Raw genomic sequence first — 128,263 nt, 5'->3', positions numbered from 1 at the left:
TACAACAGGAGTTATACAAGATAAAAGCGGAGTGAGTTATTTTGCGTGAGGCGCGACGATATTGAGAGTGACATCTACATTCAATTGTGATGGGCTAGTGTTATTGAAGGCCTCACAATCGAATAATGCTGACACTGAATATCCCATGAATTTCAGGCAACCACTTTATTTGGTATAGGCTGGCTGTATACGCACAATTCGAGTGCTTAAAGTCAGACAACGTTATCTACAAAAAAGGGTTTTTTTTTTTTTGAGATAACGTTATTTTACATTTACGGCTACATGATAGTAAAACAACGTTATGTCAATCTTATTTAATTTCTTATTAAATCTTCAGTAAAGTTTAACGCTAACTACATAAGTTACCCTTGTTTTCATATTTTTTTAAAACTATCCCTATAAATTTTAACATCATCATAAGCAAGATAAATGTACAATACACAATAACTTATAAAATATTAACATTAGGTTTTAAATAAACATTTCCCTTGTTGAGTTACAAGAATCTAAAATAATGATTTTTGGCTCTCCTGTAAAGTTGCACTTTTGTAGATAGTGTTGTTTGACACTAAGCCCTCGAATTGCTGTCACGTATACAGGCCCTATGATCTTTATTACAAATGAATTTGCTATGCGAAATGAGTTGCAGCTAATTTAAAACATTATCCTTAATAACCACTTTCATAATAAATTTAGGTTCCATATTTCATCTTAAGAAAAAGATTTTGTTGAGCATTTTTGATATGCAAGTATTTTGAATGGAAAGAAATAGAAAACTTTTTAGATACTTATGTTGTGCTAGTTACAGTTTTATCAATATAAGTTAGATAAACTTTACTATTTGTATGTTGTTATTCACAATCATAGAATGTTATTTATTGTTTGTCTACAAGTGGGAGTCTAAAGTCTACTAGCCCTTTAAAATAATACACGGTTTTGCTTGGGCATAATCTGATATACGAAAACAACTACTTACCCACTTGATAAAATTTTTAATAATATTTTTGCCATTGCCAAACAGTAATAATTTGTAGCATTGTGTAAATAGGTGAAAGTAATATATCAGGGTATCCTAAATTGTTCCACGCGTACCACTGGTAGTATGCAAAGGGAGACACAGTTAAACTAATTTTTACGGAAATACTATACTTTTAAAAGTAATAGGTATACAAACGACGATATTGCATATAGATGACATCGATACCAGAAAAGAAAATATTTCCAATTGACGACTATACAATGAATAGCTTCCTACCAATCTTTCTAAAAAAAAAACATTTTAACGGCCCACATGCTCGGCGTACGTCAAAATGGAGCTTTCATGGTGTTTTCAGAGCATAACCCTGGACATTCCTTAAACGTTGTAGATAATCTATTTACATAATTTTGAAGCCTTATTATCCTTTATATTTATTTTAAACATTTGATGACTGCATAAAGTATTTTTATTACATAAAATAGTATTCTTTTAAACCTCTCGCTCTAATGTTTTAGATAATAGTCATATTTCAGTCCATGTGAAGCGGTGTTAAGATTTTTTATATTTATTATTTTTGAAAGCATTTATAAAACCATTAGTAAAATTTATGTCGACATTATTATAGTGAAATATTTACAATAAAAAATTATATTGATAATGTCTGTTTTTTTGACAAGATTTAACAAGAATTAGGCATTTTATTATTCAAAAAATGGGCAAGATTTACACATTTTAAGGTAATTCCAAAGATACTGATTATAAGCTATGTCTTTGACCATTCAAATGTGATAAACATTCTACGAATAATGATTGCTTTATAATAATTATTGACCTACGAATAAGGTAGTATTTTTTTGAAATACGCCATTTCTATTGGCATTCCCCAGTGGTTAAGCTACAACATACGGTCGTAGAACATAAATTGACAAACGATAAATGAAGTAGGGAGTAAGATCATGTTAACGCGCGTGTTTGTACAAACCCAATGACAGTAATGAGGCATTAGAAGTGAAACCATCATATAAACACCCGGACTTCACATAAAAAAATCAAATAAATGTACTGTGACCTCACCGGGAATTAAATCCAAAGCCCTCAAATGAAAACCCAGTACCTCACGCATTTGATTACGAGGGCCCCTTACGTGCACCACTCGGTTAGTATTTGAGAACACCTCAATTACAAAATGTCGGATAGTTATGTAGAATTTGTAATCATTAATTAAATTGAAGTCAATTTACTCAATTTGGTTAACTGTTTACTTGGATTCATTATCCTCAACTCCGCAATTGTATTATTATTACGAAAACCAACATAATATTGCTAATTTTCATCACGTCATGATAACACAAAGATAATGATTATACTACCTATTTTACTTTTCTATTGTAATGAAAGTGCCTATTCAAGTTAATTACAATATTTTGTTAGAAGTAGACTTGATAGAGATTGAAATGGCATTTTCTTTAATATGTATAAACATTATAGAAGTGTTAGGATGAGCTAGCTGAATTGTATTTATATATAGGGGCTGGTTCATTATGTTATATTAAAACTTCTTATTAATTTTATAATAGACTCCCCTGCATTAAAAAACAAAATTATGTTTTGTAATAAAACATAATATCATAGCAAAACTCAAAGTCCAAAATGTTTGGTCAAAGGTGAAACTGCCGGATATAAAAAGTGCAAAAACAAATTAAAATATTATGTCTGGTGAACAAAATTGATTCCATTAAATCTGTTTATTTATTTATTTTGATAATTAAAACATGGAATTACATTTATTTCGTATCTTACTTCTAGTGAGATAATTAATTGAATCACCTATTCTGACACCATTATTAACGACATACGATATAAAAATATTACATTCTGTAATCGAAAGTCACATCGGTTGAACTACCTACTAATGTGTTACTGCATTAAATTCATTTTTTTTGTTGATCTCTGAGGGTTGTATAATGTAATTTAATGTCATGTCACATGCAGATGTCCATTCACTGTCTCATGTGCATACTATTGTATTATTGCACTGTGATGCTAACTTAGTTGGTGAAGTGTTAAAAATGTTTCTACTAGATAAAATTCTACAGAAATGAGTAAATTAAACTAAAATGGGTAAGAAAAAAAATATTATATGGAGCCTTATTTCTCACTATTATCTAGACTTTTTTATTATAAAGGTAGATACAAATACCATGTTTATAAAAACTTATCCAATATATTAAGTTGTCGCCAAGTGAGGATGCTACTGTGCGATCAATAAATATTGCTATTGATATTTTGGTGAAGCTTAATTAAAATCTTTCGAATTTTAAGTGAATCTAATATAGTCTTGGGTTGCACATAAAGTTTTCGACCTTTGTTTATCCGACAAGAACCTTCATGCGCATGTGAGAATTTTTTCCCAACCACAGAGAGCATCGGTCACTACCCTCTGACAATCAAGTAATCAACCTCACAACTGTGAGTGGTTTTCAGATTTTCGTTTCACACGAAATGACAGAGCAGACTTGAGCAATGGTATTGTATCAAATTTTGCAACGTGGTTGGCGATACTCAAGTGGAAACCATTCGGAAGATTTAGCAGGCTTTCGATGACGATGCCATGGCCATCACACAACTTAAGGAGTGGTACAACTGATTAAAAGATGGCTTCTTATCGTTGGAGAGTGACTCACTTTCCGATAGGACCTCAACAAACCAAAATGACAAGGTCATTGACCATGTGTGGACTATTACCAAAGAGTACCTACTACCTGGAGATCCTCTGTCACCTTCGTGATTTCGAGCGGCGCAAGAAACCAGATCTTTGAGCAGCAGAAAATTTGCAACTGCATCATCACAATGCATCAGCTCATTCATCATATTATGTGATTCAGACTCTCTTGATCAAACGCTGCACTCCTGTGATTCGTTAGGCTCCCTACTCTCCAGATATGGCTCCTAGTGATTTTGGATTATTCAAGCTGAAATAGTCACTTTGTTGAAGGGACCTAATTTGAGCTAGAAGAAGACATTATGTGGAACGCAACGGCCCAGACAGTACTATATATTATATTATAGATAATATAATATATAGTATTGTCGCTCGCTAGTCTTCCAGCAACTCCCCTCTTCGAGCGACTGGGGTTTTTGGAGGCGCCGCTTGGTGTCCATAATATGCTCCAACTCTCTTAGAGGGAGAATATAATTCTATTTCCAGTGCTTTTTTTGTTTAAAAAAGTGTCAGACCTCACATCTTGATTAGCTTTTTATTGAAGGAAAAGTAATTTAGAGCACCTATACAGGGTAAAGGAAGTTCACAGTAGATTCCAAAGATTCGTCCAATTATCGTCTCGACTCCTTACCCTGTTAGCATCTATGGCTGATTGTCATTCTTTGAGTAACCACAGATCAACATTCTTCGGTAATTTTTATCGTCGCACAGGTGATCCAACAAGTTTGATGGACAAAAGTACTGAGAGAGTTGTAGTGTTTTTCTATTGTCTGATTATCTTCAGGCCGCAACCCTGCAGGTCCAAACTCAATCCAGATAATGCCTGTAGAATATCATGCATCAACCCTTAATCCTATAAAAACCCCAAAGATTCACGGACACGAAAACGCCAACGAGCAAACACCTTGGCATGCACATGTCTTCTGTGAGTGAGTGGACTACAAACACTTGTCAACTGGTCAGTTAGCTACCGTAGTCACATCACGGTATTGACGAGCACAGAAGACACTTGAGATACGTGAACATGAGCTCACAGAGAAAACTTTAATCGTGTACTGTCCCTTCCCTTAATTTATTAAATCAACAATATTTAATTTGATTATCTACAGAGGGACAGTTTTTATTTTAAGTTAATTTTCTACATGTAATAAACTGTTTCTATATGGAATAACTGTAGATGGTGTGGTCTCGGATGTGTGAACGATCAGAATTCCAAATAGGAAGACTGTAGAGGATAGAGCAGACTGGGGAAGACGACTTGATGAGTTCAGGAAACAAACAGAACAGTTTTCATTTTGGAAAAATGTTGGTGTACCAATAAAAATGTTTAAATTTCTTTTTTATATAATATATAACTTCTGAAAAAAAACTCGGCGCTCTGCTCCTCATGGAGGCTCTGCCCCCCTGGGCTCCTCAGATCATGGTTACTTAAACCCTGACGGCTAAAATTATTAAACATGGGACATGCTTTGCCTACTGATTCTCTGAATTTGAAAGAAAATTTATTTGTCAAAGTACTTAACTGAATCAAAAGGATTCAAACAATTTTACTTTTCTGAAAATTATATTTCACGTTCAAAATGGAACTGATTAGAATGTGCCATATTTGTTTCCAGAGCCCTCTATCTATACTATAATATTATAATAATCAGTGCTTTTTTTCCAGTGTAATGCACCAGTACGGCATTTCGGCATCAATTTTCGTTAATTTTATGTACTTATTGTGATATTTTTTTAATTGTTAAATACCTTTTTCTGTCGCCGCAGATGCTTTTCGATCTAATAATTATTGTTAATTTAAAATTTTCATACATTTCGATGCATCATTATCACACACTAAGATTAATTATTAGGTTGGGGTAGGTTAGATTAAGTTGGGTTTGGTCTAAAAATAAAGTTATATGCTGGTATATTTAGTAAAAAATAACTCATGCGGACATCTGCGGCACATTTAGTCATTCAGTCGGCCCAGGTCCATTCCTTGAACATGACCAGCCCATGATAGTCAGGAAATTTTGATGGTTTGGATCATGTTGATTTCCCCAAATTCCTCATAGATTTCGCAATTGAGATGTATTTGCCACAATCGAAATAATATAATTAATAACCTTCACCGTCCCGATGGAGGCCTACAAGCTTTGCTTAGGAGCGAACATGGTAAGTAATTTATACGTAAGTACCTATCTCGGTTTCTACTAATGATGTTTCCTATTAAATAATAAAAATTTAATTATTGTTCCTCTCTAATAGGAAGCACATCCACAAAAGATTTAGTACCTACATAAAAGTTAATAAACCCACAAAAATTATGAAATTTTAGATAGGTACCAAACGTACACTATACTCGAACAACTTCTTCTTGGCTACGTGTTAAAACTGTGAACTAACAAGCTCCTCCCATTTAGTCGACAACAGCGCCTTCCGGATCTTGGCAAAATCTTCTTGATGGAGAGTTGGTATGTAATTTAACTTCTTTCTTTCGTGAAGAAAATCTCTGATGTGTAGGTATCATAATTTTTGTTTTTGGTAATCTGTCATCTATTCAATGTTGCCATCTTTTTCTATGCTGATTATAGTACGAAGCCAATGACATTATAGTATTTTGGTATATTTGGCGTAAAATTATAGTATTTTACATTTTTCGCGGAATTAAAATTAGGGGAATATATATTCGCACAATTGAATAGACTGTTTTCACAAAGCGCTGACAACATTTAAAAAGATGTTCGTCACATCGGAAATGGATGATATTCACAAATCAACTACAACACTCAAATGATCGATTTGCACTAAGGAAAAAGTAGTCTTCACGTATCAATATACTAGGTATTGTAACCAATTAATCGTAAAAGAATACAAACACTATGAAAATTAGGTTTAATGATTTTAAACAATATTTTGGCAAAACATAAGTATGCATTAGGTACCTACTTTCAGATTCAAATAATACTATAAATACCTATTAAGAAAGTGACGTTAATTAAAACTTAGGTAATTGTGCCGCAGATGCCGTCATGAGCTTTTATGATTTTTTTTACGAAAACAGTTTATTCCAGTAGACAATTATAATAAATACCTTTTTCTGTCGGCACATAGGTTTATCGATCCAATAATTGTCAATTTAAAATTTGAAATGCTCATGGATTTTGATACTTCATTATCACAATCTAAGATTATATTATTAGGTACCTAATATTAGGTTGGGGTAGGTTAGGTTAGGTTAGGTTAGGTTAGGTTAGGTTAGGTTAGGTTAGGTTAGGTCAGGTCAGGTTAGGTTGGGTTAAGTTGGGTTAGGTTAGGTTAAGTTATATTAGGTTAGATTACATTAGAATAGGTTAGGTTAGGTTTAGTTCAAAAATGATACTTATACAATCTCATGACGGCATCTGCGCCACATTTACCAAAATTTATATCGATGAACCGAAAAAGATATACCTAGGTGGTGTTATTTGGTTGTAGATTTACATCAAATAATATATGAACGATAGCAGCACGAATATACACATATTTATATTACTGCGTTAAACATTAATTATATTGACACCTAAGCATCATTTTTGCGATTGCCTTCTAATAAATTGTATTGCTGCTACAATTATTAGTTTGACATTTGTGAATTTCTACCTTTTCTTTGTGCGATATATTATTTGTTGGTGAAAACAATTTTACAAATGTGTGCAGTTGTCAAAATTGAGTGAATTTATATTTACAATGAGTGATTTATGATTTTTGTTTTGTGAAACAAACTATTTTATGTGATTTCAACTATATTTTATTTGTGAAATCATTTAATATATGTGAAAACTACTTTCCAAATGTTAAAGTAATTTTTTTTTGTGAATTGTGATTATTCCATTGTGCGATTAATTCCCACCCTTAAAATTATAGTACTGTACTATAACTATAGTACGATTGGCATCACTGCATCTATTCTACTTGTCGCTTGTCGTTGGCCAATGGCAGAGAAATTGAGATTAGTATACTTTGTCTATGGTCTCTTAACTGTCATTTTCATGTGTCATCTGCTCACGTGTGTGGTGTGCTGTTGTCAAATTAATTATAATACAACATTTCAATGGATAGTACCCGTGAGATTGTTTCGCTTCAATTTGGGCATTATTCAAATTATGTCGGTGCTCATTTTTGGAATATTCAAGAGCTGAGCTTTAATTACGAAGGCCAAAACACCTCTGACATCAACCATGATGTACTGTACCGTGAAGGTTCAACCATTGATGGTAGAGTTACGTACACCCCAAGAGTATTGTTGGCTGATTTGAAGGGTAGTCTCCACACGCTACCGGAATCTGGCGGTTTAGTTACTTCAATCAATGATGAAATATTAGAATGGACTGATTTTGAGAAGCAGGAACAAGCAAAGATCGAGAAAAACGACTACCTAAAACACATTGACTCTGTTGACGGCAGCCAAACAAGTTCTTTGGAGAATTATGATTTTGAATCAAATATAACAACATGGACTGATTATCTATATCCTAGATTTCACCGCAAGAGTATAAATGTCGTTAATGAATTCAAACACAATGATAGTGAGGTAACTGACTTTATCTACTTAGCAGAAATATTGGTGCTTTTTACTGGTGCTCCGCCATCTGAATCTGTCAGTCGCCATTTTGGAATTCTAGAGATTCTATAGAGCTATTTTTTTGTCATCGATTTATAGTACGCGGTCCGACCTTACGAAAATGACCGAAAAATGCTAACGCCGGCCGCCGTCATTAACTGTCACGTTAGTTTTTTTAGAGTATACAACGCAAGACTACGACCATAGTCTAATAGGTACTGTTCGGTTATCAGGAATACAGCGGAAAACACATTTTGAAAATAGCCGATAAACTGGATTATTTGTTAAGTTAACCTAACCAAACCTAAACTAACAAATAATCCAGTATATCGGGTATTTTCAAAATGTGTTTTCCGCTGTATTCCTGATAACCGAACAGTACCGACTAAAATCGCACACTAAGATCTTGACGTACTATACTTTTTTTATAGTATGCGGACCAATATGTACTATAATTATAGTTCGGTTGGCAACACTGCGCTCACTGACAGATGACAGCGAGCAGTGGCGGAGAACCAGTAAAAAGACCCGAAATATTTTCACATGACTAAAACATTTGAACATATTTTTAAGATTTGAATGACTTGTAACACCGGCAGCACGCAAATAACTATTGTTATGATGTAATCTTAGCGCAGTGACGTAGAAGCATTAGTATAGAAGTCGGTCTCTATCTAGCTAGAGCTAGATGGTCGTTCGAAATATGACTTGATGGTACATACTGAAGTGGAATGCATACATGAAGTCTGTTTGGCAGAATAATTCACACCTCTGTCCATTGTTTCTCTCTGCACAAGCTTTCCTGTGTAGTTGAGCAATGAATTAATTGTGGAACTAATCGCGAGCCTAATACTACAAGGTTCTAAGTGTTCGTCCTTGAAAAAACAAACTCAACAATGAAGTAGTATTCTAAGCTGCCACATTGTTACTTTTGTTTCATCAAGGACAAACACTTAGAACCTTGTAGTTCTCCACTCGCGTAACATATTAAATTTATCATCAGACAATGCTTGATTTGTAATCACATCAAATGAGAATAATCCTTAAATTCATCTGTAGATTTGAACTGACATTGATTCGTTTATGCTTAGCATTTACATAAATAATATTATAATATGTTTGTCCCCTTCTGCAGGTACCATTTGACACTTACCACTCAGGCATAAATATTTGGAAAACAAATCTGTTCAGTGAAAACTTCTGTGATGATATACGATATTACGTGGAAGAATGTAACAGTATTCAAGGCTTCAAAGTGTCACTAGACTCGTCTGATGGATTCGGTGGCCTGGGTAGTAATTGTATACAATATCTTGCAGATGAATATCCAAACAAATCTCTCTTTGCCTTACCTTTAATTGCTTCACATTTCTCCGACAATGATCCGAAAGATCAGAAGGAACGAGATATCTCAAATTTTAAAGATTCCACAAGAGTCATTAATCTTTTACTACTCTATGAATCTCTATTTGAAAACAGCTCATTGTTTGTACCGATCTGCACAGGTGAAAGAGGATGGCGAAAACCAGGCCACAAGCGACTATTTTACAATACAAATTATAACGCTCAATTGTATTACCATACATCTGCAATTATTGCAGCTGCTCTCGATACAATCTCCCTCAAGTATCGTAACAAAAACACACAATTTACATTGTCAGACTTGTGCGCTGATATGACCGGTTATGGCAGAAAAATGGCTTCAGCAAGTCTTGGACTCCCTTTTGATATGCGACAAAAAGATGATTTGATCGATCATTTGGATAATTGCAAAGTGCCTCTATGGACATCAATTACGCCCAGCTGTACTATAGCATCGGATAAAGTCTTTCAACATGTTTCTGTAAGAGGAATACCAGAGAGCAGACTGAAAAGGCCAGTTAGGATTGCAAAAAATCAATTGCAAATGGCAGCATATCAATGCAACACCGTTAAAGATATGTTTGAATTGTATTTCCAATGCAACTGCTTCGCATCAGCGACAAATGTTACCATTTCTCCTAACGGATTAAGTATCAATTCACCGTTTCCTAAAATATTTAGCAAGGATTTAAATAGAAACGGATTTCACAAAGAATTTGTGAACGATGAGACTGTTGAAAGTGTCCCCGTGATTGCCGGATTGCATAATGGAAACTTTATGTTTGACACATTGGAAACTATTTGTAGGGAAGCGAAGAGAATAAAAATTGGAAAACTTCACAAGTTTAAAGAAGAAGGTCTCGAAGACGATGACGTTAACGAAGCAATCGATAAAATTAAAGAGATACAAAGTAATTATGAAGACAATTATGAGTTGTAACTTGCGTACATTCACACAGTAGTCATTTTATTATGCACTCACATAAAAGAAATGGCATCACTTGTGATCACTGTGATATAAAACCAGCCGCTTTCAGAAATCCACATCGTTAATCTAATATGAACATTTAGTTTTCAGCGGCTAATTAACTTAATGAAACTAATTTTTATTTCTTTTTTGAACGTAATACAATATAATACAATAAATCTTATGAAAGAGTATTTATTAAACCCGACCAATTCCATTTCCTTAATTTTACCTTAGTCACGGTTAGAATAATCTATATATCGTCGCCCTCAAGGAAGAACTCACCAACCAACAAAAGTAAAATCATGATATAATAGACTTTTTAACTTTTTGAAAATTTAAAATTGCTCAAATTAGAAAACTAAGACACAGAAGGAAACGGTTTTTTTTGTTTGATTGCTTATTTTTGTGTTTATGTACATTTCATTTAAAACATGTAACCTTCCTTAGAAAAAAATCGAGAAAAACTGCTTTTCGTACTTTGTTAGTTTTTCCACACCTATTCAATGTATGACGTTATTCAAATGGTGAGTTTTTATCTTGACTGATCATATCAATAAAATACATTAGAAAGGAATAGTATACTGTATTTAAGTAAAATAATCTTGTCCGTTGTACCTATTATACGTCTTATACATAGCCTCATTCATAGTAACAATTTATTCTTCCGATTTGATTTCATTCATTACAATATCATTCTGAGGAACATTTTTGGACACTGCGAAACCCGGGTCACAAAAAATGACTCAAATGGAATAGTACAAAACTTAAATCCATTAGAATTCAAATTCCATCGAGTACCTTCGGTCGATAATACATAGTCAAATTTATTGTAAACGCCATTTTTCTTGAGTTTCCGAACTGAGTCTGTCGGGAATGTGTTTTATCTCCCCAGTTATTCAATAATATGGAGAGCATATAATGCGGAAAGCCTTAGCTAGATCAATGGCAAGGCGGAATAAGAATTGGTGGTCAGAAAATAAACAACTTAAGATTCGCAGATAATAACACTCAAATTGCTGCTGATAAAAGAGAACTCACAGACTTACTACGGAAGAGGAAGAGAGTCGCAAATACGCCCTCCTTATTAATAGGAATAAGACCAAGTCAATGGTTGTCGACCAGGCTAACCTTCTACCAACAGCAAGTATGTTCCAAAACCTAGAAACAGCGGAGGAGTTTGTATATCTGGGATCGACCATTAGTGGAAAAGGTGGATATGAAGCGGGAATAAGAAGACGCACACAGATTGTGGAAAATACGATGACACGTCTTACCACTATAATATGGAAAGATCGGGGAATTTCTGCTTGTGCCTGTGCAAATATTAGTGTTCTCCATATTGTTAAGCGGTGGCGAATCATGGACCCTGAAGGCAATTGATGCCTTCGAGATGCACCGAATGCTTCGTATTTCTTGGATAGAGCACATGACGAACCAGTCAATCATCCAGAGACTGCAAAAGGAACGGCTCTTGAAAATATTTCTGAGACACATGCTGCAGTTTTTTGGACATATAGGCCGGCGCAGACCAGACAATCTGGAGAGAATGGTGGTTTTGGGTGGCCTCCAGAGAAGACGGGATCGAGATGGAAAGTCTTGGTAGCCCTAAGGATGACAAATTCAAGGGTGATCACGATCCTCAGCCATGAGGGTACAACCGAGAAGAGAAAATAACCACCAAAATACACAACACCAAACTGAAAAAATGTGTCAGTGATGCCAATAGAGAAAAATACGCATGGAAGAAGTCACCAAAGTACTTTGGTGACTTTTTACATAACACAAATACCTTTTTTGTAGTTAATGAATTTTTTGTTTTTGTAATTTTTAACTTAAAACGTATAGTTAGAATTTTGGTGATTTAGAGTTAAAAATTGCAAGATTGCAGTATAAATAACTCATTTTGAGCAAAAACTATTTAGTATTTTCCAACTAACTTTGTTCGAGGCATGCTTGCCTTTCATTCTCTTGAAGCTCGTAGGTCACTTCTGCTCTTAAAGCATTTTTCCCTGCCCTGTCGTGGTATAGTTTCCAATCCCAATATTCTAGAAAATTTGAATTTTTATGCACCTGTCAATTACATGAGTGGTCGCAGCCATGACCTATTTTGGATGAAAGCCGTTTCCTCATGTCAGGCTCACCAGGCATTAATAGCGAGGGCTGTGCGGCTGGTCAATGCACTCCCTAGAGATGTAGATATTTTTAGCGATGCATTATATATTATTTTTTAAATTCTATTTTATTGTTTAATGTGTATTTTTTTTTATTTTATTTCTTTTGTATAAAACTATTTTTTGCTTTTTTTTTCTCTAACTGATTACTTGTACTTTTTATTCTAAATGTCCTGAATTAATAATTTGTTATGTACTCGTGTCTTTTTTAAATAAAATAAATATCGAAGAAATGATATTTTTGTGGTCATTTAGGTTAGATATTATGTATTTTGTTTAATTTAAACAGGATTATAAAATATTGAAAAAAATCATCAGTCACTTTATTCATAAAAATATTACATACAAAAAAAGTATCAGTCAATTATATTATTTTTTTAAATATTCCAAAGTGCGTATTTACAGCTACTGACACTTCGCACATTACATAAATTAATCGGTGGTTGATTCATCCTGAGAAAAGTATAATATTAATTTTATATAATGTACATACATCTTATTAAATTTAATATCTAAAGAAAAACAATATTCTCATATAATTTAACTATTACAAATATCTGCTACGGTGGCAGTTATGCATATGGAAAGTCATATATAAAATAATATAGTATTCCATCTGAAGTAACTAAATATTTCCAGGAAATAATATAAATCATGCATTTTAGAATTACATACCTGCACCTGCCTAAATACATTTTGTATTTGATTAATTTTTCAATATCACCTGTTTATTTGACTTCTCTCAAGTTTTAAGTACTCGACAAAAATAGTTAAATAAATAATAACAGTCGCATAAGCATTTTTTAAAAGTTTACATAACACGCAACAGCTATAATATTTTGCAGTCTATTTTGCTATGGTGAACTTCTATACATTTCTCGATTTCATAATATTATTGTCAACTTTGTTGACTTTTTGTAAAATCTATTAAATTAATCACTGTGGCAAAATTTAAAACTGATCAAGTGTCCGATGCTTCACGGGTTTCAATACTCCCTTATATTCAGTCAGGTCTAGGTTTTATCGTTTTTCTAGTTTATTGAACACGGTTGGCAGGCGGTGTCTGAAAGCAACATTGAAATATCCATTTCATCCACATTATTTGACTGATGTGATCCACCAAAAACGCATATTGATAACCTGGAAAGTCTTATTAAAAATATGGCAATATATTCACTTATAATATTTTACTAAATTGAACATTTTTTGGCCATTTATACATCCTACCCTTATCATGCATACTTAGTATAAAAATCTTAGGAAAATAAACCATTGAATATGTAGTAGGTAGGTATACTAGAGATGAATGCTTTTAATGAAGGAAGTTCATATAATAGGCAGTAATCCTATCAATTATGGCACTGTTTTAAACATTGCATAATATGTAAGCACCTCAATCTAATGAAGAGGACTTAATATTATAGTATTATTATAACATCGCATAGAATAATATTTATAATATAATTATTTAGCAAATAAAATATTGATCAGAACCAGTAGCGCAGCCAGGAGGGGGGGGGGGGGGGGCAAGGGGCCCTGGCATCCCAAACATGAAAATTATCAGAATGATTTTACACATAGACATTGAAAGCCAATAAACTATACCTTGGGCTTAGACAAATAACACGGCAAAAAAATGATTTATAATTCTCCAGCACCCTTTTTAGAAAAATTTCTTAGATTTTAATTTCTAACACAAAAATTTCGAAACACTAATGTCGGGTTTTTTTAGAAACCCGTTCTCTAATGAACTGTCAAAAGATTCTCGGTGTCCACCCGAATTCCGGAGTGGTGTAGGTCATGGCTGGAGAGGGCTGACAGGGCTCTAGCTGTGGGGGGCCTGGCGTGTCGGGTTGACCAGATAAGTGAGATAAACACACATCATAAATTAGATTTAATAGTAGCGCTATTATACTTCATGGCCATGAACATTTTAAATTATATAATTGTGCAATATATTTTCTGATTATTATGTGTCGATACTCGACAGCTCCATTATTAAAGTAGATGTATAGAAAATTGCTAATAATTCACTGTATAAGAACTAAAACACAATTTGAAAAACGTTAATGTAGTGTTTCACACTGCCTTTAATCTAAGCGGTAGGTAGGGAGCCCGCAAAATATATCGCCGTGTATTGTGAAAATATGTAAAAATAATTATATGAAGAAGAAAAAGAGCCTTTGGTACTAATTTACATTCTTCTCCTTGGGGCCCCCCCCCGATAATAAATCCTGGGTGCGCCACTGATCAGAACCAATTACTTAACACATAACATACTCATAATGTTATGCAGCAGATAAAGCCGCATGCATTGAAATTTATATTACATGATGTGTATAAATATATCTAATCCCTATACCAGATAGTTTCGAAATGACTGACATTCAGTCTAGCCGTCATTTTTTAAAAGTTTATGGGCAGTACAAAATCTCAAAAGCTGCTTTCAGTAAAATTAAATGAAAAGACATGTTGACAGCAAAGTTGACTATTATAATCATATTAAAACGGATCTCTTTCTATTTTCTTTAAAACGAATCTGGAGCATTCAGCTTTTTTTCACTTTAAAAACAATTGAAATCTTTAAGTTACAGTATTTTAGGCATACAGTAAAACCTCGTTAGTAAGAACACTGATAATTCGAAATTCGCGCTAATTCAAAATTTTCGTGAAAAAAAAGTCCCTTGAACATTATTTTCATATAAAACCATTCCTTTAATTCAAATTTCGTTCAAAATGATTTCAGAGTCCTGGCATATAAAAATATTCAATAAATCATAATAAAGTACACTATATCATGAGCCAGTCATTGAAAATTGTGACAGTCTTTTCTTAACGGCCCACATGCTCAGCGTAGGTCAAAATTGAGTTTTTATTGTATTTTCAAACCATGATCCTGGACATTCCTTAAACTTGTAGATAATCTATTTATATAATTTTGAAGCCTTATTATCCTTTATATTTATTTTAAACATTTGATGACTGCATAAAGTATTTTTGTTACATAAAATAGTATTCTTTTAAACCTCTCGCTCTAATGTTTTAGAATATAGTCATATTTCGGTACATGAATGTGCAGTGGTGTTAAGATTTTTTACATTTATAAATTTTTAAACGCATTTATAAAACCATTAGTATAATTTATGACGAGATAATTTTAGTAAAATATTCACGATAAAAAATTATATTGATAATCTCTGTGATCCCAAATTTGACAAGAATTAGGCATTTTATTATTCAAAAAATCGGCAAGATTAACACATTTGAAGATAATTCTAAAGATACTAATTATAAGCTATTTCTTTGAACATTCAAGTTTGATAAACATCCTACGAATATTGATTGCTTTATAATAATTATTGACCTAAGAATAGTGTTTATTTTGAAATACGCCATTTCTTTTGGCATTCCCCAGTGGTTAAGCTACAATATACGGCCGTAGCCATAAATTGACAAACTATAATTAAAGTAGGGAGTAAAATTATATATATCTTTAGAATTATCTTCAAATGTGTTAATCTTGCCGATTTTTTGAATAATAAAATGCCTAATTCTTGTCAAATTTGGGATCACAGAGATTATCAATATAATTTTTTATCATGAATATTTTACTAAAATTATCTCGTCATAAATTATACTAATGGTTTTATAAATGCGTTGAAAAATTAATAAATGTAAAAAATCTTAACACCACTGCACATTCATGTACCGAAATATGACTATATTCTAAAACATTAGAGCGAGAGGTTTAAAAGAATACTATTTTATGTAATAAAAATACTTTATGCAGTCATAAAATGTTTAAAATAAATATAAAGGATAATAAAGCTTCAAAATTATATAAATAGATTATCTACAACGTTTAAGGAATGTCCAGGATCATGGTTTGAAAATGCAATAAAAGCTCCATTTTGACCTACGCCGAGCATGTCCCCCCTTAAAACATCAAAAACATAGTTTTACTAGAGGACCAATGCCAAACAATTGTATTGACAAATTGGAAAAATAAAAAATATTAATTCTAGCTCAATATATGGATCAATGACACATGGTATTTGCACAGATTTTAATTTGAAATAATTGTATTGGAAATTTTGGCACATCTATGATCGGAAATAAAATTAATGAAAATCAAAAAAAAATTAATATTCTTCCCCCATACATTTCATATTTCGATTTTTTTTTCTCGATTTTCGGTCCCATGGAATTCGTATTAACGAGGTTTTACTGAACTATCATAGTACACATTATGGAGACCAAAATTATACATACATAATACAAATACTATATAATACAGTACGTTTAGTAATACCTACTTTTGTGTGATGATCTGGTATATGGATCAGCCAGATCAGATAGTAAGTGTAAAATATGTCAAAATTCTTAAATACAACGAAAATAATAATTGTGTGAATGCTTTAGATAAAGTTAAATAAAAAAAAAACAATTATTGGTCATTATTTTTGTACCTTTTCCACTAGGTATATAATTTTAGCAATCAACTGAAACCGTTTTCGTCCGAAGTGACAGTCTTGATTAATTATTAAAATTTAAAGGTACAACAATAAATAATTCCGTTATTTATTTATCTATGGCATTCCAACAAGAATTAATAGTAAAAAAATGAATAATATAATCGCCTTTGATAAGTAGAAATAATATATTTGCAATCAAAAAAACATTTTTTATTGTCAAGCGCGGCGGATTTGCTACGAAGTTTAAAAGTCGCAGCATTATACGACTGAGGAATCACTATGGCTAATACTAAAACACCCGGCAAACATAAATTTTATTGCGTTTATGCGCGGTGTAATGTTTCTAGTGAAACCCTAAACTAAACTTATCAAGAGCAGCGTCTGCCTCGAATGAGTTGTATCAGAAACACACTGGTAATTATCGAAACAGTTAATGTTGCTTACAGTTTTTTGAAGAGATTTTTTGACGGGGTGGAGGAAAAATTACAATTGAAAGACACCATGTCATCTGTCAATATATCTGAGATGGACATGGAATCGTAGACACGCGGTTGTGGATGAGAAATCTTATTTAAATCACCAAAATACACATTCTCCTTGTCATGCTCGGAATATTCAGTTATGGGAGTATACTTCTTGGGCTGTTTGACATGCTCGTGGCAGCTCAACTGCGGAAGGATATCTGAGGTCTCTTCATTGAATCCGCTGTCATAACGTTTCCAACTGGTGCTCGATAATTCATTGTTAAAATTAAATGACTTTGTTATATCCGAATTGCTTTGCAGCTTCGTAGTATTGCACATCGTCGAGTCGCACTCTGTCAAAAAATGTTCAGTACCATTTCTGACATTATCATACTTAAAATTGTCACGGAATTCGCTTTCGTTTTTATCACCGATGTCTCCATTCGACAAAGTAGAACTGAAATATTTCTTAGTTTTCTCGACATAGTGAAACATATCGCCGGCTGTCGCACGGTGTGTTTGAAAAAAGTCTTGTGGGTTTTTATTTGTTTCCAAATTAAAGCTGTTATCCAGCGACATTTGCATGGGGCTATAATTAGAAACCTCGCCACCGTGTCGTGTATTTTGAATGACATTCTCCAATGCGTTTTCGGGCGGGGTAACAAATTGATACGCGTCACTGAGGCCGTCGTGCCTGAGATTGTTAATAATTGCACATTTATCACACACCCCTACAATGTTGTCACACCTTTCAGATTGAAAGTGCAATCTGTTAGTCTTTTCTTCACCACAGATAGAGCACGATGTGCCGATTTGGGCCATCTCCATGCTTAAAAAGTTGCCGGTGCTAGGTGTAGGTGAAACACTCGAATCGGATGAGGCACCTGAAAAAGATTTTATTTTAGATAAACATTTATTGATAAGAATAAATAATGAGCTGATCAATCAATAGAGGATCCGCAAAGTATTATAATAGAAATTCCAGTGAATGTTACATAATATGTAGACCAATAGTCTCATATTATGAGACAACATCTTTTTGGCTATGTGTTAAAACTGTGAACTAACATGCTCCGCCCATTTTTACCCGGAATCCCATTATAAACTAACAAGCCCCTCCCATTTAGTAGACAGCAGCGCCTAGAAGCGTAGCCAAGAAGATGTTGTCGTACAATAAGTAAAATAGTATTTAATCAGCAGGAATGTCAGATATTTTCATCAGCTGTCATTTTTGTATCTTTTGACCGTATTATTTTAGTGCTTGGTGGTTTTTGAAAATGGTGATTCACGGAGGCAACTATCTTTGAAACCAATAGTCTTTATATATAGAGATTTACAGCTGCTACATGCCGAATACATTTCACTTAAATGTATTGAAATGAAGTGAAGGCTAAAATGATGGTAGTATATTTTATTCATACAGGTCAGCTAGATACATCCATTCTTCAACTAATTATTTGCATTTTCTTAGCACTGTATGTAGAGCAAAGCCGTCTATAGTCAGACTGCGGTACAGAGTTGTGAGTTCCGACGGTACTGCTAGTTACTGCGTAACTTCAAATGCAATGCGGTAACTTGTTTGCAGTAAATAAAGATTTTCAATTCCATCGTTTCATAAATGATTAAATTTTTTTTTCAATACGAAACAATCATTTTCTATAAACAGTTCACCATATTGCATTCAAAGTATTAACAGTGACTAGCACAATGATGCAAATTATCAAGTTTCTTGCCATGGCCTGACTATAATAGACTTGGTATGTAGCAGTGGCGAAGGGTGACTTTTTGAAAGAGGTAGGTTGTGGGAGTAACCATGCATGTCAAATATATTTGCGGGAAATAAGATAACCCAATAATACTACTGATGAATAGGTACGCTAAAACGAAGAAATTTCAAAAGCTTAATTGGTTTGTTATAATTAGTTCATAAAAATAAGCAATTAGCTTGAATTACTTATGTATTTTCCTAAACATTTATAAACGTAACATTTATGCTCAAAATATATTACCTCATCTATGAAAATATCCGTTGCTGTATTGTATGTATTATGTTCAATAACAATTTATAATTTAACCCGTAAAACTAGACATTTTAAAATACTTCTATATTTAAAACACAGACTTAGGTAGGTACAATATCAGATATCTTAATTGTCTAACGAGTGAACTAATAAAAAAATAAAAATCACGAGATAAATTATTTTATATTTTTAACAACAATCAATACATATTTATGTGATTTAATCCCATAGAAATATTTTTTTAAAATCATCTTATTAATTATTTTGAATAAATGAGCTCTCGCGACGTAAGCGCTAACGAAACAGCTTGTACATTTGTATGCGGGACGCCAGACATTTTGAAATAATGAGAAAAAAACTTTATATTGAAAAACCCGTTGTTTCACGCGAAAATAATCCTATACAATATGTGAAGCGAAACGCGGTGTGTTCTATTTTTTTAAACTTTCGAGAGATGCCATAGATGGTGCTTATTGAAATATGGGAAAAGATCGTAAAATTGTCATGACAATTTTACGATAGATGTCTGTGGGCATATTGAATATACGAGGGTGGGTCAATAATTCCTTAGAAAAAAGCATTAAAACAGGTTTTATTTTTGTATTTTTTTTTATTTCTCAACATAATTTCCTTGGAGGAATAATACACTTGGTTAGACGTTTCTCAATTTTTTTTAAACCGTCAGAAAAATAAGTTTTCGGAAGGTCCTCAAAATAAGCATTTGTCCGATCGATGACTTCTTCATTTGAATAAAAACGTTGTCCACTTAGCCATTTTTTTAAGTTTGGGAAAAGGAAAAAGTCACTGGGGGCTAAATCTGGCGAATACGGTGGGTGGTCGACCAATTCGAACTTCAATTCTTCAATTTTAGCCATTGATCGTAAACATGTGTGAACACGGGCATTGTCCTGATGAAAGAGGATTTTTTTCCTGTTTAAATGAGGCCGTTTTTCTTCAATTTTGTTTTTTAGCTGGTCCAGTAAAGATGCATAATAATCCCCTGTTATTGTTTTTCCTTTTTCCAAATAGTCAACGAAAATAATTTCACGTGCATCCCAAAATACAGTAGACATAACCTTACCAGCTGATTTTACGGTTTTCGCCTTCTTTGGACATGGTTTGCCTTCGCAATCCACTGCTTTGACTGTTCTTTCGTCTCGGGAGTATAGTGGTGTATCCATGTTTCATCTACAGTCACAAAGCGACGAAAAAAATCATCCGGATTGCGTTGCATGAGCGACAACAGGGCTTTAGAGGCCACCACCCTACTGCGTTTATTGTCGACTGTGAGCAAACGCGGCACCCATCTTGCAGAAATATTTTTCATGCCCAATTTGTCATGTAAAATAGAAATGACGCTACCTTTTGAGATCCCTGTAACCTCAATTATCTCACTCAACTTTAATCTTCGGTCACTTAACACCATATCGTGGATTTTATTGATCATTTCTGGTGTAGTCACCTCTACAGGACGTCCTGAGCGTGGTTCATCCTTTGTTGATGTACGACCACGTTTAAATTCATTTAACCAGTTATAAATAGTTGCAAGTGAAGGAGCAGATATGCCGTGAACTAAATCCAACTCATTTTTTATTTCCTTTGCTGTTAACCCTTTTATATTAAAATGTTTAATAACAACTCTGAACTCAATTTTCTCCATTTTCCATTTTTCCATTTTCCACAAGCAAATTTTTTTTTTAAATGTACGAGAAACACACAACAACCCGACCAATCTGATTGAAACTTCGCAGCATACTGAATCGGTAGTGCCGCTGCATGAAAACAAACCGCTTGCAGTACTAGTCGCGCCACCTGTCGGCTTTTCTAAGGACTTATTGACCCACCCTCGTATTATTATTTGTGATTATATAAATACGTCAACATGAAAATAAAAATTATTTTTCTTAAGAAGGTAGGCTTTAAATAATCGCCTAGTATGGATTCTTCGCCACTGGTATGTAGTGGAAAGGGGGGAAGCGCCGAGATTTGTAGTTCTGAAAATTGCTGTTAAGACATTACAACCATTAGGTAAATCATTCTACAGTGGCACCATAGGCGATTCGCGCATGTATTGAATTGCTTGCGACAATGCCTGTTTCAATGCTAGCAAACAATACCACTACAACTGCAAGCCGCATTTGCCGTACCCATGGTGCCACTGTAAAACGATTTACCTAATGATATGTGTAGGTAAGCACAAGTATGCATAGTACATGGCACAATGGCTTTGATATTTTTTATTGTTGCTGTAATATTAGATTATTAAATACAATTATATAATTACCTAAAACTGAATAACAACGCAGTGAAGGATCAACAGAGAAATGGAGAGAGCTGTCGCTGCTGATATCCATGTTAAAATCTAACTTCATTGAAGATCTCGTTCTGCTTAGAGATACTTCAGACTGCGATCTCTTTCTGCTGTCGTTGAGCATATCACAGGCTTGTTGAGATCCAAATTTATCTATTATTGCTTCAGGTATTTTTAAGATATCCGGACTAGATTTTGCTGAGATCTTGGATAGTGAGGATTTCTCCGGTGTAGACTGTGAAAATGGTGATGCATCGCAACTGTGATGATAATCAATCGACGTGGCCGGTGACTCCAGAGGGACATCTTTTGCTTCCTACAATGTACAATCATAAGAAATTGCTATTTGTTATTATATAACCAACTTTATTACGTTATTCATGAAACATTAAATGTCCATAAGTATCTCCATGGTGGAGTGGAGGCAGAGCTGCCGCCTCTGAAGATGGGCTGTGTCTACCAAAATCACACTTTCTTAATGTATGTGTGTTCCAGAGTAAGGAACCAATGACTATTTTGAGTGACAAGCTTTCAATATAAAAAAAAAAAATAGTTAATATAACCTTTGTGTTTCTGTAGTTTCCATTTTTACATTTTAAAGGGTACATAAATTACTAATAAGAATCAGAATAAAAGTGCCATCTAATTTGTGTCAGTGTTTTAGTCAGAAAAAGTCACACCCCACAAATTCAGATTACCTACTCATAACTTTAAAGCATATCTTCAAAGGAACCCAAGGAGTTGTGCATGTATGATATCACACTGTAAAGGGGGGGAGCTAATATGTGATGAAGGGAAATAGGTTACAAAACCAACAAAATATAAACTCATTTTTTTTCAAGAATAAAATATCGGGTGAAAATATTATCGTGAAATCAATAATTACCGATCAATTAGCTTGCTAACAAATGGGGGTGGGTAGTTAAGTAATTTAGATTAGGGGGGTAGAAAGATTTAGTGAAAGTGTCACGTAAAATAAAATACCGAAAATCATGTGACATCATTTATAGACCCCCTGATACAAATTATCATTAAGGCTATATACTTCAGCTGGGGCACGGTCTAAAATGAACGTGACTACGCGACTACTCCGATTGCTAGTGAGTCCGAAATTTCGTCGCACCTATAGTTGAAAATTATTTGCCGGTTCACTGAAGTATGCTCTTAATACATACAAAAAATTTCAAAAACGAATCAAATTTAAATATCAGTTTATTTTCTAGAATATAGGAATTTTATTTCTAGGAAGATTATAGATTGAATAATCATGACAGAATTTAATAAGCATGTCCATGAGTCTCGGATGATATCACCAGACACTTTCAATCATGTAATGGTATAGGTCAGGATTGGCGAACCTTTTTATGTAGGTAGGCGTGCCAAAATTTCCCAAACATTATTTTTCAACTCTCTGACATGCCGAGCATTTTTTCACAAGGAAAAAATAGTTTTTAAAAATTCTATTAAAAAAATGATGATGTTCTACATACCACTCACAGAACATAGCAGACATATTAGCTATATCACTTTTTTCAATTACGCCATACATTTCGGTCCACTAATTTTGAAACTGTCTACCAGAATTACTACTTTCTTATTTGGTTCAGTCATTTTTTGTGGGTAGAAATGAAAGTGTTTGTTAATGTATTAATTAGTTTGGTTCTTGTCGCACAAATTGACACGAGAATTGCTCCGATCATATGAGGCATTCTCTCGCTAGTCGTCTTAAGCATTGTAAATCGATCAAAATTGGAGGCTCGTGGAGCGGCACACCTCGCCGCCTGATGAGGTTAGTGTGATAATATTATATGTGACGCATAAAGTCTAAGGACCGACCTATCCAATTATATATTTAAATTAAACATAATACTTATTCTTGAATAGTATTTGCCTGCTATTTTTATACAATGCAATCTGTCATTTATTATTATAGGTATTTTTTTCTCTCTTCAAATGTGTGCCATGCAAAATTTAGGTTCGCCACCCCTGGTATACATCTATAGGACGTGATATTTGTTGTAATTAATATTAAATTCAATTCGTAAGACTGAAAACTAACTGACAAGAAACAATTTTAACGGAAACATTTTGTTGAAACTTGTGACAAAAATAAATTACCTTTGAAGATGAAAATTGTCTTATAGGTGAGAGTGAAGGTGATTTAACGTCTTGGGTGTCGTTATTCTGGCCACTACCGAAACGATCATGACAATTTCTTCTAACCACCGGACTGTACGAGTGTTTCTCTGACTCTTCCTTGGAACGTCGACGTTTATGCTCCATCGCATCTCGTTCATTTTGATGCGACGTTTGCAACGCCGCAAATAAATCTGCCGGTCTTAAAGATTGCATAGCTTCATAGTCCAACTGAAAAAATCATTACATCATTGCATGTTCGAAATGGGTGATCTATGTAATTAATAATCTAATTGATAAAACAATACATACCACGCATTCATAACAAATTCAAGTTTTATGGTTTATCTTGGCAATAATAATTGCACATTCAATAACTTATTGAATTGACTGTTAAATTGTGTTGAAATGTATTTAGATGTAAGAAAAGTTAAAGAAAAATGGTCCTATGATGTTAGCTCAAATTGCACACCAAAAGTCATTTCACAAGGGTGAAGAAGTTGTTCATGAATTCTATGAGGTTTCCTTTTCATCACAAGTGACTAACTATTCTGTTTGTTAACAGTTCCACTCAGCTCAAAATGAGCTTCGTCAATAATCAAATTTACAATTTTTTTTTAGATAATTAATTGCCACCATGCAAACCATACAATGGATCGCAATGCAGCCAATGAAAATGGTAGCAAAAGAAAATCAGTACAGTACATAAAAAAATCACCAGTTTAAAGAAAGCTAATTATCTCAATTTCATATAAACCTCGCTTGACCTATAAACGCATAATGCGATTCAATTATCATGCTATGATAAAAGATTTAAGGTAATTTGAATACTTACAGCAGATGCGGTATCTTCATTTTGCGGTGATTCATCTTCTCCGTCAGAGAATGTTGCCTCAAAACAAAGCTTCCGTCGAAGAGATGCATTCCCAGATACATCAGGATCAGCATAATTATTTGATTCCTAAAAATTTAAGAGATAAATAATTTCAAGGTAATAATGTATTATCACAGATATCCGAATGTGACAAACAGTTTTTATGAATAATATGCCAATTAAGAAATAAGCATCCTACCTTGGTGTAACTGTAGAATGGTTTCAGTAAATTCTCTATTTCTGGCGGCAAGTCTGAAGGGAACGTGAGCACAGTCTGGGCAGACACTACAAAATCATCAGAACATTAAATTATGGAGGCAATCGGTTTCAAATAGTTTTTAGTATAACAATCAATAATAATTATCACAAGTCTTACCTTCTTTAGAAAAAAGCTTGGAAGAGTTTTCAGGGGTGGTAGCATTTTCATCTTGAGAACTCGACGGCACAAGTATGTTCCGTTTGGGAGGCTGATCAAGTGGACTCGGAACAATCATTTCTTGGGAAAAAAATCTACAAAAAAAATACTAATTATAGATCCACCGGTAGGTATAAGCTGTCCGCTGAGTGAGGGTACCACATGCTAACATTTGACATATTATCGTTCAATATTTTTTATACTGTGATGAGCTTAGTTCTAAATTCGAACACCGGATGATTTATGATTGTATATATTATTATACTTTGTCAGTGTAACTGTGATACCGCAAATGAACCCTTAGTTGTAATCGTCGCTTAGCGGCTTTACTTTCAAGTATTTCAAATATAATTTATGAACGGTACGGTCCAAATGTAGTTTTGTTTACAGCAAGTAGCATGCATGGTTCATACGCTGTATTGATTCAAGAAAACTATGGATTGACTCTGGAATCGCAATACACCAACCGCCACCTCTTGTTATGCTTAACACAATGCAAGAAAAAATTATTTAAAATTGTATTTCAATGAATACAGTTTGATACTTCCCAAAAATTATTTGATCAAATAAGATATAAAGTTATAGTTTATCAAGGGATAATTTTTACTTTTCAATGGCTTCAACTGCCTTTTTTTCTAGAACAGGATCTGGCGATGGGTCGAATTGGCTGTTGCAAGCGACTATATCGGCAGGTTTAATAATTGAGACATGCTCAATATCCCATTTGAAGCTTCCTGACGTTTCACGGATTTTGAACATTCCTGGGCTAAAAAACGACAAAATAAATAATTAGCATTTTCACTCTTAAGCGGAGCATAATATGTGATAGTTATATTAACGCCTTCTTTAAGAGTAACGGTTATTAGCCATTCATCAAACCCTTTGGCCATTGCTCTGGCATAATATACATAGAAAAAGATCACTAGCTGAATGAAGATTTTCGATTACATACATATTTCGCTAAAATATTACCATGTATTTCAATATACAACAATCATTATTCTCTACAACAGTTTACCATATTGCATTCGAAGTACATAATATGAGCAATAAGTAGCACTACCATTGAAATACACAGTTTCGTGTCACGGCCTGATTACCCCGTATAAAGATTGATGACATTTGGAGCCTTCACGATTCCAAAACTTTGGAGCCTAAATTGTAATTGATGTGTCATCAATTACCACTGAAGCCATAATAGCCTTGGGTAAATGCACTGGTACGTAGAGAAGACCAGATTACAAAAATACAAACGAAAACCTACAAAGATTACTTGTGAATTCCTTGTATACAGCATTCAATGCCTGAAATACTAATTCCAAATATAGCATTACAGCTAATATAGGTACAGAACTTTTGTGTTTTTTTTAATTAAATACCTACAGTTTTCACACTTAAAGCGTCAATTACAGAAGGTATTTTACATTTTATTTTTGGTATACTCATAACTTACCTGCATATCGGAGTGTTCAAGCTTTCGACGAGCGTTCTCTCGAATGGATTTCGTATCTTAAAAAATGTCGGGGGCGCCGGAGGAGAGCAGTGGCTTTGGGGTAAAAATCGAATAGGGCTTCCAGTTGTATATTGACTAGAATTAACCAAAGAAGTCATTTGAATGTTCGCCAAAGGACTTCGAGGACGATGATGTATAAATTTGAGAGATGGCGATTTTTGTCTATTTTCAGTCATCTTCTGCGGTGTTTTGAAAACTGTGCAAGTATTATTATCCATATTTATGCGTAGCAGGACCACTTTTATTTACAATATGTACAAAACATTGAACTCTACAACGTAAACAAAACTTTCAACGTCATTATCGCCGTCGTTCGTTGACCGAATACCGAACTGAATTCAAATCTAACGACTTTTGGCAAGTAAATGGCGGTTGCGGTTTATAGGCAGTAGGGGTGTCAAATGTCAATACTTTTGACCGATACGATACCGATATCAATACTTTTTCCACAGTTGGAATAATTAATTGATTGACGATGACAATGCTTTAAAATACCTATTTGGAATATTTTAGCCAATATTTTCAGTGAAATAATATTTTATTTAAATATTCACTTTTTTCCAATATATAAAATATAATAAGTCAAAGAGATTGGATTCCTCCAGTTTTCAATCTCTTTGTAATAGGTAATAATATATAACGTAAATATAATACATCGATCAAGACCAGCTACCGGTTGCATGAATTTGTAAATCGTTCACGTGCCATAGGTTTGCCAACCCTAACCTAGATTATTTAAAACGTAAATAATTTTTAAGACAGTTAGTAGGTACCAAGTAAGTTCCTAGGTACCTAATTGTTTTGAGTATTATGTGTTAAAACATCAAACCCTCGCACATTGATATTGATTGGTATTATTAATAGCACATTATAAACCAGTGGCGTGGCGCACCCAGGATTTAATATTGGGGGGGGCCCAAGGAGGAGAATGTAAATTAGTCCCATAGGCTCTTTTTCTTCCGCATTTAATTATTTTTACATATTTTCACAATACACGGCGGTATATTTGTACAGTTTCTCCTAGTTTTTATTAAATTGGAGGCATAACGGTGGTAAACGTTGAGCGTGTCATCAGCGACTGGCGGATTGGAAGTGACTAACAACGACCATGCTGGACTTGTGCGCCTAGTATGCTAAAACATTACTCAAAATATTATCGGCTGTGCTATCCGCTTGTTCTAGAGAGCTACAATATTTATGCCGAATTCCACTGAAAAAAAACGTTCTTTTGACTTACACTAGCAACGACTATTGGGTGTAGTCGTTGGTAGTGTAAGTCAAAATGTTTATCGTCGATTTTTGGTTTTTTAATATTATTGAGGTTCCAAAATATTAATTGAAAATGGACAAAAAAAGTATTAGTGCATTTAACTTATATACAAACTTACTAAACACAACACAGCCTAATTTCTCGTTTATTGGTCTTTTGTCTATTGCACTCGGTGTACCTATACCATGGCCCCCACATCTTGAAACGGGCCCTCAGGCTAGGATGTTTGCCGGGCCCTTTACCTACCGCTAAGATTAAAGGCAGCTGAAATTCTACATTAACGTTTTTCAAATTGTGTTTTAGTTCAAATTGAGGGCACTTATACAGTGAATTATTGGCGATTTTTAATACATCTATTTTAATAATGGAGCTATCAAGTATCGACATATAATAATCAAAAAATATATTGTACAATTGTATAATCTAAAACGTCCATGGCCATGAAGTATAATTGCGCCGAGAATTTTTTGACAATTCTAAAAAAGGGTTTTTAAAAAAACCCGACATTAGTGTTTTGAAATTTTTATGTTAGAAATTAAAATCATTTATTCACTGTTTTTATTTGTCTAAGCCCAAGGTATAGTTTATTAGCTTTCAATTTCAATGTTTAAAATCATTCTGATAATTTTCATGTTTGGGGGGTGCCAGGGCCCCTTGGCCCACCCCCTGGGTGCGCCACTGTAATATAAACATTTGGTATTATCCGGATACCTATCATGATTATTGTTTTTCAAGATAATTTTGCAAAAGTTTCAATACTTTTTTCGATTCGATCCGATCCCAGGTATTGATACATTTCTTTCGATAAACAGCCATATTGCGGATACAGTATGTTGTCAAATAATATGCCAAGAGATGGCGCAATGGGGAAAACTAGACAAAAAACGTATTGTGAAAGGCGCGCGTGTTTTCAAATTGTCATTGCGAAGTCGTAGAATAATTATTATAGACTAGCTGAGCCAGCTGGCGGTCGCCAGTCTGTCTCGCTAGGTCTTGCAGACGGCTTGGCGGTGTTGGATTTTAATATAATTGTGAAGTATGCATAGATGGCGCCATATTTTTCCCTTCGGGATGGGCTGCCACTGACATTTTAATTTTAATACAATATATTATGTGTAAGTATGTGCAGTTAAATATGATAAATAATTATACATCTCAATCATTCGAATATAAAGCAATATATTATGTGATTATCATAAATAGTGATCCAATATAACATGATATTAATCTCCTTCGGGTAACATTGAGATAAAAGAAGAAGGTTAGCAGTGTAAAAAATGAATTTAAACATTATTTTGTTTCATTGTCTGTTTCGTTGTTCAAAACATCAAAATTTGAATTAAAAATTAACCTTAAACAATATAGTTTCCCCGTGTGGGACATTCATATCGAGACAAATGTTGATAAATAATGAAGCAATACATATTATATCTGATAATAATAGGAATTTATAAGACCTAAATATGTGGAATCAGCTTAAAGAGGCCTTCATTCAGCAGTGGATTGATACAGGTTGATGACGATAATGACGATATAAATGGGTAGGTATATAAAATCACAAATTTTAAAAATTTAGCAGTTTATATGACCAAGAAGAGTAGAATTTGGTTGGGATAACCTTCATCCAGCTTAATCTTGGTTGATGATGATAATGACGATATTATAAATGGGTAAATATAATATCAGCAATTTGGATAAATATAGCAATTCATATGACTGACATAAATTCAAACAACTTAGAGAGGCCTTCATCCGCCGGTGGATTGATTCAGGGTCATGATGATAATGGAAATATAAATATATATAATATAATATCACCGATTTTGATAAATACAGCAATTCAAATGACAGAAAGGAGTAGAATCAGGCATGAGAGGCCTTTATCCAGCAGTGGATGGGTTCAGGTCAATGATGATAAGGACGATAGAAACCAATAATTTTACCAAATATCACCAATTTTGATAAATACAGCAATTCATATGACAGAAAGGAGTAGAATCAGGCTAGGGAGGTTTTTATTAAGCAGTGGATTGGTTCAGGTCGATGATAATGATTATGACGATATGAATATGTAGATTAATATAATATCACCGATTTTGATAAATACAGCAATTCATATGACAGAAAGGAGTAGAATCAGGCTAGGGAGGTCTTTATTAAGCAGTGGATTAGTTCAGGTCGATGATGATGATGATGATATGAATATGCAGATAAATATAATAACACCGATTTTTATAAATACAGGGATTCATATGACAGAACGGAGTAAAATCAGGCTAGGGAGGTCTTTATTAAGCAGTGTATTGGTTCAGGTCGATGTGATGATTATGATGATGATGATGACGATATGAATATGTAGATAAATATAATATCACCGATTTTGATAAATACTGAAATTCATATGACAAAAAGGAGTAGAATCAGTCTATGGAGGTCTTTATTAAGCAGATGATTGATCCTGGTTGATGATGATGATGATGACAATATGAATAAATGTAGATAAATATAGTATCACCGATTTTGATAAATACAGCAATTCATATGACAGAAAGGAGTAGATTCGGGCTAGGGAGGCTATTATCCAGCAGCGGATTGGTTCAAGTCGATGATGATAAGATGGATAGACATATGTATAATATCACAAATTCGTTAAACCAATAGTAGTAGAATCAGGTTGCGGAACTCTTCATCCAGCAGTGGATTGATCCTGGTTGATGATGATGATAATTATGATGACGATATGAATATGTAGATAAATAACATTAGAAACTCAATACTGTCAAGAATACAACCAACGTAGAGAGGTCTTCATCCAGCAGTGGATTTATTGAGGCTCGTGGTAATAATGGCATTATATACCTATATATAGGTAGATAACAGTGGCGAAGGGTGGAGGTAGGCTGTTAAGATCCGTCATAAATAGTGCACCTTAAACATAGTCAGTCAAACGTGTATGTTTTTATTGAAATAAGACTACAATTTACAAATGGTATTGGTTAGTTTTTAAAAATAAATTAAACCCTGCCTAAACCAAACCATAATAGTATTTGTATATTTTAGGCGATACGACAAAATTGTGCACACTTTTTCATACATACTTATTTGTTTTCGTTGGATTAAGAATACACATTACACATATTGTTGGATCATTTTTTTAATTCATTAAGCCCTGCCTACGCCAAACTATAATAGATAAGAATTATTATTCTATCTATAAAATATCCAAAGTTATGTATGATTTAATTGCATAATTTTAGATATTTTATAGATAGATGAGTTTTTTTTTACTATTATCTATTATTGCTTGGTTTTCGCAGGGTTTAATTGAATTTTGAAAACTAACCAATACCATCTGTAAATTGTAGTCTTATTTCAATAAAAACATATACATTTGACTGACAAAGTTTAGTGTGCACTATTTATGGCGGATTTTAACAGCCTACCTCCACCCTTCGCCACTGGTAGATAATAATATAATATCAATGATTTTGATAAATATAACAATTCATGTGTAAGTAAGGAGTCGAATAAGGCTGAGGAGGCCTTCATCCAGCAGTGGATAGGTCAAGATTGATGATGATAGGGACGATAAAAATAGGTAGATATTATACAATATGACACATTTTGATAACTATAACAATTCGTATTAATTTCGTTCGTTTTTTGCAATGGCAACTTTGTTAGTTTAATATAACTATATTGTGATCTATGGAAATTAGTAGCCTAGGTAATTATTCAATAAAAAAGGGTGCGTAACAGCCACAAAGAAGTATTTTAAAAAATCAAATTTGGAATATCATGTTATCTATGAAATGGCGGACAGTGGCGGACGCTGCTGTTGAAAGATAATTTACGTAGTGAATTGTACCAAGATTATTGTTTTCTCACCGGAAAAAAGTGCGCCAATGCCTACATTACGATATTTAAATAAAAATAATCGATTCCGTTTGTAAATTAAAAGATTAGAAGGTCTTAAGCGACGAAGACGTCATTCTGCTGTGCGTTAAATGTAATATGGCGAATCGTATATGGTATATGAGAAAATATCGGATATAAAAGTCACGTACCTGTAAAATCATTGAAAATTCCTGAAATGTGGTCAATTCAATCGGTAGATGAATCGGTAGCGCACATTTTGAAGTGAAGATGTAAAAATAACAATAAAATGTCGCTTAAATGGGCTGTAGGTGCGTTTTCCAAAATCTCTTAGGATAATAATATAGGTATAGGAGATATAATATATTCTTTCGACCATGTCCGATCCTAATAGGATCATATGGGCCTCCACAGAGTGGAGGTTTGTATTGACAGATTTTTGTTTTTACGAGAAATGGATGTCAGCCACTTGCTCAACCTATTAGGTCCATACTCTGACTCATACACAAATTGAAAAACAATATGTGTACTAGCCAGACCCAGGATTCGAACTTGGGACCCTCGACTCTATAGGCCGGCATTTAAGCCACTCGGCCATCGTGAGAATAGGAGATATAATATATAGGATATATTATGTGATATTGAATCAAAGAGATTTTAGAGGAGAGGGAGGGAGGAGTCCAATCTCTTTGTATTGAATATTTATTGATTGGTTTTGATTATTACAAAATTATTTTTTAGATTGAAATGCTTTTGAAAGTGACCCATCAGTATTGCCAATGCCGTCTTATTTTCGTCAGTGGATCTGGGGCATCGTAGATGATTGCCGCAGTTTTGAATAATTCTTCATCCCGTAATGTGTGATTTTATCACGTGCGACAAGCCGACAACGCACTCCATTTGAGATGTTTGGAAACGAAACACGCCAATTTCTTGGCAAGTCAACAACAATATAAAATTCTTTTTTGGTATTTCTAATTCTTCAATTGCAATTACATACTGTTCCTTCAATTTTAGAACAAACGGAATAATATGTTCTTTTATATTTCTACAACATGTAGTGCTAGTGATTAGGATTGCCATTTATTTTGAGACAATTCCGGGACAACTAGGTTCCTACGTATACCTAAATTTGGTCTGATATTCGTCCTCCAGAATATTATGATTTGGGACTATTTTAGCATGGATACATGCTTTTGTATTGACCTCCCGTGCGTATACCTATTTATTTATTACCTACTACATATTAATACAAGTGGATATCATTTGATCTAATTTAATGCGAGGTAATCAGTCGAAGAGGCGTATCCTCAGTGCGGTACAAAAGTGAAAAAAGTCCAAAGCTATAAAGTATATAGGTAAAATAGCTCTACGAAAAAGTAAATAGTCGTACATAATTCGTTAGCAACAGAGATTGGCATTTTTCTTTCGAATTTGGACAACCAGCATTCAGAGAATCAGTAGGCAAAGCATGTAGGTATCCAAGTTCAATAATTTTAGCCGTCAGGGTTTAAGTAACCATCATCTGAGGGGCCCATTTTTTTCTTAGTTTTTCATCGCAAAAACTTTATTCTCAACGCGGGTTTTTATGTCAAAAATATATTTTTTCCAAATTCTTCCTCAAGAGTTTTTTTTTAAGTTTCCTTCTCAATTTGTAATAATAATTTTGTATTTCATCCTAGCGGTTTTCTTCCCAAATATTTTTTTTTTGTACAGATTCTAAGTCGAAAGGCATTTTAACCTTTACTTCCCATTTCTCCGCCCAAACGGGTTTCCTTCAAATAATAAAAATTCGTCCAAATTCACCATTAGGTATTAATTGTCTTTCACATTCATGCAGGCTAATAAACAATGTTTATTTTTGCCGGGTGTTATAGGTACTTATTTGTCATGTTGAGCTACGTTTAAAAAATTGCATCTAAAATTCTGGGACACTGCGTCGCGACGCGTCGTCCCGATTGGACGTCAACCGGGATTCATGACATGGTCTTATTTTTTGGGACAAATCCTGCAAATCCGGGACGTTTGTCAAACTTTATGGTGATACGAATATTATTAGGTACAACTACAAACTCTATTTAAATAGTGTCTATGGTTGGTGATGATTATTCTCAGATTATAAATTTATTATTATTACATTTATCAGTGGAATAGTATATAAATTCAGGTATTATACCTATACCTATTTAGACAATTATTCTTGACTCTTGTTGTATAAATTATTTTATGACTTGATGTAAATATTGAGTAATCACTAATTTATGTAGGTACTAGGTAATATGTATTCCACTGCTGTATGGAAATGGAGAGGTAGGCATTTTAAATAATAAAAGTCTGAAAAATATTAATTTAACATTTTGTTTATTTATTTTTCGTAGATGGTAGATTTGATATAATAAGGAGTACTCTCTAACATGATATATGCTAATTTTATAATGAGGATTTAAATACTGATATTTCATCAAAACATTCAACACTTCAATTTTAAGTACTTAACACAAACATTTTTTTAATAATACTATAAACTGAAATATTTAACGTACATATTGTTTCCTAAACCAAAGAATAGCTTTAACATAGTCAACTTTAATATCTTCAAATAATTGAGTGTTTTATACAATGATGAATGAACTAACCGCCGGATAAATTAATTTCTGTAAAACCTCTATCTTACAGAATAAAAAATGTTAAATAAATTAAAATTGTGGAATTCATATTGACAAGGCAATACCTATATAGCTAATTTTAATCAGTTATTTTGATCAGTGTAAAAGTAATAAAATGACATTACTAATTTAATAAACCCTTATATTGAAACATTTTTTTATTGATAAGCAGTAGTTGTATGAAACAATTTCAAATTTAGGTTAATAGTAAGTATTATATTTTTGCTCTACTTCTTAGATGTATTTTAGGATATGATATGAAAAGTAATAAAGTAGGTTTTATTTATCATTAAAACCAAGCCGCCCCTGCCCTAGACATTTTGATACAAATGTATTTTTTATGAAAGTATAAATATGAAAAGGGATAAAGGCTTATTGATTTACTGATATATTATGTAATATTCAACAAGTCTTTTATTAGCAAAGCCAGATCAGGATTTCTAATTTTATTTAAGTAATAAAATTATGATTTTCCACTAAGCTGATTGTAGGTTGTATAGATAGGTAGTAAAAAAATATTGCGTTTAAAAAAAATGATTTATAGCAAAGTATTGTTTTATTTATGATTGGTTCCATTTCTCAAACGCAAATAATCTTTTAAAATCATCTTACTCCTATGAAAAATCGATGATGCAAATAAAAGTTGATTTGTGAACCTGACAATCCAATCCATACCAAGATATAAAAAAAAGTATACTCTCAGTGCCGACACATTATAGTTAAATGAACAATGTGCAAAATCTATCATTATCATTAGCATTTTTACATGACTATCTCCAAACCTTTCCAACAAACATTGAACTATTTGCATAATTATTACCTGTTCTCTTCCTTACATTTCTCTAACAGTGATATGTTATCAAACCATAAGTCAATCATACTACATTTTGATTTTGTGATAAAATTTACAATGCAAAATGTTATTTATATGTGAAAAAATTCCAGATGTCACTTTTAGTTTGTTCTATACACATCAAAAGCATTTCATCTACAAACATTATGCACAACTATATTTCACTAATTAGTAGTAGAAACACCCTAGTTAAAGCTTTTTCGACTGTTGATAGCTTCGAAAGGAGTCGATCACTCGACCACTCCGTTCCGTCTAACCCAGATACTCGTATTCAAGCCACTCGGTAGGTAATGAGAGCAAACATAGACACCTAAATTGTTTACTGTACATACATTTCGACTTTAAATTAAAATGATCATGATTCACTTCGCTAATCCGTGATTATAAGAATTAGTATATTATTATGTACCTATATACATATTATATCACACCTACAGCTGCGCACTTGTCTATGAGTACGGTCACGACGCGTCGCAGTATATAAATTAACTTGATTATCCAAAAAAGTGAAAAAGAACCTTACTTGTACCTCAAACAGTTAACAAAGTCTTACATTACATATATATATATATATATATATATGTTAATTTTAAACATTTCAAATAGTTGAGATATTATCTATGAATCAATAAATTAATCTCCCGAGGAACATTCCATGTTACCTATAAAATGATCCGGATAACAAAATCTATAAAAAAGTATGCTCACCAAAATCTTTTACACATATCTATATGAATAAATTTTTTATATTATCTTGAAATCAAACATTTTCACAATCTATATAAATTTCAATTCAATTATAACATGCTTTATTAGGTGATAAAAAATTGACTAAAATATTGTATCCATTTAACTAGTAAAATTCATAAAATAATTCAAATTGACTATATTTTATTACCGATCACTCCTTTTCTGCATCATCAAAACATCTGATAGTTGTTTAAACACTATTCAGCATCACTAACAATACAAGCCCATTTAGTCTACAACAAAATCATGAAACATAATATTATTATCAATAGTTTTGCTGTATAAAAATATTATATTAAAGTTGTCATTTCCATGTAGGCAAAAGTGACAACTAATAAATTTAGTAATTATTGCACACTGGCGATCTAATTATTATTATCTTACCGTTATTCAGATATAACTTAGTCGCTGTTTCGGGTAGTGATGAATCGAAGATCGCCCTGATGGTGGCCGACCTCCGATAGGGAATGGCACAAAAAGAAGAAGACCCATAACTAACGGTAATACGAATATCTATACAAGTCTTAATATTGCCAATGTTTGGTCAATTTCAAATATCGAATACTTCTTAAATAATAATATAATACGTACATACACTTCGATAAGTTAGTGCCACTTTTGCTTACACACGAAGGACACGTTAAAAACAAACAAATAATAAATTGTATTGTATTACAGACTTACAGTATACATATCACAAAAGCGCAAACGAATATTATTTATATTCAATCATAGTAATAATTAATATAATTTATAAATTAAATTAAATGCAAATTCTGCGAAATATGTCTAAAATTCTAATAAAATAAACCTGCGGTATATCCAAAAGCTGTTTGTCAGAAGTCAACTTATTTTTAATGTTTTAAAATTATGACATTACAAGTTCATCATTTTATTTTAAGTACCTACGTATGTATAAAGAGTGCTCTTTAACCGCAATAAAAAGTAATTTGTATGAATTATATGCCATTGAAAATATTGGATTAAAAAAATGGTTTTAACTTGTCAATGCTTGATGGAAATACATTAAATATTGATTAATTAATATTATTATTTTTAATTACATTGTATTTAACCAAATAATATCTATCTGGACTGAATGAATCTGCTTTAATTACTGATCAATCCAACTTTCGATAATAATAATAATAATAATATCTGAACTATTCAACAATTATTGGAATTGTCAAAAATGACTCAAACCATATAGCATCTAGCAAACAGAAATCGTAGTTGAGCGGTTAAAATTCCCAATGTGACAAATTAAAATTTTTATAGGAGAAGTCTGTAAATAACTCGATTTATCTAAGTAACTGGTAAGTGCTAAATAGCTCGTCATCATCCCGGGTCATCATCATCCAGGTCCGGTATGATTACTTTTACTTTTTAGTACCTACTAAAACGTGACACTGTTAAATGGTTAAATCGGAGCTTTCTATAATTAATCATGTTTTAATTTTGATTGTATTTAGATTATTTTTACTCTCGGTGTTTTTAAAATTTATTTTTTACAGTACCCGGCAGATTGATTTCATTTAATGAAAAAATAATTGCTGTAAAATTTCATCTCGGTCGGATATGGGAAAATAGTGTCTTTAAAAATTTAAATCATTTACATGCAACAAATATATATATTTTTTATCTTCTAAAATATTGATTTTATTGAAAAACAAGATAATCAAGTAATAAACAATATAAAAAAATATTGACACAATTGTCAGATTGGAAATTTGAAGAACTCAACGACGAAATGCTATTAATGCTATTATTATAAAATATCTCTTAAATAAAATGACATACGAACATTCAGCCTTTAGGTACAGATATAAACTTTACCGATTCATTAAATAATATTATTTGAAATTAAAATTCGACACGATCATCACGCGTCTAAAACAAATCCTCAATATAGTTGATAATATTCTAAAATATTACTTTAATTTCAGTTCATAAATAGATCCATACATAGGTATACAAATTGCTTAGCAGCAAACCGATTGTTACTTTGTATATTTAACTACTATTAAATACATATTCATATTATTTCATTTCAAAATTAATTTTAAATAATGAAAGCCATTATAACGTTCAATAAATTTATCCATTGAATGCTTTCAGTTCAACTGAGAAACGTTGGTAAAAACTATGTTTTACAAAACTAGTTTTATTTATAAATAAACGAAATATCAAAAAGTGACATTGAACCGTAAAGTATTCATATTTCTCATAGATATTCAAACGACTTTTGAATCTGCAAACTAATATTCTGTTGAATTTTATTCTTCAAAAAATGTTTGTTAAAAATTATTACATTTATTAACCATTTAATGGGCAATTCCGTTGTTACATTGTAGCTACTCCTAACTTAAAACATAATAAAGTAATAAGTTTCACAAAATTCTACATATTGTTTTGAGTTTCTTACATATACATAACTCTCTTTATTTGTATGCAATTGTGTAAATTGGTAAGCCAATAAATCAATAATCATTAGATAAGTAGCTACCTATTATGATTTACCATCGTATAAACGCAATATATTGGAATTCATGTGATATTCGATGAATATAGTAAATATACAATATATTAATGTTCTATATGTAATAATTTCCAGAATGGTTCGAATAAAACGATTTAATTATACTTATAAAGGAACGTTTGTGCTCCTATATTGAAAATTTTCATTTCATTTTCCATTTTTTTGATGCATGGCTATGTGGTAATTGTAGCACCACACTAATATTTGTAATGAATATTCTCACACAAACATTTCATATGCACTACAGAGTCATAGGTTTTCAATGAAACAATATACTTATTATTTACATAAATTGACTGAAAATGTCAAAAAAATATTCAGTATTAATTAATTTAGTACCTTTATCGAACGCTCCATCAATTGTTATGAAAAAAGTTATTGTAAATGGAGCCCGTAATTAACTAATTTTATGTTTGTAATAACAATATTTCAACTTTTTTTGTTCATAAATAAACGTCGGTTAAAATTCGTTCAAATGGTAAAAAATATAAAATTTAACTAACATAACTAATACACTAGCTAATAAAGTGTCATTAGGTATGTCATACTTTGTATATACGTATCTACCTCGTCTGACGTATTATAGTTTCTCATTATGTATTCAATACTAAATCATCGCATTACAAAACATATTATTTTAAACACATTGTTTAACATCCAACGCGTGATTTTTCTTTTCGCTGTCGTATTTATAATGAAAAGTAAATTTAGTTAATTTCGCATATTTTATTAAATTTGACATATAGACATTATAGTGCCAGTGTACTGAAAAATTAAGGCTCAATGTTGCAGAAAGATTTTATCAATTTTATTGTATGCAGTTATACAATATTTAATATTGTATGCAGTATGACCACACGTGGAATTTGTTTCAACAAGAACAAAAATAATATTAAGCAGAAACTATCTACTAAACTTATCTGAATAAAATTATAAGTAACGATTTTTAAATTTATCAGTGAAAAAACTTACATTATTTAATACTTTATATAATATTATAAAATGTTTTTATTATCGCAATAATCAATTTATATTTCATATTTACAATATTAGGATGGCAGTGGCAGAAAAATTAATATCTACACTTAAACCTATGTCAGTGGATTGTAACTAGTTAGTTAATTATTGTGTCTCGCAAAGTGCATTTTGTCTCATTACAAAAGTACCGAGGTTCATTATTTCACAACTTACTCTTGTATAGATTACTTTTTAGAGATGAATTACTTTAATCTATATGAGTATTCATTTAGCACAATATCTAAAAAGTTACATTTTTATTTATAGCTTATTTTCTGCCGAAGATAACTGAAAAAATATTAACATGGCAAACGTTTTAAGTAGAAAGGTATTTATTTACAAATCGATAATAATTATTCATCAAATATTACTGTTGCAATAATTGAGATTAATTAGTTAATTAAAAATGAGATGACTATACATATTAATATTTCTACTTCATGCATTTAATATTATTATTGGCTAATTATGATATTATTATGATGGTGTTAGGTACATAACTCACACCATTTTGTGCTTGCATAGTTTCCTATATACAGGAAGATTCCTTAGAAGATACAACATAATAACAACAATCAGGAGTATACCAGTAAAAACACTTAATTAAAAGTGTAAATTTAATGACAAACCTCTTTGCAATGTACAGATTATCAAATTTTCTTGCTTATGTATTAAAGATTTGTTCGATTGTTTTGGTTCATGTAATAATCTTATCTTTATAAATATTATTTATTCATCTATTTATGTATGTATTCATTTTGATTTAAAAATGTAAACATCATTCAAAAGTGAAAAAGTTCCAAAGCGTAGATACCTATAAAATATCATTTACAAAAATGACCACTTTGAACAGTAAAACTCTTTTTTTGGGCGCTTTTATTTACGTTTAATACACGGCTAACTATCGTGATAATAATGACTATGTATTTAAGTTAGCTCTCATTGTATGACAATGGAACTTGGTAACATTATTTTTTAGTTTTTATTTTTAACGGTTCTAACAATGATTGAACATGAAAAAATAATATAACGAATGGGAGTGTACGCTGCGAGTTTGAAAAAAATATAAGCAAGATATTATATTATTTTGAAGATATTTAAATATAGAAATGCCATTAGACATAAACGTTATTGGAATATAAAAGGGTTCTTATTTACTTTGGCAATTTGATTATATGAAAAGCTTTTAAATCCAGACACTTGAACAATGTAAAACGATAGTATGAAATAGGAATTTATTATACTTAATGATCGTTATAAAAATTAGAGCCTCTGAACACCATGCTAATAATCTATGACCATGATTTCGAATAGCTCGAACAACGAATTTTTAGTTAAGTAGTTAATGGATTTCAAAAGTAGTTAATCTTAACATTACTTAGTTAATTATTTAGTGAAATTAATCGCTTTGCTCCGCGTCGCCGTCGATGTCGCGCTCCTGCTGATCGCGGGGCCGCGAGTCTTCTGTCCCGGCGCTCGACGTCGGCGTCAGCTCTTCCATTCCTCGGCCTTCGCGTCGGCAGCTCAGCAGATCTCCCCCTCCGCCTCCGCCGGACATAGTCCCGAACAGATTAGCCGAAGAGAAAGCCCCGTCTCCGTTCGTTATGCTTTCTTCTTCTATCGTTTCTGCGGGGTAATTTTGCAGGAACGGATTAGTCGAGCTATAATTCAAATGGTCGTACGCGCTCGAGGTCGTCTGTTTGGAGACTTGACTGGAATTAAAAAGGTCGGCGCCATGCGAGCCGTAACCGGCACTCGACTGCTTTGAGGCCGAACTCTGCTGGGTACTGAAAACGTCTCCGCTTTGCTGGGACCCGTACGTGGCGTAGGCCGGAATCGCAGAACTCACCGCGGTCGAGTTGACGGCGGGCATCTTTTGACCGTACATGGAGCTTTTCGTATTGAAAGGATCGTTAGATTTCAAGTTGCCGCTGAGGTTTGTGTGATTAAAAATGGAGTCCGCGGTCGTGCTGATGTTGTTGATTGTGCTTTGCAGATTTGATATGAGGGTGTTCTCCATGCTGGTGAGAGACGTGGAAGAGAGATCGGTGAGGAAGGGCGACGCGTTCATGGTGACGGCTATTCCCGCGTTAGTCCCGGGAATTCCCGGCGACGCCGTGCGGTTCATCAGATGGCCGGGCGATGAAGTGCGCGTCAAGTTAGGCGAGTCGCGCGGGCTCTTACCCTGTCCGTTCGCAGAATAAATCTGATTGGACGGACTACTGGTATAGTAGGAGGAAGCCGGCGGTCCGCTGTAGCTGCCGACCGACGACGTCTGGTGGTAAGAAGGAGTCGTGCGCCCCGTTCCGGACGACAGCAGGCCTGCGGAGAGCGGGCTGGGCGAGCAGCGCGCGTTCACCGGGGAATGTCTTCCCGCAGAGGGTTGGTGCAGGGCCGGAGAGTGTCTTCCCGAGTGATGCAGCGCTGGCGAGTGTCGCCCCGCGATCTGCTGGTGCAGGGCGGGGGAATGGCGCCCGGAGACGGAGCCCTGCGAAGACGGAGGTCCCGGCTGGAAGGCGGGGCGCGTCGAAGTGCCGCCGGGAGACGCTCGCGCTGGCTGCCGTGCGATCGACGACACGGAGCTGCCGTGCTTCAGTGTTTCGTTACCCGACTGGCTGTCGGAACTACTGCTTGGTGAACCGGGCGAAGATACTATCACCTGGAATTAAAACAACATTATTGTATTGTAATAAATAATATTACATGCGTTTTATCCAAGCACACAATATATTATTATTATGTTGTATATTTGATAAAACCGATATAGTAGAGTGAGTTAGTTACCTGTCGGGAGCGAGGAGGAGCGGGCAGCGGCCCAGTTCGCGGCGATTGAGGACGATATGGGCCGACCTTGGCTGATAATTGAGCCTGAAACATACAAATAAATTCGATATCAATTTTCGCATACTAGTGTAAAAAACGATTGCATCCTCAGTTAAGTACCTACTGTAAATAATGAGTAGGTACATAAATACTCAATTTATTTTTATATATTTTTCTTTTAAGTACGATCTGTCAATTTTTTGTGGAAATACATAGTTTTAGTTAAAATAAACACAATATGTAGTACTAATTCCACTAAGTTCCATTATATTCGTAAATATATTCTTCTTTTAAAATTATACATTAAATTATTACATGATTAATGCAATTTATTGTGAATAAAAAAAACTTGTCGACATCTAAAAATTTGGCGACTTGAATATTCCTATAGTTCGACAAATTTTCCCGCGGATATGTAAATTGCGCACGCATTTAAAATAGTTTCACGCATGCGTAAAATAATTTCCATAGGCCACCATTTTGTCGTCCAAATTCAGGTTAACTTAATTAACTGCTTTCAAAGCAAGTATACTTTTTCTACAAATCTTTTAGTGAGTGAATTATTGTTTCAACAAAGATGTTCATGAATTTTAAAAAATATAGTATTATTTTGACTGGGGATATAATATAATATGTAAATATAACAGTGCATTGCATTTGGCGTAGAGGGTCAGCATTTGCCTCTACGGAGCTACGACGGTATACGGTGACCCAAAATAACTGAATGCTAGGGTAAATTAATCATATGTTAGCTGCATGGGGGGGTTTAGGCTGAAAACATACCGTAGTGAAGCGGCGCATCCAATTGACATGGTTGCAAGTCGATTGTATGGGCATAGCATGCTGTGACCAAAATTATTACGTAACTTGTATCGATATTGCAGAGTCTATGTTCTTAGTTGCAGTTAAATGGGATGTCAACAATGAATGGTGAAAATACATTTATTTTAGTACCCAATATATGGTAAATTATTTAATTTCATAGTATATGTTAATAAAAATTATAAGAACTGTAAAAAAACTTTAAAAAATATAAAAATACTCGCTTAGTTCTGGTTGGCCTATATAAATTATGCGTTTTTTCAGATCACAGCTCGATGTGGAGAAATCTGAATGTTGAAAGCATCAATATCAACATAGTTTTACTTTGTTTTTGTTGATCTGTGATAATAACAAAAATTTTATATAAGTATGCAAATTTTGTAGATTTATACTGGAGTCACGTATCAGCCTTATCACTGCCAGCCGATTTTTACTAGGTGGACACGTCTTGTAGGCCAGCTATTTTCGGAATAAAATAAATCCTTTAAAAAATATGAAATAGGAACGGAATGATAAATATTTGTGAAAACTTAGCAACACAACATGTTTATCAAGTTTATCGTGAATATTTTCACACTAAAATGATAAATATTGATTATAAAATATACACAGAATGTTTATTCAGAAGTTATGACGTTTACAAGAACCCGCGAATATATTCGTCCATGGCCTGACGCGACATACATGCTTTGGCGAGTTAATTCGTCCGTGGCACTGATCAAGTTTTAATGGTTAATGCAATGTAATAATAATATTAAACGCCAATTTTTATTACGACGGTCAAAAGGATCTTGACTAGTTACAGACCATCACAGTTCGTAATATACCTATATATTAGAAAAATAATGTGAAATCTGACGTGTTAATGAAATATTTTATGAAATTTGGGGGAACACCGGGCTACGGAACGTTCAACAGGGATAAACAATGAAAAACACTTCCAGCTTACGTCTGGCTTACGAATTGGAACATAATATTATATTTATGTTGTAAGTACCTACCTAATGAATTTGTGTTATGTGTTATATAAATACCTATATAAAGTTATTATTAACAACCACGCGAATAAATAATCAACCTACATTTTGAAAACTCTATATTATTTTATTAATAGGACACGAGAAAACGTTTTTTTTTTAATTACTTACAAAATAAAAATTAAAGTTTTCGTGGAATCTTGGTTGGGTGCTACTGCTCCAGAGCATTGTCGCGATAATACTATTACTATTGAGTATGCTTTCAGCCAAACGAGATAAAAATGTATATGTTGGAAAGGTATAAAATAGAATGCGGTGGTGGTACTTACATGCCCTACCTGTGATGGGGCGGGAGAGGGCCGACCCAATGGAGCTGGCGATGCTGCTGATGCTGCTGCTGCTGGCCGATATTGACTGGCTGAGAGCTGATACTGGCCTATGGGACCACACTCAACTCTTAACATACACGCACTTCTAGAACAATCTATGTACACTAGCTCTAATGACGCCGATCACCATATCATCACACCTCCACAACATTATACCGTCGGCAAGATTCCAAAATGGCGTACGTAGAAATTTTGAAATGTCATAAAAAATCTCAAATAGGCGATGTATGTTAAAAATTAATGGCATACACATTTAAATAATATTTATACATTATATAATAAAGCACTCACGATGGACTAGCGGTAACGTGGCAGTTTATGAAATCTTGAGTTTAAATTGACTGAGTGCATATCAGTAGCGGAAGGGTGGAGATAAGCTGTTAAGATCCGCCAACACATTAAACTTTGTTAGTCATACGTATTTGTTTTTTTGGGTTTAATTGGGCTTTAATTGAATTTTAAAAACTAACCAATACCATCTGTAAATAATTATAGTCTTATTTCGATGAAAACAAAGACGTATGACTAATACAGTTTAATGTACACTATTTATGGTGGATCTTAACAGTCTACCTCTACCCTTCGCCACTGGTCCCTATCCATCCTTAAATTAAATTTGGTTCTAAGCCACTATAAAAAATATATGAATGAAACCAGACCCGATGTATTCCAATTAGGAAAATGAAATTCTTCAATAATTTAAATAAAAAAACTAAATTGCTTTGCAGTTTTTATTCATTAATTATTTTCATTTATCTATGAAAATTGGTAAAGTACACAGTTTTATTGATATATCGTCATTATACACATTTCAATAAGCACGAATTTGAAGATATTTTATTACAACGTTTTTTATTACAACGTTTTTCTTAGGTCGTTTTCTTATTTGTCCGGTAAAAATCTTGCAATCGATTTTTGACCTTCCCGACTAGCTAGATATTTGAAGCTTTTAGAATATATCAGAACACGACGCCAATGCATTTTTTTCATACTTTTAGCCATCTTTAAGTAGAATTGAATTCATTTTCAGTTAATTCTGTTGTATATGAAAAATTATTTCGAAAGAAATCCATAAACTGGGTCGTCCTAGCAACTAAATTATTAAATAATATAAATGTGCGTTACTATGGAAATCTATATGAAATGACATTTCATTATTCAGTATTTCTATCAACTACAAATTTTTTGATCGTTTAAGCTAGTCAAGTCAAGTTTATATGATTCAACAGAAAATTTAAAAATGTTGTATATAAAAAGTTCTTTTTATCTTCTAATTATTTTTACCTTAACCGACGAAATTGAATTCCTTGAAAAAAATCTTTTCCCTGTCAGATTTGGATCTTTTACCTTATATTCATTAAATATTATGTATATATATATATATACTTATATCGAAATATATGGTTTTTAGCTCGAAATTCTAATAAAAATATGTTGCTAATTACAAAACATCGTGCTGTCAGAATTTAAGAATTCTATCTCGATTTTGACTAATATGATGCCATTTTTTCTATGTGATGATACTTTCTACGTAGTGTGTTTTGGAATCTTGCTAACGATGCGTATAATAAGATAATATAAATAAATAAATAAATATGGCAGGGCCGCCTTAGGGTTTAAGCGATATTAGCGGTGGGCTGCCTGCGGCGGGCGCGAATCGGTCTTAATTCCATCACAGTATAGATACTCTTCTAAACACTATAATGTATTTAAATAAAACCTAATTTAGTATGTTCTTAGTTTATGAAGCTTAAAGAAAATTCGTTGTATGTATTCTAAGAAAATAGTCGAATAAATGAATTTTGGTTTTAAAAGAAACATGAAGAACTATTTTTTATTTATGTATTATATTCCTAATGATCTATTCTATATTCCATTTCAGTAAGTTATATTGTACTTAATAGCAAATAACATGTATTGCATGATACCTATATACACGTTACACAATAACCGATCGCAACTAGGATTGGATACAATTAACTTACGGTAGAAGACATCACACTATAATCAAATACACCATTTAGACGTAGCTACGAAGTAAAATTTAAAAAAATATATAACTATGTATGTTGTATCAAAATCTACAATATGCTGAAAAACGTGGTCTACACGATTAATGTATTATTTGAAATGATTTATAAATAGAATTATCTCAGATATGCATAATAGGTAGGTTGTAATTTCTCAATAATTTAGTTCAAAGTGTTATACTAGTTTAATAAACAATTTACCATCTACGCCATTAATTGTATTAATTATTGATTAGCATGGTTTTGGATAATCAATATAATATGTTGTATTATACATTTACCTACTAATAAATTCGTGTGCCACAAAGACATGTTAAAAAGCGCTAGCAACTACTTATCAAACTAAACTAATAATTATTCTAAAAACGAAGCTGAGCATGTGGCAAGTACTATATTGATTTTGTTGTAATCATTTCTTGAGAAGTTTTCTTAGAACAAAAATGTATTTAATTTGGTTTATCAATTAATTGCTGACGAACGCTGAAAATCAGACGTGCATTTATATCAGGTTAACAATACTCTAAATTATTATTGTAATAGCCAAAAAAATATTGACAAAAGATGTATTAAATTAAATTTAATTAGTGGTAGGTAGTTAGTTCTTTTCAAAAAATATCAATACCCATTGCCATTAGAAATATCATGCCCATGATTTTAAAATCATTTTTTTCGTGCAGTATTTTAAGTTTTTAGTTTTATTGTAGAGTTATGAGTGGAAATTGTTTAAACAGGCATGTGCAGACTAAAATAAGATACACATATTTGTTTTATTTTACTGGATTTCATTACATTAATACGAAATTTCCAAAAGACAAATAAGTAAACATATGATTTTGAATATTAAATTATATTTGATTACAATATCCTAAGCGTCGTCATTTCTTTCACCAAATAACTCTGAATTTTTTGGGCACAGAGTTATACAACTATCTTTAAAGTGGAACAATACTTTTTATCTATTTTTGCATTCTTAGCGGTCTTTAAAGACGATTCAGACTTGGATTAGTTTCAACATGAACATTAAAATAACAATTTAATATCATTCAAGAGGTTTTATCTATTTAATTATTTTGAAAGCCTAATTACATACAAAAATAACTAAAACATTCCAGGTTTCCAATTAATGATGACATTCAATGTGGAAAGATTTTCTTTAATCATTCAGTATAAATAAATAAAAATTAAGTTGAATGTCTGGTAAAAATGAATAACCTTTTTCTGGGATTAATAATTATTTAAATTATATTAAAGAATCTGGCTTATTTCTAATTATTGAATTGTAAAAAAAACATCCAGCATTGCTAAAATCTACCAGGCTATTAATAAAAAAAACACACTTCCCTTCAAAATTAATCCATATACGGAATTGGTATTATGCAATTATCTTAAAACAAGGTATTTTGAATTGTCTCTGTATTGAACTATGGTATGTATCAAAGTGTGTATTATATTTTTGATATCTAAAAAACTTCTCAAGTTATGACTAAGTAACAAGACCAAAGCCGAAGAAGCCTGCGTTGCACATGCCTGCTCTAAGATGTAAAGTAAGGTCGGGTGAGTGTGGTGCGTGTGGTCAGTCGGTGGTCGTGTGGCGGGTGGCGGGTGGCGTGTGGCGTGGTGAGTGTTATGTAAATGGATGGGGTTACCTTGCGCCGTGGAGTGTCCCACTGGAGACGCACTGGCTCTGTTTCCATGCGGCCCGTGCGCTGGCTCGCCGCGCCGAACTGTCTACAAACATACACGCATTAACCACGTGCCCGAATCACTCGTCTCTCTCCTTCGATCGCATTTCAGTGGAATATTTCATTTGACAAAATATTCACCATGTCGAAATCTCGTAAGCCGACCCTGCCATATTTTGTTACCACCATGCAGATATCGTTATATTTACGAAAGTATGCCTTACAGGTTAACACATGTATTTGAAAATGAACATATTTTTGTTATAAACTATTCATTAACCCATCCGTATACGTGACGCCGATTCTGTGTGGACTTATATTCATAATCACTCTCATAGAAGTCACTCAATTTTTTTACATTAAATAATGTCAATCGGTTATTGAAGTTTTTGAATTTGTTCATCTTATAAGTAGTTTACACTTAAGTATATGAAAATCAAACGGAACCCAAAATGTATTAGGGAGAAAAGAAAATGTTACTAATAAAAATTGTATTTATATTGATTAACAGTAAATAATATAATCACAATATACAAGACAAGTGAGTTTAAGTCCTATACGTCTATTTTTAAGCAGATTCATCACATTGATTTCTCGTTGACATGGCTACATTAATAAGTGCGTATAGTGTCGTAGAAGGTTGTAGAGAGAAAACTCAGTCAAGGTTTAGGTGTGCTACGCAGTAGGTATTGTTGTTAAACAGATTTATTATTTATTATAGTTGTAAGTATGTCACTGATTATCTTATCAATATGTACGTAGTATTATACTGTACAATTTATTCAATGAGGTATCTTGTAATAATGAATGGCAGAAGTCGTGACAATTTTATATATTTCATTGTGTTATATTTTTCGTTTAAAATTAGATATTATGTTATTATAAAGATGATCCATCTTGAAATTTAATGGGTGATTTAAAGAACAATCTGAGAAAATGTTTTTTTTGTGATTATAATTTTTTGGAGATTATATTATTATATAGTAAGACCGACAAACATGACAACAAGCATCCTACAACTAAAATTCAATAAAGAAGATAAACAAGAATATTCTTTTTTGATCATTCAACAAAATGCTGTGAAAAGTTTTTATTGTTGATCATACTTGAATAAAATTGTCAGTGTGCCTTATTTATTGAAATGTAGTCTGCTATTAAACTTTGGTTGATACTAATATATATATATATATATTATATCATGTCTACTGTATTGAGAGATAATGGATTTTATTCACAATTTATGTAATACGACGTTCTGGACACTCGCGCCACGATGCCGAATTGGGTTGGTGTATGAAGCTTTAATGTACTGATTGATGTTGCTGTTATTAAAGCAAACACTTTTAATTACGAATAGTCTAACACATAAATAATTACTAATGCAATACAGTCAAACAGCAATCGCCTACACAAATATAACACTGAGCATGATAGTTTTCTTATTACGCAATGATATCATTACCCAAAGTCTAAAAAAACATTTATTTTATCTAACGACTGCTCAAAATTTTAACATCAAATTGAAGATTTTTTTCTGCCTGCGAAAAATGCTTTGAGCTACAACATCAAATAAAAGCAAAAAGTAGCTAGACACATAATGCTTTGAGAGTAAATATTTTATATAGTTAAGCAAGTAATTGAAATAAAATGCAATGTTTTTTTTTAAATATCTAATAGAGAAATGACAGCGAATAAAAGAGCTTTTATAATATAATGAAAATATGAAGAAGAAATTATTATGGATGAATGTATATGATACCAAATACCTATTAGAAATTTAAAACAGATTGTAACATTTATAGTATTTGATTTTTCACTGTATATTGTATTGAATTAAGTTACACAAATAATTATGTATTTAAAGCAGGATTAGCTACAATAAATTCATATAGTACTTAGTAAAATATCATTTTTTAATTTTGTATTATATGTAATAATATTTAGTACGTACGTAAAATATCTTATGAGTATCTTTAAAAAGTTTACAGTATAAACAGTAAGATGTAAAAAATATATATTAGTTATTGTCAAAAAATGCGTTATGTGATTGATAATTCATTTCTCATTTGCTTGGATATTTGCAGTCATGGCCATTTCATTTAATTGTACTATTTTTGCACGGTAACTTCGACTAGGCCATCCAGAATAACATTACCTGAGTGCTTCGGGGCAGGCCATATCTGCAGCAGGTATTTGAGGACTCCGATCGGCTGCGCGTAGTCGAGGTCAGTGGTGATGATGTGGCCGTCGCTGGCGGAATGCAGCATAAGAGGAGGGGCGAGGGCCGTGGCCAGGTTCTGTGGAGACATCTTGTTTCTATCTGACACAGATACGACCATGGCTAGATGGTCCAAGAGGAAGATGAGGGTCGCACGGTTAGTTCTGGGTAAGCAGTCGAGGATGCTGAACATTAGCTTGGCGTTTCCTTCGGGGTCGTCCGGTAAACACACTCCTGGAAATTATATAAATCATTGGTGCGTGTCATTTTATAGTATTGGATAGGTGTTGATGCATTATTTATTTTTGGAACTATAGGGATTGTAATAGTAGATATCAGTAAAATGTGAGACATTTGCATAATATGACAGTTAAAAATACTTTTAATAATATGGTCTTGTTTATATTTGATACTAATAAAATGTTGAATACTTCCACAAAATGCTAACACTTCACTCTTAATTCCAGATTTGCTAGAAATTAAAGATTTATCAGAAATACAATATTTAATAGCAGTCTACTAGTATTATTATCAATTACAATAAAAATACAATACTTCAATCGTAATTCTTTTTCTTATCATGCCATCCCCTAACGGAGGTTTTACCAATCGTGGAGGTTTTTAAGCCTCGAATCACGACGTCATTCTCTGCGACGCTTACCGTTGAAATTTTCTTGGACGACAAGTTAGGGGATGCTCTGTACGTATGTCCTCTCAAATGTGGCCAAGGCACTGTAGTTTTATAGTTATGATACCTTTCTCTCGGCCCTTTCCCATTCGATTGAAAACATTAACATTAAAAATGCATCTATGCAGACAGGTCTCAAAAGCTTTAACTCTCGTTGACATCTCCCGGTTCAGCGTCCTTACCTCCAAACCATAGAAAAAAATTGAGAGAACATACTAACGACCCTTAGGCGGTCTCTCAAGGTTAAGGTCTCGATTTCTAAGGAGTCGTCTCATATTTGGTACTTGAAGCGATCTCAATATTAGTTTCTATTGTATTTGCTAGAAAATATTTAAAAATATTATAGACTAATTAGAGAATTATTCTTGCTATTACTCTGGTTATCCAAGCCAATAATATATTATATCTTTTCATTTGATAAAAGTAGGCTTCATGCTCTTCCAGAAATGGCCTACGCCACGACGGTCGACGTAGACTTTGAACAAAAAGCACTATTAAAGCTTCTAAAAAAAGTCAGTAGGTACCTAAGTAAATATTTTTCATAGATTGACTTACCTAAAGCATCAACGGTCATTTGATAAAGACACTTGGTGAATAGTGGCTGAGGTAGCTCTCTTAAGTAATCCTTGAGGACTCCCGTTATGACGTTGATGTCAGGAACATTGTCCGGAGTCAGTTCAACCGAACGGCTATTCCTTTCAAACGCCTCGCGAAGGATCCTCTTCTTGGTTGCTGAGCCGCAGAGACGGTAAAGTCCTGGAAATTAAAGGATTCAATTTTGTCTTAATGTTTCCTGCAATCTCCACCATGTGGATTAAAATCAAAGTGGTAATTTACCTTCATGGTTTTAGATACTTCGACGAAATCCGGAATGTCGATACCATTACCATAAACCTTTGTTTCTACAAACTCACATACGTTTTCAATCCTCGTATTATTGACCTATTAATGCAGTATGAACTGTCTAACTAGATGAACTTGGTTTACACATAACATGTTTTTTAGTTTTGAATTAACTTATTCTTGGACTGTTAAGGTGAGAAAATCGTGGAGATTCTTCGTTTACTTGATAATTCATGATAAACTCAAACTCATGTATACATTTCGGTACTCATACTCGTCATATACTGTTTTTTTTAACGGTAAACATTATTTTTTAATGTCCAATCAATGCACAGCTGAGAAATCTGAGGAAAAGTATTCTTATGTAATATACAATGTACTCATTCAACATGTAAATCCGCAATATTTACAATAACAAACTAAATTTAATTGATCCATTGATTATAATAAAAGATGATTTACTCCAGAAATTCTGCCGGAAATCCATGGTTTTTCAGCAATATTATGAAATACTACTGACCATGTGGCATATAAACCAACATAGTATAACAATATTTAAATATAGTATAACTGAAACATTTTTTTGCTATATTTATCATTTGGTACTTATCATTTATGCACTCGGTTTGTTATATGGCATTTAAAGTCAGCTATACGAATGTCAATATATTACATAATTACAAGATAAAAAGAACTTTTTATATACAACGTTTTTAAATTTTCAGTTGAATCATATAAACTTGACTTGACTAGCTTAAACGATCAAAAAAATTTGTACTTGATAGAAATAATACTGAAATGTCATTTTGACATGTCATATTGATTTCCATAGTAACGCACGTATATATTAATAATTTAGTTGATAGGACACCAGACCCCTAGCAACCAATAATGGTGTCGAAATAACTATTCATACAAAACAGAATTAACTGAAAATGAATTTAATTATACTTAAAGATAGCTAAAAGTATTATGTAAAATATATAAAAATGCATTGGCATCGTGTTCTGATATATTCTAAAAGTTTCAAATGTCTAGCTAGTCGGGAAGTTAGTTAAAAATCGATTGCAAGATTTGTACCGGACAAATAAGAATACGAGCTATGAAAAACGTTGTAATAATAAATACAATACATTTTTTGAAGAAAAAAAACGTTGTAATAAATACAATACATTTTTGAAAATAAATTCTAAGTAGTCAAATTTACTGAAATATGAGTAATATATTATGCTTCGCTCACCGATAATATCGAGTCCCCGTCTTTCGATCTCTTCGACGCATCTCCTGACGATAACAGGCACGGGCGGCTGCCCCGCGTGCTGAGGGGCGGTCCGCGCCGCCTCCCTGCCGACCACCGTCTCCAAGTCCGCTCCGAAGAGGGGTGGACTAGGACCTCCACTGCGAGGTATCGTTGAAGGTAGACCGCGTCTTCTGTACAGCGTCGATGAATCCGTGTATCGCAATCGGAGGTAAAGGGTTCCTGAAAAGTGATTAAAAGAATGATAAAAAATATTCTTAAATAAACATTATAAAATCATATTGCATTATTTAAAATTAAAATTTAGCTTATATTCAATAGTAAACATTAGACATTGAATATTATCAACCTCATAATCGTCTAACTGAGATATCGTGGCAAATATTGATAAAATTTAGATTCTATTTCAAACTCCAATATAAAAAAAATATTATACTGTAAGTATTACTATTATTTATACAATAATGTTAATTAAAAAATAAACTAATTTCTCTAATGCCCATGTTGACAAATTTAATAACAATACAGAATACAGATTTAGGAATGTAACATTCTTCATTTAACCTGTTGAGAATAAAGGTAAATATGTATGTATTATTACTACTTACTTTGATTCAAACTACAAAGCTTATATTAATAAAATTTTCTAAATGCTTCATTTCCATGACTAATGGTATATTTCGTCGTAATTAGTAAATAGTACCTAAGCATATTGGCCGGATTCCAATGGACGTAGTGGAGTCCAGTCCGGCGCCATATTTTTTAAAAGATATTTTCTCTTGGGCTTGTTTATGAATACATAATACAGTTAAAAATACAATAACCAATATCGTATGTACCGAAATAATGTGGCTTTGTATTTAATTTTATTTAATTCAAGAGGTCTCAAATAATTGTAGATATATAAGATAGTATTTTAAATGATTTTTTTTTAAAACATCGTAAATTACAAATTATAAGTTGAAGGCGTTCACAACAGGAAATGAAACATTTATTATAAAGAAAAAAGTAATAAAAACGATAAAAATGAAAATATAAAAAGAGAACATAATATAAACATACAAAAACAGTGAAAATACAATTATACATCTATAGAAGTTCAAATAAGTACACCGAGTTTGCTAAAGAGACCCTATTTTAAGAATTTATAAAATAGCGTCCACCTAAACTCACCCTCACGTATGTCGAATATATCAACACCCGAAGCAATTTGGTTGAACAAAGTTATTGTACGAAGACAAAAGTAGGCATACAATGATATAAATACTTTTCTTACACAGATCCCCAAATTCCCAATGTTCAACCAATTTAGAGCATTTTCCCTCTTAAACGGATAATGGTACCCTTACTTAGTTGAAGTTGCAAATCTTCAAGATTCAATAGTCTATTTTTATATTAAGTAATGATGTTAATTATACCGCTCGGGTAATTTATAATTTTAAACAGATGCTTACAGTTTCATGTCAAATAGATGCTGAATCCATTGACGCAGTGTTATTAAGATAAAAGAAAACATATTTTAAATACCCAAGGAAGATTATGTACCTCTCGGTTCAATCTTCAGAGCCAGCTGATGAAGTGGACTCTGGTTGAGTAGCTGCACGAGGTTGACGGCTCCTCTGTAGCAGAGTTTGTGCCTATGCTGCGGATCCCAGGAATACACCAAAAGATCCAACTGTCGGTTGTTTACTAGGTCCAGTTCAAAGGATTCGTCCCAATCAAATTGGAGGTCACCGGTTCGGACCTGAAAACAATACAAACAATTTTCATTAAATTCTCCACTTCATTAGATAGCTCTTTGGTGAAAAATAAGAAGTAATTCATAATATTAACACTATAGACCAAAGGTACTTGATCGAATTTGAATTTAAATTCTGGATTTAAGTTTTGTAATATTCTATTTGAGTCGTTTCTGCGACACGGGTTTCGCCTTTCGGCATCTTCTGGGACTACCCTCATCGTACACTCACGTACCTCACGTGTACCTACACTCACCAAAAGGCAAATGAATAACTTTTAAAGACTGATATCATAGATATATCTCATAAATTAACTCCATTAATTCCCAATGTATTGTAATTGTTACCAGAATGGACGATTTTACACCTCTTGAGTGTAGTATTTTTTTATTGTTTATAATTACTAATAAATGATCTATTATTAGGGTTTGACGATTTATTATACACTTATCGAGTGTATTATGATTGATAATATAGGGTTCTTTACAAACACTTCAACTATTGTGTTATGTATTATGTTTGTTATATTTTTTTATTGTGACCCTGGTCTCGATAGGTAGGTAATGGAGTTTTTACCTACTTTATTGTATTGATTTGTTATATAAGTTAGAGTTAATAGTATTCGTTGTCAGTATTTATTTGCCTTTTGGTGAGTGTACACAGTGCCTGAAGATGCCGAAAGGCGAAACCCGGGTCGCAAAAAACGACTCAAATGGCATAGTACAAAACTTAAATCCATTAGAAGTAATTAATAATTGCATTGTCAAAATTTATATTAAAAATGGAAAATACTGCTCAAAGTTTGATTTCAAATATGATTGTTATTACTAATATAGCATGTAAAATTATCCCATGATATACGTAAAGAATTGTCAATTAGTACCTACGTAATTATTACATTCAAGTAAAAATTGTTATTTTTTTCATCATAATATATCTTAATTAATGTTTTAGTCAACGATGATTATATTCACTAACCACAGTTCTGGCTTTGTGCACCCTGTCACATTCGAGCACACAGTAAAGGTCTCTAGCGGCTGCCGGCACAGCATGTGGAGGCGGCTGAGGGGCTCCGGGAGCGGTAGGAGTAACAGGACCCGATCCGCCAGACCTCAACCCTCTACCCGCCAGGAGATGGAGCCACAGCATACCTGACACTCCGCCAACGGAGGACCCTACTCCGCCGAGGCCTGGCATGCCGGCTGAGACCGACGAAGACATACTCATTCCGGGCTTGTCTATTTTGTATTTTAGGAACTCTGGAAAATATATTGCAAAATTAATATTATCATTATTTTAACGCCTTACTCAACGAGAGAGAATGTAAATATGTTTACATCGATTGCCATGTCTAACTTTGAACGTAAAGGAAAAGTATATTATGGATTAGAAGTTATTTTAGAATTGCTATTTAGCTACACCATTATAATTATCATAATAATATTATGAGCAGTACTGTATAATTACGAAAAAAATATGTGTGGAGTGTTTTGAATCTTCTTTCAGATGGAGCCTTCTGTAAGTACACTGTTGGAAATTTCAGTTTAATGTAAGTGCCACTTTGTATCTTTATATATAAAAAAAAACACAAAATAATTGGAATTCAAATTTTTTTCCTAGTTTGCCCAAGTGTTTACACGTTCATTTGATTAGGCAGGCACATTTTAAACTCGTCTATCGTCTATTTTCAATTGATAACACATTTAATAACTTTCCATCATCGTCATACGGTTATACGTTTTATAGGTCGATAAAATGTTTTCGTAATCACCTGCGGGGTTTATATCGACGTGCCTATTTCTTGGAAGAGTTGAGGAGGGCGTTGGAACTGGACTTGGGCCTGCTGCTCCCACCACTCCGCTACGTGTTCCCAACTCCAAGAGTTGTCGCATCCTTCTAGCTGACGGAGAGCCCATCATACCTTTAACAAGATTATATAGTTGTAAACAATGTTTGCATGCTATTTTCTATGGCCGTATGTTACTTAAGAATAGTTTAAATGCTTGAAACTTTGCATCGTAGAGCTTAGGTAAACAATATAGGTAGAGTTCAGTGGCGAAGGGTGGTGGTATAAATAGTGCACATTAAACTTTTTCAGACATACGTATTTGTTTTCATTGAAATAAGACTATAATTTACAGATGGTGTTGGTTAGTTTTCAAAATTCAATTAAACCCCGAGAAAACCAAGCCATAATAGATAATAGTCAAAAAATACTCGTCTATCTATGAAATAACTAAAATTATGCAATTAAATAATACATAACTTTGAATATTTTATAGATTGAAAAAAATCAGTGTGTGTACTTATGTACGCGCGTTAGAAGTTATACTTCTTTGGCGTAACAAAACAAAAACAAAACTTGTGATAAACTGGATTCTTTGACTAGCTCTTAATTATCTTGTTAAACTACACACTCAAGAAAAATGACCGCTTATTGGAATGCCGTTGGTTTATTTCTATACACTTTAACTTATATAATGGTTTCTCGTTGTTTTACTGACGGTTGGTTTGCTGACGATTAATAGTTTGTTAACGTAAGGAATTGCAAATGGCCGACAATAATAAATTCGCTGCCTAGGCAACGGAACAATTCTAAACTATAATATTATACTGTATAATCGTCACGATTGCAGTATCATACTGCGGCGTAAATGTGGTGCGTTCGGCTGATAACCGAACAATCGGTGGTTCGAATCCAATCGAGTACGTTTTTTTTCGTGTGAAAATATAAATTATGTGTTACATGTCACACGCCAACAATACACTCTTATCTGATTTCCCAAACGCGCCAAAAGAAGTATAACTTCAATAATATGTTTTATTTATTCTATTTTGGTTTAGGCAGGGCTTAATGAATTAAAAAAATGAAGCAACAATATGAGTGTAATATGTATTTATAATCCAACGAAAACAAATTAATAATCGAATGAAAAAGTGTGCACAATTTTGTCGTATCGCCCAAATTAGACCAAAACTATTATGCTTTCGTTTAGGCAGAAATAGGTATTTACAGTCTATATAAACAAATTTGTGGAATTAAATTTTATACTATATGTATTGTACCTATATATTTTGTTTTATTTAATGTAATGTAATGTATTCCCACCAAGAATTGTCAGTTAACACCATTAAAGTGATCAGTGTTTGATAAAAAGGTCACCTGACGATGTGATGTGCTGGGTTGATAATGATCTGGCGGGTATTGAGGTGTGCGTTGTGGATCTTCCGGTGAAGTTTCTGTCTAAGGTTCCGGTCAGCGCTGATCTCCCACTGCTGTACAAACCGTACGACGAACTGAACGCCGAGTTTTCAGCCTGTTCAAAAAAACAATAAAAGAATATTCAAATTTACCGCAAACAAACTGGAAACCAATATCGCTTCTAAGCGATGCAGATAGGCTTTTAAAATAATATTTTATATTTTTAATATATGTGTTGAACCATTATAAGAAATATAAACTAATAATTGATACTACATAATATTATATATTATAAGTATATTTACTGTGTCATCATACTATTATATTAAAGAATATGTTTTACTCTGATTTGCGAAAAAATCATAGCACAGACCAATTCTTCCGACCATGTCCGATCGTAATACGATTATATGGGTATCTACAGAGTGGGGGTTTGTATTAACAGATTTTGTTTTTACGAGAAATGGATGTTAGCCACTTGCTCAACTTATTAGGTCCATACTCATACACAAATTGAAAAAACAATATGTGTACTTACCCTAACCAGGATTCGAACCTGGGAACCACGATGCTATAAGCCGACAATTTTAAGCCGCGCGGCCATCGTATCATAATATTGTATGCAAATTTTATAAGGAAATTAGCGCTGGCGTTGCTTTAAGAGCGTACTTCAATGAAACGGCAAATAATTTTACACAGTAAACAGTAGGTGCGACGAAATTTCTCACTAGTCGCCGATCAGAGACAGACAGTGAGGTGTCCGCACGTCGATTTGTTTTGTCATGGCGTCGGATGAAAATATTCTTAAATCGTGTAAAGATGAGTAAAAAACTTTACTATGTACTTAAAAAAGAAAACAAGACAATGAATATACTATTATTATTAGTAATATAATAATAAACATAACATTAAATGGACGCATGTTGGATTTTTATGACAAATTATATTTCGTTCGGCACGCGTCATTTGCACAATCCGCGCATCGCCTAGCCACGATCTTTTTAGACCATGCCTCAACTGAAGTATAGCAGTTTCAGAGAAAGCTTATAGTACAATGCAAGTGCAAATTAACACATAAAGCATACTGGTCTACTCCATATCAGCGGCGGTTTTCAATAAATTAGCTTATTAAGGTGCGTGTTTTTCAAAAATCTGAGTGTATAAAAATAGTCCAAATAGAAAAAATCCTGACAACATAATCGTGTAGTATACTTTATCTTAATGCTTACGCGCCCTTTTAATTAATTTTGTAATTAACGTGTTAATTTGTGTGCGGCCCGCACAAAATTGTGTTTTTGCTAATTACTTTTCAAATGCAAATTAACACGTTAATTACAAAATTAATTAAAAGGGCCCGTAAGCATTGTGTTAACATTCATTGGCGGTTTATTGTATAGGTAAAGTTTTCACAAGAGGCGTTTAAACCTGCCAGTAAGTCATGCCTTCACGTACATACCTAAAATCTTCACTGCACCATGTACTTATTTTATACACATATGCATGTTAGGGTGTCTGATATATTAATCTTTGGTATGCTGTAATATAAGAAAACTTACATTTTTCAAAGCGTCGTGAATGTTTTCCGCACTATACGTAAACCTAGCTGCCCTGTGTTGGTTGAGGACGTCTCGACTCGCTCTTATCTGTTCATATATTGCACTCGTCGAAGGGGTACGTGAGAGCCATGCTCGGTATTCATCTGGAATAAATACACTTGCATTAATTAAATATACATAGCATACCCACCACGAAGTATTTCAGTCTACTTAACGAAATAAGCAAATAGTGCACGATATCGCGATTCATACATATATTCTGTATGTATTAATACTATAGAGAGAGAGAATATTATTATAACTAGGTACCTCTTGGTCCACCCCTTCCAGTTAGATGAGGCATTTCAGGCGCTGACAAATTACCATCGGTGTCATCCATTAAGAGTGAAGAAATTCCTCCGCGGTCTAATGTTCCAAATCGTTTACCCATCGCCATTCTGTCGATAAGAAAAAAACATTATTATGCTGTATTATTGAAAATATACCCGTCACAATAAAAATATAATTGTTCTACAAACATATTTCATCAATTAATTGCCAATTATTATTGAGGGCTAAGGTATATTATAAACTAATTCAATTTTGATGCTTGTAAAGAATGTTGATATTTAAGTAAATATTTACCTATGTTTAGTTCACGAAATATTTAATTTAGGAATACCCAGAAATTACAGAAAAATACATACATGAACATAGTAAAATTGTTTAATTAACAATTTTTTTTATTCAACTAATAATTCACATGATTTAAGAATGTAACATTCTAATTATTGAACATACATAATTTAGAAAACACTTCTGAGAAAATATATTATAATCAATAGAAAAATCTTTTTGAAAAATGTAAGATACCCCACCCCGCAGGAATCGAACCTGCATCTGCAATCTGCGAACCTGCAAAAAATTATTAGCAAGTTCAAGTAAGTTACAACAAAAAATCTTGGAGTGATCCGTGACGTCGGTTAGTGATTAAAGTAATACCTACTTTGATTTAAAATACAAAAGCCGGTCGCCAATAGTAGCTCAATTTGGAAAGCGGTTCAGAGAGTATTAAGAGCCATTAGTTAAAATGTGTCGCAATCAAGTATGGCGCCTTTAGTATAGCGGTCTATGTGCGTGGGCGCGAAACCCGACAGATGCATGTTCAATTCCTGCGAGGTGTCTTACTTTTTTCAAAAAGATTTTCCTGTGTTTTCAAAATTATGTATATAGTACAATTGGGTTAAAATCGGGAGATAGTTGCATAGTCGTGATAACATCCATCACTCTGCACTGTTGTATTAATTAAATATTTCTTTTCGATACGTAAATTATACCTACATAAGATTCAAACATATTATATTATGTTATTATTGAAAAACCTCGGCGATATACCTATTCGAATAAATCCTACAAAAAATATTGGACCGAATGCTTTTCAAACTTCACATCTGTCGTAAGTATAATATATGGGCGTTTTAAATAAATTAAATTAACACCTAGCGCTAACTAGCAGCATATAAGTAATATCATTACCATGATTCAATTAAAAACGTTGGTTACTTTTGAAACTCTCTGACAGCGTAGTTAGGTATAATATATAAATAATTCACATCAGACGCGGATCGGTACAATAACGGATATTATGAGAATTCGCCCGGACAGTGAATCTATTTTCACCTACAGAGAGTTAGCTAATACTCAGTTTTTAGCTATTTTCCGATTACAAATTTAAATCTAAAAGATTCTTCAAGTAATTGGGCGTTTTGGCTTATTACATAGGTAGATTTTTTGCTACAAACCTCGTGGAAGCTCTCGTATCTCTGGGAAGAGAATTAAATTTGTTGACCAAATCTGTGCCAGTTATTGTATTTGTGCGGGATATTGAGTTCAATGCTGCTGACGGCGGATTTCTGGTGCTAAAAATAACAAATAAAATAAATATAAAAGTCTTTTTAAAATATAAATTGTTGGTCCTTAAAGCTAATGTTTCGAAATGAGCGCATTGTAATATTTTTTTACTTCTTTCGACCATGTTCGATCCTAATAGGATCATATGGGCCTCCACAGAGCGAAGGTTTGCCAGACTTGCCAGACCCAGGATTCGAACCTGTCGCGTGGGCATCGTGGGTGTTTTTTACTACCGCAGGAATAAATTACAGTTAGTAGGTCAAGTTATCATTGATAGCATAGTTCAAACCAAATTCGCTGTCGCGTTTAATGCATCCGGCTAACATGCATAAAACGGTTGCGTTAAATGAAATAGCGAAAATATAATTTTAAAGTTAAATATATATATATGCCGAGATGTACCTTATTAGTAATAAAATATGTCGACAATATTTACCTATTGTAGTAGTAATAGTTCGATCGAGAGCCGCAGGTGGCCTCAGTATCGGACGAATAGTCTAAACTTCGATTTCTTCTCGTGAGGGTGGCTTGCGCGGTTAATGCGCTGGGCGAAACGTACTTGTTGCTCAGTCCTCGGGAGTCCGGACCTGTCGTCGCGTACCTTTGATTGTATCGAGATAGCGTCGAACCTTAAAAATAAATACGTACCTCAAATCCTTTGATTTAACCTTTCACAAACGCTGTATAGGAGTATCTACAATCTACATTATATCTCTTTTAAGAAACAGATTTCTATGCGAAGATCTCTTACGATGTGTATAGTAGATTCCAATAAAAACAAGGGTTTACAATACCCATAAGATGCTTAATTGATATGAATAATATTATTTTATAAGAAATATTAACATTAGGGAGAAACAGACTGATGACAATAATTCTCCAGTTTTTAGATATTGATATTTGGAGACAGTTGTTTCAAGATATACACTAGAATATGAATATTCAGTCAGTAACGACAACTTGAACGTAATAACAACCTAACAATTATTTATAAGCTATAATTAGTAATTATCGATTGAGTTATTCATATAATTTAGATTAAGGCATTGAATGTCAATTTTTTCTTAGCTCAGCCCATGTAGTTAGTCCGGAGTTGAACTTTTACACTTCTTACAAGTAGGTAAATACCTACTATGTTCGATGTAGGGGGGTTTAAAATTCATAAACACAGAAAAAATATAGTTGTTTTATCTTAAACACAAATCTATACCCCAGAGTCAGCGTGACATAATATGTAGGAATTTTCAGAAAATGTTTACAGATTTTGAGCTTAATATTTTTAAAAACCAATTCACATTTTTAGTAGATACTGATATATATAAAAAAAAACCTGAAACTCTTAAAACCAAAAATATATCTATAGACATCGAGTGGTGTTCTTCTTAGACACAGAAATATATTATTATTCATTCTGAAAGCCGATATATCGGCTCTAGGGTATTATAAAAATAAGAGATTGATGAGTCAAGTTCTTTAATATAAAAGTTAAGATTTTCGTTAAAATGTAGAAAAATGTGATTTTAAGAAAGGGCGAAGGCGGGCAGGATAAACAATACACAGTCTTTGGGCATTATATTATTTCATAACTTCGGTACGCCACGGTATAAGTGCATGGAGAATGGTGGAGGTAAAACATATCTGATCTTCTAAAAATAAGATAAAAATAAGAATAATGAAAGAAGCCTTACTTGACTGACCTGACTTGAGACTGGAACGAAGCAGCGTATGTCTTCCAGCCGGAGATATTGAGGTATAGTCTGAGTACTCGACCCTCGGGAGATGCTGATCTGAGCCAGACCTCGGCATGATACGTTGATTTGAAGAAAACCTACATCAATATTTCAACAAACATTAATACATTCAAACAACAACCAAAATATTCCATATAATGCTAAAATTTTTAACGTATAAGTTTGGTGAGGACTGTTGTGAAAACTTTTAAAAATGACTTTGGTATTTTATCTTCTAAATGAAATATTTTACTCATTGGGTTTTACTATGTCAACGAATAATTATTACTAACACTCTTTTAACCTTATCATCAGCATAATGAACTCCTTTTCATAATTAATTGACTTGGCTAAGTTAATACTTATCCATTATACTTTGAAATGGTTTTTATTATCGTATATATAGATTTTTTAAATGGTAGTAATAATATCGTTGACATTGCAAAATTGTTTTGCTAGACGTAGTGCATCAGTAAACGGAAACTGTTATTGGGCGAATATTTTAGAGGCATTGAATATATTCTGTAGGAGTACAATAGGTATAATAATTATAACTACTGTTGTATGACATGCTAATTAAATGTACTCATAAAATTAAGTTCTGAGAACTCTGCTACATTTTGTAAACATTAGGTCATTATTCATTACCTCTACAATATTGCTGGAAATAATTTTGCTATAAATTGCTAATGATGATGTGAAGTAAAAGGTGCTGAATGTGCTTTGTTTGTATTCCGTTTGCAATAGTGCATAATAATAATAATATTACGTTGTATAATTTAAGATTATTTTTGTGCATATAAACATATTATCAAACAAAAACAATTAACATCTAATCATGACTAGGCTTGTGTATGGGGTGTAGTGCAGTGGCGTGCCCAGTCCAGCGGATACGCGGGGCAATATAAATAAAAGAAATTTGGATGATATTGGCTCATATAAGATACAATTTTTCCGGTTTATATTAATAAAATTGGCCTTTACAATGCATATATTATTTTCCAGCTCAATTAAACAGTTGCTTCTTGTGTCGATTCGTAACTCAGTGACGTGCCGAATTCGTCGAAGGAATAAGGCTCTAAATATTATGATAATATAACAAACAATACATTAATAACTTGTGTCTGGCGTAGTACCTAAGTGATTTTCCAGGGAAGTAAAAACCTATAAAATTGAGAGGCTTTTGCCCTACATAAAATCTTGTAAATTCCGATTTTATTAGGGATACTTCCATACCTAGTTTTTTACAAAATTTTATCAACGTATAGTCTGTTTAGACATATAATAAATACTTAACGTTTGGTTCAAAATGAGCTGCAGCAATTTAAATAAATCTTGACAGTTCATTAAAAATAATCCTGGAAGGACAGGTAAAAGGCTCAACTATTAAAACAAAACAGAGTTTATGCTTCGGTTCTTAGATACTGTGAGGGTAGTTATGGTACTGGGCACACTACTGGTGGTGTAATAACACTGCTCTTAAAAAGTGAGGTTTAACCTAGAGGATGTGATGGGCTGGCCTCCTGCGGAGAGTCTCCGCGAACCCTGAGCAGGTAGAACTGGTCCCGTGTAAAACGAGTGAACTTTTTCAGCGAGGCTTTCTAACGTTTTGGGATAACCGCGCTCGTACCCTTGGAAGTGTTGGACATTTGACTTGGGCTGCTCGGTTATTACTGGCGGCGGGGGTTGGTAGCTGCAAAAGCAGATCAGTCACATTATTCAGAGCTGCGGTCGAAGAAAATCGCTTCCGCGCGGACGTAAATTTATTATTTCTAACTTAGAGAGAATACTTGTGTGAATGTACATTACTGATAAGAATGTCCCTGAAATATAATCTCTTATCCACACAGATACCGCAAATAGCTGTACAAAAGCGGCGGATTGCAGCAATCTCCAGCAACTTGCCGCGATAGCTGAAACTGCCGTGTTTATGCAACAACTAAGTTGCAGTGCATGTGTGAATACAACCTAAGTATGGTATTTTAAAGAATGCGTCAGTACGTTTTCCTACAATGAATATTTGACTTAAATTGTTCCTAAAACTTCTTCTTTCTGTGCCATATCCATTATCAAAATAAATGTTGGCGATGATTTTGGTTATATTTTCCTTGTCTGCCGTTGCTCTAAACGTCTAAACATAGTTAACTAAATGGCTTGTTTGACTTAATCTGAACTTGCTTATGATGCTCAGAGAAAAAATATTACTACATTGATACTCTGAACAATCCGGCCGTATTTTTAACCTACAGCTTCGATTCATTATACTATAAATATGCTGAACTTCCAATCTATTAATTTACCTTTCTCTATGTTCCCAACATACACAAGCTGGTACGGAGCTGATTTGAAGGATTTATAGCCCTTTTTTATATTTAGTGACCGATGATAATAAAATCAAAGTAAGTACACACCTACCTACAATAATAAGTGCTAATTGGTCAAATAAATGTTGGGTTAGATATATATTTTTTATTTTTTGTTAATACTCATTTCCTCAAATTTGTTATTATTAAAAAAAAAACTGAATTAAAATCCAAGTTGTCTGTTTACCTAATTCTTATATTAGTATCTACTGGTATTTAATGTTAGTTTTTTGATGTTCCTAAATATATTTTCACTTTATTGTCGGTAATATTTTATAACAATGATTATTGCACTACTTAATGTGGTCAACACAGATATTTTTCTCAAAGACTCTTGTAAGTTTAGAAAAAATCATTGTATATTTAATTATAAACTTTATATAAACTTTGGTATTTTTAAAAAAAAATATAAATATTATCCCACTTGTATACGATAATAATATGTACGTCCTTGATCGTAATCGACGAGTTGTTTTTTTATACATAATATAATAAATAATAGTATGTAACTTTATCAATAATGAAGTTAGTATCCATGACTTATAAAGTAACTTGGATCTTAGGATCCATTTTGAGATCTCTTTCAAATATCAGTACTATAAGTATATATTCTCTAGGTCTTGCTTGGCAACGATAACGATCAAGTAGGATATTTAAAAATAATGATGGCTTGAAAGATCAAATGATCGTTAATATCATTATTGCAGCCTGAACGCTGAATTTGCGCCTCTTTTAGAGCTGTCATTAAAACTTTTACGAACGTTTAAGTGTTTGTAAATTTTCCGCAAATGGACGATTATTTTCCAAGTAAAAAGTAAAAAGTCAGTCGAATTTAAGCTGAAAAATTATTTATGGTTTCTGTTTCAATAAAAATTATACTAACGAAGAAAGCACCTATTATTAATTCTGAAACCCATATAAAAAAAAATTGTACACGAAAGAGACATACTTATCAATATTTTGGTTTTTTTTTTTTTTAATTGGTGGTGTTATTATGTAAAATATTGATTAACTATATGTACTTATACCTTTATGTGCGGTAGAATTTTGAATATTTTCATTTAATAATTGGAAAAAATATCAATGTTTAAATCATAGATACCTGGTGCGTAAATTAAAACCAAAACACTTATAGTATTTCTTCTAAAAAATCAATATCAGTAGGTAACTTTCCGATCTATAATCAATATAACTAGACTTTTCTAATGTCCCGACTCGCTACTTTGAAATGAGTTGTTTATAATCAAAAGTTTCATTCCATTTTTCAATATTCAAAACTAATAATGAACAAAAGTTTAGTATGTTTTTATTTAATACATTATTTTTACAATATATTTTTTTAATTACATACTAAAGTTATAATAATTTTGAAATGTTAAAACTATATAATATGTATTAACGATAATGAACCATTTGAAAAATACACAAAATTTTACATTGATATATCTAAATTTAGAATTATGGATAGTTATACTATTAATTATTTACAACTTAAATGTTGTGGAGTTACACTTAAATGTTTCTTTCATTATGCTTATGTATTGGTCCCAACGGAATACAAACACTCACACTTACGAAGATTTTACCACAGAGGATTTATGTTCTCAAAGTTTAAAAAAATTATGATTCAAATATTTCCTGCCTATAATAAAATACTGAAATGATTCCGTATTACTTATGAGCCTAGCTGTTCAAATTTGATGCTTTTGATCATTGTCATGGCCATGCGTTATGTACAAGAAAAGATATGATGCGAAATACAAAATGGTGCGAGAATAATTTGTGCATTACCTCCAATGGTTGGATGTGGTTTCCGAGGGGGGCCTACTGTTATAATACAGGTCGAGACTTGAGGACTGGTCCGGGGAATACCCTGCCAACCCTAGCCCCAGCCTCGATCTGGATTCAGTCATTTCTCTCCCATCGCCAGTGTGTCGCTGTCTTAAACTCCCAGTATCCCTGTTTTAAGAAAATATAATTTTGCTACACACTGCTTAATGTTTGTTCAACTTATAATAAATCTACACTAATGACTATAAAAAAACATGTAAGACATTCCTGATTCAACAGCCAATTTAAAGAGCGGTTTATATCGTGTTCAAACTGGGGTGCGTCGGTCGATGGTGTAGATTTCTGCTTAATTTAATCGCATAAATACACACCTACTTATGTATCTTTTGTATTTGGGGTTCACGCGATTTCTTTTTTCTGTTGAGGTATGCGATCAAAAAAGTTTGGGGATCAGTGGTTTAAGCCAAGATACTCTCATATAATACGGCAGGTTTACTGAAAGCATGTGTTAAAAAATTAGTTAATTTAGTTGATTTTAATCACCTACCTTTGATATGCATTTAAATAAACAAGGGTCTTGAACATTTTATAAGAACACAAAATCCGATTTACATATCAGGACATCGGCTAATACCTCTGTAATACACACTCTCTGTAAGGGTCCTCGATTTAACTTCATGAATCAAGTCTAGATAAATTAATAAATATCAATGTTTAGAGATGACGCCATTGTTGTAGACGTCAACCTGTTTACTAGTCGTCACATAGATATATTTCAATATCAATATAATCAACGAAGGAATTTAAGTTATAAATGATATTTTTGTTGTACCTTCCTTTTGAATCGTTTTTTTGCAATTCATGTTTCGTCTTTCTCTGTCAGTCGTATATTTGCTATTTATGAGTGTGCATAAAAAAGTAAATGAAGAGTACGCCACTGCTGTTTATACGGGGCGAAGCAGTTATGTTAAACATATCTTAGTCTCTTTATGAGATGATTTTTGTGGATAGTCAATGTTTACTGTTTGTTTATAGGATTAGCTATCTTTGGATCGTTTTGAGGATGGATTAAATCAGAAACAGCTGTCAATATAAATAAATAAAATGTCGAACAATGAACAAAAAAAAAAAATGATTCAAACCACTAATAAATAAACTAGATACTTTGATATGATTGCATTCTGCTGAACAATCGATATATAAATTAATAATTATTATTCTAAAAAGTGGTCGCGACATGGTTGCCAATATTTTGGAGTCTACTCTTTATAGAACTATTAAAGTAATATATTATTTAAAAAAAAAATGTTACTACTTGAGTGTTTATCTTACAGAAATATTCTCCTAATCACATCGTTTGACATAAAAGTTTGGCTGATGGTTCGGTGTCATTGTTTTATGTTATTATTAGTGACGTGAAATGCAAAAAAGACAAACCTATTCGAGTGACCATGGTCAAGTTCATCCATCATATCTTCATCTCTGAGCTCCCGTTTAATGACGACCACAGGCGGAGGTTTGTGCTCTGACCGCGGAGGTAAACTTGGAGAGCCACTGCCTTTATTGCCTTGAAAAAGAGTGAAATCAACATTTAATTATATTTGAATTGCACGTATGGTGAGATAAATGTATCTAGCTAAATGAAATGTTCTAATTAATGACATTACAAAACTACTCATTGTTTTTCAATGAGTTACTATGGAGGTAATTTTTTTCATTTTTGGATTTCAAATAATAGATTATTATAATATTTACTTAATGAGTTTTATAAATAGTAATTATATTGAAATATTTTACCTTTGCGTTGCCTGGTGGCTAAAACTAATCTTCTGGGAATGGACATAATTATGACGACATCATCTAGAGACATGTGGGTCACATCTACCAAGTTTACGGCCAATATTTCATCTCCGACCTAAAAAAAACAATTTTCACATTAAACGTTTAGTAGTTCACCTGCGGGATTGTACAAAAAAAATGAACGGCCACCCACATGCCAGGCACTACAATATGATGTAATGCTATATAAATATGTGTAAGTTTAATTATCGCATGCATATAAAGAAAGTAGTTCTTGGCTTCCTACCTCTTGCAAAAGAATGTTTGTTTAAAAGTCAATAAGTATAAAATATTATATAAAATACCAAACAAACAACATAAGACTACAATCATTTTTTCAGTCGGCTTGCGATATGATTATCAATTAAACACGCCTTAAAAATATTATTACAGTAATGTTGTCAGTTTCAAGTCGGTGTTTGGTACAACTTCATTGATAAATGATATGTAGGTACACTTTGCAGATCTTATGGAGGCTTATTGCTAGTAGAAATAGTTTCGAAAGCATCCCCGCCAATAATAAGGCTGCTATTATCATATCGCTGGCCCGGTAACAACTCAAAAAACGTAGTTTTGAAATAATCATGTTTTAACATTTGAATATTTTACAATACACAGTTATAATAACAAGGTTTGAAAAGTTTTAAAAGGAAATATGTCAGGATGTGTTTATTCGAAATTGAAACGTATAGTCAATCGCCAGTTTTAAATGGAAACAATTCGAAATGGATTTGTACAAAATTGGTTTTGTTTGAAAGTTTGTAAAATCTTATATAGTTTTTTTGGCTCTCGAGGTGTCTAAATTATTTTTTTTCGAATTGTTTCTGTACAGAACTGGCACGAGCTCATTTTTACAAATATTTTGATACCAATATCGCGAAATGAATTTTTGACTTGTTACTGTTCAATACTGGGCCATCAACATGTTCATAGAGAATTTGCATATATTTTGTTTTGCTTTCGATTATTCGAGTTCCATTTTTGAATTTACTGACTTCATAAAAATAATTGCATCATTGCTTCTGGGTACTGGGAAATGATATCAAAGTATTCACTATTATGTCAAAAATTGTATTGATTTAATTATGTATTGTAAAAAAAATATTTATTCAAATTTTGAATAAGTGACTGAGACATATTTTAATATTAATGCTGTGAAATAAGTAAATATTGGATAGTAAGTCCATACCTTAAGACATCCACTATTGTAGACTGCCGATTCGAGAGCGATCCTCGAAATGAAGACGCCATCTCCCCTATCCATACCATTTCCCTCCCTGATGTAGAGGCCGAGCGTCTGCCCGGGCCTCTTCACTATCTCCACCAGCTGTACTGAGTGTTTGGCATCCTGCTCGACACAACACGCAATGTTAATTCAATTACCGTCAATAAATAATTGTTTTCCGCTTAAAGTAAATTAAATTGTCAACGGAAAATTGAAAAGATCTTGACTGCCATCTTGGAAATATAGTAAACAACTTTATTCAATTATTGTATTCAAGACTAACCAGGTTTACTATTACTATAAGATTATAGTTTTATACGTGGTTTAATTTGTGTTTGCATTGGTTTTGTATTTTTGTTAATGTATTAAAGGTAAAATTTATTGTTATAATGAGGGTTAAATTTTCAATTTGAATAGGTTTACTTTGTTAAAAAAAATCAACAGAATATTCTACAATTATTAACTTTGAATATGACTTCATTTGCAATATGAGCTGTTATTAATATACGTATGCTATAAAATTATTTTTCCGAGTAGCTACGTGTGGATACAACAATATATATATATATATTTTAAATACGTAAGTAATACAAATTTGTAATATGCACCCTTAATACAGTGCAGATGGAGTTTACCTTTTCAGCCACATTAATCAGTATTAATATGTTAACGAAACAATGAAATATGCATGTGCAGATCCAGACTTCCATAAGCAGAATCGTATACGAAAGTACTATAAAAAGCAAGACAGTGGCTATGATATAATGTTTTACTGAATTCACAAAATATACGAGTTGAATGTTTAATTTACTATTCACGAATAAAGGGCGAAAGTTGTTTTGTGCTCTGATACAAAATGATAATTAATTTCTTCAGATGATATTGTGAAAAAAAAATTCTTTTAAATTCACCGCAAATTAAAATAAAAAATAATAGTATCTGCCTTTATTATATTATTTTAGTAACATTACTTATTATAGATAGTTAATTATAATAATTTTGTGAAGTACTGCAAATAATTATTTGAAAACTAGACTGTATTATTAAACCAGGATATTTTAAATCACCATATTTACGTAACTTTTATATTTAGTAGCATTCAATACTTACTCGGTTATTAGCGCAAGTATAGAGTGTATATTATATATAAAATAATTACAAGATAAAAAGAACTTTTTATATACAACGTTTTTAAATTTTTTGTTGAATCACATAAACTTGACTTGACTAGCTTAAACGATCAAAAAAGTGTATTTGATAGAAATAATACTGAAATGTCATTTTGACACTCATATTGATTTCCATAGTAACGCACGTATATATTAATAATTTCCTAGCAACCAATAATAGTGGATTGGATTACGGATTTCTTCCGAAATAACATTTCATACAAAACAGAATTAACTTAAAGATGGCTAAAAGTATTAAAAAAATGCATTGGCATCGTGTTCTGGTATATTCTAAAAGTTTAAAATGTCTAGCTAGTCGGGAAGTTATTTAAAAATCGATTGCAAGATTTGTATCGGACAAACAACCACCGGACAAATAAGAATACGACCTAATAAAAACGTTGTAAAAAATATATATGTACCCATATAATATAGTTGAATAAATAAAAAAAAAAACAATTATTGTGATATACTCATAACAATATTTATTGGCGGTAAATCACAAATTCGTGTTCCAGTGAATTGAAATTGCTCCAATAAAACATAACAAGTTCATGGAAAAAAATCTCACGTTCTCGGTCTGTTTTCCAGTTAATTTTTTATTACCAACATTAATGCACTTTCAAATCACATAGTAAAAATATGTTTTGCATTTTTAGTCGAAACGATTATGTTCTTTTAGTATTTTCCAGGAACTCGTGCATTGCCCTACAAAAATATCCACCGCATAGCACACCATATTATAACCAACGTACAATAAAAAATCAATCTCACTAACGTGATTTTCAGTCAAAGTATGCCATAATATGCCATAATCGATTTAACATAATATTATTATGTTAAATCGATTATGCATATTTCAATTGACATTTAAATTGTAGAGAGTTGTTTTCTTGCATTGAAATGTTTATAAGTATTAATATTCATTTTTTGTAGTACTTATTCCACTTTTAATCAACAAATTAGGACCGGTTTCGTCCGCCTCAGAGGGACATTTTCAACTTGAACTAGAGAACTAGAATTGAAAATGTCCATTTGAGGCGGACGAAACCGGTCCTAATTAATTGATTAAAAGTGGAATAAGTACTACAAAAAAATGCGTTTTATTAAATTAAACAACAATACAATGCAGTTCCACCATGAATTGACAGTTAACAAAATAAAAGATATTAATATTCCAACTAATTAAAGTGTAACCGCTTGAAGGGAGCTTGTCAACTAGATAATTTGGTTAGTCGGCACTTGAACTCAAAACGGACAAAACTAGTCGTGATTATTAAACTATTTTGATTAAAATATTATATTATGTTTTGTTTAATTTTAGTTCGTCAGGGGTTAGTATTACATTACATTTATAAGATATTACCATGATAACTAAGTCAATCCACTTATATGCACTATATTACATTCTTTCCTTATGATAATGATAATAAAATGAATTTCCCGACTAGTTTTCTTCTGGGTATGCTATCAATGCAATCCTTGTCCACCCGAAGAGTGATTGCTCCTTTAAAGCTTTGCTTTTTACTTCTTCGTGAGTTCGTTTACAATCCGTATATACCTACTGGCAAATATTAATTTTCATGTTTCTACGGTCTTCGTGATCGGATGTGACGTTTCACGATGCTGTGTATCGTGCGATTAACTTATTTGATGACACCATAAAGGTTGATTTATTTTATATTAACTATATCACGTTTGTGGACGTGTTAAATAGGTTAAATTTATAATATTTGTATTTATCATTTTACTTTAATATCTACATAAGCACATAGGTATTTTCTTTTCTACTTTCTTGTTATTGGTTGTTATTTGTAATTAAGTTGTGTTTATAATTTGTCTAATAATAAATTTATTATTGTTATGGCGCATTGGTCAATCGCTGTAATGCCATAATACTCTTTTCTAACTGAATAAATAACTAAATATTAATATCCTAACAGTATATACCAGACCTAAAATCGAAGTTATCTAGTTGCTGTATTGAGGTGACAGATTGATATGGGTTTATTGTTGGTTAAATAAAAATATTGACACAGGTGTGTTTGCACCCAGGCCGTCAAATAAATAATATTGTTTGTTATATCAACTTACCTGGAGCGTGAAAAATCGCTTGGCTGCTTCATTAGCTGCTCTACCGACTTGTCTAGGCTCCAAGATGCGAACTATCATCTCCCCCCTCCTCTCTACGGCCTGTAATAACATGTTCAATTATATCACTACTCAGTTATAATAATTCTCCCAAACTGTACAACTAATGTAGCATTAATAATGCCAATTGGGAAGACAGTGGCTATGTTGAACCGAATTGCTTCGGTTGTTATACTTAACTGAATAACTGAACTGAGGGTTAAAAATAATTATATATGTATAGGTTGATGTATCACTTATTATAAGACATAATTATCTATATACCACTTATGACACTAGTTTAATCTACATAGTTAACTTTAATGTGTTGTGAATAATAAATGATACATCAACTTAAAAAAAACGTCTGCAAATTTTATATCACTTTGAATCACTGACTGTATTTTTATAATAAATACACATATAATCGTTGACGTGCACGTATTCATGTTATATGCAAAATACATGAAGTTGTTGGTTTTAAAGTCGGCTTGAATGTATTATAATTTCAGATAATCATGGAAAAGCATTAATCACATTTAAGCCTGCAAACATTTTTTGCAAACATAATATTATGTATATAGGTTCTAATTAATAAAAACTTCATATTATGGCGAAGTAAAATTACATTTTATAATACACTAAAATTATTATAAAATTGTCTTTAAAATTTGTCGATATAAAAAATTGCAGTTGATGAATATAACCGACTATTGTTTACTACTAGTATTTCAATAATAAAATTTTCTATAAAGAATTAACAGTAAATACCATTATAATACTATTTTACTAGTAAACTCAACTGCGTTTGACGATGGAAAAGAATTAAAATCATGAAAAATAAATAAATCGTATTGACTTTGAATACAACTACATAATATATTGATGTCGGTTATTTTGTGTTTTTTCGTGCAAGTTGATTTAAAAAAATAAGGTAGTTTTTCACCTTTAAAATGACACAGAGTAATCATCGAGATCAATTTTCATCTTATATTATTTTACTAATATCGTGTAGAAACTATTTTAGAATTGAATTGCCTTACACTAAGCGTACATATATATGATAAAATGGAAATAAGTAGTATTTTTTACATTTGAAAAAAAACTTAAGAAATTAGACTACATAATCACCTGGTACGGAGGCTTTGCGACTGATTGCAAGTGACGGTAATTTTATTTGACTTATCAAGTAGCGGCAAAAGTGATTTGAATTAGAAGTTATTCAAAATGAACAACAGGTAACCGATTTATTATTTTTCATAATTTCGAAAACTTGTCAGATGTATCGGGGGGTTATTTTATTATTGTTGGAAAACTTACATCTAAGGCGGCAGCTGTGGTGGCATCGTGATCATTTTCCACCGTTTCTATCTGACGAAATATCTCTGAGCTTATTCCCGAAACCTGTAACAAAAATTAAAAAAAAAACTTTAATATAAGAAAATTATAAAATGATTCCAAGTACCACAAATATCACAAATATACAATATATAATACGACATTATAGAGGCCTGTAACTAGAAGTTGTGATCGATAAGCCTCAAGTGATAATCAGAAGAGGTTAATCTTGAAATCTTGAATCTCGAGATTTTTTCCTAAAATGTCATCAATGAGAATTATTGAGAGATCAAGAAATTGTTACTAAGCTAAATTGTCGACCGCAACCGGAGCTTAACAAAATAAATAAGATGAAAAAGGGTAACAATCGACAAGAGGTAATTATGACGATTTCTCGAGAGTTTTTGTGATTTTTTTTTTTTTTGATTTCTCGAGATTCCCGAGAATCTCGAGAAATGAACAAATTCGAGAGATTATTGGCATATTTTATTCGGTATGAATAAATTGACGTTCTAATGATGGCGTGCATGTTCAACAGTCAGACCATACCTCTATACAGTTGAAAATGTCCCTCTAAGGCGGACAAAACCGGTCCAGATATTAAACGAAAGTGGCATAAGTACAATAAAAATTTGAATTTTATTCAATTTAAAAGAAAACAATAATCTATACAGCTAGTTGAATTAATAACGCGTATTTAAATTATTAATATAAATACCATATAATTTAAATATCCATTAAATAAAATTGAATACATAGAATACCTAATTACATGTACATTTTGGGAGAAGAAATACACCCATATGTAATATAGAATATAATTATTAATCTTTTTTGAAATATATAGAAAATACAGAAATATAATTTAGAGTTGAAGTCACAACAATATGAATTATAAATGGCAAGAAATCGATTTTAGAATGAGCAGTCTTTGTTATGAAGCATTGTTTGAAATATAAACCGCATATTAAAAAGAGATTTGAGACAATGAGAAACAAAACCACCCATATCCATAAAATGAATTATTAGTAAATGTTTTCAAATGAAAAATATACATATATAGATAGTTAACATATCATAGAACGAACATAATAATTTATGATGAACCAACGGATCAAACCTAGTTTGAGTGTTGACCAATTTTTAAAGAAAATATCAATGGATTAAAATGCGACGTAGATTAGAGCAGACAAAAATTGCTAGTTGTTGAATTGATATATAATAAATTTGAAAGTGAAAAAATATAGGATAAGCACTTGTCTAGGGAAGTCATTGAATATTAATATTCTACTTGATTGAGAGTGAGTTCAGATGAAATTTTTATATGAAACCTTGGCCCATTTACATATTATTATGTAGAATGTATAATTTTATAAGACTATGTTTAATATTTATGTTTTTATTCGGAGTCTTCTTAAATTTATTTATATTTTCCAGAAAATGTTGTGGACATCTCGAACTTGTAATTTATACATTTTGCTAATTGAATTTTAATATCTTAGGAAACCCAAAATTGTCTTTAGCAATATTTTGATTCCTATAGCCTCATTTTATTCAATTTGAATTGTCATATTTTAATGAGTCCTTCTATTAAGTGTCGTTTAAATTTGCCTGAATATTGTCTGCCTAACAAAGTAAAAACTCACTTCATTTTCATAGAGTAGGTAATAAACGTTTTCGCTAATTTTCGGAACGTATGTTTGCCGTTCAAGTTTCAGAATGTAATAACGTAGCGTAAGAAAGCTTCTGTGCTACGCCACTTGCCGACTAGCCTTGCAAACGTAATCTGAAAGCTTTTATATAAAATTTACGAAAAGACTGTTACATTACAAGAAATCCCTCGTACACATTGTAATTGACCGATTATTAGCGTCGAACAAAAACCATAATCTAAACTTGATGTATATCTAATGGGTATTCCGCCACGGTTCTTTAATTTGACGAATATCTTGGAGACTTTTTTTTTTTTTTTTTTTTTTTGTGATTTTACCGAGGCTTTGACTGCGACTCGCTGTCATATCGCCTCTTCTCTTCTAGAAGGGGATCCTTCGATCAGGTCCTCACTCCTATTCTGTTAAATGGCTTTATATTTATTTTGTCTAGCTCTTCCGTCTTTCTTTCTTTCTTCTTTAGACGCCAGTGTTTTATGCACCAGAATCGCTCTCCTCCGTATCCATCCCTTCTGTATTTTCGATACATCGTGTAATCATTGAATTTCAGATAGTCTAATTCAGACCTCAGCCAAGTCTCTGAGATTAATGCTATTGAAATTTTTTGTCTTATTAAGTAGAGTTCTATATCATCCTTTTTTTGCTTCATACTTCTGGCATTCCATTGTAAAATCCTAATTTGTTTTTTATTATCCATTTTGCTCCAGAACCTCCCCTAGAATTTCCTTTAAGTGTCCTTCTTTGAATTGTTTGCATACCCAGTCCACTGCTTTAATTATTAGTTGTTTAATGATCTGCTGCCAGTCTCCCCCTTTCAGCAAGACTTTCATAATTTCTCCCATCGCGTTAACCTCTGTCTTCCCCTTTGAATTTTTCTTATTTTTTGTAGGCTTTACGCTACTACCTGTAGATATTATTGTTGAGCCTGAAGCTTCTACCACCGCTTCTTCTTTCTTTTTGTTTTCCTTAGTTTTTTGAATTGTTTCGCTTTCATCTCTTCCTACGATTTTTTTTTGTTTTAATATGTCAGCATAGCTATTATTTAACATATTTTTTTTTGCTTCCTTGAAAGGTATGTTCATTTTTTTCATTGCTTCTTTGCAATTCTTTTCCTCTTGCCACTTTGGGCATTTTTGGCTGTTTGCCGCGTGGTTACCTTTGCAATTGATGCACGTAATTTCCTCATTTTTTCCGCAGGTTTTGTGGTTTTCACCACACTTAGGGCACGTTTCTACTGTACGTCCGCAATTGTTCGCGATATGCCCATATCGCCAGCATTTGTAGCATTGCATAACCCTGAATACATACGGTTCTACAGCAAAAGAGACTCCATATATGTAAATTGTTCTCGGCAATATTTTCTCCCCAAATTTAATACTGACTGACGAGGTCTTTGTCAGCTCTCCTGTATCACCTTTTCTTGTCAACCTCTTAAGGTTGATTACTTTTGCATCACTTTTGATTTCCATTTGCAGTTCTTGGAGGTCCATATCAATATCGACTTTTCTTATTACTCCATAAGAGCAGGAGTCATTCTCTTTGGTCACAAAACCGAGATCTTTGAGTTCTCCAGCTTGTTTCACTTTATCTGCTTCTTTTTCGTCTTCTACTTGGATGTACGTCTTTAAATTTTTATTGTAAATTTTCTGTACTTTTACTCCTGCCTTATGCAGCATCTGCGCTATTTTCAATTTTAATGGAATTTTATTTCCCGTCGCTATCATGACGATGTTTTGGTTTCCCTTTGGAGTGACCCCAGAGTCTCTTCTGGGTTTTTTTCCAGAGGTCACCGTCTGCCATTCTTCTTCTTTTTCTCCAACCACTTCCTCTTCATCATCGTTTCTTTTCTTCTTCGTTTTTTTGGTTTCATTCACTTCCATCGTGGTGTTTTCCATTTTATTGCTTTTGCCGTTCACGCGGTCTTGGAATTCGCGCAACAGTGTGAACAAAAAACAGTGTGGACAACCCCTCGCTTCACAGCGTTTGACGCACTCCCCGCACAAAGTGCACTATCCGTGCAACAATAAATATTTTTCACTTTTTCTCAAGCACTGGCACTGATTGTCAAAATCACATGGGACCACACATGTTGAGTTTATTGTCAAATTCATTTACAAACAATATTATTTTTGTTGTATCCCGTATTTATAACCGTTCGCGAGTAACCAGGCGAATAGCGTCCCGAATACGCAAGCGAAGTTGTACAACCTCACTCCACCGCTGTTGGCTTCCGACTGATCTTGGAGACTTACTCGTATGGACGTTTACTAAAGCGAATTTATTGTAAATGATACTGTAGTTTTACTTATTATTATTACTACCATGTCCGTTCCTAATAAGTTCATAATTACAGGCCTCCACAGAGTGGAGGTTTTGTATTACCTAGCAGGTTTTGTTTTTACGAGAAATGGATGTTACCCACTTGCTCAATCTATTAGGTCCATACTCTGACTCATTAACAAATTGAAAAACAGTATGCGTACTTGCCAGATATAGCCAGTTATAGACCGCGCGGCTAGATACCGTGAGCGTAGTTTTACTAGTAATATAATACGAAATATTATGTACTTAATTGAATAACGTAGAGTTGAAAAATGCAATCAGAGAAAACTCTGAAGTATAAAATATGCGCATTCTTTATTATGATTATTTTTATCTTTAAAATTTACTATAGGTACTTAAATTCTAAAATATATAAATGCACGAATATGTATTTTTAAAACCATTTAGTATTAACTATTATTATTATTTAAGTATTAACTTTTATGTAGTCAAAATTAGAAATTTGTATCATTACATGATTACATGAATTGTATTATAATAACATATTAAAATCATGTGGTTCATTAAGCTACGAGTATTTGATGATCTTTTATTCATTGGTACTATTGTTGCCGTTGAATAGATTCTTTGTAAAATATTTCAAATTGTAACATAAAGATGGTCTACCTACTACCAAAGAACAATTTACATGATTTCCGCCGAGTTAAATTAAATAACTGTTCTAGTAGTCCTCGACGGCTCGGTTGAGAGAGATCAAATCAAATTGAAAATCGATATTTACTGACGCATCTCATTAGGTGAATGGAGCATTTCCCCCACATCCTGAAACGGGCTCCCAGACCAGGATATTTGGCGGCCCCCCTACCTATTGCAAGGGTTAAATGCAGTGTGACGCTTTACAAAAACGTTTTTCAAATAGTGTTCCAGGTAAAATTAAAGGTATTCGGTGTATTTTTAGCATTTTTTTTCATATTTTACAATAAATCCGGCAATAAAATCGACACACAATAATCAAAATTTGTATCATACAACCATATATTCTAAAATGTTAAGACTGGAAGTAAAATAGCGCATTAGAGAAAAATTGTGATGTGTGTTTATCTCATTTGTCAAGTCGACCCGCCACGACGCCCCCCCCCCAGACCCCGGGCACCAGGCTAGAGCCCCATCAGCCCCCACCTTGTAGGGGCCATAAAGTGGAGATATAAGTACCATATTTATTGCATTAATACAATTTTAGAATTCTCTTTTATGTTGGTAACTTTTGATTATAATGAATACTGGTAGATTTGAGCATTGTCATATTCTATGTTTCATATATGTCAATATAGAACAACCACTAAATACGTAATATTAAAAAGAATTTTACAACGTTTTTATTAGGGCGTATTCTTATTTGTCAGGTGGTTGTTTATCCAGTACAAATCTTGAAATCGATTCTTAACTAACTTCCCGACTAGCTAAACATTTGAAACTTTTAGAGTATATCAGAACACGATGCAAATGCATTTTTTTAATACTTTTAGCCATCTTTAAGTAGAATTGAATTAATTTTCAGTTAATTCTGTTTTGTATGAAAAGTTATTTCGGAAGTAATCCGTAATCCAATCCACTATTATTGGTTGCTAGGGGTCTGGGGTCCTAGCAACTAAATTATTAATATATACGTGCGTTACTATGGAAATCAATATGGAATGTCAAAATGACATTTCATTATTATTTCTATCAAATACATTTTTTTTGATCGTTTAAGCTAGTCAAGTCAAGTTTAAATGATTCAACAGAAATTTTAAAAACGTTGTATATAAAAAGTTGTTTTTATCTTGTAATTATTGTGTATTTAGTGGCCATACTATTATGTTTAGCATTGTACGAAGTAATGTCAACTTACGTGGAAGATACGAACCGACATACTGAGTACACAACGATTATTATGAAAGCCACCTTCGGAGTGCTTACCAAAACAATGCTGCAAGTTCTTTAGTGAATGCGTGCCCAAAGTAAATTTTCTCAAGCACTTATATGCCCTCCAGACAACAAACTCAAAACATAAACGCTTTGAACTTTATGTGTGGCATATTTTGCGAGCATTTAAATGTGGCGTCGTCTCTGAAGTAAAAAGTATTTATGTTTATGGTTAATTACGTTTACTATTTATAATAAAAAATCGGTGTGTGTGTACATATGTACGCGCGTTAGAAGTAATACTTCTTTGGCGTAACAAAACTTGTGATAAACTAGATTATTCGACTAGCTCTTAATTATCTTGTTAAATTACACACTCAAGAAAAATGACCGCTTATCGGAACGCCGTTGGTTTATTTCTATACACTTTAACTTATATTCTAAATCTAAATTATATAAGTATTTATCGTTGTTTTTATTTTTAAAGTAACAACTGCCACTATGACGTTTCATAGTTTGTTTAGGTAAGGAATTGCAAATGGCCAACAATAATAAATTCGTTTCCTAGGCAACGGAACAATTCTTTGTATATATAATTATAAATTCGCTGCCTAGGTAACGGAACAATTATAAACTATATAATATTATACTGTATAATTATCACGATTGCGTTATCATACTGCGGCGTAAAGGCAGTGCATTCGGCTGATAACCGAACAATCGTGGCTCGAATCCAATCGAGTGCGATTTTTTTGGTGAAAAAATAAATTATGTGTTATATGTCACACGCCAAAAATACACTCTGATCTGATTTTCCATACGCGCCTAAAGAAGTACAACTTCAATAAAATGTGAGTTTTTGGTTAATCGAATTATAGTTAATTAACATCATTATAAAGATATATTTATATTGAATTGTTTTTTTAAGATTTACTATGCACGTTCATAGAAATTAGTTCTGAATACAGCCAATGTTTAGTATCATCTAATTATTTTAATTCTAACTTTATCAATTTTTATCATATTTCATCTTTTAATTTACCATATTATATGAAAAATAAAACGTATAAATATAATGTAGTATTTATTTAAGTACCTACTTGATTTTAGTCGCGGGTGCCACTAAGCTTTTACTGGCACTTCTAAATAATAATGATATGTCTTAATCCACATATCAGTGTTGAATATGTCTATATAAGCGGAGGAATCTCATTCTGATCGCTATTAAGTTTAATTATTATGAATATGCATTACGTAGTATCAATATGATAGTGTTTAATTAAATATATATATTTAAATGAATGAAAACTGTTTGTTTTTATCGGGTATTTTTCGTGTGTTTAATTTTAAAAAAATATCCCTTCCGTGGCTATGATTACGTTTAGTAATAATTTTATTAATGAACCCACGATGGCCGCGCGGCTTAAGCGTCGGCCTATAGCGTCGTGGGTCGTCGTAGAGACTCATATGATCTTATTAGGATCGGACATGGTCACATAATAATAGTAATAATAATAAGTTCCTACCATTATAGTCAGTTTTTATTTTGATTCCAAAGTAAATCATTATGCACTATATATTTTATATTTTTATTATGTTTCCCGAACTATGCTTTAAATTGGTAATAACATTATAAAAACTTGATAAAGTCGGTCAAAATTTGTGCTAACTTTCATCCCCAGTTTTCTTCGAAATATTGCATAAAATTGCCTAATAAACTTGAACAAACTTCCACTAATTAATCGCATATTTTCATGTTTAAATAACTTTTAATGAAAAAAGCTCGGTCTGTTTCAAAACTGGACGACAGAATTATTTAGTGAACGTCTTTTAGTTTGGTTAATTCGAATCCCTGGGGTCATTCAAAATGTATGGATTGATATTTGGTGAACTCCGCTAAAAAGTCACCGTTAATTATACATTCTTCCGAATCACCCCCTTGCCTGTTACCCTCGTCAAAGAAAGCTAGCTCTACATGGACAGTATAATTTAGTGGAGGGCAAAGAAAAATGACATGGTTTTTTGAATAGCTTATCGAAAATTTACGAGCCTGCGTTGGTCTTTGGTGCCCGTGTTATATCGATTGACACCACCAACACAGCTACAGAGTAGACGATTAAATACCAGTCTAGAGGGATGGAGGTAGGCTGTTAAGATCCACCATTAATAGTGCACACTAGCACACAGTCATACGTATTTGTTTTCATTGAAATAAGAAAATTATTTACAGACGGTAGGTATTAGTTAGTTTTTAAATTTCAGTTAAGTTAATAACAGTCAGAAAATACTATCTATAAAATATCTAAAATTATGCAATTAAATCATAATTAAATAAAAAAGATTTCAAGTTATACACATTTTTTTTTATAAAAATCGATGTTGTTTAAAATAAATAATAAAAATATCGAATCTATGAATTTGTCCAAAATCTCTTCATGAAATTATAGAAAACTTAATAAACTAAATTTTAATAATACATATTACCATAAAATAATATGTAATAATAAGATGGGATCCTTTAAAAAAAACACATTTTATAACATTTTTTTTTAAATTGTTAGTTTATCTTTGACTTAAGATAAAAAATATTTTTCTTTTTAATGTTTTCAGATACATATTAATTAATTAATACAGTTGAAATTGTAAATTATCAAAAAATGTCTTAAATTGCAAGCTTCATATTTTTCCGTTAGGTGCCTCTGCTGGTATTCTGCTGGTATAAACATCGCCCTTAAGGTAATTTCATTTTAAATATAATCCAATGATTTTCCTATGCCATAGCAGGATATTCGAGAATTTTAATAATTTAAAATGTCACAAATTGTAAGCTACGTATTATTCCGCTAGGTGCATAATTATGGCAGGTAAAGACTTTGCCTTAATGTTGGATTTGAAATTACACCTTTCACTTTTCGGTATTTTCATATATATTATTCTTCTTCTTTATATAATGGGGAAAAACACATTAAAAATATCGATTCCTTGTACCTATATAAGCTCAGGCATTGATTGAAGAATCATTAAACGTGTTCATGACATCACTGATCATGGCGGATAAAAACAAAATTTAATTTATGCAGACGTCAATTTTAGTCATTCCTATTACATTTTCATAATTAGATTCTTCTTATATACAGGTTGTAGGTATAAACTTTATTATTATATTCAGAAATTGTGACCTAAATACAAAAACCGTAGGTAGGTATATTGGTGATTATAAAAATGTATTCAATATTATTATTGTATTTCTGTGATTCCTGGAATTGAAACCATCAAAATGCGTACTCGCAATCAAAGACTAGTGGGAGGAGATAAATATAAAACCATAGAGATTCCTCTTGCCTTTATTTTATAAATAAAATGCCTCCCACGCGCTGTCAAATATCGTTCGTAACCTTTAAGGTTTCCTCCCTAGCGACCGAAATGAATAATGTAAAGTGTGCTCCCCCTATCGCATCACAATAAAATATTAAAAAACTGGCAATGTTACATTATGCTGTGCTCGATTTTTAAAAATAAAATATTCTTTTATTGGAACTGAGACAATGTCAGAAGTTTAATATTGACTCAGCAGCCATAAAGAAAAAAAAGTATAACATTGTAATAACATAAAAAAAAACTCTCAAGTCTTATTCACTCAAATAAAAAACCTACATTAAGGTTTTTTTTAAATCTCTACTGTAAGGGGTTTGCACTAAATAATATAATTGTACAGATCTTAAATTATAATTTAATATAAATAACATTCAATTGTATAATTATTTTGTAGAATGATGATGTGATGCACCAAATATTGAATATTTAAAAATATGAATAGTTTGATTTAAACACAATAGGCATTAAATTGTATTTGAAAAAAGTAGCATTTTATTTAATACCACTTACCTTAGTTACTTAAGGAAGTCGGTAATAAAATTTTTAATTTTAAACAAAATTATGTATAATTTGGCTACTTACACAGTTACTTATTTTATGTATTTGTACGTATTTTAGCTATCAAGAACGTTAATAAACACCCTATACTAAAAAAATGAAACATCAATACTTTGGTTAATGTTGAAAAAAAGATTAGTAAAATTAATGATTATTTCAACTGCAAGACAATTCGTGTTGGTATTTTGTTGTTAACGTTTCGCAATTATAAAATAAAACGTTTTGCATTAGTGTTACAAGCAAACACTTTATTATACATTAGACTATTATATTAGAGTATCATTCTTTATAATATTTACATGAAAAATCACAAATAATCTGTAATAATATTACAGTAAACATATTATGGTGTATCAAAATAGGTATTCACCTTTCAATGCGCAAATACACAACAAACTATTTTTCTGTGACTGCCAATTCAATCTTTCCGAATTGTCGCCAAATATATTGTATTACGAAAGTTCACAATCCTCAAGTACACATTCTTTGATAAAATTAATGTATTAATATCGATACATTATATGGAAAGGAAAAATACACGTTGGGCATAATGCGGAAATACCACAAAATAAAGTTAAGAGTTCGGAGCCTTCTTATAGCATTGGATCGATCCCGGCTTATAATGATATCAATATATCTAGGTAAGTGGCTACAAAAATCGATAGAAAAATAATCCTGAGTGCATTGAAAATAAATTAGTGAAGTTATTTTTATTTCTTATGAACTTTTATCGTTTCATATAAGCATGCACGATATGTTCGAAAGCTCTACGGTAGGTCTACGCCATACTGAATATACGGCGCAAGTAAAGTGAAATAATTAAAAATGTTTTACATTTCAGTGGTCACATTTGTATTCTTAAATATTTTACTAATATATTATGAGCTATCATTCGACCGCTTGCGATTTAAACATAATATCATATAAATCATAGGGAGTCGTGTTAGATTGCATGAAATGTGTAAACTTTTTGGCTGCTTAATACTATGAAGTTACGATCAAAATGTACGAATTTACAAATACACATATTGTCTGAAATGCATCACGCATAAAAATATCAGTCAAGAAGTTGGTATAGTAATTTTTTGGTTAAAAAATCCTATTATGGTCCATAGACACTCGTCAGATCAACATCAGGTCTTGCCATACCTATGTACCGAAGAACTGGACCATATAAAATAATGAGAGATGATTTTTGGAATTGGGATATTGAGAAGGAATTGTTTTTCAGTTACTAGTTTTATTTATAAATAAATTATCGATGAACTTTACCGAATTTAACATTCAAAATTTACATTATTGTGCATTCGGATACTTAATAAAACTTTGTCGATGTGTATAAAAAATAGCTTACCAGACGAAAACAACAGTACCTACATACTTGCAAAATGGTGCAAAAACACTGTATTAAAATATTATGTTATCTCACCTTTCGAAAGTCGCTCTGGATGACCATGGGGGGCTGGTCCTTGAGACTCCTGGGGGGCGGCGCCCTCCCAGGTGACGCTGTAAGGTCCGGCACACTGCGCCCATTTTCCTGGAAGAAGAAATTCTTATAAGTACCTATGGCGTGTTTTGTAGTGTAATTTTATTAACATAGTTTAAAAGATATGCTTAATTCTTTCAAATTATTTTAAATAAATCACTGTTGGTGTCTATATTTTTTTTGAAATGCGTCTTCCCTGCACTAAGATTTATAATATGTTTAAATATACATACTAATAATAACATTGAAGCGTCAGTCTGTGATTTCTATATAATTATATTTTGATCAGCTTTTTAACTATTTCCGTGATACGTACCAAATCACAAAATAATAGTTTGTTTTTACGTTATAAGTCAAAACTACTTGGTCAATGTTCCCGACATTTATTAATTAATTGATTTAACAATTTTAGCGACCTAGGATGTACTTTTACCAATTTGTGTCGAACAGAGAAAATGCCGCGATTAAAAACGATCGCTTTAAAAATATTTTGACAGCTTGAAATTAAATAGAAAATGTCATATTCTTACCAGACCTAACGCTACAATTATGGCCAATAATTATTGCCTGTGAAGTCTTTATTTATCGTGACGTTTGGCTTCATAGCTGTCGCTCAAACAATATTTATTATTTTAATTCACAATGAAAATACGAAACAAAAATATTGTAAATACAATCTATAGCTTATTAACCAATCAGACCAAACAGAATTTTAAATAGTTTGCGGTGACACTGGTGAAATTAAGAATAACTTTTTAGGATAGCCACCAAGCTTTTTTGAAAAAAAAAACCACAATTTTGAAAAACCTCAGAAACGTACATAAACAAGAAAAAAATTGAACCGATTCATTGATCATAAAGCTGATTGCCTCCTGATTGGTGGAATTTAAAGTACTCAGGCTTAGCGTATATATAAGAAATAATTCGCATGAATCGTAGACGGATCGATAAATTATAGACGAAAGCACTCACACGGAAAGTGAAAGACGTCAGTTCGAGTCCCACTTGGTTTTTCTAGAATTTTTTCTAATAGGTATGTGCTACTGAAGTTTTTCAAATTTGTGTTTTTTTCTATTATAAAGAACCTGACATTCTTAAATATTATGTACATTCAGTACTGAACAAAAAAAAAAACATTTTTTTTGTATATTTTACATTAGAAATATAAGCGTATGTTATAAGTCAATTACAGTAGGCGTGAAGAAAATCCAATTGGTAGGTGAATTGTTGTGTGTAATAGCTATTTTTGATTGATGATTGCTGATGGTCTGCGTAAATATATGAGTCGCCTAGAACAGTGGTTTTTAACCGGCGAAATTATGAAAGCGTGCTATAGGTATGTACTGGATAAAAAGTACGCATGCCAAAAAAAAAAATACATCAGATAATGTTTCCTTCGCTTCATGTGTCAATTATGTTCATTTAACGTTCTAGAGTATATATTTTAACACTATTAGAAAACAATATTGCAAGTTATTTGCCGGCTTTTCAAACAAGCATCGTCCTAATAATAATTATACTTGACCCACCCTATAAACACAGCACCCTTGGTGTCAATTTGATTACACATTTCATATAAATCAAACAAAAAGTAGGTTATTGGTTAAATGATTTATTTTAACAGTTCCGTATCTCAAAAACTAATGAGTTGAAATTGTGTATAAATATAAAAAAAAAAACTTAAAAAACAATATATTCACCTGCATAGGTTGTATGAGTGTCTAATACATTTTCCAGTGCCTTTATAAGAATGTAGAGAATATTCTAAAAGTAAATAGTATCATGATACCTACTTTTGTATTTCATAAACCATCTACTACCTACACTCTACAGGAATTTTATGAGAACCTAATACATTCGCCTAGTATGAAAATAACATTATTCATTATTTAAATGTAGTAAGAACGCAAAAATTCTAAAAGGAATTGCCATTACCATGTAGGTACTATTAAAACTAATCAAAAACAATTTTCTTTAATTGATTATAAAGCAATATACCTACATAAATTCATGAGTGCCTAATAGATTTTCCAGTGCATCGATTGAATATTTGAAAAGTAGATTACATTATGATAATTTTATAATTTTTCACAAACAATCTAATAGCCTAATACATTTTTTTTTAAATATGCAATATCAATATTATTTTAAGCTTATTAATAAATGGGTGAGAATTAAAGAAGGCATTGCTATTTTTTCATAAACAATCTACCTGCAAGGGTCCTATGAGAGCCTAATACATTTTTTTTCATATGCAATATCAATATTAATTTAAGCTTAGAGCCGGCTCACAAGGCGCGTTTCTGCGCGCGAGTAATAAATAGGTAAAAATTCTAGAAGGTATTGCCATTTTTTCATAAATAATCTACGTGCGAGGTATCTTGTGAGAGTCTAATACATTTTTTTTAAACATGCAATATCAATATTATTTTAAGCTTAGGTGATAATTCTACAAGACAGTGCCATTTTTTTACAAAAAATCTACCTACAGGGGTCTTACGAGAGCCTAATACTCTAATACATCTTTTTAAATAATATGCAATATTATTTTAAGATTAGTATTAAAAACGTGAACATTTTAGCAGGCATTGCCACTAACCATGATAATTTAAAAAACTATTTTCATTAATTGATTATAATATAATATACCAATATACACCTACCTGCAATTGTTTTATGAGTGCCTAATATATTTTCCATTGTATATATTATTATTATAAGAATGACGTGAATATTCGGAAAGTGGATTGATTGCATCATGATACTTTTGTATTTCACAAACCATCTACCTTACGTCCTTCTATAATCTTTACCCATAATACCAGGTAATGATAAATGATGTATTTTGTGATTTTGTCTGCACGCAAAAAAACATTGTTATAATAATATACTATTATCTCATATTGTCTTATTAAGAAAACGGAAGAGAACAATAAATCTAAGGGTGCTTTCTTCAATAAAAACTTTTTTTTTTATTATTAGATACATTGGTTGTCTAGAAATGCATTGTTGGGAAAAAAATATACCTAGTTCGATGCATTTCTAAGAACAAAATTTTAACTTGGCTAACTGCGGCTCCCATTTGTATCGACATATTATGTAGGAACAATAATCAGGGATTTTCAACCAGCAAATATATAAATATGCAAAATATATAAATATGCAAATATATAAATATATCATTGTTTAATTGTTTAATAGAAAGATAATTATTTTATTATTTTTTCAAAATATTTTGAACCGGAACGCCATATGAAATATTCTGATGAGGCTCGAGAATTTTACGAGACATCTTGCTATCTTCTAGGATTCCACGAGAAGGAACGGTATTCTCGAGGAATCTACGAACCGGAACGGCACTCCAGTGCGTTCTGCCCCATTCCGAGCGCTGACTGAACTACAGGTCTAGAGTCTACACTAATCTTAATAAGCCATTCGAATAATGTATAAAATGATACCAAAAATCACTGTATTAAATTGATATTAAGTTTCGATTAAAACATTTATAATGTAAACCGAAAAATCATAACTGCATGCCATTATAACGAGGGGTGAGCTTAAAATCAATTTGAAATATCGAAGTACTTTAGATAATATTACCTGAGACCCAAGTGTTAAAGGCATAAGTTTATCGCTTAGTGAAAGCGGTTTATGTGTCCATGAGACGGTTCGTATTAATAACATAGTTATGACATTGTCTTCCGTTTCCCGGCCGCCATATCACTTTGCTTAGGGAAACTTTACACAGGGAAAACTTTTCCAGTTAAGTGCTTCTAGTATAATAATATGGATTACGTTGAAACGATAAGCTATAATAAATAGTATGTGGGATAATTTTTGGAGCGGCTAATTTAACATAGATATTTAGTAATACAACTGAATAGGTTTTTTTATTAGCTAAGCTAAAATGATGTATACCTACCAACTAATAATTGTATTGTCTGTGACCACTTGATAAAGTGTTTCATAAGTATCTTGTTTTTAAAAAGTGACCTCTATGAAATAATAAAGTTTGTATTATCATCAGTCAGGGCTCACCCACTGCTGGATGAAGGCCTCCCCATAGTACCTTCAACCCTTCTCGGTCTCCAGTTATTTGACGAATTTGTGAATACAGCGGGTTTTATGTTGGCTTGTAGACATTAATTTTTTTTTGTACACCACTTAATGACTGCATTAAATATTCAGCGGCCATCCACTTGCCGAGTAACATTTCAGCACATAGCCATTTCATCAGTTTGTTAACATCCTATCGCCTACTTTTCCCCCTCCTTATACAATTTTTCCGTTACTGTCCGTATGATTAGCTTCGCTTTTTTGTTATCTTTATTAAATTCATTTCCTTTTTGTTAATTTACTTTTGCCTTTTCTCTCCCCGGCACTTTGCATTAGAGATCTGTAAACTTAGTCAAAGCTCACTTGAGAGCGTGGCGACCTCAGTCTCGGGTAACTGCTCCTAGGATATTAACAGGCGTAAACAACTGTACAAATGCTTCACATCAAACGTAGTGCCTCGTGATACGCTCGATTAAGACCGAGTGTGGTGTGGGGTTTGGGTTTGGTTTGGAGGGCATGTTTGTGTTGCTCTAAACTTAGGTTGCCATAAATATAACGTTATAAAAAATGTTAATGGACGCTCTGAAACTTTCACCAATCTCGATAATTTGCATTGATTCAAAATGCCACATCATTAAAATAATTACAAGATAAAAAGAATTTTTTATATACATTTTCCGTTGAATCATATTATAAACATGACTTGACTAGCTTAAACGATCAAAAAATTTTGGACTTGATAGAAATAATACTGAAATATAATTTTAACATTTCATATTGATTTCCATAGTAACGCACGTATATATTAATAATCTAGTTGCTAGGACCCCGGACCCCTAGCAACCAATAATAGTGGATTGGATTACGGATTTCTTCCGAAATAACTTTTCATACAAAACAGAATTAACTGAAAATTAATTCAATTCTACTAAAAGATGGCTAAAAGTATTAAAAGAATGCATTGGCATCGTGTTCTGATATATTCTAACAGTTTCAAATGTCTAGCTAGTCGGGAAGTTAGTTAAAAATTGATTGCAAGATTTGTACTGGATAAACAACCACCGGACAAATAAGAATACGACCTAATAAAAATGTTGTAAAATTCAATGTTATGTACACACTAATGTAATTCACAAAAAATATCCGTCATTTATAACATCGAAGAGTTTACAAAGCTTTTCACTGCGAATGCTTCAAATATTATATACAGTCTGGAAATTGGGTGCATAATGGGTCTTGAATCGCCGCATATAAACTTTTTGAAAACAGTTACCTACTAATCTGAGAAAACATATTACGTTCGATAAATCATTGGATTATATTTAAATGATTATGTTTATATTTAAAATGAAATTATCTTAAGGGTGATGTTTATACCAGCAGAATAAAGCAGAGGCACCTAGCGGAAAAATACGAAGCTTGCAATTTGAGACATTTTTTTGATAATTTACAATTTCAACTGTATTAATTAATAAATATGTAGGATCTGAAAACATTAAAAAGATTTTTTTTTAAATCAAAGATAAACTTATAATTATTGTTAAAAAAATGTAAATTTGTTACATAGGTATGTCACGAATAACGTTATTATTACATTATATGTATGGTCATATTTATTATTAAAATTTAGTTTAGTAAGTTTTCATTTTTTTACTGTGTAGATTTTTGACTAATAATTCATCGTTTTAATATTTTTTATATTCATTTTAAAAAACATCGATTTTTATAAAAATATAAATGTGTATAACTTGAAATCCTTTTTATTTATATCGACAACGATTCTATTTACGTCGGCAACGATTTATTACCACGTTTTTCTTAACTTGTATTCTTGTTTGTCCGGTGGATGTTTATCCAGTACAAATCATGCAATCGATTTTTAACTAACTTCCCGACTAGCTAGACATTTGAAACTTTTAGAATATATCAGAACACGATGCCAATGCTTTCTTTTAGCCATCTTTAAGTAGAATTGAATTAATTTTTAGTTAATTCTGTTTTGTATGAAAAGTTATTTTGGAAGAAATCCGTAATCCAATTCACTATTATTGGTTGCTAAGGGGGTGGTCCTAGCAAGTAAATTATTAATATATACGTGCGTTACTATGGAAATCAAAATGACATTTCAGTATTCTATATTTGTTTGTTGCAAAATAGTAAAAAAATGATTTGTTGACATTTGCCTTATTTGTCCTAAATTAGTAATACATAGAATTGCCAAGTTTATATGATTCAACAGAAAATTAAAAAAACGTGGTATATAAAAAGTTTTTTTTATCTTGTAATTATTTTTATACAGCTTAGAGATCAATTTATTTACACTGAGTAAATACCAAAATCTGCCCTTAGGTGTCGGCGTCATCAAAATTATTCCGCAAGGCCGTCATATTACTTAATTGGCCCTCCGTCGAGCTGTCTCGGCCGATTTGAGCGAGTGGGTCACTCATTATGTAAGCGGGGATCTTTATATCGCCGGTCAGTGTCACCGCGGGCGGCGACGGGCCTCGTGCTCGACGTGTTGCATAACCACAGGCGCTGGCGTAGACCTGCCAACGCTACGGCCTACTACGCCAATCAGGGGCGGAACGACTTGACAGATTATGGAATTGATTTTTCATTCATTGTAATCTAAATGATTTTGGAACATAGCTGAAAATTGTTAACGGGGCTGTTGAAGCTTTGCGCAATAATACTATATTACATACCACGTTGAAGGTATTTATGTATTACGAAGTGTACAAACGTAATATAATTTACAACACACGATATTATGATTTATGTACTTATATATTAAAATAATTACAAGATAAAAAGAACTTTTTAAATACCACGTTTTTAAATTTTCTGTTGAATCATAATATAAACTTGACAATTCTATGTATTAATAAATGCTTATTTTGTACTTAATAGAAATACTGATTAAATATAGAATACTGAAATGTCATTTTTACATTTCATATTGAATTCCATAGTAACGCACGTATATATTAATAATTTAGTTGCTAGAACCCCTTTAGCAACCAATTATAGTGTTTTACTTTTTACGATTTTTTTCCGAAATAACTTTCCATACAAAACAGAATTAACTGAAAATTAATTCAATTCTGCTTAAATATGGCTAAAAGTATTAAAAGAATGCATTGTCGTCGTGTTCTGTTATATTCTAAAAGTTTCCAATGCCTAGATAGTCGGGAAGTTAGTTAAAATCTTCAATAGTTCAATACAAATCTTGGACAAACAAGAAAAAAATTGTACTGGACACGTGGTAAAATGAGTCATCGCTTTTTGCTAGCAAAAATTTATCAATATGCAATTTAAAATAAATAATATAAAACAATATAAAATTAGACAGTGACTTGGAAATGTTTGCTTATTGAAAATCAACTGGTCACAATTGTTCATACCAATGAGCACGGCACAGTGGAACGATAAATTGAGTTATATGCTTAATGAAACTTTTTTTTTATATGTAGAAAATAATACTTTAGTTTATTGTCTACCATACGCTATAACTCTGCTAAATTGACAGATTTCAAGTAAATAAAAGATAGACATTTTGTCGATGATTAGTGTATGTTTTTTTTTTTAATTTTCCGACCATGTCCGATCCTAATACGATCATATGGGCCTCCACAGAGTGGTGATTTATATTAACAGATTTTGTTTTTACGAGAAATAAATGTCAGCCACTTGCTCAACCTATTTGGTCCATACTCTGACTCAAACACAAATTGAAAAATAGTAATATGTGTATTTTGCCAGACCCAGGATTCGAACCTGGGACCCACGATGCTATAAGCCGACGCTTAAGCTACGCGGCCATCGTATGACTGTTAATATAATGTTACCTGTTAAGTTTTTTTTTTACATTTCGATACAAATATAAGAAAATATTTTGTGAAATATGGCCATCGTTTTAATTAGTGAACTATTTTTCTAACTTAGGGCGGCTGTATTCACCGCGGCGGTCCTGCACCACTATATTTACATACATCAACTTAGCATGTGCTCAATGGCGTTTGTGTACATCATTAATTCAAAGGCACCTGCTGAAGTACTTTAAACTTGATTTACGATCGCCCCCGCAGAGCCATACTTACACAGTTAGCGGGAGAATAACTGCATGCATTCTCGAGCTCGCGATGCTTCGTCGAGTGTTATAAATTTAATTGTCCCATTGCAGCGAATTTACGCGCCCATTATTAGGCTCGCCGTATAATTTCGGAGCAAAACTGAACCAACTCGATATAAATAACTGCATGGAGCTAGGGTCGATGCAGCGCTGATTTTCCGGTCTGCGGAACGATATACTGTATAATTCTGCTGCAGGCCCATATTGGATTACGTTACAATGCACGGATGCATAAAGATAGAATAGCAATTTGCAGTCGATATTTATTTATATTTAATTTAATATGCGGAAAGGCCATCAATTATTAGAAAATTCATACAGGCATTTTAAATTAGGAACGTGTCTCTTTTTCTGAATTTTTACCACTGCCAAGGAGAATGTCTTGCGTATTTGTGTACATGTAAATTGTACGTAAAACCTTTCACCGTAGCACAGTTCGCCGTGAGCTTACTTATCGGAAAAAGATGACCGTATACTTACTATACGGTCTCCCAGTGAGTCCCGTGAGGGTAGGCAGATTGAGCGTCGCTTGGGGGCGGCAGTTACTAGAAGGGCGGCAAATCGAGGAGAATCATTTGGTATATATAGGAATAGCTAATTTAGTAATAACGAAAATATATTTCCATCAAAAAAATCAGCTTACTGGTTGTAAACAAACTGTGCTAATTAACATAAAAGGTTTAACAGGACTGCATTTTTTTTGTCGAGTTCGCGATATCTAATTTATTTCCGTTGCCCTTCAACGTCCATGGTGACCAGAAACAACATGTGCACGGATAATACAAAATACTGTATTAAAAAATGGGGTGAAATTTTGGCGCTACCCAGGGACGGCATTTTGTCCAGGAAAGTCACTGCGGTCTCCAATTTTATTAGATTCAATATGAACATTAATTCAATTTTCATAGTTGATTTTGGCAAAATTCATGAATTCAAGAATGAAAACCTAACCTAACCTAACCCAACAAATATTCCAGTATATCGGCTATTTGTAAGTGTAAACTGACAAGAATCTTGTTTTATTTAGACATGAATTTTATGTCGGTACTATACGACCCAAAGAGGTTGGACGGTTTTTAATATACGGCCATATATTTCCGATACAACATTTCACGGTGAAGTGTGATACGGCGAACTGCATACGTACAAGTTTCCGGATAAGATGTATTATTTTCACAATTATTAATAATATGATTAATGAATTCGCGCAAAAGGAAAATTCCAATATATTTTTTAATGACCTAAAGAACAACTACAATATTTTATCCACGTACAATTGAATTAATAATTATTTTTTCAGTCAATAATGCGAATGACTACAACGCCATTTTTCATTTCTTTGTTTATCTGTCATCGACTTCAAAATAATGTTTTAAAAATTGGAACTGTGCAGAAGACCAGTGTGCTTTTACATTTTTTTGGAAAATGTAAAATTATTTACACATGAGATTTGATGGAATATATATAAAAAGTCATGAAAATCATACTCTGTCTTAATAAATGCTTCTATTGTTTTAAAAGAGTACCTTTGCATAATATAGCCGATTGTTTGACGTACTTATGTAATTTTTTTTACCACCCTCCCCGCTATGTGACCGCAGAGCAGAACTCGATGAAAAATAATGGGTCGCAGATTAGATTAAAGGTTTCGTATCATTAATTATTCAATAATATATTTGTTTTAATCGTTTTAACAAACGCCGAACAACTATTCCATATAAAAATATACAAAAAGTCTCATATAGCTTAATATGTATATATTATTATATTGAGAGATTCAAAATAACGGTCTACCAATTTTTCGACCATGTCTGATCCTAATAGGATCATATGGGCCTCCACAGACAGATTTTGTTTTTTACGAGAAATGGATGTCAGCCACTTGCTCAACCTATTAGGTCCATACCCTGACACATACAAATTGAAAAACAATATGTGTACTTGCTAGGATTTGAACCTGGGACCCACGGCGTTATGGTCCAACGCTTGAGCCGCGCGGCCACATTGGGCGTTTTTAAAATTCTTAACAGTACTTCTTTAAAATTCTAAAATTCTTCTTCATTCTAAACTTCTGTAACATTCTAAATATATAAAATAATTAAAAAATGACTACGTATTCCCGTGCAGAGAGAACAATACATTACAATAGGACAAATCTCTGCACGGGAGAGCCTAGACTCGGGTCACTTTTCTTTTAAATTACTTGACTACCAATTTTTACCCTACCATTATTATTATTAGGTATCTGTTTCACAAAATATTTTCACTTGAATTGAAATGTTAAAAAAAAAAACTTAACTGGTATCATAATATTATTCTATAGATACCTACCTACTTCAATTGCTTCCCCTATTTTATAGACTCTGGCGAGTGATAGTTTTTAGAAAATTATAAAAAAATCGCATTACTATTAAAGGGATGAAAATAACGACACCTCCTACGTAAAAGTCCGTAACTGCGTTATTGGATATTTTTACTTGATTGCCGTTTATTAAATAATTTTAAAGATAATACAACAATTTCAATCAACAATCAACTAAAAAAATACGATTCTGGCATTCAAAATTAACGTTGTGGTGTCATTAAATTCTATTAAAATCGTACTACTAAAAAATACCATTTGCAGTTATGGACGTATACGTAGGAGGTGTCGATAATATCTCTCAGTTTAAATAATTTTATTTTGTAACAAAAAGAAATTCTTCTACGGCTACCACCTGCCAAATTTTGTAAATCCAATTGACAGTCACTCTGTATATGTACTTAATAGTAATCTCAAAGCTGAGTGATGTAACATATACGTAGTTATAACGATGTTTTATTAATGTATTATTAATTTTATGATGACAAATTTAATGCCTGTTAATGAAGCCCTACAAACCCTCCATTAAATTATTATATAGCAAGCAGGCGCCACTTTAACTTGCCCCCATAGAGGCTTTGACGAGGCCGGAGAGCAGATACAAGAGGTGCCCCGCCGAATAGCTAAGTATTTTACAAAGTCTGTGACACTCGAATTACGAGTATTTTACCAGAAACTTTTCTCTCCGAGTGTTTATTAAATAGGTCACGAATAGCGAGATAACTGAATTATTTGCAAAAAAGTTATTTCGTTATGCTAACTCGGTTTAACTCATTAATATAGTTCTACGTTTTACTATCGCTTGTTGAATTAAACTTTTCCGGGAAAAATTACCGTATTTATTTTTACAGAATGCGTGAATTCCGTGAAAAATATAAATGTTATATTTCACTAAAATTATTAAGTTTTTATTTTATAAATAATTTTAATACCTACTCTTAATTAGAGTTTTCATGTTAACAATGAATTTATTTCTAATATTAATACTATCGACCGAAGGTACTTGATGGAATTTGAATTAAAATTAAAATGGTTTGTTTAAGTTTTGTACTCTTCCATTTGAGTCGTTTTTTGCGACCCAGGTTTCGCCTTTCGACATCTTCAGGCGCTGTGTATACTCTCCAAAGGTAATACACACACTGACATCGAACACTCTTAACTCTAACACTTATATAATAAATCAATACAGGTATAAACTCCATTACCTACATATCAAGTCAAGGGTCACAATAAAAACAATAACAAAAAAATTATGAATAGTTGAAGTGTTTGTAAAAAAAACCCCTATCTTATTAATAATAATACACTCGATAAGCATTTTATAATAAATCGTCAAGACCTAATAATAGATCATTCATACTTATAAACCATAAAAATACTACACTCAAGAGGTTTAAAATCGTCCATTCTAGGAACAATAGTAACGTATTGGAAATTAATAGAGTTAACTAATGAGATGTTATATCTATGATATTTGTTTTTTCTTTTCGATCGTTTTCTCATTCTTGAGGATCGTCATCTTTCTAAAATGCTGTATTCTACTGAACTACCCAGACTCTTCACACTACACTGTACCCTGCATCTCTCATGTCAGCGTGAAGGCTGTCCATATTACGTCAATGCTTTTCCTCTGCGTAGATTTCCTAGAAGGTTACCCAATACAAAAAAATAACCAGATTCACCGATCCATACAAAGTGATATGTCCGACAAATTTAAGAATTGGTCTTATAGGGACTGTTTTATTATTACCTATATTTTGTGACTGTGTTTAATGACGGCTTACTCAAAGGGTTGCAGAGGCTTTGCGCTCTCTTAATTTCAAGGTCTACGACTCGGCGCCATGCAAAAAATATTATGATCACTAATAATTTGACATTTTTTCCAGTCAACAAAATTTCCCTTGTTGTCCAAAAGTTATTGATGCTACCTATCTATATTCATAAAGTGGAAAATACATTTCTCGTAATACTGAAAAAAAACTTGTACCTATGTAGGTATAATTTATTATCTTAACAATATGATCATTTGTCTAAAGTGGGTTTGAGATGTAATAAAATGCGATGTTCTAGAACAAACGAGAAGAAATATTCCGTCCGAACGTTATACTGAAATTGATCATTTTCAATGAATTTAATGTAATGTGTATATGTATAATGTGATGATTTGTGAAAAAATAAACGTCTAACGTACGTTGCTGAAATCTAAAAATCTACATAATTTGAATGAGAATAATTACAAGATAAAAAGAACTTTTTATATACAACGTTTTTAAATTTTCTGTTTAATCATATAAACTTGACTTGACTAGCTTAAACGATCAACAAAATTTTTACTTGATAGAAATAATACTGAAATATCATTTTGACATTTCATATTGATTTTCATAGTAACGCACGTATATATTAATAATTTTGTTGCTAAGACCCCAGACCCCCTAGCAACCAATAATAGTGCTTTACTTTTAACGGATTTCTTCCGAAATAACTTTTCATACAAAACAGAATTAACTGAAAATGAATTCAATTCTTCTTAAAGATGACTAAATGTATTAAAAGAATGCATTGGCATCGTGTTCTGATATATTCTAAAAGTTTCAAATGTCTAGCCAGTCAGGAAGTAAGTTAAAAATCGATTGCAAGATTTGTACTGGATGAAAAACCACCGGACAAATAAGAATACGATCTAATAAAAATGTTGTAAACAATATGATTACGCCTTAGCGGAAGTGAGATGTACAAATGATTGCTAGTTAGTGTTATAATTTCATCTCTGCATTACGCTTCCAGTGTGACGATTGTCAAAATATAGATAATCGTGTGACGTTATTTATGCATGATTCCAAATCTTTCTCTCTTATAACTATGTAGAAAAATGTGTCATCCTTACACAACATTTTTTTAGTTTTGTGCATCTCCCTATAACATAATATAAATTTTATAGATTTTTACATTATGTATGAAAACAGTGATGTCCTGCTATTTGATTTTCAACTCTCTATTAGTTCTTAATTAGAGGAATAGGAACTCAAGTAATAAGTTGTAATTGGTGTTATCGTTTTACAATCTACACCAGGTTTCAGCTAATATATCAATATTATTACTGAAATTACCATAAATCGAAGTTACGCAAACTATAATATTACTAGTCTGTGAAGAATATTAAAATATGTATTACCATAAAAATTATCTGTAGTTTTGTTGAGTAAAATATGCAAAATACGATGAATAAAATCGAAAATTGTCTAGAAATAATATACCATTATGAATATATAAAAAATATAATTTGTTAGCTCATAATCAAAAATTTCAAACTTGTACTAGTGCCGATCAAATACTGCTTGCGACGTAAACGTTTTGAGAAACAACAAAAGATTTAGAGTGCGTTGCCTCATGACGTGTACAGTGTTCATATTGTAGTGCTCGTAGGTAGACGTAGATTAAACTGTGTTGGCAATGCTCAGAGGGTGTTCGCGCGAGGTGAAGTTCATTTGGCAGGGTGCCACCAGCATCCGGCGTCGTTTCAACGGCCCTTGACTCGTCCGCCTCTGGAAACCCGCCTGCGAGAGACCGCCGTAGCGCGCGGACCGGAAGGGGCGGCGTCCCCCCACCCCGCCCAACTCGATACGTGAAGTTGGTATGTCCTTAATGCCACACGCGTATCACCCTTTCCTCCATAATAAAGCTGAGAAACTTTAGTTGAACGCAATATTCATTTCCGATGTTTCAACGTAGTGTTACTGACCGACTTCATTTTGATTTAAATTGTGTTTGTTAAGGCAGATAGTTTTGATGAAGAAACTTTATAACATCTACTAATTTGAATGTATGATCTTTATTTTTTAGGGGTCATGTATTTTAAATGGACTAAATATTAAACAAATTCATTACATTACTGACAAAAAAATTATTATTAAAAAAGTAAATTAACATTGATTCACTTCTCCAGCATCCATAGAACGGAGGTTATATAAACAGATGATCTGAGAAATGGTTATTTCCCATTCATTCAATTCACTGGCCCAACACATGTAAGTTTTACCAGACGTGAGATTCCCAGCATCAGATATAGACGCTCTCCCAACCACGCCACCATAGGGAAAATTAAATATGGCACCATTTTTAACATAATATGTTATATAAGTATTTGCTATTAAAAGAAATAATACAAAATAAATAGTTACAGTAGATAGTTCACATAATTTAACTATAATAATGAATCCATGAACACTGTTCCTCTAAGAGGGAGGAATTTCCTCTCTCCGGACGAATCCGTTCCTGATCATTATTGTAAGTATTAGATAATTCTATTGGATTCAGTTACAATTTATATTAGTTACTATAAGCTAATTTTATATTAGTAATGGCTACACCAAGATTAGTTAAAGCCATTAAAGTATAAAATATATTCCTTATAATCACCGTTTGTAATGAAAATAAAATACAATATGTATTAAGTGCCTTTTCCATATAACTAAGGTGTAGTAAGTAGGTACTATACATTGTGTTTTATTTTACCTAATACAGCGTCTTTTTACCGATAATTTATTAATAATTAAAGTCACCACCTATGTACGGTAATTGGAATTCAATGTTAATATTTTTATTTAGTAAACGTACATTTTCATTAATAATTATAATGATAATACTCATAATAATAGAGAGTTTAAAGATAATAGTTTGTAAAATTAATTGTTGAGATTAAATTTATTAGTTAAATCTCAAAAATATTTAATGTAACATTTATCCTTCTATTTAATTTCATGAAATATGTTAAATCTGACAAATTGCTGACATTACTTATATACGCAACAATAATCAACTTACACAGTAGACACTACATTAAATGAAAAGTATTAAATGCCATCAGATAGTCGGATTTATATATTATTACTTAAGTATTTAATATAGAAAAAGTATGCCGGTATACATACATACATATTATAGTAAATATATTATCATTTTTTTTAAATATCAACAAATTTTCATTATGACATATTATGCCAACTGGCAGACACGTCATAATAATAATCAGAAGTAAATTATGCCCCATAAAGTCAATAAATAGGTGGATAGCTAGCCCAACAGAATATTGATCGAAAGTGAAAAGCTCTGTAGAATACAATCGTAATTATTGCTAATGTGACCCGCTATTGGACAGCGCTCATTGTTGAATAAATACGATAGAGTTTATTATCAATAAAAGTCACTTGAATTTTTGATTGTACTCAAAGGCTTAAATATTGTAAAAGTGGATACGTATTGATTATCAAATTTAATTGACAGTAATTGTATTGAATGGATACATGTCGACTCACGAATATTGCCTTTAAACAAGATAATTTTATTAAGTGTCACAAACTACTATGTGAACGTAACTCATCTCATAATATTAAATATTTTTTATACCTACATATATTATTGAATAAGTGAGAAGTCATACAAATATATTTTACAACGTTTTTATTCTTGTTTGTCCGGTGGTTGTTTATACAGTACAAATCTTGCAATCGATGTTTAACTAACTTTCCGACTAGCCTAGACATTTTAGAATATATCAGAACACGATACCAATGCATTCTTTTAATACTTTTAGCCATCTTTAAGTAGAATTGAATTCATTTTCAGTTAATTCTGTTTTGTATAAAAAGTTATTTTGGAAGAAATTCGTAAAAAGTAAAACACTATTATTCGTTGCTAAGGGTCTGGGGTCTTAGCAACTAAATTATTAATAAAATATACGTGCGTTACTATGGAAATCAATATGAAATGTGAAAATGACATTTCAGTATTTTTTATTTATTCTGTATTTCTATCAAGTACAAATTTTTTTGATCGTTTAAGCTAGTCAAGTCAAGTTTATATGATTCAACAGACAATTTAAAAATGTTGTCTATAAAATGTTCTTTTTATCTTGTAATTATTTTTAATTACCATTAATTATTCCAAATACATGGATAGCAGAGGTGTTGGCTGTGAAGGATTGTATTCTCTATATTGTAACATGTGTAAATGACGGCGTTACCAATGCTCATGGAATCATGGAAATGATCCGGGATAAAGAGATTTACAATCTTCAATAGAAAGAAGCTGGCACCAAGAGAAGACTACCATGAATTACAGACAAAATATGATGAATATTTTATTGATAAACATCTAAAGTATAAAAAAATAATCTTATGTATTAAAAAAAATGTATGTTTGATCTAGCTAGAGCTTTCGCTTATTAACAGGAATATTTTTTCGAAAATATGCTGGTCCTCATTCATGCTTGACAGAAGTAAAAATACATATGGTTGTCAGGAATTGTGCAACGCGGCAACTTTCATCGATTCACAATCTAAGAATGTAATATTACGAGTATAATAACAACAGTGTGACACAAATATTCTTGACATAATATTAAGATGATCATATTCACCGGGCCATTATATAATTTTAAATTATATTGATTGTCAAAAATCAACCAGTACCAACATATTTTGTGAGACGAAGTTGACATTAAAATATCCGTTTCTTGCAGAGATCATCCTCAGTAGTATACACAAGAACAATTTGAACCAAATGAATGAATGCAAAGTTCAGCAATTGGATGATATGGTGAAGTATAAATATTTTAATATTATGACGATCATAAAAATCGTCTGCCCGTTTGAAAGTTTATGTTCCAATTATTTCATCGGTTTGACAGGAAAATAAATTTCATTTGTTTCGAATGTTCTATATTTCAAAATTTTATTTATTTGAATTTTCCTTCAGATAATTTGACTTCAAAATGCTTACTATAAAATTGAATATGCTGCGTGTATGAGCTAAAAATGGTATTAATAAATATTTTTGATATATGTAGGTAGGTGTTGGCTTGATTTGGTATTTCCTTGAACTATATTGAAATTAAAATAATATGATCTGGTAATATTTTTAGGTGTTGTTAACACTCGTTAAATTACCTTGCGTAACTCAAGAAGTGCCTGTTCTCTTTGGCGCTATTGGGTAATCTATTTTTGATGGCGAAAATTTCTGGTTGTGATAGGTTGTTAAAAAAAGCCCCGGAAACGTCGGCATGTCGATAAGATTAGTGTTGGGGGCAGGATTGGCGGCCGCCGCCACCGCGCGCCGCGGAGCGCCACCGCCGAGTCGCTGCCGCCGAAGTCGCCGGAAACCAAATGAAATTCCGAGAACAGATGTAATGGGGGAAGAAAATTGTATCGTTAGATTGCCTTGCGGCGGGGATATCAACTGACGATTTCACGGGTCGTTACGTAATGACAATTTTTCGCAAACTTTTCCGCTAAAGTTTAATCAGCCATATTTTTCCAATATACATTTAATGAATGCTTTAAAAGTGACGTATAATAATATTCTATATCAAATATACATTTTTGATGTGGCGTCAAATGAAAATATTGAGAGCCTCGTGGACGGCCAAACAGGCAAACGAGTACATCGTCAGCGAGGTTGGCATTCGAGATAGACTCCAGTATTTTGCTCATATATCCCATAGCGAGGATAAAATGCTGGATAAAACACTGCTATTTAATCAGGTCGGAGAAGACAAAGAAGAACTTCCTCCAGGTAGAGGGATCAAATCAAGAGTGCCATGGGTTTTCCACTGAACAGGCCCTGCGTATCGCTGAATGCTGAATGGTGTAGAGCCGAGCTGTGGAGAAAGCTACCAATCCTGGGTGGCGAGATCACAACAAAAATATAAAAGATTGGGTTGAAATGTCCTGGTTTTCAATAGTAATTAGTTTAAGATTTTGTCTGAAAAATTCAAAATAGCACCTAAACATATGAGTATAAAAGTACTATTTTAATTATGTTAATTATAATATAGGCTCTACTGATAGTCTACTCACTTTGGATCCCCCCTTCCCCGTTTTGTGACGTAACCATATTTTGGTAGTCTGATATTTCGATGAAGTCGAAACATAAAAAAGCTTTGGTGAAAAGTTTTACGTAAATCGTTTGAATAATTATTAATTACGCAAGAGGTGTTTACGATAATAATTGTTATACTAATATTGTAAAACAGCGCGGCACATTTTTTCGACTTTATTAATTGAGATATCATTTATTCGGTAGAATTTATGCTGTAATATTGTGTGGTTATAACTATAGAAATGTTGAAAAGATGGTGAAGTTATGAATGGTATTTGAAATATACCTTATATGATTCTATAATTGAAATAATACAGTTTCCAAAATTTGAAGACTACCTAAAATATGGTTAAATAATATAATTTTATTTTATAACGTAAAAACCTTCATTATAAACCACGTTTAAGGCTGTAAAAACCACTGGAAATGCTGTTTCACTATTTCGCCGACGAATCGAACCCATTTACGAGTCTATGTAACCCCATTTCGTGAAATCCATACTGCTTGAATAAGACTTTCTCTATTTTTCGTTCAACAACCATTATAAACAACAGTACTTTATGTCATATTACGTATTTTGTCTATACTTTGCGTGACGCGTAGGCTTATAAAAATGTAATATTACAATATAATATGCTTAAAATTTATTCTTTATAAAAAAACCTGCCAATATTGATATAAAATAAGCAAATTATAAATACAAAATGTTCAAAGAATTCTAAATTATATGCAATTGTTAGAAATAATTTGGAATTAGGTACATGTACATTTTGTGGTATATTTTTTATATTAGTATTATAACGTCAATTGTATTAAATGATGTCGGCGGGCTGATACTTCGTATAGCGAATGGTTACAGACTTTAAATCCACGTGATACACCCGAGAAGTGTTGAGAGAGCTAAGGGAGTCCTTCATCCAGCAGTGGATCGACCCCAGCTGATGATGATAAATATAAAAATATAAATTCTTTTTCATGGCATCCTGGTTTTACCTTCTTCTTTTCATCCAATTTTGATGTGACTATGTTTATCTTTGATCGTGTATGGAATACAATACGAAAAAGTGTATCAAAAATACGTTTAAATCTATGAGGTTTTATGCGTTTTTCATGTTTACCAATATTATTAAAAAGCATGCTTTACATTATGACGAGTGCGAGTGCGAGTGCGAGTGACATCAATTTCATAACTTACTTTTGCCTATTTCTTTACCAACCACTTTTTATTGTATCAACGTGTTGATGTCAAAATAACGTAGAGGCAATTTATTAGTAAAGTTAGTGTAAATATTTTCGCTATGTATGTAGGTACTATGTATGATTTAAAAAAAATGTTGTTACCATCGTGTAGCTTATATTGTGTAGGTAATGAGTATTTATTTATGACTACAATATTACACTTTTTTGCAATACATGTGGAATTATTTAGCTATACAAAAACTTTTAGTCAAGGAAAAAAAATCTAAAATATTGATTTATTAATGTATACTTACTTTCAAATATTACACCCTGATACCAATATACTGTTATAATACTAATAACATAAGAATATATCTATATTTCACAACGATTAGGCATCAGAGCAAAAGTAGTTTGAAACAGCAAAACGACAGGTAACGTCATCCCTTCCGTACATACTGTACGCCTAAATTTTTACTACATTTACTTAAACTTACTACAGTTACTAGGCATATGCTATTTCTATTATTGACTGCCCTAATAAACTAGACAGTACACAATAATATTGACCTTTTGCCATTTTACAAGAACCTATTTTTAACGTAGTTTTGGTTATTTATTTCCTATCTCCAAAATTTCGTTTCAACGTTTTCAGACATTTAATTCAGAAATTTTTAACTCCTTATAAATAGGTATTATTAAAAAATCTTTTGCTTATAAAATTATATATTGTGATTTATTGGATTTTTATAAATCTAACCATCTTGTATATTATTTATTATTAACAACAACGCAGTGACATCAAGGTAATATACTTGATATTAGAAATAATTATAACATTATTTATTATTATGTTATTGACAAATTAAATATGGGTACTTAAATGTTTAAGTACAAGAAGCCATTCATTACTAATACCACATGTGATTTTGAATCGTGTGCAATAATATGTAAGTATCTAATATCTATACACGATATTTAATAGATACGGTCAAATGATTATACTATGTACTTAGTAAAAATAATATATTTCATGAAAAAAATAATTAAAGTTTGGCACGTCACACGATTCAAAACCGTATGCGGTTTCAGTTTATGGATGGCCACATTTACGATTAAAAATATGGCCCAATATTAATCACTATTTTTTTTTTCGCCTAATAAAGCGTAAGTGCCACAATAGTAATAACCACAGAACAGAGTGTACCCTGGTAATAACAATAAGATAATATTATCATTCGACTCCTATGGACAAGGATAACCTTACTATTATAGTTTGGGTCCAGCAGCGCCCGTTAAAATAACGAATGCAGAACTCGATAAGTGAACGAAGAAAAAGATTTCATGATGAAAAAAATTGACCGGAAACAGAATTCTTCATACGTGGTGAATTTCGGATATAAACGTTTATAGAAATAATTGACTTTTTGTTGGTATGTGTGACACATACTTACTAGGTATGTGTAAGGTATTTAAAAAGAATGAGTTTTATGTACAATGATGTTCTTATTTTATGTAGGTTCTTTACGACTTATCGGAATTGGAAATACTGGATAAATACTTTCATAACTCAATATCACGAGAATCTATAGATTCGAAGATTGGATTAAGTAATGGATGAATTTAAATCGCTTTGAGATTTCTTCTCATTAGTATAATAGTACCTAAATAGTATAGTAGAAAATATATAATATAACAGTAGTATATATAAGTATACTATTTGTAACTGTTTGCTAAGAAAAATGTAATTTTCCACATCGCTACAAATTAAAAATTATTTATGCAACAACATTGACGAAAAATAAACAAGTTGCAATGCCAATTGGTCAATTGAAAAAAATGCATATCGCAGTTGTTATAAAATAATGAATTAAGTAATAATAAGCAAAGTTGTGAAGAAATAAGTGTAAACACTATTATAAATAACCGTTTTGGTGCCCTAAATATGTATAAATATTCAATATAATAATATAATACTTATATGGTCCTTCAATTATAAATCCAGTCCTGAGCCGTCCCATTTCTCTGTAGTATTTTATTGTAATTTATTATAAATCACCTACTTGACTACCAAATTAACAGCCATTTTGAGTATCTAGGGGTACTATGTAAGTGAGATAAATCGAGCAGTTTTTAGGTCAACTATATCGAATTTAAATCCATATAATCATTATATTATAGGCGGATGGGTTAAATGCATATTTTGTATGTAGTTTATCTTACCGAGTAACAAAGCGTTTCTACATCACAACATACATTATTTATGGGTGAAAAAGGCTTCAAAACGTCATTGTTTTGTACCAAAAGTTATAAGCTTTTAATTTCTGACTATAACTACTCCATGGGACATGGAGTCTTTCGTACTAGATATTATTTTCATAAGAATTTAGGTATCTGATTTCGATTTTTTGGTGTGATTTGTCCTCATTAAAATACTAAACATAGAAAGAAAAATATTAATATTTCTTTTTATAATAAATAATAAGGGATCATTTGAAAAGATTACTTGAAAATAGTTACGTATAATAAATATGTAGAATTTAGAAGTCGATTTACTACTCTGGATCGTTATTGCTGCATATCGTTACCTCAATACTACAACTAGATAACTCTGATCTGGTCATTGTTGGGAAAATGAATTTTAATATTTACTTGATTGAACATAAATCTAGGATATAATAATATTTAAAATAAAAATGGAAAATCATGCTTTATCTAATTGGGAACAATTACATAATATTCAATTAAATGAAATAATATTGTAGAACTTTTATTGTATTTATTTAATGCATTTATCGTTTTAATGTTATCTAATATTTTCAAACACAAAATTAATACAGTTCCCATTAACCTCTGACTAATCTAGTTTTATCATTTCGTAGAGAAGGAAATGTAGAATTATATTCAATATCTATCTCAAAAACAGTGAAAATCAAGTTGTAGTATTGAGGTGACGATTTGTATTGATGTAGTCAATATTTATCGACACAAGTATTATGAACATTCATTCCACATTATTAATACGACTATAATGTTGGCAAATAGGTGACAGAAATTGAAATTATTTACGCAATCTATACAGCCATGCATTACTGCAATGGTTATTGTTCTGAATGTGTCAAAAACTTTTTTCAAAGCCTGTGGTAAGATATTAGAATGATGCTTGATACCAAAATAACATTATAACCGCTGAACAACGGTAGCAAGGTAAAGAAAAATATTCCCGCTATATGTGATCATTGGAAGTAAACAATATACTGGGATCCATAAATATGTACAGCTAATCGGCATTGGTAGCGATTGTATATAAAATCCACTGCTGCATTTACAGCCTTCTCACATACCTAATATAAATTATTAAGAATATGCGGGCAAACTTCTAGATATAACGAAGCAATGTCGGGCTTCATAGAGAATTCGATTGGTCGGGCTGGCTAAGCGATCATAGAGGTATATGGACCAGTGACGACTATATATACGCGAAGGCTCGAGGTGTTTGACACGTTTGGACGACCCTGAAGATCATATGATGGGCCTCCACAGCATACATATTGTTTTAACAGATTTTTGAGTTTACGAGAAATTGATGTTAGCCATTTTCTCAACCTATTAGATCCATACTCTGGGTACAAACAAACATTGATATATAACACCTGAAATATTTTCCAGGCCCGGTATTCGAACCCGGTACCGACAACATATTATAGGCCGACACATTACCGTTCGGCCATCCTGGGTGTATTTAGGATTTAGTTATAGATAAAACGCATAATTTATTCAAATCGGATTATGATTAAGGGGGTATCAACCATTTTTTAATAGCGGCACCTCACAGACATGAAATTGATGTTAGCCATTTTCTCAACCTATTAGATCCACACTCTGGGTACAAACATACATTGATAAAAACAACATCTGAAATATTTTCCAGGCCTGGTATTCGAACCCGGTACCGACAACATATTATTGGCCGACACATTAGCGCTCGGCCATCCTGGGTGTATTTAGGATTTAGTTATAGATAAAACGCATAATTTATTCAAATCGGATTATAACTAAGGGGATATCAACCATTTTTAATAGCGGCACCTCACAGATATGACGTCCACCGTTGCGATACATCTGCATAATCATAGAACAAAATATTGAGAAAAATGTGACTTTAGAATAATATTATTAAAACATTTAGGTACCTATCCATATATAAGTGCCATTAATGGGCGACCAGAAACGATGTAGTCATCGCCAATCTCGGCAGATATTTTAACTTCATTGTATTTAATATTGTAAAGTCATAAGTATGATTGAAAATGGCAATAACATTTAAAGCCTTATTTATACTTGCAAGATACTTACTGATTTTCAACATTTACGCATTTATTTACATAAATTTAGTGAATGTTTTCGAGTACATAATATTGTCAAGTATTTCACTATATTTCTAGGAACTGTCTACGGCACACCATTGTATCGTAACACATTGGTTGAGATTGGCTGGATTATATGGTAATTTTTGATACAAGGAATAAAAATTGGTTATATGGATTAAACATCTTAAATAATTTAAGAAGCTTAAGAAGTACCCATATATTAATTATTTAATCACAATAATGCTTGTGTGTTAGCATACATTTTTAATAGCATGGTGGATGAATAATTTCCATCGCATGACAATCAATAAAATGACAATATTTTCCTTTGTGAAATGGGGATGAAAAACAGTATCGAAGGAATAATAATTTCCCCCAATTTTCCTTTTCTGTCTATCGACCCGATTAGTCCATTAGTGTTTCTACGGGCAAACAAATTCTGGCTAATTGATAAATTCAAGGCAGTGAGAATTCTGTCGATACTTTCAAGGATTTCTTTTATACTATAGATACAAAAAATGGAATCATTAGCTATAGAAAGCTTTTGATTCTTCTGAAATCAGTTTGAAATATTGCTCCTTTGTAATGTTATATGGAAGACTAATATTAACATAAATTTACGAAAATCGGAGTATACTCCCGTCAATAATTTATTGGTTACGATTTCTTTTCTATCAGCGCTTTATATGATTGAAATCACAATAAGTACCTAATGGCTCACAAACAATGTCTAGTAAAAATGAAGTTTTACCACATAAACACTGGTTCAATTATATAATACTCGTTAATACAATATTATAATGCTTTGATATCTACCTATAGTCCTATATTATTCGTCTTTAATATGATATGTATTATTAATTTATAATTAGGAAAAAATATTGTTTAGAGGATATATACATTCTACAAAAAAGTAGTCGCATTGGCGATGATTTACGGACAAATGCCTACATTTTACTTTCCAGTGGGTCTATTCTATATACTTATCGGCCGCTAAAGAGATAAAGTGATAAATAATATCAAAATTAGGGTAGGTTTGTATCAAAGTATTAGCAGTTATCTTATACTAGTCTTAGAAAATATATACTTGCAGCTAATACTTGGTGATCGATGGTATGCATTTATAAAAAATGAGATAAGACATGACTATGCAGCCTCTGATCATGAAGTAAACACGTAATGTTCGACATGGCTAGGGCTTGTACTACGGATGTTTAAAAGAAAACTCGACCTGATCTGCCTCTTCTTTAAACCAACAAGACACCGGCGACAGGTGTTCACAGGCAGTGACGCCGCTAGACAAAATGCCGCCTCTGGGCAGCGCCAAAATGCCGCCCCGTTTTTTTTTATATAGTATTTTATATCACCTGTTTACGCGTTACTGGTCACTATGGACGTCGAAAGGCAACGGAAGTAAACTAGACATCGCGAATTCGACAAAAAACTGACAGTTCTGTTAAACCTTTTATGTTACTTAATATACCTACAGTGAGCTGAATTTTTTAACGGAAAGATATTTTCGTTATTACTAAGTTTAGGTAGCTATTTCTATATATACGAAATGTTTCTCCTCGATTTGCCGCCCTTCGAGTAACTGACGCCCCCAAGCGACGCTCAATCTGCCTACCCCCATGCGATGTCACTGTAGACAGGTGTATTTGGCGAAAAGATTGGTGAACGGCGTGAGTTAAAACTATCGACGAAAGGCAAAGCCTTTTGTGTACTTATGTGTATAGATTGAGAGATTCAGTTCCATTTAGCACTCATGATTGCATATCAGATAATTCTGATTTATTTAATGATTATATAATATATATAGATAATATTTAATTCGTGTGAATAACTCTGTAATGATTATGTAGTCAGTAGATAATAATATGTTGTTTACAGATAAATTAATTAAAACAATATAGCTATTATTTGAATGATATACAATAATTTGTAAAACACACTTATGATTCTTGAAGAGAGTATATATAAATTATACAAAATCAGGGTAAATTATCGTAGTACTAAGTAGAGCTTGTGATTTTTCATTATTTTCCTAGAATTCTTGAGACAGGATTGTCAGTGACTATAACTTCTACTACTATGTACCCAGAACTGAATGCATTATGGCACTAAAATTTCTATATCCCAGGGTTACCATCACTTAATGACTTATGTATTATAACTTTGTGAAAATCGAATTTAAATGATTCGAAACGATTAAATTGAAGGCGAAAATAGACATTATGATTATGTATTTGAATGAGACAATAATATCCTACTCAAACATCTTATTTAGACGTAAAATATTTTTTCATAACAAAAATATCGAAATGATAAGCTTTTGTGCATATTTTTTTTAGTTATACTCCTTCGATATAATATTATATTCTACATTTGTATGTGATCTTTTACACATTATGTAAAATCATGCATGGGATTTGTAGTATTTTTACCATTAATTTGTCCTACATATTATGCGTAACTACATTGTTGGTTCACAATAATTATGGACCAAGTCCAATTTTCATAAAATTTGTTTTTTTTGTTTCAGTGGCTAGATAAAACACATTTCTATATTGTGTGCTAATATCACAATCGTAGCTCTACAATTTTCCGCATAAATGGCAATACTACGAGTATTATCGATAAGACATCAAATTGAATGTGAATCATGTCCATTTTGACAGTTCCTTCAGCAGTATAAAGAGGTATTTGATATTGATAAATATTGATAAAGCCTAAATATACTTTATGTTTCAACTATTTATTTAAATTGATCCCATGTACTGTCAAAATATGGTAAGTATATTACAGTGAAAACATTCCTGAATTTTACAAAAGGTGTTTTAACTTAAGGCTATACCTCAGCTGAGGCATGGTCTAAAAATATCGTGACTAGGCGATGCGCAGATTGCGGGTCGCGGGTGTAAATGACGCGAGCCGAACGAAATATAATTTGTCATAAAAATTCAAAATGCGTCTTTTTTATGTTATGTTTATTATTATATTCGTATTAATAATAGTATATTCATTGACATGTTTTCTTTTTCAAGTACATGCGGAACGTTTTTTAGTCATCTTTACACGATTTAAGAATATATTCATCCGACTCCATCACAAAAGAAATTGACGTGCGAACAGGTCGACTATTCTTCTCCGAATGGCAACGTGGCCAAAATTTCGTTCCACATAGTGTTGACAATTATTTGCCGTTTCACGTATGTACGCTCTTAAGGTCCAAATATCTCAGGATCCATTTTCATGGACTTGACCACCCAAATGTAGGTACCTATTTTATTGTTATTGTTAATAAAATTTTGATTAAAATAATTATATATAAGCTGAACAAATCCCAATAACTATTGTCGTAAAAAAATATTAAAGAGTGTATAGAAAGTGTGATATCGTCTAATCGGTCATAGGAAATTTTAATTGACATATATTTTAATGAAAGCTCATATTCCATAGGTGTACTTAATATGACTTTAAGAGTAAAAAACCACCGCAATGCCGTGTGCGATTCACTATCATTGATGCACAGCTTCATTGCATTTGAATTAATAATCTAAAGATTGCGATTCGCTCTTTTTACTAGAAACAAACGTAGTAGGCCTGGGTTGAATGAATGTATTAGCAGTGTAGTATACGCCGAGTGGAGTGTGGCAAATAGTGTCGGAAAACGTAAGGCGCATGCGCGTTTCGCATATCGGGAAATCCAGCCCGCTGTCAAATTCAGAGGTCGCCCCAAATCACGAATATATATTTAATGGCGGACACTAGACACTTTGTAAAATACAACAAATTAAATAACCTGTAACAACTATACTGATATTGAATAGCAAGCGTTACTTTCAAAGTATCACTATATAAATCGCACAGTTTATATAATTTTCTGGGGGAAACCCACTCTGACTGAGACTACTTTCACATAGGAATATACGATTGACAAAAATCACTTTATTTTTATAGTTTATTTCAAATTAGATTAAAATAAACAACGTTAATATTATAAACAAGTTTATGTTGATACGATTGAATTGTAATATGGATAACTGTTGCTTAAAACTGAAACCGTTTTCATGTATTATATTACAGGTTAAGTTGCACATATATAAATTGTTTTTCAGTTTTATTTTATTGCAATAAAATACAGTTTTGTTTTAACTTATAAATAATGTCGGTTTTAGTATACGTAATACAGATAATATGAAAGAAAAAATGTCAGATATATTCAAAAGGCCGACTGATATGTACGGTTTTCATTTCGGTGTTGATTTCGTTTGTGGAAAATAAAATGAATCATCACTGATTTATTGTAAAGATATTTTTACACGTGAATACTGAATAGATGGTTTGGTTGGATGCTGCCGTGTTATCTTCGGGCCGATCATTAAAAGTGGCAGTAAATTATATGTTATATGTACATCGATAGGACCCACTCATTATGTATCAGCGGTAGTGTCTTACGAATCTCGCACAAATGAAATTATGTAATAAAATAGCCACGAATGACTGACCTTTCTTGTAAAGAAGCATCCACTCCCTTCACTGTCACACATTAACGTCGTTTCTTACCGAATAAAAATAAATGATCGCGCGATACGAAATCGGAAAAAATGATGTATGAAGGAAAATGGCGCGATGGTCTGCCCCTGAATTGTACTATCTAGGCAGTAGGCACCCCACACCGCTCCACACGCCTCTATCGATTGACCGCTGCCCCCCACTCTGACTGCCAGACACGTGACGTCACCGCTACCCCACTATCCGCCGTCTTCGGGGTCGTTCGGAATTTTCCGGTACAAACCGTAATTTAGGCGGGGAAAATTGTTTGAAAATTTACAAAACTCTTCCAACGTACCCGCCACTAGTATTCCTTACTATGATGTAATGACGTATATATACAGCAATTAATAGTAGTTATGCATATTATCAAGAGAAACAGACAAAATGACAATGGCTTTTTTGACGATATTCCTTAATTTTTTATATTGTTTTATTTGACATTGGTGAAATTAAAAACTTTTCAATAAAGTGTTATTTAACAGCTGTAAGAGACAGATATTCATCAATCGGAAGTGATCGAACGGTAAAACCATTGTATAAATTTGAATATATTGGCGGTGATCGTTCGCGTTTTCAACGACCGTTTCGTTAGGATTGAGACATAAAGCGTGCCACGAAAGGGGTGGGGGATCAAAAAGCGAGACGACAGGTTCTTTACCTTTCTGCGGCCGCAGCAAAGCATGTTGCGTGCGCGCGACGTTCCACCGGAAGTTGTCTTGAAGCGCGCCAGCTTCCTCCACTGCATCGGGGCGCTATCTGTCCACGGCCTGCCGCACTTCACACGACCCCATCACACCCGACGGTCGGCCATCGCCCCCGGTCGTGGTCGCGATCGCCCCGGCTGAATGATCGACCGCCCGCAAAAATCATGTCCCACCTTCTAAGACTTCACCTCGTAGAGATATGTCATGGTCAACTTGTCGCGGCGATGGGCGCTCGCATCCCGCCACTCGCACTCTACGACCGCCCTGGCGATAGCGTACCGCACGCGCATTTTAATTGCATGCGCTTAGATATTCAAGTACTCGTCGTCTCTGTTTGTAGGCTGTCCATTCATGAGGGGCCTCAGTCCTCGTGCATAGATAAACTCAGTCTTGCACCCCGACCCTCACCGCGTTGGAGAAGAGTTTTTCGCGGCACTACGGACGAATCGATAAAATATTTTCAATGTGTGTACATATACACGAAATTGGCTTCGCTCTATATTTACTACATCGCGATGACATATGTTTTTAGATTTACCACACACGTTTAATAGTCATTAACGACAAGCTAAAATACAACATATAGAGTACGGCTTAACTTTAAATGGATTATCGAAGATGAGTAGAAACGTTAAAAAATGTGTAACGGTATGAGCCTTCCGTCGATTGCCCGCCGTAGCTGCGATACAAACACAAATATTACAACTCCACAACCGTTTTTCACTTAAAATCACATTATTATTCGCGGAACTGCTTTTAAATTCGTGACGCACTCAGTTGCCAATGGTAATTAGTGTAAAATTGGGCGATAAACTGTCTTATTTAATATTATCCTAATGTTTGATGGCCTATCGGTTTTTCCAAACGTTTCCCCTCCCAGGCTTGAGAGGCAACGTAATTTTCCGAGATTTTCCGAACTCTTCCGAACGTGCCCCACCCGTTCAGCCCTCCGCCCCCGCTCTCCTCAAACCTCACGCAGTTTTAAGCTTCCCTCTCAGCCTTCTTCGTTTTTCGTTCCTTTCCGATTCTAATTTTCAAGAACATTAGCTTGAAAAAAATACCGATTTAGTACATCGATATACACTGAATGTCTATACCTCCAATACGCATAACATCTATACGAAATCATTATAGAGAATTTACCATTTCTATTTAATTACGTCCTAACAGAATTGTACATGCATGTTTCAATAAATTGTAAAGAAAACATTTCCATTCGCTTGCTTATCTTGTTTCAGAAAGTCTGCTGTAAACAACACTGTCCAAGATGGCCATTTTTGTTACCTTTTACTGAAATTATCTTATCCCGATTCTTAGCCATACTTTCTGCTCTGTGTACCTAATACATTATAAAAGAATATGACATTTCTTGTATCAATCTTGCTAGAATAGCTACATAACATAATTAAAACAAAACTATTATTTATTCCACATGATTTACTAAGATCAGGACCGGTTTCGTCCGCTTAACCAGTCATTGAGTACTGACTAGATAATTATTTTTTAATTACCACATTTAAATAGCATGCTAGTTATATCGAATGGCCGCCACCTAATCGTTACACGCTGGGCGCGTCTTTAGCGTCCAATGTATTAACTGATATGAATTGAGAATGTCTTATAAATACATTGTGTTTTATTTTGATTCATACAATACTTTTCAATATGAATTATACGGTGACCAAATTTTTTGAAAGAACTGGTGGAAATTAATATTTTTTTCTCTGCGGCGACGGATGAGTCGTTTTTAATATTCTGATCAGCCGTTCCCGTTTACATATTTTTTCCTTTCAGAATCATTAGGTAAGTACATATTCCAAACTGTCGTATTAGTATTTTTTTTATCCGCCATCACATACGATTTTAAATGTTCTAACAAATATAGTACACTTTTAGAAAAGGATATCCGATTTTCGAAATCGTTATATAAGTTAGAGTTAATTATATTCGTTGTCAGTTTATATTTGCCTTTTGACGAGTGTAAATAGTGCCTGAAGATGCCGAAAGGCGAAACCCGGGTCGCAAAAAACAACTCAATGGAATAGTACAAAACTTAAATCCATTAGAATTAATATATAGTTTTAAACATAACCAAGGGGTCAACTGTTTCAACTGTTTGTTGCCTTGATTTTAGCGTGGATAAATTAGTTATATCTAACAAAGTAGGTACCTACTGAATACAATATAGGGTGACCAAATCGTAGAAAGGTACTCCAGAAGAGAAATATATCATAATAATCTAATTATTGTTTCGATGTTTTTAAAATCGCTAGAGTAGTGTTTCACAACCGAGGACTTTGCGGCCCACTTAGAGACACAAAACAATCAAGGGGACCACATGTAAAAATCATCTGTTAAAAAAACCAATGAAAACAATTTTATTATAATTAATTAATAAGTAAATTATTATAGAAATACAAAGCAATTTATCACTATATATATATAATTTATCAATACGTATATTTGATTTTTTTTAAATAATTAATGATGACATGGAGAATTAATATAATCACAATAAAAAGAGTTAAATTATTATATAAGCAGCCACATAATATACTCGTAATATCAGGGGTGTAAATTAATTTTTACCTAATAAAAATTAAATAAATCACAAACATAGAAATAAAATATGAACATAACTGTAGTTATTTCCTCTTCAAGTTTCAACATATCTATTTATGAAAAAGTGTCGAAAGGTTTCCTGTAAAATTACTTCTGCTTTGTTTTTGGTATCAAATGGAAAACTCATGAATAAAACTATGCATTCTAGATTTTTTAAATCTTGGAAGCGGTACTAATTTTTTGATATCTTCAAAATATATTTTTTATTGTCATACTTTGGAGAAACAGAACTATTGAGTTGTTGCATTATTTATGGTATTAGAATTAGATAATTAAAAAAAAATGATATTAGAAATATGTATAACAAATAAAACCCCATTCAAAATAAATAAAATCATTTCGCGATCGACCTTATTGACACCCCTGATAAGTAAGTATATTATAAACTATTTTTTTTAATGTTAGATATAAGCACTGGGTTTCTCTAGTACAGCGAATTCCAAACTGGGAGGCGCGGACTGTTGCAAAGGGAGGCGCGAAAAGTTTAACACAAAAATGTAGCCACAAGTTCATAAAACGGCCGCTAGTCTAATGTATATAAAAAAACAGTCCTATGAAAGTTAGGTTGTTTGGAAATCTGTCTGAAGATATAGAGACCAATTATATTATACCTCACTTCTAAACTATTGTGAAGTGCGCTGGCTACCTCGTGAAAAAATGATTCAAAGGGTCAAATCATATTTAAAAAAAAATGATTAAATAATCAATGCAAAGACCACTTATGCATTCACCGATTTAAAAAGACAAACTGAAAGCATGCATACAAAAATGGAGCTATGGAAATCAAAGTTACAAAAGAAATAAGTTCGTCATGTTTCCAATTTTAAATGATTTCTGCGCCAGATATATTGAAGCAAACAAAAATCTATTTACTGAACACTTGGATAGTTTTCTAATGTATTTTCACATTTATTATTAATAAGATCTCGATTTTACAAAGTTCGCGTGGATATAGAATCTATTTGTCAATGAAAAGATGATGAATCTGGATTGACTACTATTGGAGAGGAAAAAATGATAGAATTATTAGGCGATAATTCATTGAAACAAAAACGCTTGTTCAATTATTTTTGTTGAATCGAATGAAGAATAATAATATTATAAAAGTCAAGAAAAACAATGCCAGTAGGTACTGCTACTATTCGTAACATCATATTTATGCGAAACGGGATTTTCTGCATTAGCTGCAATGAAACCCAAATATCGAGCCCGTTTAGTAGGAAAAGAGCACTTTGTGCTAATAAATAGGCACATCCATCACATTAAAAACAGATTAATTCAAAAATTAATATGTACATAGTAAAACCTTTTTTTATTTTAATAAGTGTTTTTTATTCATTACAACGTTTTTACTAGCTCGTATTCTTATTTATCCGGTGGTTGTTTATCCGGTACAAATCTTCCAATCGATTTTTAACTATCTTCCCGACTAGCTAGACATTTGAAACTTTTAGAGTATATCAGAATACGATGCCAATGCATTCTTTTAATATTTTTAGCCATCGATAAGTAGAATTGAATTTATTTACAGTTAATTCTGTTTTGTATGAAAAGTTATTTCGGAAGAAATCCGTAATCCAATCCACTATTATTGGTTGCTAACTGGGTCGTCCCAGCAACTAAATTATTAATAAATACTAGCTGAGCCAGCTGGCTCTCGCCAGTCTGTCTCGCTAGGTCTTGCAGACAGCTTTTCGTCATAGTGACTTGGTGTTGGATTTTAATATAAAAATTGTAAAGCGTGTATAGAAGGCGCCATAGTTTTCCCTTCGGGATGGATTTTCATTCACGTCAGACAATTGAAAATTTAGCTGATTTGTCAGTTTTAGGATCTGCATGTCGTCACTGCCAATACAAATTTGGAGTCATGTGCGTAGTCTATTCTGGAGTCTGGCCTTCTCAATATCGTCTGACACAATTTCAGGCTGCTAGGCCTAGCAGAACAGCTGGCAATCGCCCATTGCTACCACTGTCATTTTAATTTTAATACAATATATGTGTAGGTATGTGCATTTAAATATGATAAATAATTATACATCTCAATCGTGATTATCATAAATAGCGATCCAATATAACGCGAATATTAATCTCTTTCGGGTCCCATTTACATAATAGAAAAAGGTTAGCAGCATAAAAATAAATTTAAACATTATTTTGTTTCATTGTCTATAAAAAATAAATGCTCGGAGCCATAGAATAATATTTTAAAAATCATATTTTAATTTAAAAATTAACCTTAAACAATATAGTTTCCCGGTGCGGGACATTCATATCGAGACAAATTTTGATAAATAATGAAGCAATACATATTATATCTGATAAAAATAGGAATTTATAAGACCTAAAGATGTGGAATCAGCTTAAAGAGGCCTTCATATAGCAGTGGATTGATACAGGTTGACGACGATAATGACGATATAAATGGGTAGGTATATAAAATCACAAATTTAAAAAAACATTGCAGTTTATATGACCAAGAAGAGTAGAATTAGGTTGAGATAACTTTCATCCAGCAGTGGATTAATCTTGGTTGATGATGATAATGACGATATTATGAATGGGTAAATATAATATCAGCAATTTTGAGAAATATAGCAATTCATATGACCGACAGAAATTCAAACAACTTAGAGAGGCCTTCATCCACCGGTGGATTGATTCAGGCTCATAATGATAATGGAAATATAAATAGATATAATATAATATCACCGATTTTGATAAATACAGCAATTCAAATGACAGAAAGGAGTAGAATCAGGCTTGGGAGGCAATTATCCAGCAGTAGATGGGTTCAGGTCAATGATGATAAGGACGATAGAAATAGGTATAATATAGTAGTAGAATCAGGTTGCGGAACCCTTCATCCAGCAGTGGATTGATCCTGGTTGATGATGATGACGATATGAATATGTAGATAAATGTAATATCACCGATTTTGATAAATACAGAAATTCATATCACAGAAAAAAGTAGAATCAGGCTAAGGAGGTCTTTATTAAGCAGTGGATTGGTTCAGGTCGATGATGATGATGATGACGATATGAATATGTAAATAAATATAATATCACCGATTTTGATAAATACAGAAATTCATATGACAGAAAGGAGTAGAATCAGGCTAGCGAGGTCTTTATTAAGCAGTGGATTGGTTCAGGTCGATGATGATGATGATGATAATGATGATGATGACGATATGAATATGTAGATAAATATAATATCACCGATTTTGATAAATACAGCAATTCATATGACAGAAAGGAGTAGAATCAGGCTAGGGAGGTCTTTAATAAGCAGTGGATTGGTTCAGATCGATGATGATGATGATGATAATGACGATATGAATATGTAGATAAATATAATATCACCGATTTTGATAAATACAGAAATTCATATGACAGAAAGGAGTAGAATCAGGCTAGGGAGGTCTTTAATAAGCAGTGGATTGGTTCAGGTCGATGATGATGATGATAATGACGATATGAATATGTAGATAAATATAATATCACCGATTTTGATAAATACAGAAATTCATATGACAGAAAGGAGTAGAATCAGGCTAGGGAGGTCTTTATTAAGCAGTGGATTAATCCTGGTTGATGATGATGATATGAATATGCAGATAAAATATATAATATCACCGATTTTTATAAATACAGGGATTCATATGACATAACGGAGTAAAATCAGGCTAGGGAGGTCTTTATTAAGCAGTGTATTGGTTCAGGTCGATGTGATGATGATGATGACGATATGAATATGTAGATAAATATAATATAACCGATTTTGATAAATACAGAAATTCATATCACAAAAAGGAGTAGAATCAGTCTATGGAGGTCTTTATTAAGCAGAGGATTGATCCTGGTTGATGATGATGATGATGACAATATGAATATGTAGATAAATATAGTATCACCGATTTTGATAAATACAGCAATTCATATGACAGAAAGGAGTAGATTCGGGCTAGGGAGGCCATTATCCAGCAGTGGATTGGTTCAAGTCGATGATGATAAGATGGATAGAAATATATATAATATCACAAATTCGTTAAACCAATAGTAGTAAAATCAAGTTGCGGAACTCTTCATCCAGCAGTGGATTGATCCTGGTTGATGATGATGATGATTATGATGACGATATGAATATGTAGATAAATAACATTAGAAATTCAATCCTGTCAATAATACAATCAACGTAGAAAGGCCTTCATCCAGCAGTGGATTTATTGAGGCTCGTGATAATAATGGCATTATATATAGATAGGTAGATAATAATATAATATCACTGATTTTGATAAATATAACAATTCATGTGTAAGTAAGGAGTCGAATAAGGCTGAGGAGGCCTTCATCCAGCAGTGGATAGGTCAAGATTGATGATGATAGGGACGATAAAAATAGGTAGATATTTTACAATATGACTCATTTTGATAACTATAACAATTCGTATTAATTTCTTTCATTGTTTGCAATGGCAACTTTGTTAGCTTAATATGACTATATTGTGATCTATGGGCCTAGGTAATTATTCAATAAAAAAAATAGTGCGTCGCTACGTACCGAAGGGGTCGTCACCGTAAAGGGCTACCTTAGGGATAGCCCAATAGTGGTGCAGGCACTTCTGGTCAGGAACCTACATGTCCCGTTTTTGATGGGACTGGACTGGCTAGAGGCGCAGCAGGCGGTGGTAGACATGAAGCGCCGCTGCATCCACTACGGGGACGACCTGCGACAGACGCTGTACAGTCGGACTCTCCGGAAACCATTACCGGGTGGTCCGGTACAGATGGCAGAACTAGCGCCCGGAATTCCCGATTCGGCCCGCGTCGCCCTGACGAAAGTCTTAGAGGATTACGCGGACCGTTTCGCAGAGACCGGTCCCTTGTGTCGCACAACGGAAGTGAGGGTCTTCTTGAAGAACCCTACTCCGTTCCGTCTTGGTCCCTTCCGTCAGTCTGAACAAAAGAAAAGACAAATACAAGAAGACGTCGAACAGATGATGGCAGACGGGGTAATTGAACCGAGCTCCAGTCCGTATCTGAGCCCAGTGGTACTGGTACCGAAGAAGGACGGGTCTACAAGGTTTTGTGTGGATTATCGGCGGCTGAACTCGCAGACGGAGGACGAAGCGACCACGCTCAGCCACAAAGAAGTATTTAAAAAAATCAAATTTGGAATATCGTGTTATCTATGAAATGGCGGACAGTGGCGCACGCCGCTGTCAGAAGATATTATACGTAGTGAATTGTACCAATATTATGGTTTTTTCACCGGAAAAAAGTGCGCCAATGCCTACGTTACGATATTTGAATAAAAATAATCAATTCCGTTTGTCAATTAAAGGATGATAAGGTCTTAAGCGACGAAGACGTCATTCTGCTGTACGTTAAATGAAATATGGCGAATCGTATACGTTATGTAAGAAAATATCGGATATAAACGTCACGTACCTGTAAAATCATTGAAAATTTCTGAAATGTGGTCAATTCAAACGGTAGATGAATCGGTAGCGCACATTTCGAAGTGAAGATGTAAAAATAACAATAAAATGTCGCTTAAATGAGCCGTTAGTGAATTTTCCAAAATCTTTTAGGATAATAATATATAGGAGATACATGCGTTACTATGGAAATCTAAATGACATTTCAGTATTCAGTATTTCTATATTTGTTTGTTTGTTTTTTTATTTACTTCTTATCAAGTACCTACAAGTTTGAGCATATTGAGCATAATAATTCAACAGAGAATTTAAAAACGTTGTATATAAAAAGTTCTTTTTATATTGTGATTATTTTTGTGTTAGTACATACATTATTTAAAAATGTGTCTTATATTCAGTGAAATAACGGAGGGGAACGCTAAAATTTGATTTTTTTAAAGGGAGGCGTAGTAACATGAAGTTTGGAAACCACTAGAACCACCACTAGAGTCTAGTATATTATAACATATTATAATATCTTCTATTCTTCTGGATACCTGAGCGTCTCATGCACTCAGTTCAACGGCATTCACCTGTTTTATCAGTAAAATGACGACCGATATCAGCCAGCGTCTGCAAAGCAGAGGGTCCCTAGGGTCAAAATACCTCGAAACCCAGTGGATAGACGATAATATTGGTCGTATTTTTGTTTTTGTTAGGCTGATCAAAAAGAGTTGCTGAACCCGATGATTGAACTGATTTATTCAATGCCTCGAATGTATCCACGGCTAGGGAATCCAATCCCGAGCCAAAATTCTGATCCCAGGACTGGTCCCGGGATTGGCATTTTTTTCTATTGTTAATATAAAAAAATTATATTTACAAATAACATCGGTCAAAAATAAATCTACTTAGTATAACTTATACTATTTAAGACATTTATTGTTAATATTGTATATCTACATTCAATCTTGGAAATACATAAGTTTAATGGAGTAAATAATATTGTTATATAAATAATAATGTGAATTTAATATGAGATTGCTGTTTCTGATAGTAAAGGCTTAATGAATGGATAAGCAAGATTTAAAATAGTAAAGCAAATAATCATGGTGTACTTATGGCCTTTCCGCTTCACAAATCTAATTAATCAGCCAAAATATGAAACTGCCGTAAAACGTATGAGATCATGGTGGTATTACTTTGTTAAAAGTGCGAAGCATTGTTTTTTTCCAATCTTTTTCATTTTTATTAATTTATGTGAAAAAATAAAATGAATCGGCAACTTACACATGGGTATAAATCATTCATTCAAACTCAGTTTATTTATAATGTAGTTATTCGTTATTATAAGTATTTTTTTTGTTATATTTTCGTTTTATTTTTATTTTCCATAAAAATTGATAAAAAAAATCAATCCCGAATGTTTCGGGATTATGTTTATCAATCCCGGGATTCATAGGTATCGAAAATAGCTCGGGATCCCGGGATTGGAATCCCTATCCACGACAGTGTCATCCTACACCCATACATTTTCCTTCCCTCGAAATCCGAGATATTAAATTTAAATAAAATGGTTTTTTTATAACGTGTTAAAATCATTATCACCTTTCTTGGAAATCTCTTTTTCAAAATTAATATTCATTGGCGACTGAATATATTGACATTTAAGTACGAGATCGAGATGATCATTTTTTGTATAGGTATATTGAGCATTTGCAATAGCTTCACAGACGTGAAAGTTCAATTTAGTGATATGATACTGTCCAACAAGTTCTTCTTGGCTACGTGTTAAAACTGTGAACTAACAAGCTCTTCCCATTTCAACCACACTCCATTATAGACTAACAAGCCCCTCCTATTTAGTCAACGACAGCGCCTTCCGGCTTTTGCATAAATCTTCTTATTGGGCAGTAGATATAAATATCCCAGATAATACACGTAATAACATTATTGATATCGTTATTGACGTGTTAAAAAAATAATGCAAAGAAATTTTTCAATAAACATTAATTAAGTAAGTACCTAAGTATAATAAAATTAATAAATTCCTAACTTAAATTTTTTTATTGTATTATGTCGCTCATTTATCGATATACGTCATTTATCTTAACAAAAGAATAATTATTACATTCTTCAGTGTTAAAACACCTGGATTTTTCTTCTATATTATATAGAGTCTACTTTAAATGTATGAAATTGAAGCAAAAAAAAAAAAAAAAACCACTGGTCCATATATGAAATTAGCTACAAGTCAATCTCGCATTTTTTTTCCAAATAGTAAAACACTGAAATGTAATTTTGACATTTCATAATATTGATTTCTATAGTTACGCACGCATAGTAGGTACTTATAACAATTATTTAGTTACTAGGATTCCCTTAGCAACCAATAATTATATTTTGTTTCAATGTTTTTTTTAAATATAGGTATATATTTGGTATTTTGGCATATTCTAATAATATAATAATAATATGTCTAAATGAAAATAATTCTGACTGCCAAGACAAACAAAAGAAATTAAACATATATGTTGTTTTTTCAATGTGTTTGATCCGGTACGATGACCAAGAAATTAAAAAAGTATGTTCATATAATCTCCATTCCATGGAGGTCGGAAGTAAGTGATTGTATTTTTTATTTTTATTATTATTTCTGTTAAAATTAGTATATTTATTTTATTAACACACGTATCAGTACGTTTATTATAATAATTATTATAAGTACAATGGAAATAGATAAAATTATATTATTTATAAAATAAGTAAGAATTAATTAGCATGTATCGAAAGTCGATGCCCTCCCTTGGGTATTTTGACGTCATTTATGTGTTTTTATGAGTGAGGGCAGCCCACCTGAGAAAATTGCGAGATTGGCGTAACTTAATCGGTACAAGATTAAGTAATTTTAGGTATGTTGTCTCATTTTCATATGTTTCACTTCCGACCCTATAACATACTGGTTTCCTGAACATCTTTATCTCGCTACAGTTACACATAATAATTATTATTGACATATAATGAGATTACTACATAAGAATAAGAGAACTACCTACATAAGGAAGTTCCAAAAGACTGAGTGTATTTTTGACCCTCACGATTTTTTGTCTCAGTGTTGTTACGTCATGTCTTCTAATCATTCCTAAATTCTATTTGAAATTCATTTTTACATTCTATTCTTAATTTTGTTCAAATAAAAACAATTGAATGAGCGGCTCAGGTGTCAAGATGTTAAGATAATGAGAGAGGCGCAGTGCGGGTGTTTGTTTTGTTATATTTTACATATTATTTTCAAGTATTTATAAAACAGTTATGATGGAAGCTCTCCTAATTGCGGAAAATGATAAAGTATGTGTACTATCTAATGAATTCACATTGCGAAATGGCATTATTTATCGTGGAACATGTAAGTAAAGTTTGTTTATCGAAAACAAATTCCTAGATCTCAATAGTTTGCTGGCATACGAATATAATTTCCTATATACGTCGATTGATTTTTTAAAATTGAATATCGATACGAATATTAGCTGTTAAAATGCTGGTGGCATGCAAGATTAAATTGAAAAAAAAATATAATGAAGAAAACAGTATTTTAAAAACATCATAATATGTTTAGACCCATCTCCATAAAAGAACCAATCTCCATTTTCAACATCTTTGGAGCGACTAGGTATACATATTTTTAAAATAATTTATTACATCTACGAAACTAGGTAGGGTACATACTATCAGGTTCCAAAGGGCTGTATTTGCATTTTTATCACGGTGTATTTTACCTATCTAGATAGTCGTCACTAAACAATTGAATGAGCGGTGCAATATAGAGATAATAATTAAATTGTGGTTGCGGTCGTTACAACGTGAGAGTGTTTATATTAGGTACGTATCTATGTTTTTAAAATTGTATTCAACGATTTATGATAACCGTTAGGTACTACATATTATAAATTACGATTTGCCGATTGCTAAAAAAGATTTATGTCTTTACGAATTCACACTACGGAACGACATCGCGGAATCGTGGAATGTAGGAA

General features: G+C 32.4%; 3 protein-coding genes across 3 annotated transcripts; 1 reads left to right on the top strand and 2 right to left on the bottom strand.

Annotated features, from left to right (window-relative positions):
- The first annotated feature begins 7,707 nt into the window (after positions 1-7,707).
- Positions 7,708-12,318, top strand: mst (misato mitochondrial distribution and morphology regulator). The gene is made up of 2 exons (XM_085952254.1): positions 7,708-8,256; positions 9,422-12,318. The coding sequence occupies exons 1-2, from the start codon at positions 7,777-7,779 to the stop codon at positions 10,586-10,588; spliced, it is 1,647 nt and encodes a 548-aa protein (XP_085808380.1). The 5' UTR covers positions 7,708-7,776; the 3' UTR covers positions 10,589-12,318.
- A 903-nt stretch (positions 12,319-13,221) lies between these two features.
- bora (aurora kinase A activator-like protein bora) lies at positions 13,222-27,096 on the bottom strand. Its single transcript, XM_085952443.1, has 6 exons — positions 26,939-27,096; positions 26,093-26,251; positions 25,447-25,580; positions 25,270-25,355; positions 25,032-25,157; positions 13,222-13,242 (listed from the first exon to the last, which is right to left on the bottom strand). The coding sequence occupies exons 1-6, from the start codon at positions 27,094-27,096 to the stop codon at positions 13,222-13,224; spliced, it is 684 nt and encodes a 227-aa protein (XP_085808569.1).
- Positions 27,097-40,846: 13,750 nt separating this feature from the next.
- On the bottom strand, positions 40,847-117,051 carry LOC147067730 (rho GTPase-activating protein 100F-like). Its single transcript, XM_085952440.1, has 25 exons — positions 116,141-117,051; positions 86,892-86,999; positions 75,654-75,737; positions 74,298-74,396; positions 70,999-71,157; positions 69,768-69,885; positions 69,408-69,537; positions 67,971-68,138; positions 65,315-65,509; positions 63,775-63,914; positions 62,523-62,715; positions 61,978-62,094; positions 60,506-60,633; positions 60,197-60,339; positions 58,602-58,755; positions 57,210-57,359; positions 56,417-56,697; positions 55,245-55,443; positions 53,682-53,921; positions 52,154-52,354; positions 50,848-51,144; positions 48,657-48,734; positions 44,921-45,027; positions 42,754-42,837; positions 40,847-42,628 (listed from the first exon to the last, which is right to left on the bottom strand). The coding sequence occupies exons 1-25, from the start codon at positions 116,225-116,227 to the stop codon at positions 41,369-41,371; spliced, it is 4,920 nt and encodes a 1,639-aa protein (XP_085808566.1). The 5' UTR covers positions 116,228-117,051; the 3' UTR covers positions 40,847-41,368.
- Positions 117,052-128,263: the final 11,212 nt, after the last annotated feature.

The sequence above is a fragment of the Rhyacophila brunnea genome, unplaced genomic scaffold, assembly GCF_057557595.1.
Source record: "Rhyacophila brunnea isolate RB1 unplaced genomic scaffold, BYU_Rbru_1.0 scaffold_3, whole genome shotgun sequence".
NCBI classification, from domain to species: domain Eukaryota; kingdom Metazoa; phylum Arthropoda; class Insecta; order Trichoptera; family Rhyacophilidae; genus Rhyacophila; species Rhyacophila brunnea.
Note: the sequence above shows the minus strand (reverse complement) of the source record. Positions and strands in the feature narration are given on the sequence as shown.

Bases quoted from the DNA above. Each gene is read 5' to 3' on its own strand.
- LOC147067730 (XM_085952440.1), bottom strand. From the start codon at position 116,227: ATGCAGTGGAGGAAGCTGGCGCGCTTCAAGACAACTTCCGGTGGAACG. The intron at 63,915-65,314 runs GTTAAACCTCAC...ATATTGATGTAG, and splicing joins CAGCCCATCACATCCTCTAG to GTTTTCTTCAAATCAACGTA. The intron at 60,634-61,977 runs GTTTGTAGCAAA...TCTTATCGACAG, and splicing joins GATACGAGAGCTTCCACGAG to AATGGCGATGGGTAAACGAT.
- bora (XM_085952443.1), bottom strand. From the start codon at position 27,096: ATGACTTCTTTGGTTAATTCTAGTCAATATACAACTGGAAGCCCTATT. The intron at 25,581-26,092 runs GTAAAAATTATC...TTTTTTTTGTAG, and splicing joins GCAGTTGAAGCCATTGAAAA to ATTTTTTTCCCAAGAAATGA. The intron at 13,243-25,031 runs GTAAGTATTCAA...TACTTTTCTCAG, and splicing joins ATGAAGATACCGCATCTGCT to GATGAATCAACCACCGATTA.
- mst (XM_085952254.1), top strand. From the start codon at position 7,777: ATGGATAGTACCCGTGAGATTGTTTCGCTTCAATTTGGGCATTATTCA. The intron at 8,257-9,421 runs GTAACTGACTTT...CCCCTTCTGCAG, and splicing joins TCAAACACAATGATAGTGAG to GTACCATTTGACACTTACCA.